Here is a 112,961-nt window from a genome sequence, read left to right on the forward strand (position 1 = left end):
TTTCATATGTTTTTGTTAAAACAGTTTTATTTCAGAAAATGATGTAAACATTTTTTTTTGAAGTATTGTAATTTCCAGCATAGTGGAAATTCAAAGTGTTGGCCGTGTTTTTTTCCGCATTCCAATCTGATGCCTGGACCATGCTCTTCCCGGTCCCAGACACACAAGCCTGGTTGGTTGTCCCTACACATGTTTAGGAGCTTACCTTCTTGAACACAAGCAGCAGCTGAATGCTGGTGATGACCTCCACATGCCACTTGGAAGAGGTGTGTGTACCCCTGTCAGGAGCACCTGAGGCAGGCTGGTGGCTAGCAATGAACAAAACAGCTCTGAGAGAGTGTAGCACTTGTTGCCTTTGGTACTCCTCAGCTTCTCCCAGAGATCAAAAGACATGTCAGCAAAACACCGGAGTATGTCTCTGTTATTGGCAAAAAATCTAACCCTTTTGATCTAATAGGCCACGTTGATGGTATTTATTTGGGAAGCACATCAGCAAGACTCAGGCACGTGGGTCCTGAGATGAATACAGAATACCTTTCTCCCAAACCTGTCAATGCTGGTGGCTTCTACATGGTACATAGAAAACCCCAGATTTGTACACTAAGGCATCTACGTCCCACAACATCGACAGCTGGCACATCCTTTCTTTTAAGAACTTCATACAGATGTTAACATTATTCTCAGGACGATTTGTTTCCAAAATTAACTTCCTGGCTCTTTAGGAAAGCAAACACCCATCAGGAAGAGAAGCTTCACCACCAGGAGCCAGACTGATGGCCACCTTGCTTTAACAGGATCCAGACTCCCAACTGAGGTCCTTTCGCCCCAGGCTGACTAATCATAGCAGTGGGGATCTGTTATTCTTTGTGCAGGTCAGTTGCTAGAAGGAAGAAAATACACATTCCCAGTAGAAGTCACACTGATTCATTGCCAGAAGAAGATTGCAAAGACTCAGCATGCTTGTGGTTAATATTAAGGCCCTTAAGGTATTGCTGTCTGTGGGGTAAACACATTTGCCCCTGCTGTCCTACCCATGGCCATCCCCTGTTCTCTTGTGGTCTCCGTTTCATCTGTCCAAGCAACTTCTGGCTCCGCATCTCCAGTGTCAGCCTCTGAGTCTTTTACCCTTCTATTCTTATCCAGTCCTGACCGTTTTCCAAGTCCACCCTTAAATGCTTATTTTTAAGCTTTTACCTTTGCTAGGTAGAAAGAGTCTACCTGCTGTCAAACTCCTCCCTTGCTTTCTCCTACTCCTCATCTTTTGAGATCCCATGAAAAGTTATAAATAAATGTCTTAAGACATCAGTTGCATCTACTCTGGTTCACAAATGCTAAAATACCAGAATTGTAACCATGTCATGGTTTTGGATATTCTCAGCTCATCTGAGTTAAGGCTGTTCAGGTACTTTAGCCTTGCATGTTCATATCTTATTAATGTGTTTAACATTCTCTGAGGTGTAGCCTGCATTTCCTGAGTTAATGAAAGGTTACTACAACAGTGCTGCCATCTTTTTTACCCCTTTCTTTCAGTAGTACTCCAGTTTAACTCCTCTATTCTTCTCTCTCAAATTTAATATACTTACACTGTAACTTACTGTCCCTATGCTTTGAAATGTAGTGTTTAAGGAAAAATTGAAAAGAAACATATGGAAGTACTTTGATCAAGTCCAGTGTCCATGCAAAATCTGAACAAAAGGAAGACATCACTTCAAACCAGTGACAAAACAACTCTCAGCATGCTGCTAGGGTATAATGAACCTGCCTTGCATCAGAATTGGATAACAACTGGTTGTCATTACAACTGTATATGCCTGACCATATGAGAAACAGTTTAAAATCACCAGAGCAGGATTAGAAAACTCAGCTGACCTTTTACTCCTCAATGATTTCTCCTTCTGTTTTGGGTTTGTGTGGCAGGGTTTTGGTAGTGGTGGAGAGGGCTATAGGGATGGCTCCTGTGAGAAGCTGCTAGAAGCTTCCCCACCTCCAAGTCAGACCCGCCTCTGGCCCAGGCCGAGCCCATCAGTGATGGTGGAAAAAGGGTGAAAAAACCTGCATCGGGGGAGGAGATTGGAATGTGTGAGAAACCCCTGTGCAGACATTGAGGTCAGTGAAGAAGGAGGGGGAGGAGGAGCAGGGGAGGAGGGGATGCCCCTGCAGCCCATGGTGAGACGGCAGGCTGTCCCCCCTCCAGCCCATGGAGGGGAGTGGGGGAGCAGATGCCCACCCGCAGCCCGGGGAGGACCCCACGCCGGAGCAGGTGGCTGTGCCTGAAGAAGGCCATGACCCTGTGGGGAGCCTGCGATGGAGCAGTCGGTACCTGAAGGACTGCAGCCTGCAGCAAGGACCCACTTTGGAGCAGTTTGTGAAGAACTGCAGCCTGTGGAAAGGACCCAGGCCGGAGAAGTTCATGGAGGACTGTCTCCTGTGGGAGGGACCCCACGCTGGAGCAGGGGACGAGTGAGGAGTCCTCCCCCTGAGGAGCAGGGAGCGACAGAGGCAGTGTGTGATGAACTGACCCCAACCCCCATTCCCCGTCCCCCTGCACCACAGTGGGGGAGGAGGTAGAGAAAATTGGGAGTGGCATTGAGCTGGGTAGGAGGGAGGGGTGGGGGGAAGGTGTTTTAAGATTTGGTTTTACCTCTCATTATCCTTGTTTTGATTTGATTGGTAGTAAATTAAATTGATTTTTTTTTTCTCAAGTTGAGTTCTTTTTGCCCATGACCACAATTGGTGAGTGATCCCTCCCTGTCCGTGTCTTGACCCACGAGCTTTTCTTTATATTTTCTCCTCATCCCACCAGGGCCGGGGGGAGAGGAGCGAGCAAGTGGCTCTGTGGTGCTTTGTTGCCGGCTGGGCTTAAACCACAACACCTTCAAACCTAGCTTTGAAGTCACCACATTTAGTTAGGATTGTTGAAGATTTTCCAGCTAGCAAAGATCAGGAAACATCAGTTCCCTACATTTGGAATATTTCACCAAATATCTGGGGTTTGTCTCATCCAAGAATTCCTTCAGCAGAAACCCAGTTGGATTACTGACATGTTTGTCAAAGGAGAAACCCTGGGGCCCTTATCCAGCAAGGTGAATTAAAATCCCTGAATTGTTGAGAAAGTCAGTCTCACCGCTGTTGAAAGCAGTCAAACTGAAAGGACATCCTTCTCCTTGATCAGTCACTGGATCCACAACTCCTGGAGAAGCTGAAGAATGATATATATCCAACTAGAAACTGATGCTAAATAACATTTCATTTTTCTGATACACAACTGATAATCTTTAAAAAGACAACAGTAACCTGTTCCTTCTCTTATATTTGCTCTTCCGTGCACTTTGTTGCTTACTTTAGCTTTATGCAATGATGATTTTATAAAACGTTGCTGAACATTTCAGTTGCACACTGTTTAACAGGAATATAATCAGACAAACACTGCTATGAATTTGACATTATCAGTGTAATTAAAGGGTACTGTAAAGAAAAAGATAAACTTGTAAGATTTTTTTCTCACAGGTATTAGTAAAATAAATTATTTAAATCACATGTGACTGAATGAGAAGGTGAGCTCTATATTAAGCAGATATCACATTCACTATGGGCAGCAACATAACCTTAATATTACAAACAGTTTGGTACAAACCAGTTTCTTATCTTGCCATTCCTGACTGAAGTGCAGTGTTGACAAGCTTGTGCCTTTGTGCTGATTCAGTAAAAATCTGGAGTAGGTCTAGCCAGTACGGGAAGGTTCAGATCAAAATGGGATTAAGCTGTTGTATTTCTAGGGCTGCAGAAATGATCAGAATTAAGCTTCTTCATAATCACCTTATCAGTTTCATACCCAACTACAATAAGCTTTACTTTTTACTAAAGGAACCTGGCATTTAGCTGAATTTTCCCTCCCCTGCACTCAAAAAAAGCAATGTGCCAGAAATGTGCTCTATGTAAATAATGCTGAATTGTATTTTGCCAGGAAAGATCTCCGAGTAGAGTAACAGATAGATGTAGTACAGCCTCAGGGAAAGCAAATGGAAATTCCTGCTAACTAGAACCAAGAGGATGTCTAACTCTCCTCCTGGCTTTGAAGTACCTTCACTCAGAACTACAATCCTCAATGCTGCTGCTCAGCTGTTGCATATCCCAGGGATACTCAGTCCCTGTAGTAAGCCCTCTACCTAGAAGTCTTCCTTAATAACGTCCCAAATAATGTCGGGGACTCCTTGCCTCTCATGGCCTTGGATTTGCATCTGGTGCTGCAAATGACCCATGTCTCAAGACAGCCCAGGGAAGCTACAGCACATAGCAGCACCTTACAGGACACTGTCTGGGACTGCCCTACTTGTCAGCCTAAGAGACTTGGAGGAATATCTGCGCTGAAAGCACAACAGTTCATTTATTTGTTCCTGTGTTCATGGCTCCTTCCCTCCCTTGCCAGCCGAACAGCAGAGAGAGGCAGGCTGCCTGTCCGTCGCCTGGGGAGGGCAGCAGTGCCTCCCGCCCACCCTGGAGCCCAGAGCAGCGATGTGAGGAGCTGGTGCCTCCCCTCCAGAAGTGGTGGCTTGTTTGGCGTCGCTCTTGGGGGGACTGGAGCCTGGAAATGGAGCTTTTGCCTCCCGCCAGAACCACCCCCCTCCTGCTGGTACTTCCTTTGCTAGCTGGCCTGGTAGTGTGCTCCAAGGTACATCTATCTCAAAAGCGACCAGAGTATTACATTGGATAAGGTAACCTGTACCTTGTGTGAAGCTAACAAAGCTGGAGTCCAGTAAAATGTGCGTACCCATTTCACCTTATTCACATATTACCTCCTGTTTGAAGTTTCATGTCCCTGCCAATCCCTGGGCATGCACCACGTCTCCGTGCAATCCCTGCCTGCCGGCCCCGAGCTACTCCCTGTGTCCCAGCCCGGCCGCAGGCAGCCATGCGCTCTCTCAGCCCTGCTGCCACCTCTGCTTGCTCTGTCCACAAGTCTGCTTTCAGATAACCCAAGTGTCTCCCATCTCTCTGTCTTTAACTTTCTTCTCACTTTTCTGCTCAATGCCATCTGTTAACACAAGCCAGGCTGGGTGAAGGGCAGACGGTAGGGGACACCGTGGCTTTCACACCCCTTCTCAAGTGGGAAAGCACCAGTTCAGACCTGCTGCTGGTGTGGGTCGGTTGCAGACCTGGCTTGGCTGGAGCAAAATGTTTCCCACCTGAATTGTGTGTGATTAGGAAACAGCGTGTGGTAGAAGCATCGGAACAGAGCTTGAACCCAAAACAAGTTTAATTTAGCAGACGGGGTAGCTCAGGCAAAGAAGAGCTCAGGTCTGTGCATAGTCTTGACAGCTGCAGGGTGGAGGTGCCCAGCATTCAAAGCAGGCTGTGAAGTAAGTGGGATGGACAGGAAAATGAGACTTTGACTTTAGGTCTGTGTTTAAACAGTGCTAGGGAGAAAGTTCTTCCCTGCAGAGAGACAGAAACCTCATCCCTGCAGACCCACGGGAAGCGTGACAGGAGCCATGCGGCAGCACGGTGCCGACTGCCTGCACGCAGCCTGACGGGTGGCCACGTAACAGAAACACCCGTGAGACGTACTGCTGAGTAAACTTGCATCATCTGCTGTCAGATTGAGGGGGCTGTTTCACTCAAAATGAATTGGGAAACAGGGAGGTTATAGATAGAGGAAAGGGAAATGATGGGGATTTTTTCTGTCTCTTTTCCCCCCAGGAGATGTGTGAAGCCTTACTGGGGTAAGGATGGTAGGGCCCTGACCTGCAGGGAATTAAAAGCCAAATATTTGTTTGACTGCAGCTGCTCTGTGCCAGCTTATAGGCAGCAGGGACTAGGAGGAAACTGGGAGCCAGTCCCTGCTGCAGATGGAAGTGGGGTCTGGTATGTCAAAATAAACTGGGGAACACTGTTCTTACAGCCTAGATGAGCAGGTTCAAAAAGGTTGCTACTGGGAAATACCTGTTCACTCATGCAAGCATATCTCTGTTTAATGTCTCTTGACAAAAATTATGAGCAGCTGGAGCCAACTCACTTTGGCATTTTAAAGTTATAACTATTTGTAAGTTGTCAACCAATGTCTTAGTCACATTTTTAAGGGCTGTTCCAAAAGAATGTAAAGCCCTCTGGTTTTGACGTTTATGTAAAACCAGCCATTTTGGTGGCTCATGAGTTGAAAGATTGAGCCAAACTTTTCCCTGGTCTTGTGTATCTTGAGTCACTGTGTGTTATGCAGCATGAAATAAATCAAAGCTGCTGCTTTCAACTCCAGTGTTGCTTTATGGGACACTGTGGGAAGTGTCCAATTTTCCAATTGTGGGAAGAAGATAGAGAAGAAGCAAAGCCGTGGTTCACAGAACTGGAAGGGACCCTGCTGGCTGAGACTCCACATCAAGCAGGGACTTCACATGCTGTGTGCCAGCCTTCAGTGTGTGCCGTACAAGCATTCACACAAGAATAGCTCCGTCAGAGACTGATTGACAACAGGTCTTTTGCTTTGTCAGTTCAAAATACTCTTTTCCTATTAAAAAAAAAAAAGTGAATAAAGAGACAAAAGAAAACAAAGATAATAGAAACTGAAATTCATTCTGATCCTGTTACATTCTCTATGCACACATGGTCTTAAAATAGAGGGCTACTGAAAAACAGACAGAAATACTCATGACAATAGTCTTTAGAAAGATTAATGCAAAGTTTAACATGTTGTATGGGGTGAAATAGCACAAAAGAAACATTAATAAATAGAAGTACAGCATACAGGTTTAATAACATAACATCAAAGCAAGAGATAATAGAAATGTTAACAAATGTCCAGAAAGTAACGTATTTTACTGGGAAAAACAGACTGCAGAGTATAAGTTTAAGTACATTGTTTCCAGTAAAATATGGTGATATATATAACTTCATGAATAAAAATCTAGGAGGCATTAGGGAATTTAGGTGTGGTAACCTTTTCAGATAAACACATTTTTTAAAAAGGTACGTTTTCTGAAGGATGAGCCATCATTACCTCTTAAGTATTTTCTAGTTTCTCAGTTTTCAAGTTACTATCATTGTGCTGGAGCTGAGCAGTATGTAAGTCCTATTTGGAGGAAAACATTTAGATGTTAATTGCCAAGAAATGTTTAAAACATATTTTGCACATTGAAATGCAGTATTTCTCATTTATATAATAACCACTGCCTGAATGGTAAGATTTTTTTCTCTTAGGAGAAGAAACATAGATGGCATGAATGAATTACTCCTTGTGTGCAGTTTTATTTAGTTCCAAGGAATGTATGCGCAACCTCATTTTCCTGGAGGCTGTGGAAAGAAGGTGTGGAAAGAAAGACAGACAGACATGCCTGTGCCTCTGCTCTTATCTCATGATGAGGGTCAGAGCAGGAGCCTGAACCCGTTAGTTTTCCAGCTGTCTCAGAACTTCCTTTTTTTTTCTTGAACCTCAGAGAAAGATGCTGAAGCAGGTCGCCCTCTGGTTTTGCACTAAGAAGCAGCTCTTTGGCAAAAATGACTATATGGTCATTGTAGTATCATACCTTATCCCAACTCTATTCATCTTTTTCTGTTAAACTGTAAAGTTGACATTCCTAGTGGTTTGCAGATGTGAATTTTTTTTGAAACATAACTATATGCAGATTTAGATTTCATGTCCTGGTAGGCTATTTCTACCAACTTGAAACTGAAAATCATCTCATCCTGCTCAATTTCCTTTAGAAATGCAAGTGTTAAGCTAAGAGTAATTGCCAAGACTATTTTCAGTTTTTGAAATAGTAAAATCAATCATAGTTTGAGCAATTAAAGCAGCTATTGAGACCCTGTGCAAAGGTTTTGCCGCAGGAGCAGGCATTATGAATGGGCCCCTATAAAAACCCTATTTCAGGAGTGCCTGGAAAACTGGCAAGTCATGCACAGCTTCAATCTTCTTTTTATTAATAGACATACATTCTCTCCTCGGTATTTGCACAGCAGATTTTATTTTGGAAACAATCCTGTAGACTTTGAAATCTCTTTAGTCCTTCTCTCCCTTATAATCCTCCCTTATAGAATATTTTATGATCTTTTTTTCTCCTCAATATTTTCCAATTGTCAGAAACACTCAGGAAATTAATGACAGTCTGGTTCAGGCACACAAGAATATTGACAGCTAAAGCTCCCTAGAACAGAAGTTGTAAAATGGGTTTTAAATACTTCACCCCTCTCCCTTGCTGAGTGCTGATGATGTCATACTTTGTCTTCAGAGTTAGAGCAATTTTCCCAGTGTCAATCAGCTGCTTCTAAACTATTTCATTCACTTATGGTTGCAGAGAAAGTAGCTATAGACTTCATTTATAAAACACCTTTCCTGATATTTAATACATTATCTATTAAATGTATTTAAGTCCAGAAAATTAGCTCAAGTAGCATAAGCTCTGACATTTTGTACAAATTCCAGAGGGCCAAGTTTTGCACACAACTCTCCCATAATGAACAGACACAAATGCCCACTCATGGGGAATGTCTGCATAAGAGCTATTGGGAGGTCAGTTACAAAAACCTGATTCTGAAACCATTTCAAATCTTTTCCAAACCATTTTGGCATATCTGACCTAATTCTGTGTACCTGATAGTCTTGTGAATTTTACAAATTCTTGTGAAATTTACAAATCTAACTACTCTTTCAGTAATTGGCATATGTTTAACTAATAAACCCTAAGGCAAATAAAGAGGGCCAACTGTTTTACTCTCAAACTTTGATGATTTGGTTTGCTGTTCCTGGTTTAGAGTGCTTTGTTCTGTCTTCTCAAGTTTGTTCATCTTTTCTTGTGACCTTTTCTGGCCAGCATTGTGTTTCTCTGAACTACCCTTCCTATGGCTGCATGGTTCTCAGGCTTCCAAATCATGTTTAATGTTTCTAAAGCTCCAACAAGGCCATGGACAAGAACAAAATGACTCTTTCTAGCCATGTTTTGAACACAAACCTGGATTTTCAGGTTTCAGAGCAGTTACCTTCCATCACATCCACTGCAAAGTACTTCTTTCTCTTCCTGGCTGACAGGAGGAAAAGCTTTATGTTCCATGACGGGTTGCATAGCCCTGCAAAAGGATTTTGTCACTGATCTTTCTCAGCATCCCAGCATCATACTTTGCAAGTGACAATTTTCATTGAAATACTTGCTGAAATCTGGAAAAAACAGAAACACAGGTTTCCTCATACCCTCAGCTGTGATATGTAATTAGATTTATCGTCCTTCTCCAAATAGCACTTGGAGAAGTCAGATGACTTCTCAAATGTCCCAAGACATTTGTCATTTTCTTAAAGCAAATTTCAGGGTTAGTCTTGTTAAAGTTTTGCCCATTCATCAGCATGTAGATTTACCGTCTGGACATCTCCAGTGTTTTAATAACCCCTTCATGTGGGCTTTCTTGAAGTTCTTGAGGAAGTATGGAATACCTGCCTGGTCTGCTTCTAGGACACGAACTAAATAAAGACATTAGCGTGTTAGTGAGGCACATCAAACACCCTTTACCACAAATGTGCTTTTGTGGCAAAGGTGGACAATGGTATCCTGGGCTGCCTTAGAACAAGTGTTGCCAGCGGGTCATGGGGAGGTAATCCTTCCCCTCTTCTCAGCACTGGTGAGGCCACACCTGGAGGGCTGTGTCCAGTACTGGCCTCCCCAGTACAAGACAGACATGGACATACTGTAGAGAGTTCAGTGAAGGGCCACAAAGGTGATGAAGGGACTGGAGCATCTGTCCTAGGAGGAGAGGCTGAGTGAGCTGGGACTGTTCAGCCTGGAGAAGGGAAGGCCCAGGGGGAACTCATCAATGTATATAAATACCTGAAGGAAGCATACAACGAGGATGAAGCCAGGTTCTTTCCATTGGTGCCCAGTGACAGGATCAGAGGCAACAGGCACAGACTGAAACACAGGAGGCTCCCTCTGGACATCTGGAAACATTTTCACTATGAGGGTGATTGAGCACTGGCACAGGTTGCCCAGACAGGTTGTGGAGTCTCCATACTTAGAATCATAGAATCAGAGAATAATTTAGGTTGGAAAAGACCCTTAAGATCATCAAGTCCAACCGCTAACCTAGCACTGCCAAGTCCAGCACTAAATGATGTCGCTAAGCACCACATCTACACAGTCTCCAGGGATGGTGACTCAACCACTTCCCTGAACAGCCTGTTCCAGTGCTTGATAACCTTTTTGGTGAAGAAATTTTTCCTAATATCCAATCTAAACCTCCCATGGTGCAACCTGAGGCTCTTTCCTCTTGTCCTTTTGCTTGTTACTTGGGAAAAGAGACTGACGCCAATCTTGCTACAACCTCCTTTCAGGTAGTTGTAGAGAGCAATAAGGCCTCCCCTCAGCCTCCTTTTCTCCAGACTAAACAACCCCAGCTCCCTCAGCCGCTCCTCATAAGACTTGTTCTCTAGACTCTTCACCAGCTTTGTTGCTCTTCTTTGGACATGCTTCAGCATTTCAAGGTCTTTCTTGTAGTGAGGGGCCCACAACAGAAGACACTATTCAAGGTACGGTCCCACCAGTGCTGAGTACAGGGGGATGAGCACTTCCCTGCTCCTGCTGGCCACACTATTTCTGATACAGGCCAGGATGCTGTTGGCCTTCTTGGCCACCTGGGCACACTGCTGGCTCATATTCAGCTGGCTGTCAACCAGCACCCCCAGGTCTTTTTCTGCTGGGCAGCTTTCCAGCCACTCTTCCCCAAGCCTGTAGCATTGCATAGGGTTGTTGTGACCCAAGTGCAGGACCCAGCACTTAGCCTTTTTGAACCTCATAAAATTGGCCTCAGCTCATCAATCCAGCCTGTCCAGATCTCTCTGTAGAGCCTTCCTACCCACAAGCAGATCACCACTCCTGCCAACCTTGGTGTCATCTGCAGACTTGCTGAGGGTGCACTCGATCCCCTCATCCAGGTCACTGATATAGGTATTAAACAGAACTGGTCCCAATACTGAGCCCTGGGGAATGCCACTTGTGACTGACCACCAACTGGATTTAAGTCCATTCACCACCACTCTTTGGGCTTGTCGATCCAGCCAGTCTTTTACCCTGTGAAGAGTATGCCCGTCCAAGCCATGAGCAGCCAGTTTCTCCAGGAAGATGCTGTGGGAAGTGCTGTCAAAGGTTTTACTAAAGTCCAGGTAAACAATACCTGCAGCCTCTCCCTCATTCACTAGGTGGGTCAACTTGTCGTAGAAGATCAGGCTAGTCAAGCAGGACCTGCCTTTCATAAATGCATGCTGACTGGGGCTGATCACCTGTGCATGCCATGTGATGGCACTCAAGATGATCTGCTCCGTAACCTTCCCTGGCACCGAGGTCAGGCTGACAGGCCTGTAGTTCCCCAGATCCTCCTTCTGGCCTTTCTTATAGGTGGGTGTCACATTTGCTAACCTCCAGTCAACTGGGACCTCTGTGGCTACCCAGGACTGCTGATAAATATTTGAAAGTGGCTTGGTGAGCACTTCTGCCAGCTCCCTCAGTACGCTGGGGTGGATCCCACCTGGCCCCATAGACTTGTGTGTGCCTAAGCGGTGTAGCAGGTCACTAACCATTTCCCCTTGGATTATGGGAGCTTCATTCTGCTCCCTGTCCCTGTCTTGCAGCTCAGCAGGCTGGGTACCCCGAGAATAATTGTTCTCACTATTAAAGACTAAGAAAAAGAAGGCACTAAGTACCTCAGCCAATTCCTCATCCTTTGTCACTATGTCTCCCCCTGCATCCAATAAAGGATGGAGATTCTCCTTAGCCTTCCTTTTGTTGGAAATGTTTTTATAGAAACATTTTTTATTGTCTTTCAACACAGTAGCCAAATTAAGTTTAGTTGGGCTTTGTGCCTTCTAATTTTCTCCCTGCATAACCTCACGACATCCTTGTTGTCCTCTGGAATTGCCTGCCCCTTCTTCCAAAGCTCAAAAGCTCTTTTTTTTTCCCCTGAGCTTCAGCCAAAGCTTTCTGTTCAGCCAGGCCGGTCTTCTTCCACACCAGCTCATCTTTCAGCACATGGGGACGGCCTGCTCCCATGCCTGTAACATTTCCTTTTTGAAGAATGTCTGGCCTTCCTGGACTCCTCTGCTCTTCAGGACTGCCTCCCAAAGGACTCTGTCAACAAGGCCCCTAAATGGGCCAAAGTCTGTCCTCCAGAAGTCCAAGGTACCAGTTCTGCTAATTCGCCTCCTTACTTCTCCAAGAACTGAAAACTATCATTTCATGGTTACTGTGCCCAAAACAGCCTACAACCATCACATCACCTGCAAGTCCTTCTCTGTTTGCAAACAACAGGTCCACTGGGGTGACTTCCCTAGTTGGCTCACTCACCAACTGTGTGAGGAAGTTGTCTTCCACACACTCCAGGAAATTCCTAGATCGTTTCCTCTCTGTTGTATTGTATTTCCAGCAGACATCTGGTAAGTTGAAGTCCCCCATGAGAACAAGGGCTAGTGTACATGAGACTTCCCAGCTGCTTATAGAATATTTTATCTGTCTCTTCATCCGGGTTGAGTGGTCTATAACAGACTCCCACCATGATATCTGCCTTGTTGGCTTTTCCTCTGACTCTTGCTCATAAACACTTGACCCTTTCATCACCATTGTCAAGCTCTAGAGAGTAAAGCCACTCCCTAACATTCAGGGCTACCCCACTGTCTCTTCCTCCTTCTCTATCCCTTCTTCAGAGTTTATAGCTATCCATTGCAGCACTCCAGTTGTGTGAGTCATCCCACCATGTTTCTGTGATTACAATAACATCATAGTTTCCCACCTGCACAACGGCTTCCAGCTCCTGCTGTTTGTTGTCCATGCTGCCTGTACTAGTGTAGATGCACTTCAGCTGGGCTATTGATCGTGCCACCTTTTCGGGGGGAGAAGTCCTAATTCCTATGTGACTGTTTTCAGGTATTTCTGTGGTTTCTAACACATCAACAACTCTTACACCTTTGCTGCTGTGTGGATGTCCATCCCCTACGTCCCCTGAGATGGCTAGGGTGCCATGCATATTAGTACAGGGACAGTTCAAATGTGCTCCAGTGTGCTTAGCACATTGTGGAGCAGATTGAAGGACCTTGCTTCCACACCATCCCTCAAACTTTGGTGTGCCACCCCCAGGCTTATGTCTAGGAAGCCTGGTTTTATCCCTTTCCACCTTCACATCTAGTTTAAAGCTCTTGCAATGAGCCCTGCTAACTGCAAAAATCCTTTTCCCGCTTTGAGACAGGTACCCTGTCTGTTGCTGGCAGGCCTGGTGGTGTGTAGTCTGACTCATGATTAAAAAACCTAAAATTCTACTGGTGACACCAGTCATGGAGCAACATATTGGTCTGCTGGGTCTTCCTGTTTCTTCTCTCATCATTCCCTGCAACTGGAAGGATAGAATAGAACACTTCTTTTGCTCCTGATCCCTTAACCAGTAGTCCCAAGGCCCTGAAGTCTCTCTTGATTGCCCTTGGACTCATATTGCCCAGCATCTTCATTGCTGACTTCATGAAAAATGAATAATGGATAATAATCTGAGGGCCACACCACGGTAGGAAGTTTTCTCATCACATGTTTAAACCGGGCCCCAGGGAGGCAGCAGATACTTGAAGATACTCAAAAGGCATCTGGACACAGTCCTGGGCAATGGGCTTTAGATGGCCATGCTGGAGCAGGGAGGTTGGACCACAGATGGCATTCAGAGGTCCCTGCCAGCTTCAACCATTCTGTCATTCTGTGATTTTGAAACTCTGCACACCCTGAAAATGGTGACTTCTTCTGAGTTTGTGATATAGTAGTTTATGTCTGTTTGACTCATTTTGATAGTTGTCATCTTAGTCCTGATTACAAGACAGACCTAAAAACCTGGTGCTTCACTCTGCCAGAGAGATCAAAAGTGCTTGAGCTACCCACATAGGCTGTCAAGAATGGGACAGAGACCTTCAAGGAACAAGTCCTACCTAAGCCTTAGGGCTAAGACAATGTCCTAGTTGAGGGGGATGAAAGTGTCCAGCCTCTTTTGGGCTCAGTAGGGTAAATCACTTAAGTCCCCCCACCTGAACAGCATATTCAAACACAGCCTGCTGCTTCTTCCTGCTCTGCACTTCTCCAGCATGAATGCTGGCCTGGTTAGCAAGCTCCGTTCAGCTGCATTTTGAGTAAGCCTAGGAAATCAGGCCACCCCAAGAACAGTGGAGAATTTTTATTCCTCTTTCCAGTTTTGGAATGATGGCAGGCTCTAACTCCAGCTTTCCCAGCTTCGTGCTTCTGAGCACACCTCCAAGTCAGCATTAAACATCTAAGGTAATCTGAGCTTCAAAACAGGGAGCTTGATTTCATGGACTGCATTTAGGTAATACTCAATACCAGGCAGGCAAATTATTCTGAGTTGGCTGGCTGATCACGCTAAGCTGAACTTTCTAAGCTTGGCTTTTTGAGCCTCTTCAAATATTTTAAAATAAATGGAGCGAGACACCGTACGTGTAGAAATCACAAGGTATCTTACACCCCAGCCACTAAATCACTCAAACAATTGTGTTCGACCCTGCTTGCTAGCACCACACAACAGATAAATCAGCTATTTGGAAGAAGAGTTAGTTCTTTAAAAGTTTCTCTGGAAGGCATTACAAAAGAAAGCATACCATTCTCAAGCTGTCATTTGTTAGGAATAGCAACAAGACCAGCCCCTAATGAGTCCAGATTATGAAATAACTCTGACTACAGATCTTCCAAAACTTGTTGTACAGCAATTGCAAAAGAGGCATGCCATTTGAACTCCAATGTTTGCTAGGAGTGGAAACAAAATGGGTTCTAAAATAACTGAGATTATAGAATAGCTCAGCTTACCTGTACCAAAGAGGTATTAGGAAAGCATCCATTAATTTCTTGAAAAAGTTGTTTTCAACATAAGGTACATATATGACTAATTGAAAAGGTTCTTCATGATATTATTTTCCTTTTTATCTTTAATTCTATGTGAATTTGCCATACGCTTTTAATTTAGAAAAGAACATATCCCATATGTGGGCTAGTGCCATGTGAATATATAGTACACTCTCTCCTTGTCACCAGTAAGAATGAAACCAGTGGCAGGTGCCCTGTTCCAATCCTAATAATAGCTATTATATTTTAGAAAGTCTCAGAATAAGGCTAACTTCTTATCCAGTGGAAATCAATGGAAGTAGTAGCGTAAGGAAGTATACACAAGCCATTCCCTTTCCCTCATGACTTATTTCTTATTTTCTGGGGTTAATATGTTAATTTTCAGCTGTGTTTGACTAACCATCTGAGCAGTATGTTATCATACTCGGCATATATCAATGGATATGTACTCTGTGTAAAGGGAAATGGCTCAAATGCATGAAGCTTTGCTACAGAGTGGCTGGTTGAGAGCTTGGAAGTCAGAACCAGAGGGAAGGACAACACAATGGGTGTCCCTTACAGACTACCCCATCAAAAAGTAATGTTGTATGAAACCTTCCATAAACAGCTGGAGGAAGCTTCAAGATTGCAGGCCTTGGTCCTTATGGGAGGCTTGAACTGCCATAACATCTTCTGGAAGACACCTACATATGCCATGTCCAATGCATGCATATACAACAGGCAAGATCGCTGCTCCTGTGGGCTGCAAAATGACTGTATTCAGTGCTGCTTGCAGTGCTGCTATGTAGGCAGTATTTTATCTCTTATGTTATAGCTCACTTGGTCATAGCCACCCAGACTATAGTGACCTCAGGGTAGCTGCAGCCTATTAACCCAGGTATTACACTATCAGTCATAGTCAAACACAGTCCTGGTGTGTTTTGTTTTATTTTTCTTGTTTACCATAGAGGAGGAGAAGCCACACCCTAAAAGTAGTTCTTTGAAGTTTGTCCCTAAGACACAGCTGAGGATACAGCTATGGCACTGGTTTAAAAGGTAATCATACTGCAGTTCCCAAGGTGGCTGCAGAAGGCAGAAGGGTTCCTGAGCTGGATTTAACCTCACTCCATTGGCTACTTGCAATAGCATCATCACAACACATGCAGCTATGACAAGGGCTGAGTTCTTTTAAGCACCCACTATGAAGCTAGTGCTATCAAGGCTACACAGAATCAGCACATAAATAAAAGAGTTCATGTGTATGCCTATTTCTTTTGATGAACTACTTTTGGTAAGTCTGATTAGATCACAGTATCAAAATGGAAAGTAAGAGATTTGCCCTTCAAAAGAAATATCTGTTTTCAGCCTCCTAATTAAGCATAAAATAAAATAAATCTGAGTAATATGGTGAAACAGAGTTGAAAGTGGGAGAAAAAAAGAAAGTTCTCTGTTCTTTAATCACAGATAAACTTCATATAACCATTTTAGCCCACAAAGAGAAGTGTCATACAGGCTCCAGCCACAAGTTCTCAGATTTTTTTATTCTACCTTAATCTCCCAATTTTTTGATGTAGCGGTGGATAACTACAAAGAGGAGACTAGAAAGCCTACCTCACATAGTCCCTGAGGTCATTATTGACTACATGCTAAGAAAAGATGAGCAAAAAAGAGGAAACCACAGACCAAACAGCACAGTTCTTCCAATAATCACCATCTCATGTATCTCCCCAAGGCAACACCACCTTGCCTGTGGGAACCCTGTTTTCCAGTGGCAGATGAGGGCATTTGTGAGGAACAGAGGAAAACCCTGGACAGGCCTAGAGCTGAAGCCATATTTAACACAGCATTAACATGAACTATCTGCAAGTCTCTGATTAAACCAACATGATCTTCAGCATCCAAAACCATAATCAAACCCAGAAAGCTATTAGATAGCAGGCTCATGATAGTCTTCCTCTGTAAATATCTGTCCTATTAGATGAGTGATTTTCAGGGAAATCCTTTGAGACTGCTGTCCCATTCTGAGAAAACCTTTTCCCTCATTGCTGAATCCTGGTAGAGAATAAAATATTTACCTAGAAAAAAGACAGTTAGCTTTTGTCAAAGACGATTTTAATGTAGGAGCTAGGATAGAAGTTGTCTGGAGAAGAAAAGTTAATGGCTAGTGAGGACAGTAGTGTGGTTATCTTCCCTGTTTTTGATGGTACTACTTACAGCAAGAACTCTGCCTTGGTGTCTCTGGAGCTGATACTTACCATAACTACGGGCACGTATAAAGGAATAAGATTATTTTTAAAAATTAAATCTTAATGGGTAAGGTTCCAAATGAATTACAGCTGGCAGGGGTTACAACAGGCAAAGGGAGCTGTTTCTACAAATCTGTTAGCAGTTAGTGAATGAGGGAAAGAAGCACATACCTAGTTCTTAAGAAAGGAATATAAATAATGGCCACACTTCATTATTCATAAAAATACACAGAGCTAGAACAGCTGTAAAGACATGATCTTTTAAACTCTTCCTCAATACGCAATCAGCTATATCTACACTATTTCTGACAGAGGGCCTGTCAACATGAACTTGATTATGTCAAGCTATGAAAATAACATGACCATTCAAGACAAGCTTCTGTAGTGTTACTGTTCAAACGATGTTTTCTGATGTCTGTGCTATGCCACCCATAGCATAGTTTAAGACCATTAATTGTTATCTTCCCTACCTGGGAGAAAGAGAACACATCACTCCTTTGCTCTTTGCAGACATTTTCTTTGCTCTTGAGCATGTTATTTCCCCTCAGGGTTCTTGTATTTGGACTGAACAACCAAAATTTGTTCAAATTACTTTTAAAGGTCAGTTAGACTTCTGATCGTTCATGGTCAACATTTTTCTTCAACAGAAACTAGACTCAACTTTGCAGCTGAGAGGTTATCAGTTTCATTTGCCTTTGAAAATGACATTTGAGTTTACATATCGCATTATGCTGTTTGCTTTTTCTTTTTCCTGCAGTCTCGCACTGGTGAATCATGCTCAGTTTTAATAACAGTTTTTTGCTTCAGTCCTAAAAATAAAAATTTAAACTGTGGCTAGATGTTTAATTTAATTGAAATGAAGTGATGATAGTACCAGAGGCCAAAATAAGGAAGGTAATTTCCAGGGTTATTTAAAAATGAGTATTATGTTTATCACTTTCCTTCCCTGCAATGCCAAGGATGCTAGAGAAGAGCTGTTTCAATTCCTGAGAAAAAAAAGAAATAAATTTTGGGGATGTCACAAATTTAATAAACATTTCTCTCTTTGCTTTAGAAACGATCCACATTTTCCCCTTCTGAATCTTGTTTTTTTCCCTCTTATTTTCAAAATGGGCGTTTGATTTGACATTTTCATCTTCAAACTCAGAATGATTTCATCATTAAAATGGAAGTGTAAGAAATTTTGATATCAGAGGAAAATGCTTCCAGAATTGGAAGTACAAGAAAGACAAATCTATAAATGTCCTTGAATAGTCTGAGCAGAACGATAATGTTTAGTATAACAAGACCCAAACGGTAAGGAGTGTGGGAAGCAGAATGATCAAGAGAAGTTATGTGTGAAAATAACGCTCTGTGACGCTGACACTCCTCTTGTGAGTTATGATTATACACTTTTAAATGATGGTATATAATTTGCTTAGGGAATGGACTGAATTCATATGGCCATATATGAATTTTGAGCTTGTTCCCACAGTCCTGGAAGACTGACTCTGTTGAGGGTTGCTTTACTTCTTACTTGGGTCAACCCTTTTGTGTATCCTCGTGCCTGTTGCTGCTTTGAGAGCTCATTCTGTGTAGCAGGGCAAGCCCCCATTTCAGGAAGCTGCTCCATGGGTTGTACATCCTTCTGAGCACAGCGTCAGCCAGGCTTTGTGCTTCCTGGTGGAAAAATACTGGGATTCCTGGACATTTGGAGAGAGTGGATGACCTGGTCCTGTCTTAGCAGAGCCACGTACCTGCCAAGCTGGAGAAGCGGGGCAGGGCAAATTCCTGTAATGGGAAGAGCTCCAGAGAAGAGGTGGAATGACAGCAATAAGATCCCCAGAAATCATTCCTGTCTATATATGATGAGCTAAACTATGGTCTCGCCAAGAGACTTACTACCAACCTCCAGCATCTGATGAATGGCAGCGAGGGGCCCAAGACCAAACCCAATCTCTGAGGGTGCTTTCGCCCAGCACAGGCCTGAAACAGACCCTGGAGAAGAGAACATCAAGACTGAGGTCCATAATGCTGTGATTATTCTATTATCATGTCTCAAGTAATTAATACTTTGGAAAAGAGTACTAGAAACAGGTCTCATGTAGAAAATGGATGCTGCCTAGGCTTACTAACCCAGTCTCTGACAGTCAGTGGTTCAAGGACTTCCTCAGCTGGAGGCTTCTTTCAGGTAGTGACATTCAATAGCTCTCAGTGGACCTATCCTGCATGAGTTGCTCTAAGCCCTCCCTGATTTCATTCCTACGTTTGGTTTCCATAGCTCCTAAGGTGATATATGCCACAGCTTGGCTATGTGTTTTGTAAAAAAACACTTCCATTGCCTGTTTTAAATCTGATGCCTGAAAGCTTTATGTCCTTTTTATTATAAGAAAGCGTGCATATTCATTCCCTAGTCACCCCTTTTCCTGTCCCTTGGGAATTTTATGAATCACCCTCTGCAGTTGCCCCTTACTGGTGGAAGAGCTGTTAAGTCTCCTGTCACAGAGACTCCATCCTCTGCTCTTTTCCCATCTGTCTTTTTTCAGATGAGGGATCCAGAACTCGATTTGGTATTCATGATGCAGTTCTTGAAACTATACAATTGCAGAATCGTATTTTTATTTTGTTTTCAGTTTTTTCCAACTCACATTACTGTAGCAATAATATTGCAGCCAACAACACCAAGGGAAAGTTTTAGACTAAAACCAGGTAACCTATTGAAAGACATGATCTTTATCCATAAACCTTGCCTTCTTAATGGGTGCCAGTATTTTATTTGCCTTTTTGAATACTTCTTCATATTGAGCTAATGGCTTTAACATCTATGAACTAAAGAATTATACCTAACCTAGAAAACACAGGTAGGGCATTTTCTTCACAGATATATTATATTTCATTTATCACTATTGAATGTCACCTGCCATTTTAGCACTCTATCACTCTGTACTATGCAAATCTTAGTCAAGCATAAGACTCGTTGCCAGAAGTTGCTCTGAAAAATGTCAATTATTATATACCATTTGCAAAAATTGTCATCTCACCATTCAGGCCTTTCTTCTAGGTCATATATGAGAAGGTCAACATGAATTCTTGAGACATCTTACTGAAAATGTCCTTTTATTGTGAAATCTAACAGTTTATTCCTGGCATTTATTTCTCAACATTTAGCTGGTTGTTAATCAACTTTACTCTCCTATCACAACTTCGTTTCTTTAAGAGACTATCACAGGAGACCTTGTCAAAAGCTTTTTGTAAATCTAACTATGTTGTATAAGCTGACTCACCTTACATACATGCTTGCTTTGAAGTAAATTAGTACACTGGTGAAGCATGATCCTTCTTAGAAAAGCCATGCTGTTTCTTCCCAAGTATAAAGTTTATCTCTGCTATCCACAGATTCTCTTCTTTATTACTGTAGTTACAACTTTACATGGCACTGCAATTAGACTTACTGGTATTTAGATTTCTGGTCCACTCCTGGAGGCCCATTTGAGAATCTGATGCTTGCCACCTGCCAGTCCTTCTGTTCCAGGGCTTATTTGACCATAAGCTGCACACTGCTGCTGCTATCTCAGCTATTTCACATCTTGGTCCTTTCAAACTCTTGGGTCAGTACCAGCTGGATCTGACAGTTTATTGCTATTCAGTTTTTCATTCAAAGCATTTTTTTGAGAAAACTAAAATTTTATTTTGAGCCAACTCTTTAGATTTTTCCTCTGCCAAAACCAGCTCTGGCGTATGACTCTGCATTAGACAAAAAAGCAATACTTAACTGCTATGGGTTTTTTTACTGGAGCATTCCTTCACCTCTTTTTTTGGTCTGTTAACTCCACAGCTTGGCATGCATTCAGTTTCCAGAATAAATGAAAATACATTCATTATTTTGTTTTTGTCTTTATGTAGTTGTTCTGCTCTTTGTCTGCCTTGTAGTGGTTTTGTGACTAATTTCTCAACAGTTCACTGGTGACTCTGCCTCTCATTTGGGCTTGATTCCTGTGTTAAAAAATTCCTTGTCTTACAACTGATAACCATCCTTCAGCTGTTGAACTCAGTTGCTTGTGTGTGTGTGTGCATGTGTTGTCTTTACAGTCCTTCTTGATCTGCCATACACATTTACTTGGTTTAGTAAATAACATATATCCATGTTGCTTGCAAGTGTTTTATATTTTGACCTGTTATTTCCAATTTCCCTCTAACAAGTTTCATTATTTTTATGTTGATCAATGCACCCACACCTGGTCCATTTAAATAAAGTGTTAATTCAGCAGATTTTTCCCCCCTCCTGTAAGAATACTGCTCTTGAGCATCTTGTGGTAAGTTCTATGGGAGTCTAAGACATATATTGAGTCAGGTTGCTTGGATTTGTTACAGCTAATCCAACTTTGTTTCTCTTCTTGTGAGTTCTCTGACAAGCTGATTCAAGAGGTAACAATTTACAGTGTCTAAAATTTCATGAAACTACATGAGAAGTAAGTAATTCAGTAACTAAGTGGCCTATTATAACTTGCTCAGACTTTCTGCTTTATCTACTACCTGATCTGTTAGTTCTCGGTGAATCAGAGCGTGTAGTTTTAGAAGAGGATATAGACAAAACCATGATCTCAGAAACTCTGAGCAAGGAGTGGAGTCATCATGAAACCTTAAAGGTAGGTCCCAGACTGCCAAGAGCCAGCAGACTGTGCCAGATTCTTGGAGCAGCTGCTTTCCATCGTTAAGAAACACACCAGAGAGAGGTATGTCAGATTGGTAATAATGAATCCCAGTGGATCAAAATCCTATGCCTGAACAGGAAGGGAATAACATTAGGACTGTAGTACTGCTCACCCAACTGGGATGGAGAGAGTAACTGCAACATGTTAAGAAAGAACAGAGAGGCTGCTGATGAAAAAAGATGAAAAACATATGTAAAGTAGAGAAAGGCAGGCAGACAACTTTTTGTGCTGGTTAAACCATGAGAAAACATTCTTAAAACACTAAGTATCCTTGAGCTGCAATAATAGTCTTTGTTTCAATCTCCAAATCTACTAAGAACTACCTGACGCTCTAAGAAGTTTTTTAAAAATTTGAATTATTTCAACGTTTTGCAGCTGCTGGCATTAAAATTAAATGGGAAGGAAAGGAGCACTTTTGAAAATTCTTATTTCATTAAGAGAAGCACACTATGATGGACATGACTGTTCATAGCCAAGCAGCTATGATTATACTGCTGCTTACACTGGTATTTAATGTGGAGTTCTCCAAGTTATTGGAGGGGAGAGCCAGAAAGCCACCCCTGTGCAAAGCTGCATGACTGCATGCAGACTTCTAGCAGACTTCTAGAAACCGCAATGCCATGTCACTTCTTGGGATGCTTGCAAGGATAGGCACAATGCCAGACTGACAGAGCTGTGCTGTTTTTGGACCCTACAGTCATAGTATAGCCATACTTCAGCAACAGGAAATACTGAGAGCGTCCTTATGCTCTTCACGCCTTGGATGGTTTACCTTCATTTATGTGAACTGACCATTCATTTTATCACTTAATGCTCAAGTCCTTGGTCTGCTTAATTGTTGGCTTCTTTTCCTAAAAGCTAAATGATGGAGAGACATTTGTAGCAGTGTAGTAAAAATCTAACACAACCTATGTACAGATAGTAATCCATGGTCTATGAAAGAAGGAGTAGGCATAGTGTTAATAATACTTCCTACGAGGTCTTTATGTGAGGGTGTTTGCTGGCAAGCAAAGGCATCTTTCCTTACAGAACTTTACATTATTCTCACTGAGGACCTAGTGGTATTTGCAGGCTAATCTGGAGTAATGGTTACAGTGGGAACTATTTTTCAAATGGAAAAATTGAGGCAAATTTTAACATAAGTTTAGAAGCAATAACAATTCTGGCCATAAAAGTGCAGTTGGAGTTTGAAGCCTGTTTGATTACAGCATCAACAAATTTAAAGTCTTGATTCTCTTGCTTTGTGGGTTTTTCTTCTGAACATTCTACCTGAAGATGGATATTCCTGAAGGTTTGCTAATAGTTCCTAGACAGTTGATTTTAAAGTTGGCTTGATTAGTAGACCATAATTAATGTACCTACTTGACAAGCAGAAAAATAAGAGTCTAAATTTCAAGAAAGGAGAAAAGGAGATAACCCAGTTTCCAAGTCAACCATCAACATCATGGTTACACAGTATATGGTTTCTGTGGAAACTCAAGTGCAAAGTTATACAAAACATAAGAATAGATAATGCAAATTTCATATCACAGAGAGTAACAAGAGAAAAGTTATTGTAATGTATGTCATGCAGTCTGGAAGAGAGAAAGTCGGGTAGAGATCACTTCCTTTCTGGAAATGAGCAGGAGGAAGAAACATATCTGGTCTATGAGCTTTCCTACTCTGTGCAAGCCTGAACAATATTTCATTTGTGTTATGTTAAAAGAACTAGTCAGAACTACAAACATAAAATCAAAGTTTAATATTTTAATTACTGATTTCACAACACAGTATCTGAAAGTGGCTACTTAATGAAATACAGAGGCTAACACAGGTGCCTTCATTTTGCTCTGCACCTAGCAGGGCAGGTCTGCTTGATTATTATTGTAAGAGAGAAAGTTAACTTCATGGAACTTTTGCAGAAAATCTGCAGAAATACATGGGAAGAAACTGTAAAATTTTTCATTTCAGGTAGAAACAAGCAAATTACCTAAGAGATTCAATGGAGGCCTTAAAGTTATATTGAAAAAAAACTCCAAACCAAACCCAATGAAAAAAACCCACCACACGAACATCTAAAGACATTTCTTCCAAGAGTATTTATAGTGAACTGATTAAGAAATCAATTTGGAGGAAGCTCTGTGAAAAATTATGTGTTGAACCGGGATCAGTTCTGTGATCTGTGGTCCATCTCACCATGCTGATGAACAGCTGGGAGGGTACAAGGAAGTGGGAATTAATGTCTTCAGGATAGCTTAAGAAATGTTCATGAAACATAACATGTGGGCAACATAGTGGCACATAGCGTCATCATGACAAATTCAGGAAATAAAATAGTAGAGTAGAAAGAAGTAAGATAATCTTTTTGCAGAAAGGCTATGAGACAGTCAAACTAAAAATAACAAAAAGGCTGTTAGAATGGCAGGTTGTGCATGTGAAAGTTTTTAAATCTTTGAATTACCCTTATTGCTCATGTCATAATCAAAACTCAATACAATTCAACATCTCATTGAATTAACAAGAAGTACAGCTAAAGGAAATACCTATCAGCATCTGGGTGCAGCACAGATCATCATGGCAGCAGCATCATGGGCCCCTGGAGAATGTAATGACAATGAATCATTTCTCTCTTTGTAAGTCAACTCTCAGACCAACTTCTAAAAGTATTTAAAATTAATTTGAATTCAGTTCCTGTTATGCTAAATGTCATGCTCTGAAACAGGAGCTTTACAGGGTTCTAAGTACGTAACAAAAAGAGGCAAAAATCCTGACACTTTACAGCAAGGAACTGAATAATGCTTTGTAATGGCATGGCATCTTCCATCCAAGGAGTTCAGACTTCTATATCTTTGACAACTGAAACTCATATCAATGCTTTGAAGAGCCCAGGCAGGGCAACCAAACACCTAGATCTCCAACACATCCTCTCCTCTGCTCTGGTCTGTCTCAGTATCAGCTCTGGGAGCATGCTAGAGCCAGTTCTCCGAAGGAATCAAAGAGAACTGGTGCTTCTGTCATTACACTGGGAAACAAATGCATTGTGAGAAGCAAAGAAGAGCAAAACACGCTCAGGCTCAATTTTTTGACTCAAATAACTGCCATTTTCAGCTGTTGGTAAAACATTCCATAAATTTTGTAGGTTCATGCAATTTTTCATGTATTCTGCTAAGCAAACAATTTACGATGCACTCCTATGAATAATAGAAAAATACCTCAAAATTTTACAAGGAAGAAAATCATAAATGTATTAACTTTGGCAGCAGCACAGAGCACATGAGATGCCAAGAACAGTGTAACAGTGTAATTGTAGCTGAAAGTCCTCTGTCCCTGGGTATGATATCTCCTTTTTAAAATGCAGACTAGTCGATATACATCTTCAGAAAAAGATAAAAGCACTATCACTCCCTCAAATCTAGAACCCATAGGAAATGTCTTGGTGGTATGCTTCTGTAGCATCCCTTGCTGACAAATGATACTTCTCATTGTCATTCTCTCAAATAGAAAGGACAGTTGTTACAGCATGACCTGGTCTGATAAGAAAAAAAGAGGAAGGGTCTTACTGACTCCTAAACATTGGTTTGAGGTCCTCATAGCACAAGAAACTGAGACCTCTCGAGGCTATGAAGCTAAATTGTTTACCTTTAATCAGTTATACATGAAGATTGCCAGGTGCAAACCCCATGTTTTTTTCATAGAATCATAGAATAGTTTGGGTTGGCAGAGACCTTTAAAGGTCATCTAGTCCAAACCTCCTGCAATAAGCAGGGATATCTTCAACTAGATCAGGTTGGTCAGAGCCCTGTCCAACCTGACCTTGAATGTTTCCAGGGATGGAGCATCCACTACCGAGTTAGATGGTAGACTTCTCTTTCAATGATGAAGGAGCTAACAGTGTTGTACCCCACATGTCCTTAGTTCAAAAGCTGTAGGTTTTGCGGAGTCATTTTTCACAGTGAATGAACGCAAATCAGGTTATGACAGTGGTTAGGTCTGTTCAAAAATTCATACATGCTTTTTCAGCCCAGTGCTCAGAAGCCATGCAGTTTTGGTGAGATGAACCACTGTGCCGCTTTCTCAGCATCGCATTCAGAGATTGTGTTTACATGTGTCCCTATATATGTGTACATACACAGACAAGGACATGCACACGCGCACACTTACATGACATGCACACGGAGCTCTCTTGGGGCATTACAAGGCTCTTGTCTTAGTAACTACATTATTATCATTGGCTGTGCTGTGGAGATTTCATATATATACTCATGGAGAAGGAAGACTGTGAAAGAGGTTTTATGACAGTAGGAGCAGCTAATAAAGCTTCTGTTAGGACATAAAGTTGGCATGAATTTAGACTCAAGGCCTATAATCTATTACCCTGCACTATCGACAAAGACAAAAAAAAATCAGATGTTGAAAACAGAGACAATCTGAGGTACCAATGAGACTGATTTTTGAGATCTGCATGTTTCTTGGAGGGTCGGAGGTTACTTGAAGGTGCAGGACCTCCCTTTTCTGGCAAACAGAAAAGTCACTCTGCCTTTTGGTGTGACAGGACAGGGACATGAAGAGATGGACATTATACCACAAGTGCAAGAGAGGCCTGACAGCTTCCTGTTATCCTGTTGTGAAAGAAGGGTGAAATGCCACTCTGCTCCCAATCTCTGTTTCCCCATCAGGAAGCCTGGCAAAGTATGGAGGGAGGAAAGACCCACAGAGCTGTTTTCCCACTGTTGCCGCAGGTAGGGTTAGAGGGACGAGGACTTCACAGGCAGGCTTGGGAGGTGGGAGGGGAGAAAACCTGGGGTGGTCATCAGGAAAGCAACAGGCTGAGGAGGGAGCGAGACATACGGGGGCAGAACAGGGAGAAGTTGCATATGCCTGGGAAGGCAGCTATGGCGTTGCGAGATGACCTCGTTGCTGAGCAGTAGGCAATTGCCAGATGGTGGCCTGGAGGGCAAATAATTACCTTTGAATTTTGAGCTTGGGAAAAAGCTGGAAGTTTCTCAGCAGCAGGCTACCTGTAGTTCTGTCCAGTTTGTCCTGAGACGTGCCTTTGAGCGGGAGCTCCTGACTGACGGCCATCATCTTGGTCTTGCAGTTTGGAAGTGCTGCTTAACACCGAGTTGTCACGAGTGACTCATACATGTTGTGAGTGTGTAGGACGGACCCAGCAATCAGGAAGGATTCAGTCTTTCTTTTAGGTCCTACAGTTTTTGGCAATTAGGAATACAGGGTACAACTATGAAAAACTGAATATTTGCCTTGAACCAAATAGAAAAATTCCAACCCAAATAAATTCCAGGTCAAAGAAATACAGCAGGAGTGCCAGCATATTCTGAGTTTGATTCAGAAGAAACCATAGACACATATTTTGATCAAAATTTGTCTGAATATAAGAAAATATTTTAATATGTTAAGAAAACTTTTGCCATTTGTCTGACTGATGAGTCAGTATTTCACTGTAAAGTCTAATTGTGAAAACATAGCTGGGTGATGCATGTTCCTTTCTCCTAGATCATGACTCAGTCAGAGGGAGAGGGAGAGAGACCACACAGTCACATCAGCAGAGAAGAATTCAACAAACGGAAGAAACAAACACATCTGTGCCTCTCTGAAATGAAATTGCCAGCAAATGTCATCAATGTGCACTAAACTCCCACCAGGAAAACCCCAAACATGGAGGGCTAAAGGCTGCTGCCACCTCCACATTGCAGAGGACTGCTGCACTTCACAGTGGCACTGTGTTTCACTGTGGTCAAGCAGGAAACCTGGTAAAGCTGGAGGGTTCGTTGCAGGACAGCGCTTGGGCAGCAGTGCTCTCACACCTCTGCAGAGCAGAGCCCAAAATCTTGTGTTAGGACAACTTTGGTTTCATTTTTCACCTCTTGTTATGGGTTCCTGGGGATGCTTTTTAAATAGTGGTGTTGCAGTTTTCTGGAGTCTAAATTTAATTTTTTTTTTAAAAAAGTTTAATTGAGTCATTTCAAAATGCATGAAACCATTTGTGCAACACAACCCACCTTGAGTCTTTCCTTTTAATGTCTTAGAAGAACTATTCCTCTTAAGGAAGGCACTGAGAAGAAACATGGCTTTGGCATTCTTTTCTCAATGCTGTAAAGGTAACCTCTCCACAATTCCATGCACAATATAGTGCTGTAACCTCAGCCTTGTATCTACAGTGACATTTTCTGGCTTTTGCGTCATAAGCAAAGATTTAATTTATTTGATTTTTGATCTGGTGCCCCAGGACACTTAAGCTTTCTTTGTTACATGACAAAACTATTTTTACCCCACAGAACAGGACTTCTCCTTTCTTGATTGCATTTTATTAATATATTAATAATTTAATATGAAATTAAATATTGCATTTAATTCATTTTAATATTAATAATTTAAAATATTAAAATATTTAATAAGCAAAGAAGATTTGATGATTTTTCCTCTCTTGAATGAGCTGCTATAACAAATTCTGTCTAGCATTAGCCCTGTAAGTCTGTAAAAAAATTCATTATACATGTTGCATAAGAGATGAGGCTTGGAAGACTAAATGTGTGAACTTGTTTGGGGCAGCTGTAGTAGTCTGGGACAGATGAAGAAAATTTTGTCTAATTAAATTTGTCAACAAGGAAATAAAGTGTAAGCATGTTAGCATTTGCATAAACATTTCTGTAACGGAAAATAACTTAGTTGATAGTCATTAGGTAAATGCTAAGACTTTAAGTCATTGTTCATGTGATAACAGCTCCTCCAAAAAAGTATTAATGACTATTAGGGTCAATAATACATACCTAAAAACATGTGAACATGAGCAATGAAACATAAGTTTTCGGAGACCTTTCTAGACCATCAGATTACACTCGTAATTAGACTGTGCATTGTATGGTTGTGTAGGACACTGAACACAGCCTAACCATGGCAGCGTGTCTGTCTTCTGTGGACCACTTTCCATGAATAAGCAGCAGCTCATGCAGGACTTCTGGTGGACTGGCTCCAATACAACCAGAAATCATAACCAGTTCAGCTAGCTCCGTATGGCACCATAACACATGGATCAGGCTGAAGGTTGCTTCTTAACACTTGGTAAGAAACAGTTTGCAAACTTTAAACACAGTACAGATGGGAGGCCCTACAGAGAGGCTGTGGGCAGAGAGAACCACATAGCCATAGTCTCAAGTGTCAGATAAAACATTGCTGATGTCTCCAGCTGTGAGAAAGAAGGCATTGAGGAGAGCTTCAGTAGACAGTCTGAGTGGGTTTTTTTAGCCATGTTAATTTAAGGTGATGGCTGGTTATGCACAGGGAGCCAGCCATCAGAGAAAAAGGACCAGAATTTAGCTGGGACTAAAAGGCATTGGGAGCAGAATGTGGATCTATGAGCTGTTGGTGCACAGATGGGTGATGAATTTGTGCTTCCAGGTGAGATACTGTTTGAAGGGAGAAGACAAGAGAATGTCAGATGAACTTCTGCAGGGAGGAAGGATATCATCTTCCAAGGAAAACTGCATGTCACTATGGGCAAGTTAATATTTTTTTATTTGATAATACACAGCATTAAGTAAGGTATCTTTGTGTATCGTTGCTTTTTCTATAGAGACACTGCCTGGAAATGAGAATAGGAGTCAAAACAAAGATGCATTTGCGTTGTTTACAGCAAAAAGGGTCCTTGCAATTTCCTACATGCGTCATTTCTGCGCAGTAGATTTTGAACATCCTGACTCATATTTGGCTGGTATATGGTAGCTCTAATGTTCAGGAAACTTGTCTCTTTTCTGTGGTGGTGGTTCTTAAGGGAATATTTTTCTCAATAATCTAGTTAATCTGATTCGATGATATTTTCTTGCAGATGAATTATCTTGGATGCAGTTCTTACTGATAGTTCTATCCTGTCAGAATGATGAATGTTATGAAATGACATTTTTTTTCTTGGATTGCTTGATCTTGAATTCTCCCCAGCTTAACTATTGTTCACGCATTTTAGATGTTTACAGGGAATCAGACTCTTCCCAGCAGTGCCCACTGACAGGACGAGAGGCAATGGGCAAAAATTAAAACATATGATATTCCCTCTGAACACACAAACCCCACTTTTTTACTGTGAGGGTGGTCAAACATTAGCACAGGTTGCCCAGAGAGATTGTGGAGTCTCCATTCACAGAGATATTAAAACCCCTACTGGACATGGTCCTGGGCAACCTGCTCTAGGTGACCCTGCTTGAGCAGGGGGGTTGGACTATATGATCTCAAGAAGTTCCTTCCAGCCTAAACCATCCTGTGAATCCATGAGATTTCATCTGAAACCTTGCTACCATGCTGTAACATACTGACTTTTATGCTTACCCCCACATCTTTAGTATCTCAGGAAGAGCGAGCAGCTTCTAGAGACATATGTTGATATAATGTTGGGAAAACAATGGCTGTATGGCTTATTTTGGGGGTAATTTCCTTTGACCTGTTTTCCTCCACATCTGGGAGATTTGGAAGTGATACTGTCAGATAGTTTAAGTAAGTCCCACTGGTAGCTAAGCTGCTTGGTCATCATTAGATGTGTGGTAATCTTTCCTCCTAGGGGCTAGATCTTTTGTGACAGCAGTAAGTGGCCATGTACCATACTGAATCAGTTGTCATTTCACTGGTTTTGTTCAACTTTAGGTCTAGTCCCATTCTTTCTTCTAACAGATAGCAGAAGGTTCAGGTTATTATCTGCCAGAGGTTTTGCTTTTGGAGCAACTCAAACATTGATTGATTTCATTTGGGCATACTTGCCTCTTTAGAACAAGATGCAAACTTTAACCCTTTTAGTTAATGTCTCATGGGTTTCTTATTACTATTTATTTATCAACTCCGAGAGCTTTTGTATTTGCTCTTTTCAGTGAAAGTCATATCCTGTTGCTGCTTAAGAATGTGAAAATGGATATGTTTCCTCCTCTGCTTTTATTTTCTTCTTTAAAATTTTTAGATTCTGCAATTACCATCCTGCAGGAACTGACTCGTTGCTGGGCACTTTTCAGTGTGTGAGAGTTCATAGACGATGCATATTTCAGGCTTTTTTCCTACCTTCAAATTTCATTTCTCTCAAGCACTTTTTGAAAGTCAAGTTCTTGCCGTATATATGTGTTACTCTAGATATAACTATTTGGTTCTGCATCCTCTGCTTGGAAGTCATGTATTGGTTAGGAAGCCCTGGCTGAAGGACCATGCCCATCTCATAAAATTTAGAGCATAGAAAAGACTGGAAACAATGGAGACCCTCACACAAAGTACTGAACTGCACAACGAAGTCTGACCAATGTCTGCAAGTGCAGGGATTAGGACATTGCTTTGCCATGCTGTGAGTTTTGAGGCAGAAAGATGACAAGGTGAACATAGGCAGAACTTCTTAGACAGAGAGCATGCCGCCATGGCAGACCGAGGACTGCTGAGTAAGCAAAATGCCCACTCTGCCTTCCTACCAGCTTCTGGGAAAGTTGGGCTTGTGTATATTATCCATAAAAAATGCAAGGCAATGCAGAGGAGACCATGGCTTACATCACTGATTTTCTCTTCTAGTGCAAATCACCTTGAAAGGTCCCCAGAATTAGGCTAAACTTTTTAGGGTTACAATTTGGCTCTGCAGAAATTTTTGTAGCTTGTAGTATTCAGTATTTTACTACATACTACCCATTGCCATATCAGTCTTTCTAAATAATGTCTCAAATCTTTTAAATAAGTCTCCAGACAGAGAGCATAAGAGATAAGCTAGCACATTACCATGGCACCATCCTCATTTTAAAGCTACTGAGGCCAGATTCAGCCCTCTTGAGAGACCAGACTGAGGTGCTAGAGCGCAGTGCCCTGTCCCCACAACATCGCTCCAGGTAAGCAGAGGGAAACATTCCAAGCATGACTGGTACCTCCAGTGACCCTCTACCCTAGGATGTTCTATGACTTGACAAGCAGCAAGGTAAAAGTGTGAGCTAATTGCTAAATGTTCTTGTATCTATTTTATGCAGTATGGTTTCATACCTTTTTAAAAAAAGATATTCAGTAAAACCTGAATTGGAAATTTCTGATTTACCTTGGACTTTTTAGCCCTTTGGGAGTTGACTGCTAGTAATTTCAAAAGTCCTGAATGCACTATTAGGATTACAGCATGCAGGAACGTATTAAGAGAGGACATGTGGAGCTATTCACATGTGTGAGAGTGCTCAACACCTGCTGTGCCTCTTTCTTCAGAAGTTGAAGAATAAACAGGAAACATGAGGTGAAGGGAACCAAAGCCCTGAGCTTGCAGTACTCTCAGCAGTTGCTGTCACAGACATTACTATTCATGGGCACAATTTACTACACCACCCTGGCTGGCCACATGGACTTAGTCCTTGAAGTCGGACTACATTGCCAACACAGATCATTCAATCCTGAAATCATGGCTCAGGCCTAAATATAATATATTGAAATGCTTCTAGAAATGTCATTAAATGATCCTGTGGCACAGTGCCTGTAAGAATTGAGGATGAACTTCTGCTGATGCCTTCTACTCCTGTGCCTCCATGTTTTCTAAATATTATTCATGTGTTTGTTTTACTTTCCATGCATGGGTCTTGTTGTGGCTTTTTTATGTGTGTTTTGGGGGTGGTTTTTTTTGGGGGTGGAGTTGTGTGGTTAGTTTTTTTTTTTTAATTAAGTAATAAGAAATGGATAGTATCATTTTGTATTCATTCCATTTACTGTTCCATTTATCCTAAGATACCCTAAGTTTTTTTGCTGTATCTCATGAGTATAATGCAAGCTTTTAAGCATGAGGCTGGCTGAACACTGGGGCAGGTGGCCCAGACACTGCAAAACCTCCAACCCTGTGAATTTTCAAAACTCACTTGGGCTAAGCCCTGAGCAACCTTGTCTAACTTGCAAGCTAGTTGGACTGCATGGCCTCCAGAGGTCCCTTTTACCTTAATCTTTCTCTGAGTCTGTGCTCTCAAGCTGTTCTCTGTAGTCATGAGCACTGCTCCAATAGTGAAAGTTGAGTCTTACCATTCCAGGATCTAGTTCTTTAATTAAAAAAAATACAGCAAATATTATGGGTATTAAAAAAAAAATAATTCCAGGTATTGCCTATAGTGTTTATCCTTTTTAAATAGAAACTACGATTCTGCGTGTAACCTTGTTTTATCAGATAATATCAAGACAATAAACACCATCCTTAGATAACTGTATTTTCCTGTGTTTGATTTGCTCAGCAAATACCAGAATATTTAATAAAACTATTATTAATTTTGACTCACTACTTCATTCCAGTAGAAAAGTAATTATAATATACCAAGTAGTATATGAATCACTCCTTGTTTAGATTCAGATTTTGTCTGGTCTTCTTCATATCAGTTTCAGAAGTTTCCCAGAGGCTGTCCTTGGCTCACGTTTTCATGTTTTGATCTCCTTAAATGAGCATTAACAGTTATAGAAACTAAGCCTACAAAAAATTTGTCTTACAGTAAGAAAAATTTGTCTTACAGTAAGAAACAAATACAAACTGTGTGTAGGACGTAATTATAATGCTTAGGATTAACTCGTAAGGTTAAGGTTTGCAAACTTTAAACAGTATTTGCCTTTTGATAATTCTAGCACAAATATTTTAACAAACATTTGTGTAAAGGTGTTTCTGGGAATTTGGACTGTTTAAAGGCATGTGTAAAGACAGAACTCAATTTCTCTTCATTGCATGGTGAGACCTGACTGACACTGAAACACAGGCTGTGATCTAGCACAGCCTGAGACATAAAATGGGACACAGGAAGAATTTAAATGCCTAAAGTCAAGACTGTGAAATGGAAAACACCTGTTGCCTTACCCTTGAGGTGCTCCAGCTCTGTTAGACCCTCACCTTTACTGAAGACCCTCTGCAAGCACTGGGAGTGGTGCCTCTGTGCAGACCTCCCTGTTGTCCCAGGCTTAACTGTACTTGGCAGCTGCTGGCTGAACTCGTGCCTAATCCTCATCTTGATCCAGAGACAAGATGTTCTCTTAGCCAAATCCCCAGAGACGTGTAGAGTGATTAGGGTAAGTATACCACACTTAACACACACTGAGAGTCTCAGCTCCTCACAGATTATCGGTGGGATGGCAACTTTTCAAAGCTGAAAGAACGATCATGGGGAATTTTGTCTTCGAGCTGTTTTCATGTAAGATGTCTACCGTTGCTAAGTAAGCTGGGTCTGGGGAACAAGTACACCCCACTCATTCTCTCCCAAATGAAACTGATGTAAGTTAGAGCCATGGTCCTTTGTTGCTGTCTTTCAGTAGTCCAATGTATCTTTCCTTCTTTGCACAGATGTCTGGCTTCACCAGGAGGCACAGGAAGCAACCTCTATCAAGTCCTCAAATGGTCGAATGAATATTTTTCTGGGGAAAGAGAAGTTTTGCCTTCCCTTGGAAGAGGGGAAAGTAAACCCACATTTATGATTCCCTCAGCTACTGCTCCAAAAACTGAACTGCTGTTTTAAACAGCATGACAAGGAGATGGAGAGTAGGGTCAAGTGGTGCACTTGCTGTGTTTTTAAGTGCCTCCTGCTCAGCTCAGACCTGGTTTGCAGGTAGTGAGCATCCACTTGAGATGAGGTGTTCCCCTTCAGCTCTGTCTCAGGGGTCTTGGGAATGGGATTTATAATTATTCCGTTCTCAGTGTTTCCCTAGTTGCTAGCTCTGAGCGGGCACTTGCTGACACTCTCTTTCTGGTGTCGGGTCCAATCCTGCTGTGCCCAGCACCATGGGGTGTCCAGTCCACAGCACACAGAATGAATAAGACAGGAAAGAGTCGTGGTAATGTCTGTTGCCATTTCTGTTCAGTTTTATTGAAGCATAAGACAAAGCACCTGGCAATCATGTCTGTGAAGGGCACTGCTTTTCCTTCTGGCACTTTGTAACAGAGAGACATTTACTGCAATCCTGGGAAGGGCACACACTCTCTGAGGGATGCAGTCATGCTGTTAATTGATGATAACATTAATGCACACCCAAAGCATTTGTTCACCTCCCAACTTAAAATCGGTTTCTAGTAGATATGCAAGATTCATAAGCAAATAATAAAATTCCTGAAATTGCACTTCTAAAACCAATTACCTTAGCCTACACCAAGTGGCAACATGTACCAGACCAAAAATTAACAAACAATACTTCCAGTACTTTGAAAGTTCTTTCTAGAAGAATTACGAAGACAGTACACAGACCTCACTCAGCATACATCTGCAAGACATGAACATGAGCACAACATTTCACTGAAGCACCATTGATATGGTTTCCTTTTTTATCATGGGCAGATTTGACCACATGGATGGGACACAGCTGCACAGAAGATCAGGTGTATGCTTTGTTTAATATGCAGGCACCAATTCTAATCTACACTTAACCCTTAATAGGAGCCTTCATTGGGCAACATCCCCAGATGTCTTTAGTTGTTTAATTTTTATGTTCTGAAAATTAGACCAACATATCTATCTAATGGAGACCGGGTGAAAAGCATTTCTGACAGCATAATATGTAGCAACCCTTACTTCTTTCCTTGCCTTCTTCCCTCAAAGAAAAAAGAAAAAAGCTCTGTGTTTTATCTGTAAAAGATATCTGCTGCTACCACTGTGTTTGAGAAGCAAGGACATAACAGATGCAGACTAAGGAAACAGCCCATATTAGACTGTAGCTAAAGTCCTGACTGCCTTAATTTTCTGCCTGACCCATGAAACAAATTATAAGTATACAACAGGTATATGTTTGAAACAAAGAAGGGAAACAGAAAAATTGCCTCAAGGAATATACAGCATTCATCCTGCATATGTTAACTCCTCACAGTGCTAATTTAAAAGGGGCAACACTAATTATCCCATTTGAATTCTCAGGTGGAATTTAGACAGGAAGCTTCTAATTACCTGTGTGGGAGTTTGCCAGGACTTAATATTTTATCAGTGAAAACTCCAAATTTTTGACAACTGCAATAAATAACTGCATATAGACCTTACCTCTTAGCCATAGTATTTTCTAAATGCTTCTAACAATCTCCTGGGCAGAATGCAATTCACAGGTATGTTCCAAGCATCAGGAGGTGTAAGAGTGAGGATCAAGCTACCTTCACATGAGATTAAGGTTATCAAGATAGTAGCTTACAAATGAAGACAATAAAAGATTTTCAGAGCAAATGTTCCCTGGCATTAAGGAACACCAAAACCTGCAAGTTAAGAAAAGCATGATTTAAAGTTAATTTTATCTGAGCAATACAGATGACCACATCAACTATTAACAGCATACAAACAAAAATAAATTGGAGGGAGGATTGTGACTGATTTTGCAGTTGATGAGATGCAAATTATTTATCCTATTAGTTAGTATGTAAAAATGATATAGAATGATGAAAAATAAACAAATTAAGTGCAGAGAAGTTCAGACAACTACAGTTAGGACAAAATAATCTCACTAGGTAAAGTGAAGTGTGCTTGTGATCAGCCAGTCATTCACACCAATACCTACCAAATTTATGCTAACAGCCTCAAAGGTTTGCCATTCAGGATTAAAATAATGCAGACAGCTCAATAGGAAGCTAATGCCTGCTTTATGCTGTCATCCCTGTCCTGAATTCCCACTGTCACCATAAACTCTCCTCTGTTTGATGCTTCTTCAACAGTTCAGCATCTCTTGCAACATAAGCATTGCCTGTGTTGCAGACCCACGTTGCTTTACTGTTTCCCCTGATGTTTCTGAATTAGTTTCTTGATTTTTTCTGTCTGCCTTTTTTTCTTATACTACAGCTGTATGCAGAAGAGTCGTCTGCTTGACCAGGGCTGTGGAGTACTCGCATAATACAAATGAACAGTAACAACAACACAAAAGTTGACTGACCTGAAGCAGACATTGTTTAACACACAGTTGGAAGCAGCTCTCTTTTGAATATGCCAAAATCAGATGGGACATTTTTTTGCTTTCACTGGCTTCGGCTTTACAATTTCACAAATTAATTTTGTAGCACTTGTGAACTTTTTTAAAGTGCTGAAAATACTTGGATCAGTTGCTTGATCTTTATTGAGGATATGCTGAGATACAGAACATCAATAAGAACAATTTACAAGCAAATACTCTGAGACTTTGTAATGTCACCTTTAATTTACTGGTAAAATGCAAAATGCACTAAGACAAATCTGAGTCATCTTATTCCCTTCCTGTGCTCTTTACTTGGCTCATATAAACATAAAGGGTCTATTTAGTACTGTATACAATTTGCATTAGGTTATGATTATGCTTCCAGACCTCCTATCAACATCAATGCCCCATTAGGCTAAGCAATAAAGAAATAAGCTGTGATAAAAGAAAGTCCACATCTTGAAGAGCTCAGACTTGAATTGGTGCATCTGAAAACAAAAATGAATTCTGGTGCTCTGAACCATTTCCTTGTTGTTCATGATGTCATGCATTTCCACTTGAATTGTTCGTTTAGCAATTGGCCTACAAATTATTTTTATGAAATTTTAAATGACAGTTTGTAGGAACAAGACTTGGGCTGCCTGGTTATACAAGAAATAGTGTGATGATTGGGTACCTACTCAGTTAACAAGAGAGCTGTCTCTGTGAGAAGCCACCTGTGGGATTTCTACACAGCATTTTACAAACCAACGCATTTTCTAGAAAGCTTAGTGCAACCCCATATAATATACATTTATATAACACCAGCTGAAGCTCAACCTAGTCTTTTGATGTGAAAATTGTTGAACACATGGGAAGTTTTTACTTCAGTCATCAAAAGTTTGATCTACAGACCTATTGTCTAAAGACCCAGCTGAAAACAAGAGAAAGGCAGCAGCTTGCAAAACTCATTACCACTGTCTAACACCATCTGACTCCATTGCTAATTAACTTGGAAAAGTAATGAATCTGATGTTATTTATATTGGTCTTTCATCTGCATTTGTTACACTAAATGGTGCCTCGTTGCCGTGACAACATGATACCTAAGTTTGGGACAGAGGTTCACCCCTTTTGTGGAGGGGGAGATGTTAGAAAATACACTACAGTAGCTGGTGTATGTCTTCACTTGGTTTTGGTTAATTCTATAATCTGATAAAGAATTAAAGAGTGTTTCCAGCGAACAGAGGACAGAAATGAATGGGAGAAATGGCAGACTGTAATTGGAATATAGTAGTCTTTATTTTAGGTGGTAAGTACCTTAAGTGCGGAAACAGTTTAATATATTGCTTAAAACTTAATTTGTGGAAGAGTCAATTTATGCAATGGAAACTTTCATTCATGAGGACAGGTGTTGGTTAACTTCTGAAGCTTATCCTCACACAAAAAATGTATAGGGTAAGTCCTATGCCCTAAGGACAATGAGCAAACATACCCTTTTCAACACAGTTAGTAGTATTCACACTGACATTCAAATTAGCTTATAATTAGCTAAGCCTGGCCATGGATATTGAAAATCTAAGATGTTATCATCAAAGAACTGGAAATATTTATTTCTCTGTTCTCAGATGATTGCAATCTGAAGGATTTTTTTTCTCCACTTTCATGAGAAATACAGTTGGGAGTTAAACCACTGCTACATAGAAAGAAGGAATAGGATTTTTTTTTTTTTTTTAACTTTAATTATTAAGCTATTAGTGATTAAGCAACAGTTCATCTCACTTGAAATTTTCTTATGTGATATATACAAAAACCCCTGATCTGAGTATAGCAATGTGTAAAACAGGCATATAAGACTGGCCAGACTGGCTCAGACCAAAGATTCATTTATTTTGATACACAGTCTTTGCTGGCTATAAATGGAAGCATAAAATCTTATCAAGCAGATAAGAAACTCATTGTCACTATTTCCTGAATGAGAAAGGGTTCCTATGATTGAGCAATCCCTAATGGATTTTTCCTTCATGTACTTGTTCAATCTGCCCTTGAACCCACAAGAATTTTAATTATTCACAGTATCCTTTGACAAAGAATGATATCACAGATAGCAGCCTTCATTGTATGAAGAACTATCTCCTTTTATTTGCTTTAAGCTTGACTCCTAACAACCTCATTTGGTAACTCCTAATTCCTGCATTGGGTAAGACCAGTCATCAAGGTGATCTTTATTCACTTTCTCCCTGCAAAGCATGATTCTACAGATATCTGTCTGTCCTCTTGAATTATCATTTTCAGGACTGAAGTGTCAAAGCCTCTTCCATCACTCCTTTAACAAAAACCTTTCCATAGCTGTAATCATCTTGTCACCTTTTGTCAGCAACTATTCTTGTTAGAATTGCAACCACAGGTCCTAGATGGTGCTGTCTGCACATTTGCCTTGTATATAGACTAAACACTTCTGCCAGATTACAAATAAAAAGTTTCAAAGAAGGTGGTAAATAGGGACAAGATGCATTACATCAGTGATTAAGTATAGAGAATCACCGCACACTGATGGAGGTGGATGAGGAATGGAGACATTAACGTGAGTATGGAAATAAGGAGGGAGGAAGGCTGTACCAAAGAAGCATTGTGTTTGTTTTTCATCCCTATTAAGGTACATGAGAAAATGAAATCAGTCAAGCCTTAACAAAAATGTCTCATTTTCCTGTCAAGGTCAGTATCAGTCTTGGTGCTACAGTCACTGGACAATACATTTTTTCCTAATTATTACAGAATCACATAGTGGCTGCGGCTGGCAGGGACCTCTGGAGATCATCTAGTCCAACCTCCCTGCTCAAAGTGTGTGCAGCTACAGCAGGTTGCCTAAGGCTGTGTCTAGCTGAGTTTTTAATATCTCCAGGAATGGAGATGCCCAAATCTCTCTGGGTAACCTGCTCCAGTGTTTGATTATCCCCACAGCAAAAAAGTTTCCTTTTAGGATCTTATGAATTTCTGAGCATTCACAGTAAAGGAAGCCATTCAACACATGAAATAGTCTATTCTGATGTTGATTGTTCTATCTTGAATGTGGAAAAAAAATCTTACCTAGATGTGTTATTATCAAATTCTCAGATCATTTGTTTAGCTTAATTTAAAAAGATACTTATATTTTTGGAACAGAACATGGATTTTGATTCCTTTTACCTGATTCTTTTTTTCCCCTCCTCACACCTTAGGTATAAGTTGTTTTTGCTGATGATTATGGAGCAGTTGTCAATGTCCACTTTCCTAGTAAGTAAGAAGGACTAGAGTATTTTGAGAGGTTGCTTTTAAATCTAGCTGTATCAAAATGGAAAATATTTTATATTGTAGCTTTCATATATGATACCCTTATGTGATACTCGTCATACTCTATTATGTTATACTTTTTGTAGAAAACTTGGAGGTATTCTGGCTAGTTTTAGCACTGACTAACAAACTTTATCCAAGATCTTAACTCTGGAAGAAAATCAACACATTTTGACATGGTTTTCTTTAAACTTGCATTTTTCATAACATCTGCAGTAAAGAAAAGCTACGCCTCATTAAACTCCCTGTGAACCTAAAGCCTACACAGATTAAAATTAATAATGCAGGTCACTGTGTACAAGCCATCTCTTAAATATTTCTTTTTAAAACAATCTGGATTGTAAATGTCAATGCCTGTAAACCAATGTTTGGGTATCAAATCTTCCTGATAAGTGTATTTATGCAAGCAGAACTGAGTTCAATCTACTTCTTCTGGATAAAGCTAGCCTTTTCTTCCCAGTTATATAACACAAAAATAGAAACAGTATAATAACGTCTATTTCTTAATTATAGCCTGTCAGCCTTGCATAAAACAACTTCATAGTGCTATGCGTTATTAGAAGATGCTAGGTGACTTTTCTCTATGAGAATAAGTCATGAATAAATCTGTACGCTAAAGTCAAATACGTTTGCTATTTCACACTTGCCTCATGTTTCACACAGTACACTGTTCCCTACACTTCTTCAAGTTTTTTGGTACTTGTGCTGAGGGCCGTAATCAGAAGAGTGCAACCAATTAAGAGGGTAGTGTCAGCGTATGCTTTTGGCATACATTACCAGAAGGAATTTCTAATTTCAGTGGGAGAAAGTTTGCTGTTATTTAGATTTGAATTAACAAATATGAGCTAAACAAACAAAAAAAAAACCCAAACAAAACACAAACGCCCAAACATTCAAAGTTTATATAAGCTTCCATTAGAGAGATTATCTCTGTTGGAAGAATATTTTGATCTTGATTTTAAAGTATAAACTGTTACACCCACCATTTCAGGATGCTGGAGTCCTAAAAGGAATTTCTCATACAATACTTGTTATTTTGTCACTAGACCTTTTATTAAATGTTGAAACCATGTCCAAGTGGACCTGTGTGCTTCATGGGCAATGAAGAAATGTGTATGTCTGCCATGGTTTAAAAGTACATAGAGCATTATGAGTAATGAGCCAAACAGTCATACCCTTAATGCCTGAAGTGCGTTGAAGAGAATAATTAACAAAGTACATTGAAGGGACTTTGAAATCCCATGTGCATCCTGATTTGCTGAGAAGAAAAAACAGGCTACTGAAAGCTTTTCATTTCTGTGAAAGTTGTACTACTACATGCTGCTGTGTGCAATAATTAACCTCTCCTTTCCCTCCCAGGTGTTTTGACTTTTGATACTCTCCACTTTATCTGTCCTGAGAGCATTGGCTAATTGCATGGCACCTGGTTTTTTTTTTTTTGTTTGTTTGTTTTTTTTATTGATAAACTGCATTAGAAGTCAGAAGAACCAACAAAAGTCCTTGCACAGTTTTCCCATGCTCTGTAAACACTCGCTGTAATAGTATGTCACTCTGGGTGAGATAAGTCAGGCCCATCAGGCTCTTAGATGGTTTGGCTGATATCTGGCCTCTGGAAAAGAATTGGATCCTCAATGATTTTGATCAAATTAAACTAATCTAGTTTAACCATCCACACTCTATTTAATAAAAAACAAACCAAGAGTAAATCAACAAAGCATATTATCCTGGTCCAAAATGTATAGCCTATAAGACATAAGCCAATCCTCTCACCTAGCAACACTGCGGTTTGTGCTCAGGAGCCAGGAACAGAGGGAGCTCCCCAGCCAGTTGCCTGCTGGTGTACTGAAGTAATTATTATCCCGCAAAGTCCAATTTTTTTCGCAGCCCTGCCTGCCTCCAACTTTATTTTTTTGCAAGGTGTCTGTAGATACAGTTAATCAAACACTTCTTTTTAAGGAACAGTTATTTTCAAAGAAGTTCAAGCTGTCTGAGGAAGAAATAATATTCAAATTGTAAGAAGTCTAAGCAGGTGGGTATCAACATTGGGGTATGTATTTCAAGGGAAACCTTTTCTCCTAATTGATTTAATGCAAATATTTAATTCAAACAGCTTACCTGCAGATCCAAAATGGACTTTAGATACCTAAGTAAAGTGTTGCTGTTCAGAAAACCTACATTTAGCTGCCGACTAACTTGGAGGCATGTGAGCTCCACAGGCACTCCAAATTTTGCTATAAATGCATCTAAAACCCAATTTCTGTGTTGGTCCAGGAACATCTTGGCCTCAGCCAACAGAAAAATACGTAACCCTCATTCACATCCACAAAGTAAGCAATCCTCCATCTGTCTCCACATAGGATTTGGTCCTAGAGTTGCTACCATAGCAAACATTAAATCAACCTCCCTGCAAGGTGCAGACAGCAAATATATACTGTAAAACACAGGAGAAAGCACAGGGGCTAAGCATTCAGTTCTCGTCAGCTGCAGTTTAAACCCACCTTCCTCATCTTTTTAGCAAGTACTGCAGCCAGCAGGTGATCAGCAAACCTGGGTGAGCTGTTTGCTAACACTTCTGCTATAGTCATTCCTCTTAGCCCAAAGGAGAGAAGGAATGTTGCTTTGAGAGGCTCTGGGAGTGTGAAGGCTGCTCTGGCTTAATACAATGCATTGCATCCAAGCTGGCCTCGCAAAACAGGATCCCATAAGCAGAGGAAATGAAAAATTGATTGGCATCTAGAAAGTTAGTATCGCTCAGCTATGGAAGCAAAAGGCAGGAAGAAAGGAAGAGGGAAACAAAATATTTAACAAACCACCAGAGGAAAGGGAATGTCTTGACACAAAAGGGGGAGTTCCCTGGTACTTTGTTCTTATGGTTTGTGATTTTTGAAGCATGGTATTTCACCTTCTTGGGACAAGTCAGACGCGTGACCTACCTTGAAGTCATGCAACTTCTGTCTCACCAAAAAGTCACCCTTCAGAAGCATAAACTTGGGGAAAAAGGACCCTGCTTTCCCTGACAACTAAAAAAACCCAAACAAAACCTTACACAATGACTGCATAAAATATGCAGACGTATAGATGAGGAGTCTGCCCTGATTCTGCGGGGACAGGTTTGAAGAGGCATGTGGGTGGACACCGCAGCAGGTGGGAACCTGAGCCCTGGAAGGGGCAGCTGAGGGAGCGGGGTGGGCACAGCCCAGCGAGGAGAAGCCCTGGCAGTAGCTCACACCGCTGTCCCACATCCATGGGGACATTACAGAGGTGGTGGAGGCAGACCCTGATCAGTAGAAAGCAGGGAGAACGTGGGAGGCAGCAGTGGTAAGCTGCAATAAGGGGAAGAAATCCCTGTGGGATGTAAGGATAGATGGGTCAGCAGCGGCCTGCCCCTCAAGGGGCCAGGGTGCAGGTGTGAAGATTCACCTGCAAAACCTCCTCTTTTGGTCTGTTGCACTCCAAGGCATCACTAATTAAAATTTTCTCTAGCTTGAGTTATAGCAAAATCAAGCTTTGGAGGCATCAGAGCACTTGCTCACTTTAAGAGCTAAATGCTGACAGATCTACCTTGAGACCCCAGCCAAGAAACTTCTCATCACAGCAACGCCAATAATTATTTTCAGATGTATGATAAACATTTTCTAAACTTTCTCTTTTCCTAATGTAAACCAAATGTTATTCTCCTTACCAGTGGGATAAATAATGTGCTATTTTTCTTTTGGAACGGGACTATCAGCTGTATACTTTATGAAATTCATGTCTTACTGCAGAAAAACTTTTTAAAAAAATTTTTTCCTTCATGAAATCCATTACAAATATAACTGCACAAAACTGTGTACAACACAAATGTTTCTTCTCAAGAATAGCTCATAGATGCACTGTGGCAGAATAAACAGGAAAACAACCACTCAGATAATTTTTCCAAGCCAAAACTACTTGGGAAGCCTGTTTTCAAACATGTGTCTTGTAGCAGCCTAAAAAAATAGTCAACATTTCTTATGCATTGATATGGCTAATTTCTCTATATTTCTCTCCAGACTTTGCCCAGCTCTCTAAATAAAATGCCCCTTCTCTTTACTGCTACCACCCCAATATGTTTCACCTGTCTGTTGTTTTTTTTGTAAAAAATCACCAGTTCCAGGTATTAACTGTAAGTTTTTGTAAGAGAGGTTCTAAAAAGCATTGGGAGGGAGGCAACAATAATTCACAACCTCAGGAGAACATTAATTTCTTTGTCTATATTTGTTTCTCCCATAGTTCTGAGGTTATGGGCACTCTGTTATTCAGCAAAGTTCTAAAGCTGAGGATTATTTTTAAGGTATTGCCCACAACTAATTTTGTGGTTACAAATGATTTCTCTGTCTTTTAAATGATCTTGGTGTCACATTAACTTTCCAGCCATTCTCCAGAGTATGCTACTGAGATGGCTTCCAAAACCTCCAGCTTCCTTCTGCTCTTTGAAGTGCTTGTGGTTTGTTGCTCACAGCTTTGTGGCTATGCACAGTAAAGGCTGCTTAGTTGAGGGAACTACCCAAACTGACTGTGGGTGAAGGCTGCCAAATTGCAACCCAAAGGTGAACAGATGCGTGGAACCCAACATGTGTGCTGCCTCGTATTTGAATATTCCATGGTGGAAAACTAAAATTATCACTTTAAAGTTTCAAGTAAAGTTGCGTTGACCTCTTGGGCTCCCACAGAAATAGGAAAAAACTGACATTCCCATCTTTCAGTGTTTGTCTCATTGCAGAAGACAACAGTCTTGTCTGGTAGCTTACGCTAGCCTCTCTCCTCTCTCAGCCTCTGTGCATGGGTGAACCTGCCAGCACTTAGAAATCATGTCACGTGGTTGCCTAAGGACCACTTCATTGGGAGCTATCTGAGCAGTCCTTTCCCTTATCAAATACTGAGGCATAGATGTGTGCATATTTATGTGATAACATAGGCATCTGATTTCATATTAAAAGAGTTAATAAACCTCTCCACATGCAACATCTAAGCAGTCCTCTGATAAGAGCGCTGCGCAACAGTCTCTTTTTCCACATGGGAAACCTTACAGCCAGAAAAAATGTGCACATGTAGAAAACCTAAGATAGCTGCAAGCATAAAGAGTAGAAACTGCAGAGGTCTCAATGTTCCTTTCAGAGCTGAGCTAGTCTGAGCTACACTCTAAAATCTTCTGTCAGCTCTGCTGACTTCCTGTTGGTGTGACATTTAAGGAATGTTTAAAACTCAACAGCAGCTGAATTTCTGCATTGCTTGGATTAAAATATGTCAGCATTGACTGTTTCTTTACCTGCCTACTTTCTCTGTGAATTTAATTATCTGGTAATTCAATATCATTATGAATCCAGCCATGTATTGACTCAGTTCTAATCATCAGCAGAATTTGAAAAACATGGTGTGTCATTCCTGTTTTAGTAGGAGGTCACAGCAGCTGGTGTTAGCACTAAGTCTGACTAAGTTTGGACTTGTTTGTTTTTTTCAATTTACAATGAAATGCAAAATTACAATAGCATGTTTTTTTCTCTCAGTTTCTTAACTCAGATTAGTTCCGAGATTTCAAAAGTGAAAGTTTTTCGGCAAATATTTAGATGAACACACAACATGCTGTCTCTGGCCCTAATTTTAAACTTGGATTCTCTGTTTTTTTACCAGACACTTTGTTTAGACTACCCAAGTTGTCTTGTTGTCTTAATATTTATAAAAAGGGCAACGAGCCATTGAATAGGAAAGAGGATTTTATGATCTCATTAAGAGAAGTGCATAAAGAGGTGATTTCCTTGGTACAGACCTGTGACACATTCATATTTATTTTCAGTGAATCATGTTGTAGAGCAAAAATCATTGTCCACAGAACTGGATAGGAGTTCTCCAGTATACACATGAATAAGAAAAAAAAAAGGTCAATATGCTGGTGCTATGATAACAGAGCTGGGTGATGACCTTTGTGGGAGAGGTCCAGGCAGACAGCTTGCTGGAATAGCAGCTGGCCAGCTGAGCACACATCTGGACACTGTAAGCTACCAGTTACACAAGAGTTTTCAGCAGATGAGAAAAGGGTACTGATGGGGTTAAAAAGATACTTGAATATTGGATATGAGCAGTTCAGGATTTGAGACACTTGTTTTTGTTCACATGCCTATGTTCACAATAATCTGCTGTGGAAACTGTAGGTGAAAAAATCAAGCAATCACAACATACTCAAATGAACTCATATAATGAATGCAGGAAACAAAACGCCCACTTGCCTTGGAGAGACTATTTCTCATCACCAAAGCACGGTATCTCTGATCTCTCAGTCCTGATTCTGAAGGAAAACCTACAAAATACATTCAAACAATGAGCCTGCAAGCTTGTTTATGTCACAAGGTTTTGGTAGCGGGGGGGCGGTACACAGGTGCCTTCTCTGAGAAGCTGCTAGAAGCTTCCTCCATGTCTGATAGAGCAAGTGCCAGCCAGCCAGCTCCAAGACAGATCCACTGCTGGCCAAAGCTGGGCCCATCAGCAACGAAGGTAGCGCCTCTGCGAGAACAGGTTTAAGAAAGGCTAAAAAGAAGCTGTGCAACAGCAGCTGTGAGACAGGAGTGAGAACATGTGAGAGAAACAGTCCTGCAGACCCCCAGGTCGGTGCAGAAGGAGGGGGAGGAGATGCTCCAGGCGCTGGAGCAGAGGTTCCCCTGCAGCCCGTGGGGAAGCCCATGGTGAGGCAGGCTGTCCCCCTGCAGTCCATGGACGTCCTCGGTGGAGCAGATATCCACCTGCAGCCCATGGAGGACCCCACGCCAGAGCAGGTGGGTGCCCAAAGGAGGCTGTGACCCCGTGGGAAGCCCGCGCTGGAGCAGGATCCTGGCAGGACCCGTGGCCCCGTGGAGAGAGGATCCCAGGCTGGAGCAGGTTTTCTGGCAGGACTTGTGACCCCGTGGGGGACCCACGCTGGAGCAGTGTGCTCCTGAAGGACTGCACGCCGTGGAAAGGACCCATGCTGGAGCAGTTTGTGAAGAACTGCAGCCCGTGGGAATGGCCCATGTTGGAGAAGTTCGTGGAGGACTGTCTCCCGTGGGCGGGACCCCACGCTGGAGCAGGGGATGAGTGTGAAGAGTCCTCCCCCTGAAGAGGATGAAGCGGCAGAAAATAATGTGTGATGAACTGACCGTAAACCCCATCCCTGTCCCCCCGAGCTGCTGTGGGGTGGAGGTGGAGAAAATTGGGAGTGGAGTTGAGCCGGGAAGGAGGGAGGCGTGGGGGGAAGGTGTTTTAAGATTTAGTTTTTATTTCTCATTATCCTACTCTGATTTGATTGGTAATAAATTAAGCTAATTTCCCCAAGTTGAGTCTGTTTTGCCTGTGACAGTAATAGGTGAGTGATCTCTTCCTGTCCTTATCTCGACCCACAAGCCTTTCATTATATTTTTTCTCCCCTGTCCAGCTGAGGAGGGGAGGAATAGAGCAGCTTTGGTGGGCACCTGGCATCCAGCCAGGGTCAACCCATCTCAATTTATTTATTTATTTTATTTATTTATTTATTTATTTACTTATTTAAGATATACTTCTGTGATAAGTAGGTTTTTCATTAGAAAAACTTCAAAGCTGATACTGTAATAAAATCAGGAAAAATTCAAAAACTAGTTTTAGTGAAAAAGAGACATTTAAATCTAAAGAAATATACCCAAAGTACAATTTTTATCAGATTTTGTGGCAATTATTTTGAAAGGGTCTCAGAAGTAGCTCTGCTAATTCATTAGCAAAACAAACTTTAGCAAAACAGTCATATCTCTTGTACAGAAGAAAAATTATTTCTGTCTTAAACTTCTGTTTCCATCTGGTGATAACTTATAGATCCAAACATATGTAGAGCATTTGAATCCAGCATATAAAATGAGACCCAGATGATGAGAACTTCACCTGTACATAGAAGAGTCTTTTAAAAGTAATTTTGATTAATTAATTAAATTCATACTGAATTAACATCACCATTTTTTCATAATTAAAATTCTGAGTAATCACCAAGAACAGAGTAGAATTCCAGATTTCTTTCTGAACAATTACATGAATTGCCTGAAATAATCTTTTCTCAAAGACATCAGAAGTGGGACAGGTGCATGACTCTGCTAATATTTGCTCTGTTTCAGGACAGTTTGTGTCTTTGTTTCATTTGGAAAATTCCTGGTTTCAACCTTGCCTTTGGAAAACTCCGGCAGACACTTTGCAAGTTTGCTTCCAGCATTTCTTATCCTTGAACAGAGCTCTCCTCTGCAGTATTTATTAGAATGACTTCTTTTGTCAGATTTCATTTTGTCAGAAACTTTAACCGATCAAAGATAAATCTATTTCTGTTTAGTATTAGTAAAAATATAAAGTAGCAAATAAAATTCTCCATAGATCTCAGCATCTCAAGTGTTCCTCTTCTTTTTTTGAGTGGCTTAATTGAAATTTTAGCTCTAATGGGTCTTAATTATAAATGGGTTCTTTAAAGCCCCACTATATTGCCAGTCGTTTCAGTCTAAAGAAGAAACAAGTCTTTAGGGAATAATTAAGATGCAAAATATTCTTAGTTCTTAAATCTTTTTACATTGAGAGTTTTTCCAGAAGGACCACCTATGCACTTGAAAAGGCACACAGGAACATATGTTATGTAATAAATGATTTCTCATAGCTACTGTGAGAGATGGGAAGCGTTAATGTCTCAGACACCGTGGTGGGGCAAGTTCTGCTTGAGGACTAACTCAGCCTAGCAAGGAGCCGCAGGTGAGAAGAAGCCGATGAGCACCGGGCATCAGCAACAGGAGGGGGAGGCCGTGCCGGAGGGTGCGCAGCTCCCTGTTCCGAGAACGCCGCTTTGGGTAGGCTGAGCAGGGCAGCTCACCGTGCATGGCAAAAGAGCGCTTCTCCAGGGAGGGGGAGGTTGCTCCCCAGGCGACCCCCAAGCCCAAAGGCTCACAAACTGATCAGGACACCTAACTGGCCTGATGAGTTCGGGTGCCCGCCCTAAGGAGGGGAAAAGATGGTAAAAAGGACACAGACTGAAGCCCCACGTGCCCACGGCCGCAGGCCGACTAGACCAACGCTGGACCCAGGGCCGGTGAAATCTTTCTCTTCTCTCCCCCTCCCTTTTCCTTTTCCATAATCCCTACACCTCATCCCTTCAGGCATAAACCGTTGACCAAGTCTGGGACTAGGAGCAGATCCAGCCGCCCCTGGGCTCCTCTCTGAGACGGAGTCGAGAAAGCAAGGGGGTCCGCTCTGAACCTCCTGACTCAACGGGAGGGCTCTCCTTATGGTCCTCCCTGAACTGATTCCCAGATAAGCAAGGCCTGTAGTATATGTTTGGTGATGCATGGTTAGCACACGTGACATCGCTTACTGACACGGTTTCATGGTTTGCGGTGAGCATACCAATTTTGGTGGTGACCATGCCAATTCTTGTTGTGAGCAAATAAAAATTGAATTTTGTGACTTCAAGGATCCCTGGTGTTGTTTCACCTTAATCCTGACCTGGGAATCAGCAAACCTGAGGCATCATCCTGAGGAATTGGGACGTGACAGCTACATAGTTTGGGGTGGGGTTTTTTTTGTGACTTCTTTTTTTCCTTTCAGTTCTTCCAAATCACAGAAGGTGATGTGAGCAAATAGAGCAAATTAGGAATGGTTGAAATGTTAGAGTAAAACAAAAAAGGGCTTCTGAAGCTCTGGCTCAATATCCATGATATTGCAATTCAAAACAGTTACAAAAGCTTTCCCAAAATAACCACACAGCTATGTTATGATGCCAAAAGAAAACTTCATATTGCCTGTGTATAGATAAGTATCTGTGACTCGTTTCCCACAACCAGAGATGCACTTGATGTTTGCAACTGGTTGGCATCCACAATTAAATGTCTAAGTGTCCCCCAATATCTAAGCCAATTTTCTTGCTTGTAAGTCTAACACTAACCCTGACATTTTGCACTTCTAACTCATGGCTTAAGCCCCCTTGCAAGAGGCTGCCATGTCTTACCTGCTACCTAGTGGTTGTACGTAGTCAAGCCCCAACCATGATCCAGCCATCACATAAGGTGGAACCAAGACTTCTGACTGCACAGCGAGACCCATGGGCCTCAATAACAGGTGGGTCTCTGCACTCATCCCTCTTGTGCCTCAGGTAGCAAAAAGCAGGAATGAAGAGAGGCATGAAGTAGTGGAAAAGGAGCATACCCCGTGGGGCCTTCAGAGGTAGTTAACAGGGGCAGTTGGCACAGCAGATAAGCTTTGGGCCTCTGCAGTCAGTGTGTATTTAGGAGGCTAAGGCTGCTGTGGGCAGCTGAGGAATGGCTGAGTGTCTCTCTGTGTGTGGGTAAAGACTGCACTTGGGAGTGAAGGAGCACTGGCAAGATGGGGAAATGTCTGGGACAGGGCTTGAGTGCGCACCAAAGCGTTTGCCCTGACAAGATCACTGTACTATGTTGTTTAGGGAAGAGGACTCACAGGAGACTACCTGTAGGCCAGCCTCTCAGGCCCTGCAGGCAGGGCTTGCTTCCTACAGTTCAGAGGCCTCTCAGGAGGTCAATAGTCTTGCCTGGGACAGGCTTGCTTCTGCTCATGTAACTGGCATCATGATCTGCCAGCACACACCACTGCAAGCAGATGGCCACTGGCTTCTTTCAGAGCATGGCTGAGCCACCAGTTGGCATCAGCTAGGACATTGTCTCCATGACCCTTCAGAAGGTTATTGTTGCCCTATGTGAATATACCAGAATATGCCAGAATATACCAGAATATATACCAGAATATATACCAGAATATACCAGAACCCTTTGCATGGGTTGATTGGTATTAAATCCTGTTTTAACCAGAGATAAGACTAGATAGGTGGGCTAAGGTGAGCTAATGTGCCTTCCTCAGCGAGACAACTCTTTTTGCTTGAAGGCAGAATTCTTAGCGGGTGGCTGGGGAAACGCAGAGGCAGCAGCACCACAGCGTTGTTTTGAATAACCCCTGTAGATGGAACTGGCTGACAAGCTATTAGACTAAGACAAATTCCCTTTGTTGACACACGTAGTCTTTGCAAATTATCTGGGGTTTTGCTTCTCTGCCCCATGAAGATATCTAGTCAGGCTGCTTGGTGTGTGATTCTCTTCCACTTCTTTAGCTCACCTTTTCATTGGTACCTTGTAATACTCAAGAAGCTTCTCTCTGCTTAAAATGCAAGGATAGCAAGCTTTATAAATCCATCATTGACCTCTGTGTGTCTCTCTGTCTTTCACTGTAAATGTAGTTTGCTTTACGGTGATTTCTTTCTGTCATACCATTAATTTTATCTGCAATATCACTCATAGTGATTTTCAGAGGTCCAGCAGATTAAAAGAAAAAAAACCCAAACAATCCCCATCCCCAAGCCTATGCAGTGAAATGAAACCCAAGTAGTACTAAACTTTGATGGAAGGAGAAGAAACTGGTTGAAAATTAGTAGAATCTCAGCTATGGGTTACATCACTTTTCTGATTTTGCATTCATCTCACAATTTGCACAGAAAACACATCAGGCTCAGTTAGACACCACAAGCACAAATGTGTAATGCAGACAAAAAGAGACTTCTAAAGGGGACATAATGACTTCACGAAAAGCTTTAATTAAGGAGAAGGTATCAAAATATCCCTGAAGAACCCCCCCAAATTCTAAGTCTTGAACACATCAAAGAAAGCTGCAAGATTTAGAAGGTTTTCATAACATATTGCTGAGCTAATAGGTGCAGCCACCTCAGATAAATCCTACATAATAAAACTAATTTACTAGATGACATGCTGTTTTAAAAATAACCTCTTGTAGTGTTGAAACAATGTTGTGCAAGTTACTGAAATAGAACATTAAACACTGAATTGCCTTCCACTATTTGAACTATTTACATTTTACTGTTCTCACATAGGAGATGGATAATTTTTAGTGTTGTTCATAATAGTGGGAGCACAGAGCATTCACTTTTTGACATGAATTTGCATGGCTTATACTTGGTGTTTGATCCAAAAAGCCACTCACATCATAAACAAACTTTGTGATCTCTTTCTTGAATAACTAGTAAGTTAATAAGTTATGTTACTTTAAGGAAACAAAGTTTGTCACTAGACATCTTGGAGAGAAGGGATTTATCAAACCTGAACGCAAACATGCTTAGAAGCTACTGCAATTGCTTTATGTAAGTGCAATATGGGAGGAGGGAAGGAGGGGAAGAGAGAGAGAAAAATAGCTTCACCCTGGCTCACATAAACGTCTGGACAAAGGCTGCAGAGGTCTGAAAGAAAAAGTTAAGTATTTTCTATATTTTCTTAACATTTTAGTTCTTTCATATTTCCCTAACATGTACTCTTCCTACAGCCTGATCCAGAAGTTCACTTGACACGAACAGGAAAAAAAATTACAATTTGTGTAAGTTTTGGGTCAGACTCCACGAAAAGAACACATGGGAGGATGATTAATATAACCTGGGTACAAAACTGACACAACAGATTTATGAACCTAGTTTTACCTCTCAATATTTTTATCAATGATTGGGATGAAGGAGTTGAATGCACCATTAGCAAGTTTGCTGATGATAACAAACCGGGAGGTGCTGTTGACTTTCTCAAGGGACAAGAGGTCTTGCAGAGGGATCTAGATAGATTGGAGCATTGGGCAATGATTCATGGGATGAAATTCAAGGAGTCCAATTGTCAGATTCTGCACCTGGGATGGAGTAACACTGCATAAATGTATAACTTGGGAGAGGAGTGGCTGTGGAGCAGCCCTGCAGAAAGGGATCTGGGGTGGTGGTTGACAGCAGGCTCAGCATGAGTCAGCAGTGTGCCCTGGCAGCCAAGAGGGCAAACCGCATCCTGGGGGGCATCAAACACAGGATAACCAGCCGGGCAAAAGAGGTGATTATCCTGCTTTATTTAGTGTTGGTGCAGCCTCACCTTGAATACTGTGTGCAGTTCTGGGCCCCACAGTTTAAGAAGGGTGTGAAGGTCCTTGAATGCATCCAGAGGAGCACAATCAAGCTGGTGGAAGGACTGGAAGGCAAGGTCTGTGAGGAGCGGCCGAGGACTTCAGGTTATCTCATAGAAGTTTTTTCCTAGAAATCTTGGACTATGTTGTCCAAGTCAGACAACACAGTCAAATAGAACCAGATAAAACCACTTTGATAAATCAGAAAGATTTTTTTTAAAATGCACAGTTAAAAAATGAATCAAATGTGCAGAATTTCTAGCAGTTATTAGTGGGTTTTCTTTCAAAAACTCCTCTTGCAAATCATTTCTATGTGTTTTGACTGAGTTCTTGTAAGCTGTATGCTTTGCCAGTGTATGGACCAGAAATCCTGTGTAAAATTGAGAGATGTGAGCATCTCTTTTGTATTCATTACTATTGTGATTCTATTTGTTGTAAGGTGTTACAAAACTCTAAAGAAAAGTTATACATTGCTGTCTACAGGGATCCGTCTTGATGTTTTCACAGATACTTTCATGGCTATCCTGTCCTTAAGTCTCATCATCTTGATCTGTAAATTCACAGATTGCCTCAGGACTATGAAGTAATTAAAAAAGTGGCACGTATAGTTACAATAAGAATATTCCATTGTACATACATAGTGCAGAAAATGCAAATTTACTGAGGATAATGCAGGTACAGTTTGATTACTGCTTTCTGCCAAATGTTGTTCTTAAATCTCCATCTCTCCAGTGCACGATGAGAACTAGAGCAGGAGATCCCCCTGTTCCTCACAGCAACCATTTCATGTCTCTGGGCTTTTAATGTATTTGACCTTCATGAAAGAAAGACTTAGTCCTTTGCTTACTCCATAGAAACTTTCCTGTTCATTTAAGTCCTTGATCTCCCACCACTATCATTTTTCCAACCAATAAACATATCTGTGGGCACATAGAGAAATTCTTGTACACTTTTTCATTTCAAAGTGATGATAGTTAGATATGACTTCTTGAAATGAAGAGTGGGGAAGATGTAGAAGAGAACCCATTTCAGCAGGAGGCATGCACTATGGGCACTGCCACAGAATTCTGCTCCTCAGGTAATGCAGGTAATGGCCATCTAAACAAGACACAGATAAGAAAATGAAGGATCAGAACAAATTAGGTTCCACATGAGTGCCAGAAGTCTAAGACATAAGCTGGAGGACCTGGAATGACTAACTTGTAATGAGGACATCAACATAATTATCATACTGGAAACTTAAAGACAGTAGATGGGGCATTGTGAGACCAGGGATATCAAGTGTGCAGGAAAGACTGAAAATGCAAGTGTAGTGCTCTGGGTAAAGGACAAGCAGATCAAGTGGGATTAGAAGCCTGTTTATGCCAATGAGTCACATGGAAACCCAACGGGCTGAAGTTCTTGGCCTCAGCAGAGCAGTGGGTTATACATTACTAGCTGGCCCTCCGGGATACTACACTGATGTCAATGTGCTAAGGTGATCAGGAAAGCAATATGGCAGAAAATGGAAAAGTAACAGATTAACACAGCAGCCCCAAATTTATAGGTCAACATCACCACTGAGCAAGATGTCAAGAGATCATCTTTAAACATGATCAATGACTGCTTGTCCCCAGGAAAGAAGCACAGAAAAAAAATGCTACAAAGCAAGAAAAACTTGATGAAAGGAAAAAAGAAGACAATGTGACCAAATGTCACAGTAAAGGTAAAGGAAAATATTAAAAACCATCTTTTGAAAAACTCCAGTTCCATTCCGAAGAAGAACAGATGGCATAATAAACAGAGATAGAAGAAATATGAAAAACACAGTAAGGTGGGCTAGGGAGATAGAGAAATATCTCACAGGGGGCATAAGAAACCAATAATCAGCCATTACCCTAATATACCTGGAATAGGAAGCCTGTCAGAGAACATATAGCACCAACCAATCATCAGGATGCAGAACGGGTAGCAGAAAACATGGCCTTATCAGAAGACAGCTAAGTTTTACACTGTTCACAGTAGAAGGGCTTGCAAACTTTTCAGAAAGAAACTCTTCTCTATGGGGGGATGTATCAGAAGTGCTATCTCAAACTGAGGCAGCAACAAAACAGCTTACAGAACAAGCAAACAAAATAAACAGCAACAACTGCCACACTGTTAATCCCATGAGCTTTAAAGAAACTCAGGCAATGAAATACTTGAATTAAGTGGCTTCAGTGCATCACCACTCAAAAACTTCTTTCATACCTGAAGATTAGAAAATGGCAAATGTAACACTAACACTGTTTTCAAGAGTCCTTTAGGGGAGATCCAGGAACCTACAGGTCAGTAAGAATGATGTCTATTCTGGACGAATTAATAAAAACACATAATAAGGAACAGAGTTAGTGGTCTTGGCTTTTGTAAATTTTATGAATCAATTAAACGACAAAGCCTAATCCATCACAATCTGGAGGAAATTGCTGGGTCAGCATAGGTTTCTCAGCGACTGCCAGTTGATGGGTTGCAATGTCACCACACAGAAAGCTAGAAGGCAGGTTCCCTCTGTAGCAGTGATTAAACAATGCCCTCACACAGAGAAAAGACAGTGGCTGTATAATATCAGTATAACAGACAGCCACATTGCCTATTCCTGTGCCAAGACAACAGAAATACATAGTTGTGCTAAGCACAGCTAGAGCTGTTTTTCAGGAAAAGTAGGAAGAACCTATCTGAATATAGGTATAGACTGATGCTCCTCCTTATATATTTGGGAAATGACATGCAAGGAAAATATCAATGCTTGCGCTGGGCTGGAAGGAGAGAGGAGTCAGAAGAGTGCAGGAGTTACTAGTTTGATTTGTTTCACAATAGCTTGTCCAGACACATAGAATAGTATTTTCCATACCAACAAGAGTGGAAAGATAAAAATTTGAACCATTAATCTGGCCTGGGCACTTTGAGGAGCAGATTATAGAAGAATTTGTCTTGATGTCAGAGAAGAAACTCATTGCAAAAGTAGAGAGGCAGGATGCAAAGCCACCTCTCAGATAAAAGCAAATTCCACTCCTATTCTCTTGCATCTGAAACTGCACTTGCCTCGCTTCCACCCAGACTATCATACTGATATTTCATGCAGGACATCCCACACTTGCACCTTCCCCTCCACCAAAAAGAAAGAAAAAACATTTCAGAGCCACTTTTTCCTCTACTGAAACAGTAAATTACGAATGCTACACATTACCTACCAGGTGGTGTGTATTCCTTTTGTCACCAGACAATCACCCATCGTGGAAAAATTTTGTGAATTGCAGGTCATTGGTCAGCTGCTGCTCCTTATGATGGTAAAGAAGGACCTACACAAATCTTTCTCTCCTGTTTCCTGTATCAGTGTCTCCCTCCCACCCAAGTTCTGGCAGCTCTGCTCTCCAGCTAGTTATTGACTCCGACCGTGTTTCCAGAGCAACAAAATATTCCTTCCCCAGGGCTGTCCTTGTTGCAGCAGTTCTCATTTGTTCTGCTGCAAGCCATGGCTATAAATACTTGGCTGCCCATCCCCACTTTTAGTATGATTACTGTACCTACCATCAGCATGTTACCTATTTAGTGCACTTCCCACAGATTTGGTCAAAGTGCTAGGTATAAAAAAGGAACAAAAAAACGAAACTTCCATCCTGCCCCCACTCATTACAAAACTTTTGACTTGGCATCTAACTAGCTAGTACTTTGTTTATGGCTATGCTTAGTGGGGAAAAGGCAAAGCCCCAGTGAACATATGTTTGAAGGTGGGTTGATAAGTTAGAAATTGTTTTATGCTGGAAAATGTATCTGTTTTGGTCGGAGATGAGCATACACTGATTTTCTTGGGGTCATGGTCAAGTGATGACTCGATGCTGGATGCCTCCTGATGCAGGAGCTCATGATGAGGAGATGTGTGGTTATAAGGAACAGTACTCACAGCTAAGTTCTGATGCTGGTGTGTTTCTGCAGAAAGTGGGACATCAGTAAGAAGACAATGAAACTATCTATCTGCTCAGCTGAGAGCAACAGACTAGCATTGCAAAACTCCTTTTGGAAGCCAGTATAAGGACAATCAAGAAAACAAGGACATAAAAGGAAGCTGTCACTGCAACAGGCAGCAAAGTGGCCCTTCAGACACACTCTCTCCAAGCAGCTGAGAGCACAGAGACCATGTAAATGATGACCACAACACAACTGCTTGTGAATTTGTCCTTGCTCTTCACTTTACTGTGAAAGTCACCACTCTCAATTCTGCCTACTCCCTTGTGAAGTCTGGAGCCAGTCCTGACATGTGGAAGTCAAATTGTGCATAAGAGACCAAAAAGGAGGGACATGGGAAGCAGTTTGAACAGACAGGTAGATCCAGGAAATGTCCCTATAAAGCAGCTGAGTACCCAGTTCATCAGTGGCCGTTCTGAAGAGTGTGAATACTGAAATATATCCTGCTCAGTATGAGGGGAAATGCAGAAGGATTAACCAGAAAAACCTCCAACGGACTCACATCACACCTTGCAGCCTATGGTCTGAATTCATTCTTTTATCCGTTAAAGAAAGCTCAAGGTAGCAGCACTAACAACAGTACCGTCTCCGGGAATCAATGGGAATCAAACAGAGATCATAAAAGCAGACCACAATTTCCTAATGCAGTCAGGATTTTCCCAGAAAAAGTTTCTTCTCCTACTGAAGTCAATCTGAGTCACAGTCTGACAGCTCTCACCTCAGTTTCAGGATGTCTGACGGGAAATTTGGCACCTGGTTCAAGTGGCAGCTTTTCCAGGGCACTATGCAGGACTGTGCATGGACACATCAATTGACTCTAAAATTGAACACCAAACATACTTTGCATCTGCCAAGAAATTTTGGGTGTAACCCAGGCTACAGGCAAGAATGAATATGACAATACTGCCTCCTAGACATTGTGGTGAAGACCATGGTGACACAGATTGTCCCTCTGCAGCCCATGGAGGACCACAGTGGAGCGGATATCCACAGTGCAGCCTATGGAGGACCCTACACTGGAGTGGATGGAGACAGTGTGAAGGAAGCTGTGACTATGTGGAGAGTCCACACTGGAGCAGGCTTCCTGGCAGGAGCTGCAGCCCATGGAGAGGAGCCCATGCAGGACCAGATTTTCTGGCAGGACCTGTGATCCTGTGGGGGACCCACGCTGAAGCAGTCTGTGCCTGAAGGACTGCAGCCTGTGGAAGGGTCCCATGCTGGAGCAGTTTCTGAAGAACTGCAGCCTGTGGGAAGGGCCCCCATTGGAGAATTTCAGGAAGGACTGTCTACCAGGGGAAGCACCCCATGCTGGAGCAGCAGAAGAGACTGAGGAGAAAGGAGCAGCAGAAACAACATGTAATGAACAGACCACAACTCCCATTCCCCACCCCCTGTACTGCTCAGGGGAAGGAGGTAGACAAATTGGGAGTGAAGTTGAGCCTGGGAAGAAGGTAGGAGTGGGGGAAAGTGCTTTTGGATTTGTTCTTGTTTCTCATTATCCTGCTCTGATTAATTAGCAATAAACTAAATTAATTTCCCCAACTTGAGTCTGTTTTGCGCATGATGGTAATTGCTGGGTGATCTCCCTGTCCTTATCATGACCCACAAGCTTTTTGTCATATTTTTCTCCCCTCACCCTGTTGAGAAGAAGGAATGATAGAGTGGCTGGGTAGGCACCTCACAGCCAGCCAAGGTCAACCCACCACAGAATGCTATGCTATCAATATATACTCATCATTTTTCCAGGCATTTCTATTAAACCTGAAGTTTAAACAAGTCTTGCCAGATCTTTATGTAATGGTTTAGCTACTTTGTTATAAAACACATGGGCTCACAGGATTAACATATAATCCTATTTCCAAATCTTCATGACATGCACATATGCACCATTCTTCAGTGGAGATTTTTTTTCTTTTTTAATGTTCTAGTTCTGGAGATCTTAATTTAGCCTTTATTGCCTTTGAGCATGCATCTTGAAGCTCAGGAAACATCAAAGGTTGGTGTGGGTGTGTTTGTGCAAGTAAAAACCTATTTCCAGTCATGTATCCTCTCCAGTCTTATTAATCGGCAGAATCCCAATAAGGACTTTAATTTTTTTGGAGGTGGGGGGAGGTTGCTGAAAATCTAAATGGAAACCAGACATTCTACTGTTCTTTTCATATCTCAAAGAATTAGTGGATTATAGGAACATGTTGAAAAGTCAGTAATGTTTTGAACCACCTCAGCAGGTTTGTCAAAGAAATTACAGCTGTGCTGTTTTCAAACTACTTACTTGTTTCAAAGCTCCCAATCCATATAATCCACAGGAACAGAATAAATGAAAGAGTGAAAGAGAAGAGGACTTAGGAAGACATATGCATATCTGGAGAAGTGAGCAAGCAGTACCATCCAAGTACTGGATGCAAAGAAAACAACCTCACGTTACTGTCACAAGGCAGAGCAGGAGGTACATGAACAATACAACTTTCTTTTTCCCACAAGCAAAATCACCCTGTTGTATAGTTGTTGCATAAATATGGCTTTTTTTTTTTCTTGAAGTGTATTCTGTATTCTCAATTTCAGCACTGATAATTTGTTATGTAATCAATCACCAAGGCTACATTACTTTTAAATCTGATTACTACCAGCCATTTCATGATTAACCAGAAACAGAGTTGCCCCAAATTTATCAGTGTAGCAGCATTACGACATTGGTCTGCTTGGCATCGTTAGCCGATTTGATTATACTATTATAGCCCTTCTGGTAATTCTCAAGCAGTGATTTAGCCTGGACAAAGTGCTCCGTTAATGGTGAGATATTGCTTCCGGTGCTTGAACGGTAGCCAGCTGCAATGTGCTAAGCCAGAACTCCAGTGGAAAAAAGAGAAATGGACATGGAGGACAGAAAACACTGCCTAAGCAAAGCCAAGAACAGAAGCCACCTGTGACCACACTGCAAGCAGCAGTAAGCCAAAGGAGACTCTGCACTAAATACAGTCATTAACAAAGATGCCCCCACAAGAAAGTCACATAGACCTCAAAAAGCAACTGGGGACCAAAAAAAATACTTAGTGTTCTAGCTCCTCTTAACCACATGCTTGTTTTTCACAGGTGCAGTCACACAAAAAGTAACTGCTCATCCTTCTGTTGATCTTAGGAGTCAAATCTAAGTGCAACAACTTCTGGGAAACAAGAACTTTTATTTTCATCACTGAGGGCAGAGCAAATATTTCTATGCCACAGCCAGATTTTTATAAACCCAGGCATGAATCTGTTCCTGTGATAGCTACACGCCAGTTCTTGGAATGCTAATTTCTTCCTTATGAGCAGTTCTTTTGCTTCAGCTATTAAAGTAAAAATCATTGCAGACAAACACGGTAAATACAGAAGGTTAGGCACCTTTTAGAAAATTGCCTCAAGAACTACAATGAATGAGAAACAAACTTTCCATGTTTCAACATCTGCACACCTATTCCTACACAGTTACTATATTTCTAAATATTTTCTGTTATAGTTCTAATGTATGTATATATGTATGCAAAAATATAACAAGAACTGCCAACAGTACAACATTTCAGACTGACTGAGCTACCTGACTTTCAATCTCATCCATCTGAAGTGTTAGGGAAGATTCATCACCCTGTGAATTCACCAATGAAGAGTATAAATTACAGTCTCAATGTAAAGTCCAATTTGTATCTTCTGGCAATAAATATTAGCAAATACTCTATAGCATGCAATGGGCAGCATTATGCACAGTGCTGAGTACCCAGAGTGACCTTCAGCGAAGGAAAGAGAGAGAAGATAACGGGGGCTGGGGATTTCACTGGAGAGACATAAAGGAGAAAGACAGAAAAGGCAGATGTAAAAACAAAGGAGAAAGAAAAGACAGATGAGAAGAAGGTGGAACAACTAAAGAGAGGATAGACAAGCTACTACAAAAAGAGGCACAGAAATGGTGTATAAAGCCAGACAGAACACTGTCCTGAGTTTGGCTGGACTGAAACGACAAAAAACATAAAAGAGGAACCCTAGGAGAAAGAGGAGAAACTCTGTGGAAAGTGTCTCCTGTCAAGTAGAAAATACTCCCTTCTAAAAGAAGAAAGACTTGAAGTCAGGAGTAGTTTGATAAATCTGAGGGTTACTATATATGCATTTTTGTGGGATCTTAATTATAAGGATCAAAATTTAAGCTTCCATTTTTTCCCTAAAAATTCAAGCTGCTGACAAAATACAATACCAAGCCACCCTGTACACTTCCATGGAGAAAGGAAACAAAGGTGATTCCTGTGGAAAAGAACAGGTATTGCATCACTAATGACAAATGACTGCATCTATGCCGTATGGAGAATACTGGCCCCAAATACCTGGCTATGTAGAGCGTGCAGGAGGGACAAGGGAGAAAACGTAGGGTTTGTACAAACTCTAGAAAAGGTATATTCTCATTCCTTTGGTAGTTCTGCCTCACTGGGAGAGTAGTGTTAGCACATCCCACCTCATCCTCCACATCACACAGCTCCGTCACATCATCAGGAAATCCCCCTCACACCCCAAAATCATTCTCCTAATGATTATTAAACCTGGAACAATCCTGACCTGATAACTCTCTGCACAATCTGCACAGAGTTTGAAGATTTGAGAAGTACCTATTGACATTTTATTTCATAGAGGGGGAAAAGAACCTGATAGATGACTGGAAACTTGCAGCTACAGAGAAGACAGAGGAAAACATGCATCAGAGCAGAACCATCATGCTTTGTATTCCATTTTGCCTCCGAGTATGAGAGGACTGCAATGCTTATGGCTGTCCTACTGTGGAAGAAGAAGCATTAGTTTCCCAAACAGTGTCAGTTACAGAGCTCTCCAGTTAGCCCCTAAATATGATTCCAACTTTTTATATTGCACTCTGTAAGGTTTTCCTAATACTGTATTTATTAATAGAACAAGCTCTCCAGGTATTTTTAGGATGTTCAAAATTTTTTAACTTGTTACATGTCAGCAGTATGTTTCCTTTGTGACCTAAAATGTCTGTTTAGCATTTCCATTGAGAAAAATGTTGAAACCGTATTCAAATATACAATTATTTTCCCTTTTATGGAGTAACTGGAACCATTTTTCAACAGCAGTCTGTTTATGAAGATTGAAGGGCATTATGCTGAGGAAACACCATTATTAGAGAGCACTTATCAGACACAAAACTATTAGAGGGAAAAACACACATGTGAGTTTCTACAGGATACATTATGTTGGCAAATCAATGACATTAAACAGCCAAAGAGGACATGACACATTCATTTTCTTGGTAAAAGCAGGACTTATAAAGGTGATGAGAGCTGCTTTTTATTAAAAAAAAATTGTATTAGCCAAAGTGCATGTAATTTAATACATTTCAAAGCATGTCAGAATGGTTATGCAACAGTTATCTGTATCACACCAGCTTTTTTGCCAGTTTTTTTGCTTGTAATGGAAAGAAAAAAAACCCACCACTACCCTTGAAAGAAAACACTGTAGGCATTTTTAAGCTCCAGAAACACAAGTAGCTACATGAGAAGTGGTCTCCTTCCCTCCACTGTGCTCAAATAGCTGTTAAAGCAATGTGTGCCCCCTTGTCAAGGTGCTCACATTGGTAAGCACCTACTTAGTTTCAAGAATCGGCTTTCCTATTGCCTTCATTTGTTTTTTTAGTTCGGTCTCATTTTGCATACATAAGGTTAGGCCACGGGTAAGAGTCTGAAAATCCTGCCTGTGCTTGTATTTTTCAACAGGTTTAAACTGAGACCTGTACCTGTAGAGACCATAAAACACATCAGTGGTCTGTATGGACAAAGGTGTCACAACCATTTTGAATGGTACTGAAGAGAGCTGATAGCAGCTAGGAGCTGGGAATCAAGGTAACTGTGCATATTGGTGCTTCTTCCTACACAAGATGCTTGAAGGCTCAAATACTACATGCATACATTCAGGATTCCATTTCAGGGATCAAAAACTTTGGAGAGTGTTACACTCACTGTTGCAGTAAAAGCAAATCTACTTAGTTTTTCTTTTCTGGAGGTACCCTAAACCCAAGAATCAGGAACACCAATTTATAAGCCTGTTGCCTCTAGAAATTCAGTTTGGGCAAAGACATGAATCGCCTATGCAGAACAGAGCTGAGTCCTGTCCAACAAGTCCTTTTGTTCTGGACTTGCCTTCGTGCCAAGCTTAAGGCTATGAAATAAGAGCAAGACTCAGAATTTCAGATAACAGCTAAACCATCCCTTCTGATTTTATTACTTTGGTGGGCGCAAGTCACATTCTGTCCCTACACTTTGAAAACAAGAGAAGAGTAATACAGTGTCTCACCCAGACCAAGCTGCCACAGGCAAAGTGTACTGCAGCCAACTTATTAGCACTTTGAATAACTCCCCCCCCCCCCCCCCCCCAAACCAAACTGTAAGTGCAGTATTAGACTGCTGTATGATGGTATTTACATCCATTGAAAGGGTGCCTTGATTTCAAAGGAAGATGTAGATGGCTTTTTTTTTCCTATTGAAAAAGCTGAAAGAATAACTGGCTTTTTAGTTAAGTTAGTTTCCAAATATCAGGGGGAAAAAAAGGGCATGTTGAGCTTAACACGTTTTGTGATTTTAAACTTATCTTTAAAAACACCTTATGAAAGACAAAGACAGAAATAGACTTCCAAATGAAACTCTCCATAAATATTAACATTTGGACATTTCTACCTTATTTTATTAATTTGTTGCAACTGAGAACATTAATCGTTGACTTTTGCTTATCTGCATTTTTGGGCAATTTCTACACTCCATTTTCAATATTGCTTCTTTCCCACCCTCAAATTTTGTTCACAATTTGCCAGACTGTCTGTGGAGAAGCTGGAGTGCTGAAGGTAAAGGGCAAATTATCTTTATTCCATCAAAAAAAAAAAAGTGAAAATACAGTTTTATCCAACTCCTTAAAATCAGATTTGCTTTTAAAACACAGATGCTGCCACCAGTTCTTGATTAGATAAAGATCTTACCTTCTTCTGCCCCTGCTGGAGACATGTATTACATCTTCTAAAACAAAACTAGACAAATAGTTTCTTCACATTTTGCTACCACCTCTCTTCCCATACTGGTGAGGGAATGCTGCCATTATATGCTGCTCTCAAATCTCTTAGCAACAACCATTTAGTTGAAAAATTTAGTGCGTGACCTCTTCTCCTCAGATATCATTGAAAGGGTAAATAGTTTGAAAGTGACCACTGCTAGCCCTGAATTATACCAACAAAAACCTTGAAGCACAGCAAGCACTTGTACATTAACGCAGAGACAGGCCTCATTTACATCATGTGCATTGATTATGTTTGTAGCTGAAGGCGTGTATCCAACTGAATGACCATCTCGGAACAAGCAGCAAGAAGGGCATTAGCTTATATACTTGCTTTGAACTTGCTGCTAAATTTGGAAGAACTAAGAAAAGCATGTAATTTGATAGTGAGTCTTACAAATTCTGCATAAATCTGTAAATCACACTGCACATCTCAAGTATTACAGACAGGACCCAGAGCTAGATCAACTGCCCCAAAGTAGATCTGCTAAAAGGAATGAACGTAGCTGGACCTTGCTGAAGAATGCAGTACTCGCACCAACACTAGATCTAGAAGCAATATTCTAACACAATCAAAAGTCAGATCTGATCTGTAAGGCAGTCTGTGAAACAAACAGGCAGATAATTGCAGTGGTTTCCAGCTGGCCTCATATCTCAAAGTTTCCTGCCTGGTCTATTGTCAATTATTGCACATCAAGGCTTTCCTTTTAAGAGGCATGGGTAAGAAGCCAAATAATTCTTCACTGGGTGGGAACATTACACTGAGTCTGTCTTTCTTCAGTAACATTTATCTTCTTGCTATCAGCTCTCTTTTTCACAAATGAAAAGACAGAAAAACAATGTACAAAAAAGTAATTAAGTTTGTATCAGGAAGAATAGCGCGCATAAGAATTTTTCATTTTCCAGAAAAGTAAAAACTTACTTTCTACAGCAGATCAGTATTTTGTAGTTATCAGTGGTACAGCCTGCTAAAGCCACTCATTGATCACTCATTTGAGCTAAAAATTGAGTACCTAGATTTAAGATCCAAATGAAAACCAGAAATACATTAACAGTGCACTTGTATTTAAAAAGGTTAAAAAAGATTTTTTTTCACCCCACATTCATTTACATTTTTGCATGGGCAAAAATAGCAACTCTGGACAAAGCAAAGTATTACTTATTTTGGAAGGTAAAGCAAGTATACGTGAAGAATCAAAAGATGTTCGTTCTAACTGATGGGAAGAGGACCAAAAAAGAATGGCCCAAAGCAGATAGCTTTTCCACTGCAGAACACTTGCTGTTAAACTGACAGCATTCTTTCTCACCTTGCTTAAAGTTACAGATCTAAGACTCTGGCACAGAATAGAACTCTAAAACTCTCAGCAACGAAAGCAAGAGTGTTTGACACAAGTTAATATTCTAGCACGATACCTAGTGCTGTTCTGAGAATCCACTCTCTTCCCCCTTGCAGAATATAAAGGCACGACCTCCTTTTCTTATGACAAAACACCTTCCCTAAAATTTTATTCCTAGAAAAACATTACTGCCCAATATCACCAATACATCTGCAAGTGTTTGTCTCCAACATGCACTTAGTTACTACTTCAGGGCAACTATACTTTGATGGAATAGTTGGCTTCAGTTGACTTCAACACCTTTGAAAAGGCTGGGTTTACATATCAAAAGTTGGAATTAAAAACTTGACTGTACAAGGGCCTGCATAATCTGAAGTCAATGTTGTCCTTGCTTACAGCAGAAATTTGGACTAGGTGACCTGCCAAGATCCTTTCCAATTTGGATGATTCTCTGATATGGATCTCTTCATACTCATAGAAACTTTAAAAATATAACCCAGGAATTGGATATTTTACCCAAGTTCTTGCACGTAGTTTAATTAAACATGTTCTTGCACTTAGAAAAGTTGAAGAACTCAAAAAAGTCCCTCTGAAGTCTATACAGTAAAATATAACACACAAATCGGGAATCCTTTACATGCCTCCTCAGTAAATTACTTCAAAAATATTTACAGTGGATTCTCATTTTATTTCATTGCTTCCATTCTATACACCAAATTTTCAATTAACAGTATTTCAAAATAAAACCAGCTCCCAAGTTCACCATACTTTCCATTTCAACACTTATGCATTTATAATACATGAAAGTTAGATTAGTAATAGCAAAGTAGACCGGCAAATTATTTAGTCAGAACTTATGAACAGCAACACCTTTGCACCATTTTGCCATGACTACTTTCCATAAGTGATAACTACTATACAATGATTAATGATCAAAATGCACATCAATTTACAGTATTCACAAAGATAGACTTGCCACATGAAAGCGTGAAAAAGGCAGCAGCCTCTCATACAAAGTAAAAGTGACTCTGCACATGCTTGTTTTATTTGTGAAAATCACCCCCTCCCCAACTTTCATGATATTTACTGATGAAACCACGAAGGACTAAGTTATTTAGAATGATCAGCACTCATTTTCAGGCTGAAAGTCTTGATATACTAGGGGAAGAGGGCAAAAATGGTACATTCCAGTAGTTTGCTTGCACATAAACAGACTTAATTCTGCTCCACAAAATATCTAATCCAGCAGACTTTAAATGAAGGACATCAGTGCTAAACAGTAAGTAGATAGTTGTGTACATCTCTCTGATCTAACGAAAGAGAAACTCTAGAAATAGCCAAATAATTTTTTTATGCTTTCTATACACTCTGAACACTGATACTACAGACATTCGTAAGATTATTCTACTCTTATACGAAGTACCAGAGTAAAATTAAAACCTGAAGTTGAGTAGAAAGTTGACTAAAAATGGCACTTACACATGCACACATCAGTTTCTAATTTGCTTTATTCACACACTTTAGTTACTGTAAGCCTTGCAAACAAACTGCAAGACAGCCCAGTTTGCATTCTGTGCAACTTTGCCCAAACCCAAGTTTTCGTTAATTTCGTTATTATTCTGCCACACTGCAGCAAAGTAAGAAGCCTTCTATGTACCTGTAAATTATGACATTTATGTCTACTTAAGTTACTTTTACAGTTTCTATTTTGCCCACAGCTCCATTAACAGTGAAATTGAAAACATCTTTAAAAGACCAGTAAACTCATCAGTCTCCCACTTGCAAGTTCTTACAAATTATGAAAACAAATTCCTTTGAACTGGCTAACAGTCCAAGCCAAATAACATATGTGATGTTTACAAAACAGATATTAAGAATTCATATCCATTCCTTAAGTCAGTTAACTGGCAGGAAGAAAGGTAAATCCTCACTCCAACCACATTTAAAATCCGATTCCCTTCTGTATGACTGCACATTATATATTCAATTTGTGTCTATAATTTTAAATTTCAACAGTACTTTTTTTAATTACACTTAGGAATCTATATCCCCATTTTTAAAACAAGTTCTTGTACAGTGTAAGGAGAATCCACAGAGTGGATTCTTCAAAAGTAATTTTCTAAGCCATTTCAAACAATAATTAGGTAAGTCAATCATGTCCACGGTGCTAAATCCACACCTGAACAGATTAAGAAACATTTTGAAGCAGTGTTGAGTAAATAATTTTGGTAAGCTGTAAAACCGCCACATGCAAGGTATACTGTACTATAACAGCTCCAAATCCTTTATAAAAACCTGGCATTCCTTCTTCCCGTTTTATAGTATTTATGCAGTCTCTCATCCCCTCATACTGAGTATTGATCGGAAGCACTTCATAGCCAAGGTCTGTATTATCAATTATTGTGCGTGTCCCTTGAATATGAAGGCGGTGTAAAACTGTCTCCAGTGGGTAAAGCATGACATCAGCACAAAGGCTAGCAGCAAAGCTAGCAATAAGTTCTGGAAAATACGCATCGAGCATGCTTTGCACAGAAGCAGAGCTCTCAGTTGGAAGGTTGTGGGAATTATCTCTTTTCAGAACAAACAAAACAAGCTTCTGGACAATGGAACTGATGACATAGTGAAGAACTCCATGTAGAGCAGTTGGAAAAGTCAAGACCATCAGAGGAAGGAGACGCTTGCTATGGGGTACGCCCATGCCTACAACTCTGCCGAGTCCTTCTTTCACGCAGTCCAGGATGCCAGGATTATCTCGAATTATTTCGCTCTACAAGCGCAAAGGAATAGTTACAACTTGTGCTGCCCATTTCATAACCATGCTGATACCCACTTTGACACTTTATCACTGCTGAACTTTACAAGAGAGTTAAACATTTACATGCCATTGGATCTACACAGCTATATTGATATGAATTCTTTGCTCTAACACTCTTGATAGCATGCAAGTAAATTTCTTTTAAAAAATGAACACATCTTAAAGAGTCTTTATTTAATGTACATTCCAGTTATTTGTGTTTCTACCAAAGAAATTAAACTTTCAGCCTACTGCTGAGTAGTATGAGTCTGCCAAACAGTCATGTACTGAAAATGCCTATTTCCAGAGCAAAATGCCAGGAAGTATTTATCTAATTTAAAAGTCCTTTCCTTTAAGGACTATAACTCTAGTCTTTGAACTTGAATGTGCATAATAAAGACTTCCATAACTAAAGTTGAGTTGAAAGATCATTTTTAATTTGAATTTAATAGGTTCAGCTCTGCACATTTCCATTCCATTATTTGCATGTAAAACAGTACTCTCTACCCATGCTGTGTCTCAGAAAAGACGTAATTATTTTGTTCATGTAGTGAAAATAAAGAATTCACTTAGTAATTACTTACTCCGTTACACTCCACCTATGACTGTAGGATTAAGCTAAAGACATTGATTCCCCTTCTAATGCTTATACAAACTCAAGGTTTTATCATCTCTGTTACATCCAAAATTCAGGATTTGGGAGTTCTCAATGTCCAAGTCTCTAAGTCCATGCTGGCTGCGTCCTGACCTCATGCCAGGATAAACCACCAGAACATTCCTCAGTACTCTGGGGAAGGACTAAAAGCCTGCAAAGCCTTCATGGTCAGTCTGTGCAGAAGAGAAACTAGTTCAAATACTTGAGAATGTAACGTTGTTCCAGACTTTAAGTACAAGTGAAGCATCATAACCCCTACTGCATCCTCTTCTCCTAGTCACTGCACTTCAAAACTGTGCTTGCTTTTGTCAAACACGCCACCACATGGTTTAAAATGTTAGAGACAAAAACAGTAATGTCACAGCTGTAAGTTTCTACCATTTACAGTTATTTTGGTGAAATATATTTACTTGGAGAAGCCTGTCAAACTAATACTGTTGAACAGTATGGTTTATCAGAATTAAGACAATCAAAGTTAATATAAAACTGCTAGTAACGAATCCCACAATCTTTAACTTCTATTGTTTGTTATTGGTCATTGTCCTCTTGCAGCACAGGAATATAATGTAAACCTGATAAGCCAAGTTGCCTCCCTGCACTGATTAATACAGCATAAATAAAATCTTCACAAATGCTATCATTACCTCCTTTGTGTTTCTAATAAGAAAGCTCATGATGATGTTTCCAGGAACTGGAAAATACATTTCACACAGCGTAGGTACACCTATCCAGTAAAATACTTGCACACAGCTGAACCTACTATGCCTAAAACTCTCAGATCTCAGTGGAGTTATTTTCATAAGCAATGCTTTACAGAGATGATCACCTGACTAAAAGGCTATGGGAGATGCTGTTTTGGCTTTTTGATTGTTTTCCTATTAAGCTGCCTTCCAGCAAAGAAACTTTATTACTTATTTTGCCAACAGAAGACAGTGTCTAGATCATGTTCTCTTTTATCATTTATTGGTAAATGTTCCCATGTCCAACAACACAGATCTTTCATCCTTTCACACAAAAATACAAGCAGTAAGATACCTGAATAAAACATTCCATTCTGTGGCCTGCTACGAACTCAAGAAACATGAACACTGTTCTACCACTGTTTCTAGTTCCGGGATTATGGCACACTCAGGGTAAAGCCATTCCCTAGGATATAAGAGTTTCCTAAGTCAGCTTCTTAATATGAGACCAGTTAAATCTTCCCAAGGCTTCCACAAACTCAGAGGTCCACTCAGGCAGGATTTATGGAACATTATTTTCAAAGTAATTCAGAAGGAGAGAAGAAGAGGGTTTCTTAAATACAGAGTAACTTTAGAGAATGCGAGTTTGTTGTTGGGAGTCTATCTACATGCCCACATGCACAGATGTTTAATCTCACCTGTCCTGTTAGTCCACAATGTGGCCAGTTCAGACAGAACAGCCTTCCTAGTACCTTCCGGCTCCTTTAAGTTTGGAACTTCTGCACAGAGCAGAATCTTGTCCCTTAAGAGCACCTGCCTCTAAAGTACATGCTGAAACTAAGAAACTGTAGAAGTCAGCCTTGTTTGCCTCTTCTCCACAGAAAAAGCACCATTTTGTAGAAATACACCAGCAGTTAACTGTAGATTTGAACAGCTGGATCTAAATCAGTCTTGACTGTACTTACAACTTGCCTATACTATGAATGAAAATTATTATTTTGATGACTGAATGACATTAGAGTGACTATCCTGCACCACCCTCCACACAAGAGCTCACGTTACAGTAAAAGTTCCATTAGCTGCACAAAGATACTATCATGTTAATTAAGAGCAACTCATTATATAGAGATAGCTGGAAGAATTACCGTGGACCACTTCTGCATAGCTAAACCCTGTCTCTTTCTCCAGAAAGAGATGCAACAACTAACTGAAAGACAATCTGCAATACAGTGCTATGGGTTACTCTGTACAGTTATAGAACAAGTTAAGCTGGTATCTTAAGTGACAGGTCCAGATATTTATTTTCATGGCTAAGGAAGAACTAGATGAAAACTTAAAAGCAAACAGTTGACTGAATGAAAGCAGTCCTGAAATAGTAGAGTTCAGTATTTTAGCAAAAAAAAAGCTGAATTACTGGAAAAGCTTTATAGTTTTTATAGGGGAAGGGGTCACTGCAACAGCTTGCCTAGCAACCTTTTTAAAACCTTTACATGAGAAAAACTTCTTTATGGTTTTTCTGCTAGAACATATAGATGTAACTTGCCCTTATTTCACAGACAATATACTCCAACTATATTAAATGTCCTTTCTATACTTTGAAAATAATTCTAGATTTAGACTTAAGATAGTACAACTAATATATCAACCATAGTAAATAGTTTTTATCTCAGTTAATGTCATACAGCCTCATGCAAAACAAATGTAACTACTGCAACATAAACCTGAATCCAAAGCCAAAGACTCACTTCTCCACATAATCTAATCCATAAAGAGAATAACAGTATCTTTTAAAATGTTGTAAGTATATGTAAGTTACCTGTACAGTTTCAACCAGGCTCGCAGAATAAAAAGGCATCGCTATTACATGTGTTAAACTGTAGAAATAAACAAAACAAGAATTAAGGTCAGGACAATACTATAATTTTAGCCAAATACACACCCGAAAGTTGATAAAGATATCTACCAAGACATGCCTGAGAGAAAATTAACAAACCATAACTCAATTATTAAAATGTGCATCAACAAGTTGAGATAAACTTCAGTCTGAAGTTCTGTTAAATTCTATTTCCATGTGACCAGTCTGATTCAGGTCTCTCAGATACCATAATTTAATTACTAAAAGAATCTAATCCTTTAAGTCAGTCAGGTTCCACACAGACACGGGGATCTACTGAGAAAAAAATAATCTGTGGAAGTGGTGTATGCAATCAAGATTGTTCAAAAAAATAAAAATTTGAAAATTACTATTAGCACCCTGTCAAGTAACCATAGCTGCAGATTAAACTAATGTACCTTTAGTAGTTTTCTTAATGTTTAGATAAAAAGACATAAGGTAATAACACATGCTACACTCACCCTTTGAGTAGAAGGTGTCCACCGATCTGCTTGAGGTTCCATTTATGTGAAAGCTCCCTAAAAAGACAAGTATTTACCTTAATATGGACAAGAACATGTTACTCTCAAGCATTTCTTCCATGGGCATCAACATCCAGTTTTCATATTGGTGTTCAACTATCAGTTTACATTGCAGGGTTTCACATATGGGAAAGACACATCAGCTACACATTTAATAAATCATGCTTAACTTTTAGTTATTTAGGCCTGTTAGATATTCTGTCAAAAAAGCTTTCAATTATTAGTAAGGTGTCTGTAGCTCTCACAGCTACTGGCTTTATTGTTTTGCATTTATTTTGTATCCTTATGTACCAACTCTTAAAGACATTCTCAGGGAATATTGGATTATTGCAAAATCTCAGTAGTTTTCTGTTATCAACATACATTTCTTATTATGTTTTGGTTTGGTTATGCTTTTTCTGTCCTTTGAGGTTATGTTTACCCAGTTGTTTCTTTCCTGAAAAACTAAATCACATTCTGACACAGTTCAACACGGACCAAATAAAGTACAGTAGTAGGTCAGACTAGAAGCTGCATAGTAATTCTGTACAGACTTAACTCAACTCTTTTGGCATACGACCAGTCTTTAGCGTATCCTGGTAAAACAAGAGAAAACCCATGTGTTCAACACAAAGGTGACTTTAAAAAAATCCAATAAAAGTAGTATTTTCTAGTTACACACTTCAAAATATGAAGAGTAAATGTTAACTACACTCCACTTGGCAGAAAATGTAATCCCACCTAGCTCAAGGTAACATTCAAATACTCTAGCTATGAGGTAAAGATATTTGTCTGAAATGTTGGACATACTAGACTATGAATTTTTAATAACAAGCTATAAAGTGTTCAGTTTCAATTCTTGTCCAGGAATCTACTCACTCACTGCCCATAGTTACAACTCAAATCCAAGAAAAGATACTCTTTACTGTTTCTGAAGAATTGTGTGCTCCTAGTAGCTATCACTTTTCTAACTACATAGGTCAGTCACTAAAGAAGGAGGGAAGATCATTTACCATTATGTGTTTCAGACACTTAGATCACATCCACTAAGCCATAACACTTAAAAGATGTGGAAAATGAAACCAGCTAAACTAATGTGTGAAAGCCTAACTTGTCAATTCACCAGCTGTAACTATTCCTGCAGTGGAAGAACAATTAACGGAATAAGTTTGTCTAGTACAGAACCACATTCAACTTGCTGCAAAAATGTCAACACCCATTTCTGGGCTGCTCTACTAAAACAGGGGGACTCTTTTATAATATATGATATAGAATTGGAATGGACATCTCACTTCCTTGTGTCCTTCAGAGCTTGATAATGTAGTGAAATAACCTTTTAAATCAGATTTAAAATCAGATTTGCTGGCACTGCTGCTATAAGCAATAACCTTCACCTCCCTGTGACAGCCATTAAAAAGGGAGAGCATCCAGTAGAAAACTGCATGGGGTCGTGCATGTACAAGACAGCCATTTTAGCCAGATCACTTCCCCAATTCAGTTCTTCGTGACTGTTCACATACTGTGTTGGCACAAGGATGGGAGTAGCACTGAGGAAGGAGTGAGCAGGTACTAGCAGAAAGGATTGCTTCTTTTGGCAGCAGCACCAGCTTACTTTTCAAACTACTGAACAACTGGCCCACAAGAAGAAAAACCTCGCTCACATTGGACAGAAATCAGAACTATGACAATACAAACATTATATCACACCTCATGAACTTAAGCATCCCCTACAGCAATATTTAAAAACAAGAACAATGAGTCACACTTGGAGGAAAGCGTATGCCTGGGAATTTCAGTTACATATGAGACAGAGCTGACCAAAAATCTTCAACACACACTCCACACAACTGAAGTATGAAATGCTTTTGCTAATGCTTTTGATGAATGCCAGAACCTGCGAAGACTTACTTTTATTACTATGCATGCATCATAATAGTAGTTTGATTCAGCCTGCCTACATTTCTTATCTTTAAAACCAAACCAGTTTCCATGTCACTTAAGTACTTGGTCTCTGTACACACATTAAAAATAGGCACTTGTCTCTTCTGAAAGCTAACATGATTCTCAAGCCCACTGGTCCATTCAAACTTCACCAGCCTTAAACTCAACTACCTGCCTGTCTCCCTAATATATGTTCCAAGACAGGTCCTTATCATTTTCCCGGTTTCAGTGTGTGCCCTGCAACTGTTAAGTATCTTCTCTTAACTTTTGACTATCTCACAGTCTCCTTGCATTTCACTAGGAGTTTTAGTTACTTTATATAATAAACTCTCTCAAACAATCTGCTTACTCTTAAAATACCTGTAACAAAACCAACAATATGTACTATTATACTTGTCAGCCCTTACTGTCAGGTCTGGACCATTATAAAACAAAACATGGATAAAAAGTCTTCAGCCAAAAATTCTTTATCAGACTTGTATCTCAAAGCAGAAAGACATCACAATGTTTTACCATAATCCTGGAGTTATAGTTCAGCATAAAAAGCAGGCAGAGTCACAAGTCAAAATAAAAAAAATATTACTGAACTACTATAGCTGAATATGGACACAGTGAAAAAGAGTGGTTTCTCTTCAAATTAGCCATGTAAGTTTTCTGTATTTAGATTAATGAAACTAGGACTTTTTACTTTACACACGGTATTTGCTAGTACCACACAATACGAACCAAAATACAAAAAGAAACTTATGAATTCTTTTATTAGAGTGGAATTATACCGAAGACCTATTTCCTATGTTACTCCTATACTCAGACCAGTAGGCAGACATACCAAACATATGAAGCTCCCAGAAAGAGTCCTATTTATTAATTACAAGGTTGTCTTGGCAAAGACAACTACAATGTGCTGAAAATACCTATTCAATGTCTGACTGTTCTAATCGAGTAAAATTTTTCAAACAGCCTTACATTTCTAACATTTTCAATATAAGTCAACAACTGATGATTAATTTGTTAGAAGCAATAAAAACCCCACGCAATACCTTGGCAAAGGTGTAAATTCACTGATGATGCCTTCTGTTCCCAGGGTTATGCCTTGAACAATGAAAGTGCTGCCCATTCCCTTCCAGAGAGCTCTTGGACCCTGTGTTTGAAATATGCAACATAAAACTCAAAAATCTTTTCATCTTACTAATTTTTATGAAATTTCAGCAAATTCAGACTGCACAGGGATACGACTCTACCATGCAGCTTCACTATTACCAAATTCAGGGGACAACTAACTTTTCAACTCTGAAGAAACTTCTGCTCTTCAATAATTTCAAAGTTGTCAACAATTTTGGAGGCATATCTCTCACTGTTAATACTCTGTACTATAAACTTAACACCATTTTCTATGGACAAAATGAGCTCGAGATGTTAAACCACATCTGTAAAATTCAAAAAGTCTTTTCTTACTGTCTTCTGATCTGAGTTTCAGGATTGCCATTCTCATGCAGAATTGGAAATTCGTGCAATACTATCTTTGGAAGTAGTCACTTGGATAATCTCTTTATCCACATAAACACTAATTATTTTTTTAGAATGCTAAGGAAAAGAATTAGTTTCAGGGATCTTTTGTTTTCTAATATTTGCAAATCTTTCCCATTAAATACTATACTAGTTAAAAAAACCCCAAAAAACCACAGTGATCTCCTTGACACATTTCTGCAACCATAAAAATAACAAACTCTTACAATGGCCGTGTTTTTAACCACCAGTTACATAAAGAGTTAAAGATAGCAATGTACATACGTGCTATAGTAACCTTCACTGCTCAGATACAGCCTGACACCAAATACTGACCTGTGTCTTATTGATGCTGTACATAATATTGACAATAGTAAACGGAGTGAGATGATAATTCCGAGCATGATAGTTAACCTGTTAAAAATACAAATAATGGCAGTTTTTATAAACACTTACAGATGCTACAAGTCTAAAGGAAAAAGCACTTCCAAAATAATGACTTTTTCTCTGTAAAGGTCAGCTAAAGTGACCAAAACATGAATTAATTCTCTCTGAAATTTAGGGAAACAGGCAGAACTTTTATGTATTTGTAGGCCAAAAATGTAAACAACAAAACAAGCATAAACCAGAAAACTTTGGAAGCAAAGCATCCTGCTTGTAAATGGCAATCTGGAAGTTGCTCCACAGACTCTGAACACTTACTTGCTGTAATTCACTCTCCACTGCCCAAAAATGATAAATAAGAATGTTCAAGATAGGTTAAATTTCAGAATTTGCTACATTTCAGGTATGCTACAAATAAAAACATGTTAATGTAGCAGTATCTCCCTACGAATTGTGAAGCTTCCTTATACTCTACAGAGTGTGAAAACACAAAGTATCACAGTACACAGGAGCTCTGACTGGAAGACATAATATAAAAGACATACCTGACACTGACGACGTAGAACAATGCAAGGATGTGCCAGCACATTTTCTGTAAATAGGCTTTAAAAAAAAAAAAAAAAGTGTATCTAAAGCATGGGGAGCCATCACAAATTTATTAGAAAAAGCTTGTTATTTTTCTCTAACAACATTAGATCAGTATTTGGAAAAAATATACATTATCTAGTGAATTAATGAGGCATTTTAGATGGCTACCTAATAGCCTGCCAATACTATAAAGGAACAAATATCAAAAAACCTGAGACATACACTCACTACAAAAAAGCCCCCATCTATCTATCTATCTATCTATAGTATGTATGTATTTTTATAGGCAAAACAACATACCAAATTTCTTAAAACTTTCCCTCTGCAAAATATGAGGGAACAGAACAGGCTAGAGCCAGAATTATGAAAGGATTAGTTTCCAGTTTTATGTTAATTCCGCGTACCACATTATTAATCAAGACTCTCCTTAGGAGGGAGGGCCAGAGGATTGGTACTAACAGCTGACATTTTTTAATCAGAAAACATTACTGTCCAAAACCAACTCTCCCTCCACTCCCAGAATGGTATTTCAATCAAACCTCCATAAGAAAGTTTTCTCAGTTCTAAAGTAGTATTCCTGGTCACAGCCACACAGAGAAACTTTTCATTTAATCTCAAAGTGCCCGAGTGATCTGAGTACTTACTTACCTGTATGTGGTTCAAACCTGGGATATGGATTAGAAAAGCAAAACCTCCAGGCTTTATCTAAGCACCCCAAGTAACAGCTCTGACCACTGACCTACAGGATCACCTGGGCTAGGTCTCTTATGGGGATTTTACTCTGGATAAACAAGTACTAATTTCACAGAAAAGTACTGAGCCTGCAGTTTCACAACTATTAAGCTAATTAGTAGTTTGCTACTACTGAAAAAGGTGAAACTTTCCCTGTACTCTGACTGTTATCTATTAAGCCCTCCTGGTAGCCAATTCAACTAGCCTCACAAAAACTAACCTTTTCCTTTGGCTGTTTTCTACAAGACTTCTGACTTCAACCATGTGTGTCTGACAAGTCATCTGGTACAAAAGCAAAAGCAGAAGCAGGAAGAATTGCTCTCAGCAATGATACAATGTTGATCCGCTCTCTTTCTCAAAAGCACAAGCTCATTTTAGTCCTAGTGGCCATGATGCTCAGGATGTGGAAACCTTTGTCATGCTTGATTAAATCAAAGCATATAGTTCAAAAGGACAACTGAGCCACCCTAACATCTCTCTGCTCCTGAAGGAGATCAGCATGTTCCTGCCCTATGGCTCCACTTCTTTGCTGGTACTCTCCTGAGCTCACTGAGCTTGGTAAGGTTGGAAAGAAACCAAACAACTCTTTACATGTTGGGGGGGGGCTAGTTCTTCCCCCTCCCCCTGATCAACTCTATTTTAACAGGTTCATCAAGGGGTCTGAATGAGCAAGCTCAGCCACTGCAAGGGATGCAGTGGGAGAAGAAGGACAGGCAGTTTAATGAGATGGGATGATCTGATTTAAGCAACTCACTACTTGCCAAAAGAAGTCATTCATAGTCCTTCTTTATCACTTCCCTCACTGGCCCAGTTAGCTGGTGTCTGCTGGCTTTCACAGCTAGTCAACTCCTAGGTAAATCAACCTAACTGAAACAGCAAAAAAGAATCCAGCTCTTTCCTTGACTTTATCTTCTGTTTTAGTGAGTTGAACAGGTTAAAAGAGGTTCTGATGGGCATCAAGGGTGATAACAATGGGGTAAGGAGCAGGACTGGCTGGTGGTCAAGTAAGAGGTCCTCCTCTTTAAGCAGAAGGACACTATAAGAACCTCAGCTGACATAGCTTCCCATATTGGTCTAACCTGGTAAGTGACACAAGTACTCTCATGTTCTGAAGAGAGAAGCACTCTTCTTAGAAGTCTCACATTCAGGTCAACAAGGAGTAAAACTTTTTTTAGTCCTAACTTTTTCAAGACAAAAAAACAACCCACCTCCCACCCTTTCACAAGTTGCATCAGTACACTGACCAAGAAAAACCTAATAAGGTGGGTGTGATTAAGCAGGCATCCTGCAAAAAATCCCAAGCTTATCATCATCCTTACACTTGACAATTTAAGCTCAAAGATGTTGTTAAGCATGTTAAAGTCCACCACTTTCTCAAAAATACTATCAATAATCAGTGTCACCATAATAAAGAATAAAATTATTATCGGACCACTTGGCTACATTAACATCACTATTCCAGGATACTTTGATAATATACTTGAAGACATTTTCACCTTCTTAGGAAACAGCCACACTACCTAAAAATATTAATAAAAGTGGCAAATGTGAAAACAGTTTTCTGGTGTTATTTTCAGATTGCTCTGATAGGGTACACATATCCTGGGCACACTGTATGAAAAACTGTTTCTTATATTCACTGCTGATTAAGTAATTTTGAGAACACTTCAGTTAAAGAGAACAGAAACCTACATGGATTTCAGGTAGCAGGTTTCTAAAGGCATTTCAACTGCATAAGTCTACCAGCATAAAAATACAACACAAAAGTGTACATAGGGATCACAAGACAACTACAGCTTTACTACTTCATTGTCACTGAAAATTATTACACAACTCTTACCTTGCAAGGCCAATACCAAAGCCTGCAAATCTGTTCAACTGCTCTGAAAAAAATAAAAACAGATTATACAGCAGTGATAATCACAAAGTGGGAGAAAATGCCATGCAGACTATCTAAAAAACTAATTTTACACTGTACTTGCTTCAGAAAATTCCAAGCACTAAACCACAACATTTACAGCAACTCAGCAAGAGAGGATATAAAAAATTATTCCCCCGGGAATATTTGCACTTTGGACTGCATTTGAGTTTGTACATACTTTTATAAATAATTCTTGTCTTAAAACAGCTGGGGGGGGGGAGGGGAGAGGCAAAGTGAACGCAGACCAACCACTGAAAATGTTAGCATGCATGACAGTTTCCAATAATTCTGAAACACAAATTTAGGCATCTGAGGTGAAATTAAGTTTAAAATAAAAAACAGTAAAAAGAGGAACTTTGGGAAAAGTAACACAAAATGCCATTGATGATGTAACAAACAACAACATGATGCAAATTTTCACGTCAGTTGTTTATCTCCACTCCTTTGCAAAAATCTAGTTACTAGAGAACTGTTAAAACTGCAACAACAGTAATGGGTTCAATTCTCTGTTGTCTGCTACCAGACAGACATTTACACATTGGGAATTATCAGAAGAGATTTTAAGAAAAGAATCAGAACTGTAAAGGCAACTGAAAATTAACGCTCAGTCTTACAATCTACAGGGTGCAAGCAGGCTGTAAGCACAGGTAACACCAGTAACTTCAGTGGAGCTCCACACAGACGTGGCAGCCCTCCTAAAAGGAATTATAAGACTCTTTCCACTTGCAGAAGCTTGACTCAGTGATACAGCAACTCTTTATGAGTCCTCCAAAATGCAGAATCAACATACACTCCATGAGTAGATAGGACAAAAAAAAAAAAAAAAGGTAGAGTCCAAGTATCTAAGAATATTTACGTAGTGCTTTAAGTAGTGCTTGCATGGATGAAAGTCCAGGTAAGAGTTGTACTCATTACGACCTGAACAGAAACACTGCACTACAGGTTACAAACCAGGAAGACTCACCCATTAATACAATTCAATTTTAAATAAATTAGTCTTTCATAAAACTTTGATACTCAAGTGTATATAAACTGCTCCAGAACATCCTTTTAATTAAAGGAGACAATGTTCTGTAGCCTAGATTTAGCAAGTTTCTCTTAATTCACCTCAATCTCACAAAGATATAAAATGATACTGTACTTCCAAGGGTTTCTGCTCAGCTTCCCAACAATTACTGGAGAAGACATGAACACAGTTTCTTCTTCAGATTCTACCAGTCCCATGGTTCCTTCATGCATGGAGGGAGGGTTTATTTCAGCAGCTTATGCCACACCCCTTTTACTTTTTCAACAGAACAATAAAGCTGCCAGAAGACACAAAGTCTGAAACATCAACACCAAGTAACAAAATATACTCAAGACCCAAAGGTACTTCTTGCCCTTACGGAAGACGGAGTATTTCTGCAGGATATCGTTTACATGGGCAATGGGGAGCTGACCAAGCACTGCTTAACTAGAAGCTGCAGGGTGCCTTCTGGCACTCTCAGCCGTATTTGCCTGTAACTACGTGGTGCTACACAGAGAAGCGGGTGCTGGAGTGCAACAGGCGATGGAGCAGGTTCTCCTTCTTCTAAGGGACTTTTTTCCTGGCGCTTCAGCATCGCCGGCCCGCCGCCCCAACGCGTCTCCGGGCCCGCCGCGGTGGAGGTCAGCGCCAGCAAACCCGGGCAGCGCTCGAACGGGCGCGGCCAGGCCGCGGCACAGCCCCACGGCCACGGCCTGCTCGCCCTTGCCCACCTCGGCGGGTCGCCCGCTGACGGGCCGCCGCCGCCGCAGTCGAGCAAGGGACAGGCGGAACGGCGAGGAGCCGGCTAGCCGGGCCGGGCCGGGCCCTCCCTTACCGGCGCCGGGGCCGCCCGCCCCGAGGTTGGGCTCCTCGTTGAGGCCGGCGCCCCCCAGGGGGGTCCCCGCCCCGTACGGCGGCGTCTTCTCCCCCCAGTGCAGGTTGCGGCTGCCGGGGATGTCGGGCGGGCTGGTCACCCAGTGGCCCAGCTCCGAGGCGCTGCCGAAGGGCCGGGCGCCGGGGCCCGGCTCCTCCCGGCCGCCCCCGCGGTAGCCCAGGCCGTCGAAGCCATCGGGGCGCCGCGGGTGCATGGCGGGAGGCGGGGGGCGGGGGGGAGGGCCGCGCAGAGGCCGGCACCGGCGACAGCGGGGCCCGCAACCAGCCCCCCCCGGTCGCTACTTCCGGCCGCGAAGCGAGGGACCGCACCCTGCTGAAGCCGAGCGCGAGGCCACGTGATCGAGAAGGCGGGTCCGGCGGCAGGCTGGGCCAATAGCGTCCCTCCTTCTGCCCGGCTCGGGGAGGAGGGAGGTGGGCGGTGTGTCCAGCGGGGAAGGGCGCGGGCCTGGGCCGGCGGCGGAGGGCGGGCGAGGACGCCCCCTGCCGCTCCGGCGGGCCGGCCCGGGCGAGCGGGGCCGGGGAGGGGGACGAGCTCTGCGCCCCCTATCTCCGGGCTTGGCCTCTGTCGGGGCGGGTAAAGAGAGCCCCGGTGCCTTCCTGGCGTGCAGAGAAGCCCTGTGCCAGCCGGGCTCCCGACCCTTTTCCCTGGTGAACTCTCACCCCAGCCGGAATCAGTGAGACCCAAGCGCGGTGGCCGCCCGGCTCCCTTCGTGCGAACCGCGCGGCAAAACTGGGAGCTGGGGCTCTTGATTGTGCTCATGATGCTCGCGGGCCCAAGCAAACCCCACAGGGGAGATTGGAGAGGGGTGTCTGCCCGGCGTGAGCCCGCCACTCCCGTTCCCTGTGCCTCCCCTCCTCTCTTTTAATGTCCTTCCCCCTAAAAAGCTGGTTGCTGTGCAGCCTCCTGGCTGAGGAGAAACGAGCAGGGTCACCGGTGGGACCCCGGGTGTTCGCCCTTCGCCAGCCGGAGAGGTTTCTGACGTGAGGCATGCCGGGTCTGACACCGGCCCGAACACCTTCCCTGGGGGCTTGGTGCTCCCTCAGCTCCTCCCGCCCTGAGGAGCCTGCCAAGGTCTCCTACAACTGGGTCTCGGTCTGACCCACAGCCTTTCCTTTTTTTGTACGCAAGCTTAAGCCAGCATTGGTCCGTTCAAGTCTAAGTATAGCCCAGGCGCAGGAGTCATCCACCGCTTCACGCTTTCCCACCATCACAGCCCCGACTGGCTCCGCACAGTGTGCTTGGGGGTGGTTTCTTCTTCTGCCCTTAAATCCAGTTTTATTTTACCAGTAGAGCTTCAAGTGTTTGCCGGTAACCAGGTAAAGAGCCGGCATCCGTGTTTGACACGGGAAGAGCAGAGCCCCAGAGAGCAACCGCACTTTTGTCCTGCGGTAACACAGAGCCCACACGGAGCCTCCTTCTCTCTACCTCCACTTTTATTGGGCCATGACATTTTCCTTCTAACTGAAAGTCTGCTGGGAACATTGTGTTTTAATGTTGTAACCTCAAACCTATGGGCAGAAGAAGCAACTGCCTCTGGAGGCAGGGGCCAAAACACTGCAGCTCTTTTTTGGGGTAAAGATAATTATCCGTATTAAAACCAACTAGGTTACTTCTGTTTCTAAAACAGGTTCAGCCTGGATCAGGTCAATAAATATTGGAATAAGCATGTCTTTAAGGATATGTGGTGATCTGATCATGCAGCATTACGCATGAAGGAGTTGGCTCTGGATCTTAGAGAAATGGCAGATTTTAGAGAAAATGCTGCCAGTTAAAAAGCAGAGCAGTATTTTATTGGTAATACCGCCTGCAGTAGGAAAGTGACAGCATGAATAATGAAAATGTCTTACACACAGAAATAAAGATACAACATAGCTGGACACTTGTTTGTTATATGCTTTTAGTCCCCTGTAAAGCTGTGGAAATCATAGAATCATAGAATAGTTTGGGTTGGAAGGGACCTTTAAAGGTCATCTAGTCCAAACCCCCCTGCAATGAGCTGGGACACCTTCAACTGGATCAGGTTGCTCAGAGCCCTGTCCAACCTGACCTTGAATGTTTCCAGCAATGGGGCATCTACTAATTTTCTAGGCAAACTGTTCCAGTGTTTCACCACCCTTTTGATGAAAAATTTCTTCCTTATATCTAGTCTAAATCTCCGCTCTTTTAGTTTAAAAGCATTACCCCTTGTCCTATCACAACAGGCCCTACTAAAAATTCGTCCCCATCTTTCTTATAAGCCCCCTTTAAGTATTGAAAGGCCGCAATAAGTTCTTCCCAGAGCCTTCTCCTCTCCAGGCTGAACAACTCCCACTCTCTCATCCTTTCTTCATAGCAGAGGTGTTCCATCCCTCTGATAATTTTTGTGGCCCTCCTCTGGACCCACCCCAACATGTCCGCATCCTTCTTAAGTTGGGGGCCCCAGAGCTGGAGGCAGTACTCCAGGTGGGGTCTCACCAGAGCAGAGTAGAGGCTCAGAATCACCTCCCCTGACCTGCTGTCCACCCTTCTTTTGATGCAGCCCAGGATACAGTTGGCTTTCTGGGCTGCAAGTGCACATTGCCAGGTCATGTCCAGCTTCTCATCCACCAGTACCCCAAGTCCTTCTCTGCAGGGCTCCTCTCAATCCATTCATCCCCCAGTCTGTATTGATACCGGGGATTGCCCCAGCCCAGGTGCCAGACCTTACCCTTGGCCTTGTTGAACCTCATGAGGTTCACATTGGCTCACTTCTTGAGCTTGTCCAGGTACCCTCTGGATGGCATCCTGTCCCTCAGGTGTGTTAACCGCACCACTCAGCTTGGTGTTATCTGCAAACTTGCTGAGGGTGTGCTGGATCCCACTGTCTATGTCATTGATGAAGATATTAAACAGTACTGCTTGTCATGAAATGAGTGGTTTGGACTGCTTAAAGAATCACCGTCAAGGGTATTAGCAAAAATGATATAATAGGAATTTATAAAAAGTGTGACTTCACAGAATTTGATGGCAAAGTTCACTCTATTACTTAATACATGGATGAAATGTGCAAAGAAAATCAAGTTAGAGTCAAACTAGAATGATTTATACAGAGACTGAAGATGCAAAAGGGTACGAGAGAAACAAAAAGGAAAGTCAAGTTAGAATTGATTTTTCATGATTTGCACAGAAATTGGGGATGTAAATGGTAGGGAAGACCCTGCCGTTGAGTCACGAGGTTCAGAGAAGACACCCTTGCTTTCTAAATGTTGGAGCTTAGGTGTGGTTGGATCGACTCCTAGACTTCGTCAATGGTCTATGTCTGAAAGCATTATATGTGAAACAGCATTCTGAGTTTCATTCACAGTTTGAAGTGAATCAGAAGATTTAGAAAGGGCAATACTTATGTTATACTTGGTATAGGATACTAGAGTTAATTCACACATGCATGCAGACAGACACTAAGAGATATATATATATATATATAAAGCAAAGCAAAAGTAGGTTAACTGTTAACAGTTCCCCTCAAGCTCAGTGAAAATGCTCTCATCAAATATCTCAGCAGTATTCTCAATGGGCAAATGGTTGAGCCTCAAGGAGCAAAGGGTATTGGCCCAGGTCCTGTTGTCAGCTCTCGGCAACAGTCCTCTGATTTTCGCTAACTGGAGAGTTTACAAGCTTGGAGAGGCGTCCCACTCAGAGGGAGATGCTGGCTGCAACCCGCTGCAGTCCTGGAGACCTCCAAGGATCTCACTTAGGACTGCTGTTTATAGGTTCACAAGGTGATTTGCTTTAGTCATCAGCAAATTACTGGAATTCCAGTGGCACTGGTACCATTTCCACATGAGCTATGATTCAGATGAGGGAGGACTCCAAGGCGATCAGGGAATGACTTAAAATTCAGGTAAGGAAGGCTCCAAGGATGTCAGGGAACAAAAAAAAAAGACTGATAAGGGATGCTCCAAGGCTGTCAGGAGCAGAGTAATGTTCCTGGTTCTGCATCTCTGCCTCCGCAAGACAACAGGAGTCCTTGGCACAGTCAGTGCTGCTCCCCACCTTAACCATGCAAAGTTCCCTGGTACAGTCAAGGGACGCTTAACCACCCAACTTATTACACAAATGCTAAGGCCTAACAGAAATTCCCGAGACGGAGGGAGAATGCACCACCACACTGATGAAGATACTAAACAGTAGTATTAAAGGGAAATGCAGGTGTGGGATCTATGCCTTCTACACAACATCCCCAGAGCAGCCCCTGTGTTTGTCCGACCATGCCCTCATGGCACAGAATTTATTTTCAAATGATTCAGCAGAAGTTTGGGCTGATTTCTTTTGTTTGAAAGAAAACACAAAGAAAAGAGAACAATTCAGAGGTTTGCTTTTGCAGTGAGAAAGAATGACCAACAAGCAAGTGTATTGACCAGTAATTACAGTAAGACACAGAGCTCCTGTGCTAATGATCCCTTCAATTAAATTCCTATGTGACCTAATATAGGGCCAGGCATGCAGTTTCTGTACTTGGTTGCTGCCCTCTCTTGGCAGCATGACCACCCTCCAGGAGAGAAAACAGAATGAAAGTTGTTAAGAAGAGAAAGCAGCAAACCACACTCACTCAGAGAATATGGGAGAAAAAGTGTTGTTCCAAAGAAAAATGCAATCTTTTTCACATTGGAAAAATAAGCCAGATCTGCTGTCTTTTCTAAAACAAGGCTAATGAACTCAGTATGTGTGTGAGATGTAGAAGTGATCTGGGTGAGGAAACTGTATGTCACAGGAAAACATCACCCATTCCTATACATCAATACAGACATCTACCAACTACTGTACCCTTCCTTGCTCACAAAAGCAATTTTCTGAAAAAGATCCATTTTTTGTTTTTTAGCCCTTACAAGAATACTTGAGCAGGCTTCCAAGGCATTGTCTCCCTTTCCTTCTATGATGATTTCTATCTGTAATGTCAGAAAGGCTAAAAGACAACTGTATCCTCTGAGCAATGGTAATTCTCTGCAGGAAATATGAGCTCCGCTCTTCAGGAGAAGTCTACTTTCAGCTTTAACTTCAAGAAGGTGACCCTGTGTCGTTCAGGATCCTATATGCAACGTAAAGAAATGCATCCTACATATCAGTTTACTATCAACTCCGTGTATACTCACATAGCTTACTATAAGCCTGTGTGTTCACAGGCCATGCACACAGGGCATCTGTTCCCTAGGAAGCTGAAAACAAGCAGCCATCTGACTACTTCATGGGGAATGCTTTTTCACATGCAAGCCTTCAGTGTCTCTTTTGTTCAATATCTCACACATAAGAAAACACAGATTACCTTTTCTGTCTACACATACCTAACACCTGGCTTATGCTGCTTGCTTCTACCAGTGTGTGTCTTTGCACTGGTACTCAGAGCTCATCTTTTGGGTACTTCCTGCCCTTTTTCCTTGAGTCCCCCCTGCCTCCATGCACATGCATGCTCTCACACACGGTGACAGGTGGGAGCAAGTTATGCCAGTGGAGAGAGCTGCTCTAATGCTATGTGCTTAATCAGTAAAGTGGATGTTCTGAGCAGATTTTGCTTAGCTTTCTCTGATAAGTCCTGCAGAATTAAAATCTACATTTCCATTGGAAAACAAGGTTGTTAGCTATTGCTGTTATCCAGTTAGCAAAGGACTAGACTGAAAAGCTGCTGAGACAGATTTGATTTACACTACATGTTCGAGATCCGCATAGTTGGTAGCTGCCCTCTGGTTCATATAATGGAAGAGGGCATCTGTGCTCCAAGGTAGCCTGAGTTTTCCAGCAGTACAGCTTGAAAGAGATTTGAGCTGTGTCTATGTATTGGGTTTACATGACCACAGGAGTGGCTTCTGTAAGAGGACACAAGGAGCTGTCCCTATGTTGGACACAGCCAGTTCCAGCTGGCAGACCTGCTGCTGGCCAAAGCTGAACCCATCAGCAACGGTGGTAGTACCTCTGTGAGAATATATTTAAGAAAGCGTAAAAAACTCTGCACAGAAGTTGGGAGAGAGGAATGAGAATGTGTGAAAGAAACAGCCCTGCAAACACCAAGGTCAGTGAAGGATGGGGAGGAGGTGCTCCAGGTGCCGGAGCAGACTCCCCTGCAGCCTGTGAAGGAGACTGTGGTGGAGCAGGTTGTCTCCATCCAGCCCATGGAGACCATGGTGGAGCAGATATCCACACTGCAAGCCTGCGGAGAACCCAACACTACAGCAGGTGGAGATACCCTGAAGGAAGCTGCAGCCCATGGAGAGTCCACACCAGAGCAGGTTTGCTGTTAGGAACTGCAGCCCATGGGGGTCCTGGTCTGGAGCAGGTTTATCCTGATGATTGTACCCCATGGAAAGGACCCACGCTTGAGCAGTTCTTGAAGAACTGCAGCCTGTGGGAAGGACCCACATTGGAGCAGTTCATGAAGGACTATCTCCCATGGGAGGAACCCTATGCTGGACCAGGGAAACAGTGTGAGGAGGAAGGAGCAGCACAGGTGAAGTGTTATGAACTGACCCCAGCCCCCATTCCCCATTCCCCTGCGCTGCTCAGGGGGAAGAGTTAGAAGAGTGAGGAGTTCTCGTGGTTTAACCCCAGCCAGCAACTAAGCACCACGCAGCTGCTCGTTCACTTTCCCCCCACCCCCCCACTAGTGGGATGAGGGAGAGAATCAGGAAAAAAAAAAAGTAAAACTCATGGGTTGAGATAAAGACAGTTTAATCAGACAGAAAGGAAGAAAATAATAATGATAATGATAATAATACAATACTAATAATAATAATAAAAGAATTGGAATATACGAAAGAAGTGGTGCCCAATGCAATTGCGCATCACTCGCTGACTGATGCCCAGTTAGTTCCCGCGCAGCCCCCCTGCCAACTCCCCCCAGTTTGTATACTAGGCATGACATCACATGGTATGGAATACCCCGTTGGCCACTTTGGGTCAGCTGCCCTGGCTGTGTCCCCTCCCTACTTCTTGTGCCCCTCCAGCCTTCTTGCTGGCTGGGCATGAGAAGCTGGAAAATCCTTGACTTAGTATAAACATTACTTAGCAACAACTGAAAACATCCGTGTGTCAACATTATTCTCATACTAAATCCAAAACATAACACTATACTAGCTACTGGAAAGAAAATTATCCTAGCCAAAACCAGGACAGGAGTTAAGTTAAGTCTGGAAAGAAAGGGGAGGGGGTGAGGGAAAAATGTTTCAAGTTTTGTTTTTTTTTTTCTCACTACCCTACTCTATTTTTAATCGGCAATAAATTAATCTTCCCCAAGTAAAGTCTGTTTCACCCGTGAAGGTAACTGGTGAGGGATCTCCCGGTCCTTATCTCAATGCACAAACTCTTTCATCTTATTTTCCCCTCTTGCCTTGAGGAGGGTGACTGAGAGAGTGACTGGGTGGACATCTGGCAGCCACCCAAGGCTAAACCATCACAGTCATTTCTGGTACCCAAAGTGGGGCTGTCAAGGAATTCAAGATAAGGACAGTAACTGGGAGAGATAATGGGCAAAACTCTGACTGGACATTGCCAGAAAGTGGAATAATTGTGGGGTATTTTTGTTGTTGTAATGTGGTGAAGGGACAAGGGGTGGAATGTGTGTAAATTGTCCAACTTTGTTGGTGTTGTCATGATATTATTTTGACTTCAGTTTGGGGAATTGATGTAAGTGAAGGTTATTAACACTGTGTGATGAAGAGATGTTTTAGTGATAATTCTTAAGTATGTGTTTCACAGAGGCAAGGAGTGGAATGTACTGGGTTTACATTAATGGGTCAGGAGGGCTCATAGGATTAAAACCCTGTTGGGGTGAAGCATGACATTCTTATGTCATGACTTAACAACTATCAAAGGTCTGGTGACCAAAGCCGAGGTCATCTCCACAGCAGCTCTGCCTGTCCTGGGCAGGCAGATCCCTGATGGCGTTTGGGAATGGCTGGATAGCCCACAGCTGCTGCTGACTCTTCGCTCCTTTACAAGTACACCTTCTTTACACAAGGTGCCCCAGACACAGTGGTGGCAATAGAGGTCCGTAAGTCTCAAAGCATTTTGCAAGAGAATTAATTTTATTGGACAAGTTCTTATCGTGATAAAGCTCACATCAAAAAAGAATGTCTCCTTGTCACAACACAGGACTTGTGTGATCTCAGGGAAGTCTCAAGACAGAAGTTTTCCACCCTTTCTGACCTTTTTAGCCTACAAGTTTGGAGAAGGTTGGCAAAACCTCAGTCAATTTTGTTGGTAAGTACAGGGCTTGGATCTGGAATATTGTGCCTCAGCTACTTTAGAAATTGAGATATTTTATACCCTAGGAAAATAATTCTGAATTTTTTTTTTAAGGGCACATGAAGCAAAATTTGAAAGAATGTATCACAGGCCAAAAAACCACAGCCAGCTCTCCTTAAAGCCTATAGTATTTTCCTCAAGCGCATGAACGTGTGTAACCAAAATGGAGCACTTCATTATTTAAAATGTCCAAAAAGCAGGGCAAGCAGCCTGAACTCCACCTTGGTCTCAGCCCTGAAAAAATATGTGAAATGTTTGATTGCCCATTTTAGTTTTGAATGGAGATAAACTTCAGATGATCTTTAGTGAAATATCCACGGAGGACCATGGAGGTCCTCCCATGGAGGATCCATTCCTCTTCATCTTGCTGGACAGTGGAGGCTTCAACCTGAAGAACCTATTCCAAAGTCCTACTTTGTGTCAACAGGAACATGTAGATCCTTGTCACTTTTGAATGATAGGTATTTATTTCAGTGCCTAAGTGTAGTTCCCCAGAAGCCTCATTTCATTCACTGTTTTTTTAATCTCACCATTTACACCATGCTGTCATGCAGATTCATGTGCAGGGATAGATGGGGTCAGTGGAGTGCTATCCAGTCACTCCATCTTAACTGTCCTCTGTTGGCAGAGAAACACCATGACAGAGGTGGAAGCGTACTTTTCCCTGACAGGCTCTAAGAAATGCTGGATGGAAAAGAGCCTGCTAGGCTGCCTGGGAGAGGAGAGCCCTTCACCCTGTGTCTGTGCACTCTGCTTTAGACAGGTCCCGCTTGGTGTTACTCCCTTCCTTTGGGCAGACTTTTCCACAAATTTACCTGAGATGTAAAGTGACACTCCGGTGTTATAAAGTCAGCCCTGTCTTGCTGCCAGATCTTGTTAAACCAGATGAAAAGTTATAAAGGAGGGGAAAAAAAAAAGAGATCAGTGATAAAACTCACTGGAGGCAAAGGAAGCTCCCAAATGAGCGGCAGTTGGAGCAACCTTGACAGGGATAGAAGTAAATGAAAGAGAAGATGAAGGGATGCAGAATGAAAATTTATAAAGGAGAGGAAGCAGCTGCAGTTTTCACCCTGACTGAAGAAGGAAATTAACATTTCACCACCAGTGGTGCCCACCAGGTTCTTCTTTTGGGCTGGGATGACTTCTCCCACCTCTAAAATTTTGTCTCTTGATAGAATAGGAGTATGGGGAATGTTTTTTCATATTCACAGTGTACTCTTTTACCCAGTATATTTTTCCTGCTGGGCTATAACTGTCCCCACTTCTAAACGTACTTCATGCTACGTAGGAGACTTTTACTGCCCATTTCCATTGCCTTAACATTTCTGAGGATATTAAAATAATACTGTAAACAACTTCATCAGAAATATACACTTGTTTTAGCCTTTTCTTTTTTAACTATTTTTGGCATGGCAGCCAAAGTTTTTAAGAGAATATTTTTTTAAAAAGCTGGTTTTAGAGAGCTGCATAACCACTTCAGGAAGGCATGACTTTCGGTCATGGCATGCAGTAGTGTTCTGGGACAATCTGTACATAGCACTGAGTACACCCTTTTAGCTGCTTTCCCTGCTAAGCTACCGCACAAACCTGCACCTTTTCTCCCTGCATTGTGTGTCCGAATGTGTGTGGCTGTGTAATGGTCTTTTAGCTCTTTTTGGCCACCTGTCCTGCCACCTGTTACTCTTGCTTTGACCTAATGGCACTGCTCCCAGCACACATCAGGCCTGAGCATGAGCTGACAGAATGAGAAGAGAAAAGCCTGGTGGAAAAGGGAAGTACAAAACTCACTATGTGGAGAGCACAGTCAAAGTGCATGCAAATCTAGAGAGAGAAAATGATCCCCAGAAAACTTTATCAAAAATCAGTGACTGCTACACAAGTGGATAGCCTTTTAGACAATCCAGCAAGGAGTCAGACAGAGCATAAGAAAAGGAAAAAAAGGATGAGGAGTCCAAGTCCAGAGAGAGTCTGTGAAGAAAAAGTGTCAGACACAGTGAGGCCTCCCAAAAAGCAAAAGCAAAAGGAGAAACACCAGAAACATCACATGAGTAGCTCAGCCTGTGCTCCTCCAGCAGTGATTACAATTGACAGTGATCGTGAGAAGGAGCCACGAAGGACTGAATGTGACAGCAACCTTACTTGAAAAGGCACAGCTCAGATAAATGTAAGGGAAAACTAGTCTCCTTCTTCTTTCCAGGAATGACAGGAAGTAAAAGTGTTTATAGAAGCAGCAAGGAAACTTGCTGCAGAGGACCAGCCAAAAATTATAGTATTAGTACCAGAAGAAGGGACTTAGATAGTGACATTAGAAAAGCTGATACCGAGTTTCGAGAAACAGCAACTGGTCAGAGTCTGTTCCCAGAGGTTACCAGCAGTAACACCCCTCACACAGGACCTGTAACTAGCCTTGGTCAAGGAGGACAAGCATAATCCTCTAGTCAACTGCTTTTCCCAGGACATCCTTCCTGGAGCATCCAGAGAGACCACTGTTGACAATAAGACTGCCAAAGAAAGAGGCTTGTCAACAGATGCTGGTGGTTTGATTCACCAGGAAAAATAATGTGGCATGTTTTACACTCAAACTTCTAAAAAGTAAAGTAGAGTATTGCTAGTATATAACTTTTAAGGTCTCTCAGAAGAGTGCTCGGAAATTGGATTTTCATAAAGCAATCCTATGTTGTCATTGTATGTTAAATATACCCACAGAATATTTCAAAGTTGTGTTTACAATAAAAATAAATATAAAACCAACAAGAAAATTTGTCACTTGCTGTCTTTGAAAGCTGTTTCTCTTCTACCCCCCATTACAAATGGAGTAGCATTGTTCAGAGAGCCAAACCTGACTATTCTTCTCCCTAGAGATATGTAGGAGGGTGGGCTGTAGCACTGACTCTCCTTGCGCCTGCTTCCTGCTGCACAGGTATGAGTCCTGGCAGCACTTCCCTCTGGTTAACCTGGGGACAGATTTGAATGTTAATTTGCCATTGGCTTTAATAAGGCGCTTGCTAGTTCTTCTGTGATTTGGGGTCTTAAACCTGTGCTCATGTTTTGCATCCCATTATGATTCAGGATGAGAACACAGATGCTTGAGCACCTGGAGGAGGCTCACACACAGCCAAGGTCTGCAGAGGAGGGAACAGCAAACTGGCCAACTTTTCCCCACACCTCTGTGGGCCTGACCTCCGCAGTATCCTTCATCCTGTCCCAGTGGTGGAACTGCTGTCCAAAGGGCTCTTTCCCTCCAGCTGCTTGTCTGTGAGCATGCTCTCACAGGAAAATCTTTGGTTTCTCTCAGTATCTTACTAGGCACATAGGTAAGCCCTGAGGCAAGAGTCAGCCCAAAAAGGCCAGCAAAAAGGAGCCTGGGGTTTTCAGTGGCTGCTGGCAGTATGGACTTGGATCTGTGACATCTTCCTGCTGATATCACTTGAGTGGGTAACTCACCTGATACAAATCACCTGAACTTTAGTCTTACTAAAAGCAGTTGTTTGGCACTAGCTATCTGAAAGGGAAAGTTGTAAACGAGGAGGGACTTGCATGCAGAAGGGTCCTACTCAGTCCACTCACTAAATGCTGTGTGCATGTGTCAGCTCTTAGATGATCTGGGATCTGCTCGGGGAGTCCATCTCCACAACTCCCTGAGTCACTGATATGGGAAGCTGGAAAGTGCACCAGGCTCTTGTGTCTCTCCCTCACACTGAGACCTGGCATCCAGCATGTCTGTACTGAGTACAGCTGGCTGGTGCTTGCTTACCAATGCTCATCAAGAGTGACCTGGGCCAGGAAGAAGAGGCAACAAATGCCCTTCACAGGAGGATTTTCTCTTCTGAGCTGAAAAGAAGCAAGTCTGGAAGTTAAAGGGATCTTTCTGGGGGCTGTTTCTTGACACATCTGAGAAGAGCAGAAGCCTGTGGTTCCTCTCCCACAACCCGCACACACCTGTCCCAGGTCATCCGACCCACAGACCTCTTGAAGCTGGGGAAAAGCCTTCCCCTGTGGAGGTTTGGGTCTGCTCCCTGAGCCATTGCATCCTTTGGAGTTTCTTGATCAGCAGCAGAGCTTTTACTCACTGGCAGCTTTGTGGGAATGAGTGCAGGGGCTTTGCTCTCATGCCCTCCTGAGTGGCAGCCACAGCACTAGCAGTGCCCAAGCTGTTGCCAGAGGGACCCGCAGTCCCTGAAGGGGGAACCACCCCATCCCTCTCCCCGACTTGCTCTGGCGCCAGGTGTGACATCCCGCCTGGCCCCTGCTCCACGCCACAAACAGCAGAGATGTGGGCGCTGAGCAGGTGTCTCTGGAGGGACTCTCTCCTGGGCCATTGCCAGTGAGATCTTGCTCCTGAGGTCCCTCCCCTAGGATCCCCACGGCAGCAGGTCTCCAGTCTCTGGGGAGGTGGTGCTGATTCCTACCCCCTCCCTCCCTCCCCACGGCAGGGGCAGCACTCTGCGGTGCCTGGGAGACAGGCAGCTGGGCACATGCTGGGAGCAGGAGGCCATGGGCTGGGGAGGAGTCCCTGTCAGGCACAGCAGTGACAGCTCTGCTGGGGATGGAGGTCGGCAGGAGGCTCAGGCCGTTTGATTAGGGTTTTTTTTTTAGCATATCCTGTGTTAGCTACAGCATCCCACAAATAGGTGAAAATTGTCATAGACTCCAGCACTGCTGGTTTCTGTGCTGACCAAGAGGCGCTCTTCCTCTCCACTGAGTTTTGCTCTGAACCAGAGGTGTGTGGATGGATCGTCCTTTGCTGCCCATGTAATAACAGCTCAGTTTCAGTCTTCTGTTGTCCACATGTCATTCAAGCAGTCACCAGGCACAGGGATCCCCTCTTTTCTCTGGCCAGCTGGGCACCTCTGGGTGGGGTGTGTCGTGGTTTAACCCCAGCCGGCAACTAAGCATCATGCAGCCACTCAGAAGGGTAAAAGTGAGAAAACTCATGGGTTGAGATAAGGACAGTTTAACAGATAAAGCAAAAGCTGTGCACACAAGCAAAGCACAAGGAATTCATTCAGCGCTTCCCATCGGCAGGTGGGTGTTCAGCCATCTCCAGGAAAGCAGGGCTCCATCATGCCTAACGGTTACATGGGAAGACAAACACCATCACTCCAAATGTCCTTGTTTCCTTCTTCTTCCTCCAGCTTTATTTGCTGGGCATGACGCCATATGGTGTGGAATATCCCTGTGGTCGGTTGGGGTCAGCTGTCCCGGCCGTGTCCCCTCCCAACTTCTTGTGCACCCCCAGCCTGCTCGCTGGTGGGGTGGGGTGAGAAGCAGAAAAGGCCTGGACTCTGTGTGAGCACTGCTCAGCAGTAATGAAAACATCCCTTTGTCACCAACCCTGATTCCAGCACAAATCCAAACCATAGCCCGTACTAGCTACTGTGAAGAAAATTAACTCTATCCCAGCCCAAACCAGCACAGGTGACAAGCACGGGGCTGGCCAGCAGTGTTAGAAATACTTCATAACCAACAACTTCTCTGTCTTCATTTGAAATGCCACCATGGGCATGCAGAGAACACCCTGGAGCTACAGCTGGGCAGATAATGGTCTTTGCAGGGTTTGGGTTGCTCTGTGCTGCTGCAAACCTTCCAAGTGCCATTTTGCTGTTGCCACAACCAAACTCGTCCATTCTGGTTTTGTTACTTCTGGGTAGCTGGGTGTTCATGAACACACAGAGCTTTTTTCCCTGTGAACTGACAGAAGGCATAATACTCACCAGCATTGCTCCCAAGCCTGCTAGCCAGCCCTGCAGGCTAGAGCTGTGGCTGCAGGAGAGGAGAAACTGGGAGTATTTCCCTCCTCCCCAGGATTAGCTGCTCCTCGGCATGTTCAGGGGTGCCTCTACAACAGCCTTCGGAGACAAAGTGCTCATTGTCCCTGGAAGTCCAAGGCAGAGCACCTGGAGTGTTAGATATACCTCCAGACCAGAAGAATGACACCACATTCCATCAAAATCAGGAAAAAAGGCAAAGTCAATATATGATACTGTGTACAGTATGCTGCATTAATGCTCTTTTAATGGATTTGGCAAAAACATACCAAATCCTGTAAAATGCTGAGTGTATGATTAATAAATACAAAGCCATAGATAAGCAAAGTTCAGAATCTCTTCCCCAGCAGAGCTGAAAAAAACATGTGCGGGAAATGGGAATCAGACCTGGAGCAATGAAAAGATTCTCATTGGTTTAAGTGGTGACTGGACTCAGCCTGCCTGCTACAAAGTGATATCATCCATGTAGCTTGTGATGAGAAAAGTGCATTAAGGAATGCAAAGAACTTGTCTCTGATCAAGATTTGTATTTGACTCATGTACACATACAACAACAGACGTGCAATGGTGTATTGTACAGTAAGAAAAATAAAATGAGTGAAAAGTGAAATTGCTTAGGGTAGCACACCTGCAATAAAGATTTTTGTCATCAAGACATCAAAATTCAACCAGTGTTTGAAGATACGCGTACACACACACACACGCACGAGTCAATACATGTGCACAGCGGCAGGTCTCTGTTCTTGCCAATGCTGGCACACGTTTCACATTTGCTGAACAGCAGCACCACCGTGTGACACACGAATGTAATACTCGATAGGTTTACAGGCCTACGTATTAACGCTGCGCTTGCCAAGGGGGGTCGCAGCTGCTGGGGTTTGCACGGTCACACGAGCCGCAGACCACGTCCCAAATCATTCTGTTGGCAGTTACTTCAGCTTTAGCCTGTTTAATTTGCACTTAGTTGAAATACGGACAGCTGATCCAGCAATCAATCCGCTCCCAGAGCATCAGCCCAGGGAGCTGCTGGGAACTGGGCTCCAGATCTGGTCGTTCTGGTTTGTTTTGGAAGGACCGCTTCCATCATTATGGGTACCCTGTTGGTATGCTAATTCTTAGCATCGTTAAAAATGCATGAGGAGTTAGACTAGTCTGTCTTTCTTGCTGGGGCTGAGGAGAAATACAGAAGAAAAACAACCTGTATGTGTCATCAATGAGATAATGCCATGGGGTTTTTGAAGTTTAAGGAATGATGTCAGCATAGGCTCTGAGCAACAGATAGGACAACTGTACACGGAAATACTGTTAGGCAGTCTTTAACACACTCCCTGTCTCTTAAGAAGAGAGTGCGCACACTCTTCTGCACATCCACCCAGCTTGCAGCATTCCATCAGCTCTCCACAAATAATAAATACTAGTGATAATAGCAAGAACTGCAAGAAAATAGCAGTGTGACAGAAAAGAGGCTGTGGGTGATGACAGAGCAAAGGGCAGAGATCTGCGGGCTGAGTTTACCCTTGAGAAGGTAATGAATCTGTCTAGTTTGAATCTGAAATGCAGGAGCCTAATGTCATTGGCAGTTTCTTGGGATTTCTACTTTCAAAATGAAGCTAACCCTCATCTTTTATAGGCTTTTGGGCCTGACACCAGCATCTAAGCAGCTGAAAGTAAAGATGACTGCTGCCACACTCCCTGGTACCAATAACTCTCCAAAAGGTCATGTTTTCTGTCATCACTTTCAGGATGGACTGTGAGACAGGATGTGAATGCTCAAACATGGACAGGGAGTGCTAAACATAGGCATGTAGCATTAAACACTAACACTTTGTCTGCTTTGGGTGCCCCAGGGTATCCTGTTGGGCCCATCAGTTCAGAAGGGCACAGGTCCTGCTCTAGGTCTTGTGTCACATCTGCTGGCCTCCTGTGGATGGCTTGTCAATGCAAATGTGTCTGAGGTGTGCCACCTGGGTACAGTCCTGGGCCTTGGGATTTCTGGGGTTTCCTTGCTGTGCCACAGTTCCAGGTATTTCATCACCCTGTGTCCTTGTGTGGGACCAACAGAGGAGCACTTCCTCACCTCATGGAGGTCCTAGGACCAGGAGCACACTCAGATACTCACAAAGATGCTCAGGTGTGAAAGTTGGTACACTCCCGATAGCCCTGACAGAGATAATTCACGACATTATTTCCACTGGGTAGCCTGCTCCTGTGGCAGTGCTAAGGACAGACACAGCTCCTCTCCCAAGGAGGTCACAATCTATCAAAACAAATGACAGATGAAAAGTATTCCAATACAGTTACCAAGATGAATGAAGTACCTTAGGGAATCCTCTTTTCCATGTTATTTACTCAAATAATTTGTTTAGAAGTTTGTTCTATCAATTCATTCAGCTTTCATATAGTGCTTAGTGTTTTATAGCCGTTAACTACCTATCTTTGCAATATCACACTGAGGCTGTTAAATGTGATCACACTCACGTTAGGAACAGGAAAGCTAGCAAAGAGGCTAAATCTTCTCAAAGTCTCACAGTATGACAATGAAAGATGTCCTGTAAGGTTAAAAGACAAGACTTCAATCCTTTCTACCCTGCTTTCAAGCTCCAAATATGTACAGCTTTTTGCCGTAGCTGTCTCTATTTAACATGTGCTTGTACTTCCTTAAAATGTATAGAATTGAAGCACTTACTTAATGTTAAACTACATATGTGTTTACTTTCCAAAACAAAGTTACCAAATCAGATTCTGATCTTGCTCAGCTACAGGTGCCGAGGACTGCTCCGTGTCCCTGTGAGCTTTGGTGGCCATTCCCTCAAATCGTGTCTGCTTGTCATCTTTGCCAGCTGCTCTGGAGTTGGGACACTGTCTGTTCCTCAAAATAAGCCCTTCCCAGAGGGGGCACACACTGTTATCTTGACCTGGGGTAATTTTGTACTCAGTCCTAACCTCTGCACCTTCTGCACACTGCCTGTGCCTGGTGCAAATTCCACAGAGGCCACAGTGCTGCCTATAGCCTGCCTGCAAGAGTACATGGTCAGGCGAAAGATCAACAGGGAACACTGTTCCTGTATGAGATACTTTACATATGTACTACATACCCCCAGCAACCCGCTCCTTGTGGACATTCCCTACCCTTGCCAAGAAGAGGGGAATCCGTGGACCTATTTGCCATTGTGCCCTCTCACAGTACAGCCAACATCTGATGTAAAAAAAATTCAATTTAAAGCAATCTGGGTCATACCATGTTAACAAGGTTGCTTTGTTTTGGGTTGTGCAGAAGGGATGCTGATGGCTCAATAGCCATCCATTACAGTATTCCCAGTCCTCCACCTGTGATTCCTAACACAAGCCTCTTCCACCTGTGTAAACTGTTCTGCTCTTGTCACTTTGTTCAGGCAGCCTTATCCTATTTAGAGACACCCTGAAAGCAGGATGCGTATAAGAAGGACATCAAACTATTAGAGTAGGTCCAGAGGAGCACGACCAAGATGCTGAATGGCCTTGAGGACAAGACTTACCAGAAGTGGCTGAGGTCACCTGGCTTGTTCAGCCTGGAGAAGAGAAGCCTGAGGGGTGACCTCCTCGCAGTCTACAACATCCTCAACGGGGGCAGCGGAGGGGAGGTGCTGATCTCCCCTCTCTGGTGACCAGCGATAGGACACGAGGAGATGGAATGAAGCTGCATCAGGGGAATTCAGATTGGTCATTAGGAAAAGGTTCTTCGCTGAGAGGGTGGTCTGTCACTGGAACAGGCTCCCCAGGGAAGTGGTCATGGCACCAAGCCTGTCAGAGTTCAAGGAGCGTCTGGACAATGCTCTTAGTCATATGGTTTAGTTTTAGGTAGTCCTGCAAAGAGCAGGGAGTTGGAGTCGATAATCCTTATGGGTCCCTTCCAACTAAAGATACTCTATGATTCTACAACTAGTTAAAGTACAAAGCGATTATTTATTAAACAAATACACAGAAAATATAGCTCTTTTAACAAGCTGTTAATGAGTATTTTTAACAAGCTGCTAGGTGAAGCATTAATATGCTTACCCCTTGAGCAGGTCTGAAATGCGCTGTGAAAACCAAACTTCTTGGGTGTAGGAGTTTGGCCTGTCAGTGGGAGGAAGCTTTCACGGAGGAAAGAAAGGTTAATGGAGGTGGTTGTATGTTTAATTGAAACATGCCTAGCTCCCTCCTCTGGGTTCCCCCCCCCCCCCCGTCTTGTTTTCTTAGAGTATGTGAGGCTGCCTCCCAGGGCTAACACGACGGACATGAAATCCACTCTCCTCTTTCTGAAAGCTGTGCAGTTTATTGCATCCCATGCTTTCCTACTGCTCAATCTGCATACACGCTAGACTATTTGAAGCATCTCTGTCAGAGGAATAGCCCTGGCAAAGACCTAATGGAGACTGGAAATTCGGCCTTGGCTGGTAGAAGAACATGGAGAAACTTGTCTTTACAACCAATCACTCGGAAGGTCCCTCTTCTGTGAAAATCTCTGTTTCCTCTCTTCCAAGGCGCTCTCTGGCAAGTATCAGGACATGGAGTTTCTCAGTAGTAGAAACATCAGCAGAAACGTCAGAAGAGTGGTCCAGAGAAGTCAGAAGGCTTTGAGTAATGTTTGGGTGTGCTAATACAGTCTCTTCTAGGGTTTAAAGGAGGAGGTTAAGGATTGCTTTGTTCTGAACCACAATGGAAGTTGTTGCATAAGATGAGATGTCTCTTGATGCGGCGTCTTGGGAAGGTTTCGTAGCTGTCCTCTGTTTTTCTTCCCACATCCAAAGTCAGAAATAGTGACTCCCACCACAGATTGTTCTCCCAACAGATGGAAGCAATCAGGGAACAACCTGGTTAATTTATACCAAGGTTGATGGGTTGACTGATGAGGGCACGTTGTGGATAAGAAGGATTTGATGAAAATAGATGTTATGGATGAAGCGAGAATTTGCAGGATAAGTGACGTCCCTGAAAATTCTCCATACTTGGTGCCATGTGGAAACAGTTGGCAATGACAATGCTTACCTGTCCCATTTAAGGCTTTTGTTCAGGTTGTATCATTATTTCCTTTTTATGAACATTCTGGAGGAAAGTAACCATTGCCAAGCAGAGTCTACAGACAATTTAGACAGATTACTGGATGAAGGGGAGGAAGTCATCTTTAGGGAACTGCATGCCACTAAAGGTTGGATTTTTAACAAGCATACAGTAGGATCACTGTCTTAGATGAGTCAACTGTGGTAGTTTTAAAATATTTATAGTTTGTATGTCATTTAGGCTTACAATATTAAGAAAATGCACCTCAGCATTTGGATTCATATCACAAAGTGTTCAGGTGCAGCACTGACGTAACGTCTGGCTTGCTTCCCCCATCCCCAGCTGCTTGTTCCTGTCTTGAGGCTAAGGCAGGATTTATGCTGCTTCTTAGCTGTATCAGTGCAACTGTTTGTGTGATTGTGGTATGAGCTAGAGCAGGGAACTTCATCTGAAGTAAAATAGTCATTAATTTTAGCAGTTACACTGGAGACACAAATACAGCTTCTTAGCATGGCTGAATACGAACATGCTCTGTAGATCAGTAACACAAGTGCCACTAAGGGACCCAGGCACCATCTCTGACCCCTTATGAACTCCAGTTTCCAAACTATTATTTAGAAAGCTTCAAGCATAGTGAGCGAAACACTGGTTTCTCCATATTCAAAGCAAAAAGAGAAGAAAGCTGGGTAATTTATGTGACAAAGATGTGTCTACTGTTATCTTCTCCAGCTTGCTATGTTTCTGCGGCAAGAAACTTTCTGAAGTTGTACAATATTTTATGTTTATTTACAATGAGGCCTGTACTGATTCGTATAGACTTTTGAATTCAATCAACTAATGTGCTAAAACTGTGCTTGAGAAAAATGCCTTTTGCTTAAGTTTAATAGCATTTCTGGTAGGGAAAAATCAATGCCAAACAAAGAAACTGTCTGTGTCAGCCTTGCCTAAATTTGTTTGATCACACTGTAATATATATTTCAAAAGCACTTTCAAGTTGTAGAAGGAGAGTAAAGGTTAAGTATCAGCAACAATGGGCAAATGCAGCTAGTAACGTCATACATATTTAACGATATTATATGGGTGTCATGCTCTTCCAAAGTTATTACTGCAGTTTTGTCTTCAAAACACTGTGGTGAATTTGTGATAGGCTTGACACAAAATGTCACTGAAAATGAAAAAGAGAAATTACAATTCTGAATGGGATGACGGAAGCACTTGCAGACTAGTATTGTCTGTCCAAATCAATAGAAGAGAGCAAATGGTACATTTTTGCTGGCTTTTTTTATTACTGAATTAGTCAGAGGCAAGCTTGCAGCTAGAAAAAAAACCCAACACACTGAAATGAAAGGAAATGAGCAGATAGAAGTCTCAGAGAGAACAGTAGAGGGACCACTGGGAATTTCAAAATATTAGCCTTCTGCCATAGTGGTTACACTGCTGAAATGGCAACATGGACTAGCTTTTTCTGGCCCTGATGAGGACACTGAAGGCAAAGTGAAGCTAGTCATTTAATATGTCTAGTGCATTTGTCATTACCTGTTGTCATAACATGAATGAGATTGCTGCATGCATCTTTGATTCATACATGATTTTGGATTCATTTTTACTATAAGTGCCTTCCACATTTCCATAATTCACAACGAAACAGTCCTGAACAATGAGAGTCTCTGGAGTAAGGGGCATATTTCCTCCTTCTCTAAGGATGGCTTCCCATGCAAAGGGGTGAAGGAATGTGGCAGAAATCCTTTGAAACTGCTGGTCAGCCTTTTCCTTGGGCTTTTTGTCATCCTCTGGGTCCCTGAAAAAGTTCCTACTTCTATGGACACACAAAGGAGGCCACACCTAGTGCTTTGCAATGGGAAAACCCACAGGAAGCAGAATATGCATGGGCAGGAAGGGATGCCCTGGAGATGTCCCTGCTGCCTAAGCCTTTACAAACCCTTTTCCCAATGCTTAATGCTTCCCACCCCAGCTGAGTCTTGCTTGCTCACCAAGCTTATGGTTTGCCCAGTTTCCCACCCCCCATGCCCTGCCCACCTGGGCTCAGGCCTGGCAGCATCTCTGGCCACCACCCCATCACAGTGAGCTTTGCTTCCATCAGAACCTTGGCCGTGGCGACAAGCCCAATAGTTCATGTGCAGGGGTGAGAGGGCCCACCATGGCTGGGCGTCTCCTGCAGGTGCTTTATTCCTCACCTGGGAGAGGTTTAGTGGAAGGTACTGTAATGTAGTGTAAGGTAGCATAGCACAACACAACACCTGTGCCACCAGCTTCAGTACTACTAGCTGCTTCTGTGATCATTCATGTCCCAAAAGCATGGATGAGGGGAAATCCAAACCATGACCCTCCTGCCCCTCTCTTTATGCAAGGGGTAGTGGTGGACTAAGTGCTTCAGGACACCTGGTTTTGGTATTCAGGTTTTCTCCCCTTACTCCTCCTGACTTCAGTCCTCAACCGGTAACCCTGGAGTCTGTCTTTGGCTAGTTCCCTTTCCATCCTTCACAGAAGCAGGAAAGCCTCAGTCCCTCTGCTTTCTCATGGTGTTTGCTTTTGGTGGTTGCAATTCAGCAGCAGAAGCTCATTCACATGCTTTCTTCCATCTCTGGCACCGTGCTAAGCCTACCTGAAACCTTAGCTCCACGTTACTCCTCTGATCCTTGGGCAGCATTTAAGCATCTTTACCTCTACATTTCTTACCATTAATAATCTTATTTTTCTAACCAGTTTAGGATGGAACATTATTTGCTTTACGTGTTAAATAGGTTTAAAATGCTACTATCATAGTAAGAAACTTAAATCTAGTGATTAAAGCAAATAAATTCCTTTGGTAGTTGCTTTTAATCTCACCAAGTCAAACTGTAACACAACTATCATGGGAAGATATTTGCTAGTTAATGTGGAATTACTTCAGAAAGAAACCCCAGACTTCAGTAGTACTCCATCTGACAACTCCTTGGTCTTCTCACATCATTTGTAACGCTCTATAAATGCAACTTGTCATCACTCCCTACCTCTGCTTAACCATTGGACACCTGAACTCTTGCAAAAGTTGTTCTTCCAGTGGCAGTGTAGAACAAACTTGTGCTCTGCTTCCTTCATAGACTTCTGATTCTGTAAATATGTACTTGCACAACTTCACATGGGCCTGTAGTCTTTCTGAAGCCAAAGGGTTTGCCTATTCATGAATACAAAGCTGTACACATGCTTGAATGTTCACAGACTGAGGTAATTCAAAGCTGATGTGTAAAAGGTTCATGTAGTGAGTTGTCCCATTCACTTCAACTTCATGAAATCCTTCAGGATAACAGATTGACTGATCTGTAGGTTTGCAGGCCTCCTGCAAATACCTAGGGACATAATTAATTTTATTATTGTGAGAGAACCTTTTGGAATTAGTGGAATTGTTCAGAGTAGTAAAATAAATAGATACATAAGGCCCCATAAGTAAATTTAAAATGGTTTTCTGAGTTTGTTGTGTCTCTGCTCTCTTGTTCTGTAATTTTTTTTTTTTACTATTAATAGGTCTTTTAATAGAAAAGTGGTTGAAATAAGAGAGGAGAACTAGAGTACAACAGTATGTAAAACAACCTTTGATTTTTTTGTAATGAAGATTTTTAAATTTATGGAGTGCCTTTAGTGCATCAGCTTGCAAATGCCAATTCCTATTAGCAAGGTTACAAATATACATGTATTGAAATGATTAGAAAATCAGAATTTATTGTTTAAAAGTTTTCTTCTGAGATAGAACACACACATTTTATAGCTTGTGTACAAGGTGGTCAGTGCACTTTTGGATTAAACTATCTGATTGGCTTTCTGAAAACTTTAACAACACTGTAGACCCGGCTGTATTAGTAGACAACTGTTATTTCAGTGGCACTGCATGGTCTGAACTTTGGAGTATTTAGACTAACTTTGCCTTGACTGTACATCAGCATTATTTGCTATGTATCAGAAATTATTGAAATTTCTTTAATGTAGCCCACTGTAACATTATAGAAATGCCATTCTCACTACTGTGTTTCTATGGGTTATTCTAGTTCATTGGACCTAGACTTTTGTGGGAGCTCTCCCAGGACTAAGAGCAGCAATCAAAGATCAAATATGTATCAGGTCTGTTTTTAGAGAACTAAAAGCACTGATGGCATTTAGGAAACTTGGAGGGATTTTGAGAAATCAACACCTCTTGGGGAGCTGAGTTGCTCTTCACTCTGCAATGTGACATTCTTGCATTTTTTTTTTCTTTCTTTCCAAAAAAGAGGGATACAGAGACAAGTTTGTTGAGTTTTCTTATAGTGTTATTGGTGTTTTTTTTTAAAAACTGGAAACTTTTGATCACAAGGAACCTTAATAATCAAGCGCAGGGTAATACTCCAAGGAAAGTTTAAAAGGTGAGCTTGAAACGAAAGACATACTGCACAGAGATTAACTGAGAATAAGTCCTATTAGTGTCACTGGAAATAAGCACCTAAACTCCACTGTGAACTCCACTTTCTTGAACTAAGAAAAATGATATATGTGTAGAAGAGTAACACAAACTAGCAGAAAAAAGAAAAATCTTAGTTAAAACCTAAAATGGCACTTCTGCTATGACAAGTTGAGCTTAGATTTTGGAATGTGAGACCATTCAATTGACATTATCCCTGCATTACATAGGCATGAAAGGTAGAAGAAGAAAAAACACCCAAATTAACCATGGAGTATCCTGATTTCTTTTATTAGCATGTTCAAATCTTGTATTTGTAGCATTAATTTTGCTTACCAAGATTTTTTTTTAATTCCTAGATAAGGTTTCTGAAAATTGAAGCCGTGTAAGTGTATATTTATATAACCTTCCATGTATTCAACAGTATAGGTCATAAAGACTTAACAGAGTCATTGCACAAGTACAGCAATACAAACTTATTTTACTTTTACCTTAGTGTAACAGTGAGGATCTTAATTCTTTAGCATGTAAATATCTATCCATCTATCTGTATAGAAATTTAAATAAATACTATAGATTTAGGATGTTTAAATTTTTAAATAAGAAAAGAACAACATTTTGATTTTGGCCATTTTAGGTTGACAGGTCATTACAGTACCTGAGGTGAAACAAAAGTAAGTTTAGCAATCTAGTACAATCTTTTACAAGAAAAAAAAAATGCTTTTAGCATAGGTTATATATATTTTAAAAACTACTACATTTTTTTCCTTTTAGTGTAGGCTGATTTTGATTCCTCATCAGGACAATGAGAAAATCAGAAAATGCAGGTTAAGTGTCCTTTTCTGTGGTAATATTATTCCTCCTGCTTTTCTTCTAGCTGCAGCGAGGTAAGTTGGTAGTTTATATCTCAGAGACTTCTGCATTTCAGTATATTTATATTAAATTTATTAGCAGTAACTCCCGCTAACTGGTACACTATGCATGCTTGTGCACACTGCACAGCATTTATGTAGTCCATCAGTCAGCACTCTCTACTTGCTTCAGTTATTTACATTTTGATTTGCTTTCTGGTATAAAATCAAGAAGGAAATGAGAAGTCACTATAAAATACATGTATTTGACCAAAGAACCTTAAATTGGAAAATAGGTGACTGAGTAATTTTCATCTCCCCTGGCACTTAAGGTTTTTATTACAATGTTGGTCACCTCCCTTACTCATTTGTACCTTTCTAGTCACTTTCTAACTTTTACCTTTTGATGATAGCTATCTATTTCCATGTTTCCCAAGTTGCATACTTAAAAAAAAAATCCTCATTTCTGCTTTTATGCTCACTTGTAATTTCATTGGTCTTTCACTATTTTCCCCTTTTACAATTTTGGAGGAATAGAGGCAGTTAATTCTTTTTCCTTTATGACCCTCAGATTCACTCACGTTTTTCTGCCTAAATTTTTTCTTTCAGTCAATTCCACTCACTATTTTCCTCAGTAATCAAGATATTTTTTCTAAGGAAGAAGTATAGCTATTACCAGTTAAGTGTCTCCTTTTTTATTCCCATTGAATGTAATGAAGTCAGAACTGCTCCTCCGTATGCAACTACCATCTTACAGTCCTAGCCATCATGGTGTAATCCAGCATGTTTGGAAGCATCATGCTTCCTCCCACCCCCAAGAACTTAATGATTTTTTTTTTTAAACTTTAAGATTTTTAGAAATTTTACCAAGTGCAGTAGGCACCAGGTTAGGCTGTGTCTATAAATTACTATTTTAATCATCCAATGGAGAAACTGAGATCAAGTCAAGCAGGGTTCTTGTAAACTCACTTCCAAAGGAATCCTGTCATACTAGGCAGAATCCTGAAAACAAAACAAAACAGTACTTAATACAGCTCTGACTGATGACCACCGATTGCCTGAAATGCTCCCTATGTTATTGAAAACACTCATGCCCAAATCACAGATGCATTTGTTAAGGGCACACAATGCAGAAGTGTGTAGTGCCCATTTGCTTCTCTTAGCACACTCATCACAGCAATTGTCAGCATCTCTGAAGGTAAATGGCGAAGGATTTTCTCCCACAGTTGGCTACCCCATAGCCAGTGAACAGGCATTGGGACTGTGCTGTTTGTGTGCTGACTCTGGCCAAAAGAGGATGACTCTGGGATTCTGTGGTAACCTTATCAAAATGTTTATTTGTATCTGATAGTTAAATCTTCTGTAAGTAGTTTAAAACCTTTGAAGTGCCAAAAGCTTGGACAGTGGTTATTTATGTTACTATCTATTTCTGTTTATTTTCTAATTTTAAAAGGGTGACATTCATACATTGACAGTGTCTTGACACTATAATGAGTTGCCTTGACATTGTGGACCTTTATAATTAGCCATAATAAGTTGCCTTACAAGATGTGAACTGACAGATTCTCTTGGTTTCTGAAGCTGTAGTACAATGTCATCCAAGAGCTTTAAGAATATTTCATGAAGTTCAGAGAGTATTGGTTCTGAAAAGAAAAAAGCACATCCCCAAACCAGACTGAGAAGTAGAGACTGCACTTGTTGAGTAATAATTGCAATATTTCTCCAAGCTGAAAATACTTAGCCATTGTCAAAAAAGAAGATTAAAATACCAAGAGGTCTGTGTTAAATGTCAGTTACTGTTAAATTTTTAAAAATATTCAACTTCTAAAAATGCCTCAATCCCAAATGTTTTTCTGTTTGGGAAAGGATAACTGTACAGGGTAGCTGAAGGATACTTTTCAGGAATGGCCTTTTCAAAGGGTAAGAAGAAGATAGGGACCTCACATATGACTCTCCTGGACAAGACCTACACCTGCTTCCTAAACAGTTTTAATGCCAATCATGAGGCTGGTCTGTTGCCCTCTCCCCAGTGCATAAAGTCCTGCAGATACCATATCAACAGATAAATCAGGTAGGTCCTTTCCTGTTTGGTAGGAAGTACTGAAGGCACTGATCAGAACGTAACTGAGCTTGGCTGCAGAAGTTTAGCTTTGTATGCAGAAAGATTAGGAGTTTCCCATTTTTGCAATAAGGAAGTCTAACACTTTTGTTGCAATTCAATCCCTAAATCCACAAGTCTCCATTAGTCTGGAAGAATGTCTCTTAAAGTATGATACAGTTTTCATTATAATTTTATAAACCGCTAAACATTTGATTCAGCCTTTCAGTTCTGTTTTAATACAGCATATTGTTGTGCAAAAGGCTGTTTTATCAAAACTTTTTTTATGTCAAAGCCTAAGTAGGTTTTTGCTTTTTACTAGTATTAAACACAAGGCCCTAAGCCTCAGAGAATATAATTGTTTCTTTTTACTGATCCCTAAGGTCATATTTAAACATAATTGTTTCTTAGGAAAGCTGTTCAGGATACCAGATTAATTTATGCTCTCAATTAAAGCCACCTCAGCATTATAGTAAATAATTGTCTGATTTTTAAATATGAGTGTCGATATTTTAATTTGATTGACTAGAAACAAAGTCTTACAGTATCTCTTATGATATATTTTCAGTGATGCAAGGTGCTCTATGTAATACATGGTGTCCAAGACATTATATAACTCCATGCGCTATTTTAGTTGCTGATGAGTTGTGAATAACATATTCTGAAAATTGCTCTTCTTTCAGGCTACTTCCAGGTTTGCTGTTAGTGCCCTTTTTTCCTCAAACTCAATGTGATATTAAAAATTTGTGCAAGGTTGATTATGGCCAGACATAAAAATGTATTATAAAAGTTTCTGATCTGATGTATAGGCTTTTCTGTTTCATATGTCAAATTCACTTTTAATTCTTTTTATTAGTTTTGAATACTGTATTGTAAACTGCATGTTGTCATAACACTCCCCTCAATGATTACACTTTTAACACTTAACAGATGTGTGCAAAAAGCCATGACCAATTTCACCAGGCTTCCACTGTAAACAGATACTCAATCATTAGACCGAGTGAATCAAAGCTTGAAGACTTTCGTTTCCAGGACAGATGAATATACAAAGAGTTAGCTACTTTTTTTACATTCACAGCAAAATCCTTTTGCATAAGTAAATTAGTGACTTACTTGAAGATAGCAAATGGGAGTTTTATTCATGATGGCTCCAATGGCTTATTTATTTTTTTTTTACCAATGGCATAACAGGGATGTAAAGCAGTCCCTAGATTTCTGTGAACATTTTGTATTCTTCAGAATGTACAATTAGTATATAATAGGCAAAATTTACAAACAGTAATAATAGTGACTAAATATCAGCAAGCTATGAAAAGACTGAAAACTAAGCCAGAAGTTGTCCAGCAGCTTTCTTCCCACCTATTTAGCTCAAATATTTTTTTTTTTCTCCTCTGTTTGCCTTGGCAATTATGTGCAGGATTGGTTGATATTGAGTAATAGGCAAGCCTTAAATCTTAAACTCAGTGCAAATTGGATATCAGTCACTACTCATGTGAAAATGATAGAATTTATGAGGGCACTTGATCCAAATTATTTAGGCAAATCCAACAGAATTTTTGTTGTTTTATTTTTGAGTTTGTTTTTCCTTGGATTTATGCTTGTAGATTTTATTGTGAGTAGGGACTTCTGTTTCTGTCAAACCTGAACAGCATAGACAATATTTTTGTCAATGTATAACACAAACTCAGTAGAGACAGTCAGAAAAAAAAAGTGTTTTGCCATGTTTTCTTCCCAAAGGTTATTCTTCTGGACTCTGATTGGTTTTTCAGGCTTTTGGTACTTGCTATCATTTTGGTTCCCTACTAATAGTCCTACCATCATAGTCATTTGCTTGCTGCTGCTTCTCTGAGTCACACCCAGTGTGTGGTAATTGTCTACCAGCTCTACATGGTCCATGGCTAGAAGATGCCACTTCTTTTTAATGGCAATGTGGAGCCTGCTAGTCACTGTATTAGGATGTCGTCTTGAAGGAATCTTTCATGAACTTGCCTAGTAGCATTTGTGTATACACACCTTCAAAAAGAACAAGACAAAATAAAGACAAAGAAGGATTTTAGATTATTTTAGTATATGATTTATTTAAATAGTATAGTTCCAAGAAAGTCAGAATTAAATATGTGAGAACATTTTTTTTTACATATAATCTTTATCTCTGTGCTCAGTTGATGCTCTTTTTAGCAGGGAATAATTCAGTGAAATTTTTGCTTCCAAAATTCTGATTTAACAGAAATTTTTACTGAATCTGTCCCAGACCGGGGTGTGTTTAAGTCCTAGTTTCACATTTAATTTTATGTCTTCTGTTGATTCAGGTCAGATCCATGGATGTGGAAAGCAAGCATAATGCAGTCAGCTCAGAAGCTGAAACACCAGCTCTATTAGATGACTGGTATCTTTATTATACCTACATTAACGGATGTCTGATGCACCACATTTGCCTGATCATAGTAATTTTCAACTACAGTAGATTAAGTATATTTATGTGGATGCAGTTTATCAGATATATGCACAGTTTTGGACATGAATACACTGTTGGGGCAAGTATGAATGCCAGAAAGAGGCCCTTTTGTGCACATCATCTTTAAAGTTATGCTGACACAGAGTTCCTGTTTTGTTCAAATATTCCGTAAGAAAATAATTGTGACCATTTGTATGCCAATGACTACATAAAGGTTCAATTACAATATATTTTAAATATATAGGAGTTCACTCTGCATACATAGCATACAGCATTTTTCATCCAAGGTACGCCCAGTGATTTAAAAAATCTAGTTAATATAGCCAATACCCGCTTCCTCAGACCCTCAGTCCCTATGGCATTAAAAAGGATATATATGTGATTTTGTTTTACCTAAAAATAAACTATATACAATAGAGAGGGGAAATCATTTGCTCTAAGTCACAAATATATGGCTAATTATAATCATGTCTTTTCAAAAGTGTAACTTTGTGAGAAGAATGGGAATACAGTAGTATATTGGCATTTTTAGATATCAATTTTGAATGGCAATTTCTCCTGCTATTAGGGCACATTTCAGAAAAACAATTCAGAGGACTGTAATATAGTTTTTATTTCTTTTTTTTTTTTTTTTTTTTTAATCAACCACAGCATCAGAAGATGTCAGTTCTTAAATTTTCAGTGGTTTACAGAGTTGAGGTACTGTCTAATAAGCAATACGAAGGGGTACAAAAGAGATTTCTGAAAGACTATTTTGAAAGTTCTTTACATGAAACCAAGAAAGGAAAGCCTAAGTAAGTGACATTTAAATAAATGTCTGTAAGATTATTTTATTAAGTTTATTGAACAACATGTGGTTAAAATTCTCACTCCTATAGGCTATTAGCTTCCTGCAAAGAGCTTCTGATTTAAACAATGCATTACCTACTAAATGTCTCTACTATGTGGTTCTTTAGGACTTGAAAATAAAGGGCATGTCCTTGCTAAAAGCAGAATTAGGCTAGCTGTAAGGTACAAAATAGAGATATTCCTGATGCTGTTTGGTCCCAGTAACCCTTTTCTCCTCTACCATTTTTTCTGAGAGTTTACACAAGTGATTATAGAACCTGGAATTAATACTAACTACGCCAGACGTGGTATGTTCAATGAAATAATAGCATACTCTTATTTTTCTTACTAATTTGAAAAGCTAATAGATTTTATTCTTTTATTGAATATTCCATATCTGGTATTCATGCCTACTTTGTTGGAATGCGTGCATGACTGTGTCTGGATGGACATTCAGCTGTCTAAACCCTCAGGCCAACAAACCACTATAAATCTCTTGTTATCTAACCATGCTAAGTTCTAAATGGCTTGAGATCAGTGATAATCAACCCACAAGGTCTTTGGACTGTAAGATTCTTCCACCTATGTTGATAGATTATTTTTCATTTGCTCAAATCTGGCATCCAAGGACCCGCGGTCCTTTCATTTTGATCTGAACTCATTAGCACAGAACTTCTCTTGCTCCAGTAAAGCTAATTTTTCAGAAATGTAAAAATTTAGATTATTCAAAGAGCCAAAAAGTGTATACAATTTTAGAGGATCCAATCCCATTAGACAGAACATGAAAGTGAAGTAATTCGAGGGAGCTAAGAATTCTGTACAGAAGGAGAATCCACCAGCCTGCAGGTCTAAACAATTTTTGTTTCTGTTAACATAGAAAGATAACAAAACAGAACAGCCGTTTTAACATAGAACTGATATTAATATGATATGATTTATTTTTTCCTCAAATCATAGTATGGGTTTTCATAGCAATTCTATGTCAAAAATGAACAAATTGGAAGCATGGCTGCTTGGGATCATATTGACCAGACATCAGGGTTCCTCTTGTAGTCCATTTGCTGCCAGTAGGACAACTGGCTCTGGCAGTTAACTCAGAAATGGAATAGTGCAGCAAGCCTTCAGAAAAGTGCTATACCTGGGGTGACATCAATTTCACTCTCCAGCAGAATTTGCCTCTGAAGCATTTTGTACGGAGTCATGCCATTATGGCTCCATCTCTGTGGAAAGAATGGGCCAAAACCGAACCAAAGAATGGCAGCTCTGTCTCTCTGCAGCTAGTACTGCAGGTAGTATACATAATAGAAAAAAGGGGAAACACTTCTATTACAATTTGGGAAAGAGTGACTGAGACCTTGTGGAAATTTTTTTTTATGCTTTACTCTTGCATGACAATCATCCAAGAATTAATGAAAAATATAGAAGAATTATTAGAAACACAGACCAATCTCAACAGAACTAGTATAGATTTTTCAAGACAGTAAAACAATAATAAATATTATTTTTAAAGGTACTAGGTAAATTTTATTTCAATAAGCCTTCTTTCAACCATCATATATATATTTTGAAACAATGATAAAATATAAAATACAAGGGCTAAATCATCCCTATTTCTGCAGAGAAAAACCATACCTTTATAGTCGCAGACAATTGCTTTTGAGCCATCCAAACTGTGGACAACTGAGAACTATCAGCTGTAATTATTGACTCAAAAACCTTTGACAAAAGTAACCAGTAAGATCATCTGGAAACCAGCTGCTCACAGGTTCAGAGGTGTATGTCTGTCTCAGACAAGAAACTGGCTAAGAGATTGCAAACAAAGCAATGGTTCCTGGATTCTTTTCAGCATTGCAGAAGTCCTTTTGTGGCATACTAGAAGTGATGTTGTGTAATGTATTTATCAATCACTGAATAAAAGTATATGAACAGTGAGAAGACAGATTTTGCAGATAGTACACAATTATGTCAGTTAGACAAAACCAAAGAAAGCTGTGGAGAAACTCAGACCCAGTGGAGTTAGATGAGTAGATAAAAGATGATGGTAAAAGAAGGCATGCTGAAAGGAGTAATCTGAAATAACATAAAATGTGTTAAACTCTTAATGGAAAAAATAGAAAAGAGTTTGAGATATAGTTTCAAATGCTGTTATTGTTTAGAAGAAATATCCTTATAAAATTAAAATGGAAAAATAGTTCTATCGCTGGTCCACAGTTTTGGGTTTTAAATTAATTTAATCAAGAAGGAAAAAATGTGTGGTTATTTATGAATGATTCAGTGTAAATCTCCCCTCTGTATATAGCAGGATATATAGAGAATTCCTCATCTAAAAAGCTCTACTCAGTTCTGGTAGTCCTTTCTCGAAGTGATAATATCATATGAATGTTAAGTGTCAGCAAACAGAAAAGATTTGTTGGCTTAGATTAAAAAAAAAAAGTATAGAAAGTAGTAACTGTGATTATATGCTGTGCACTTTAAATTAGCATTTTTCATAATGAAGGATAAGGAAAGACACAAACAGA

The 112,961-nt window shown here is 41.2% G+C and overlaps 1 protein-coding gene and 2 long non-coding RNA genes across 5 annotated transcripts; all 3 read right to left on the reverse strand.

The window, feature by feature from the left end:
- Positions 1-6,545: 6,545 nt before the first annotated feature.
- On the reverse strand, positions 6,546-33,691 carry LOC115337070. Of its 3 annotated transcripts, XR_003922021.2 has the most exons (4): positions 33,560-33,691; positions 32,664-32,762; positions 8,937-9,139; positions 6,546-7,060 (listed from the first exon to the last, which is right to left on the reverse strand). It is a non-coding gene; the product is annotated as an uncharacterized LOC115337070 (long non-coding RNA). The 3 variants fall into 3 exon arrangements; XR_003922019.1 differs by having other exon boundaries at positions 6,546-9,139; XR_003922020.2 differs by lacking the exon at positions 32,664-32,762 and having other exon boundaries at positions 6,546-9,139.
- A 6,097-nt stretch (positions 33,692-39,788) lies between these two features.
- Positions 39,789-56,482, reverse strand: LOC115337072. Its single transcript, XR_003922023.2, has 2 exons — positions 56,112-56,482; positions 39,789-39,857 (listed from the first exon to the last, which is right to left on the reverse strand). It is a non-coding gene; the product is annotated as an uncharacterized LOC115337072 (long non-coding RNA).
- A 9,436-nt stretch (positions 56,483-65,918) lies between these two features.
- SLC25A46 (solute carrier family 25 member 46) lies at positions 65,919-81,054 on the reverse strand. The gene is made up of 8 exons (XM_030005064.1): positions 80,688-81,054; positions 78,766-78,808; positions 76,151-76,208; positions 75,558-75,635; positions 74,756-74,856; positions 71,736-71,792; positions 71,197-71,254; positions 65,919-68,018 (listed from the first exon to the last, which is right to left on the reverse strand). Exons 1-8 carry the CDS (start codon positions 80,938-80,940, stop codon positions 67,440-67,442), a joined length of 1,227 nt encoding a protein of 408 aa, XP_029860924.1. The 5' UTR covers positions 80,941-81,054; the 3' UTR covers positions 65,919-67,439.
- Positions 81,055-112,961: the final 31,907 nt, after the last annotated feature.

The sequence above is a fragment of the Aquila chrysaetos genome, chromosome Z (assembly GCF_900496995.4).
Source record: "Aquila chrysaetos chrysaetos chromosome Z, bAquChr1.4, whole genome shotgun sequence".
Taxonomy (NCBI): Eukaryota; Metazoa; Chordata; class Aves; order Accipitriformes; family Accipitridae; genus Aquila; species Aquila chrysaetos.

What these genes read in the sequence shown, in the direction of transcription:
- SLC25A46 (XM_030005064.1), bottom strand. Translation starts at nt 80,940, where the DNA reads ATGCACCCGCGGCGCCCCGATGGCTTCGACGGCCTGGGCTACCGCGGG. An exon ending in GGACACCTTCTACTCAAAGG is followed by an intron (nt 71,255 to 71,735) that starts GTGAGTGTAGCA and finishes TTATTTCTACAG; the next exon opens with TTTAACACATGTAATAGCGA. An exon ending in GCCTGGTTGAAACTGTACAG is followed by an intron (nt 68,019 to 71,196) that starts GTAACTTACATA and finishes TTGCGCTTGTAG; the next exon opens with AGCGAAATAATTCGAGATAA.